General features: G+C 44.1%; 3 protein-coding genes across 3 annotated transcripts in view; all 3 read left to right on the forward strand.

Moving 5' to 3' along the window:
* Positions 1–4818: 4818 nt before the first annotated feature.
* Positions 4819–69404, forward strand: LOC147436621 (cyclase-like protein 3). The gene is made up of 6 exons (XM_086489466.1): positions 4819–5292; positions 5876–5920; positions 66649–66721; positions 66982–67079; positions 68381–68451; positions 68942–69404. The coding sequence occupies exons 1-6, from the start codon at positions 4914–4916 to the stop codon at positions 69065–69067; spliced, it is 792 nt and encodes a 263-aa protein (XP_086345592.1). The 5' UTR covers positions 4819–4913; the 3' UTR covers positions 69068–69404.
* LOC147436622 (uncharacterized) lies at positions 69297–70301 on the forward strand. Its single transcript, XM_086489467.1, has 2 exons — positions 69297–69430; positions 69511–70301. Exons 1-2 carry the CDS (start codon positions 69380–69382, stop codon positions 69691–69693), a joined length of 234 nt encoding a protein of 77 aa, XP_086345593.1. The 5' UTR covers positions 69297–69379; the 3' UTR covers positions 69694–70301.
* Positions 70302–128546: 58245 nt separating this feature from the next.
* Positions 128547–144179, forward strand: part of LOC147436623 (UDP-Glycosyltransferase superfamily protein) — a 71448-nt gene continuing 55815 nt past the window's right edge. Inside the window, exon 1 of the mRNA XM_086489468.1 lies at positions 128547–129646. Within this exon, the coding sequence (XP_086345594.1) occupies positions 128707–129646 (940 nt within the window). The 5' untranslated portion in view covers positions 128547–128706. The remainder of the gene's footprint in view (positions 129647–144179) is intronic.

Consider the following 144179-nt stretch of genomic DNA (forward strand, 5'->3'; position numbering starts at 1 on the left):
GGTAAGCAGCAAGGCCTCTTGCTTCCGTTGCATATTTCCGATGGACCTTTTCAAGATATTTCCATGGATTTTGTGACTAACCTTCCACCTAGTTTGCATTCAAGGAACACTCAATGTTTGACAATTGTTGATCGTTTCAGCAAGTTTAGCATATTGATTCCTTATAAGGCCACAATCACCGCACAAGATGTAGCACGGTTGTTCATTGAGCATTGGTACCCCCTCTATGGTTTGCCAAAATCGATTGTTTTAGATAGGGATGTTAAGTTCACGTCCAATTTTTGGCGCGCACTCTTTGAATTGGCACTAAGTTGAATTTTCATCGGCTTTTCATCCATAGTCAGATGGTCAAACATAAATTTACAATCAATTGGCTTTTGATGTTTTAAAGTCATATGTGCATGATCAGCAGTCTTATCGGGAGCTCTATCTCCCATTGGTTCAAGCTATTTGAATGACTCTTTTTCCTTTACCATTGGTCGAACTCCATATGAAGCAGCTTTTGGCCGTCCATTCGAGTTACTTTTGACTCACTCGGTCAGACAAATGCCTGATGCCAATGCTGAAAGTCAGTCTTGGATGAGATTTTTGAGAGTGTGAAGCTTCCGCTAAGCAAGGCTCACGAGTCTTACTCACAGGCTAATAAGCATCGTCAGGATGTTTCGATCAAGGAAGGGGATTGGGTGTATTTAAGAATCATGAAGCAACGTCTTAAGCAAGTTGGAAAGAAGTGTCCAAAGTTGTCTTTTAGAATGTATGGTCCATTTCCTGTCATTAAAAAGATAAATGAGGCTTCAATGAAATTGCAATTGTCTAACTCATGGTCGATGCACAACGTTTTCCAGGTTTCTTGGTTGAAAGTGTTTCAGGGAACACCAGAAGAACCGGAGATCATCGATGAAGCAGAATTCATGGAGCCGGAGCAAGTGTTGTTGCATAGATTTTGCCATGGTTCAAAGAAGCAAGTGAGACAGTACTTTTTGAAGTTCAAGGATCGAGGAACCCATGAGGCAGTGTGGGTTAATGAAGAGTTTTTCAAAGATTATCCCGTATTGTTGGCAGCCTACAAGGAAGCCATGCAGATCGGTACCAGTACCTCACTTAAAAAGGAGTGGATGTCATGTGCACATCTAACCCTATGTGCATGTGGACAAGCTACTTCATGACAAGGGTTCTGTCAACCTAGCTTAGGAAGTGTTCTGGCACTTTTGTGAGTCTGTTCGCACAACATGCATGTCTAGACACTTAGAGTAGATGCATATCCTTTGGTTGCACACATCATGATCATCAGTAGTACCATCAGATTCCATCAAGAGCATTTTACAGTGCACAGAACCTATTGTCCCTATTTTAGCCATTTTTCACTTATTATTAATAAGTGACTTTGTTGGGAAACTAGGTAGGGAAATTCTGGCAAGATAATATATAAGAAACCTAGCGCTAGCACTTTCTTGCAGAAGAGGTAGCAGCCACCCACTAAAGTGCACCTTCTCAGCAAGACCGACAAGAGGACCTAGCGTTTTCAGCCACCAAAGACCAGCCAACATTTATCATCAATAGCAGAAGAAGCAGCAGATCAACCTGGCGATGACAGATTCAACAACGTTTTTGCAGCAGATGCTCAATTCAGCCTAGCATTTTTGCACCAGCAATTCAGTCTAGCATTTTGCAGTTTTCGGAGACAGTTTAGCCTTTTTGCATCAGCGTTTTCAGATTTCAGCATTACTACTCCGCACCTCAGCCCGCGAACCTTGCAGATCTCACCTTCCCGCATAGCAAATCCTCACCACAGGTCAGATCAGCAAGCGTTTTGCAGTTTCAGCCTACTATTCGTAGATTTCAATATTTGCGTTTTCAGCGCGTTGTTGTCGCATCGTCGTCGTCGTCATCGACATAGAGTCAGAATTTAGCAGATACAAGATTTGCAGATTTCGACCCTTATCGTTTTTAGTTTGCTTGAAAAACTTTAACAAGGTTCCACCCATACGTTCTCGAGTTTTTGAATCACCCATAAGCGCATGAATCAAGTCGACGATTGAACAATTGATACGAGCCTCCAACAAGGTGTACTTGATGTACTGCCACAATCTTTCTACCAAATTTGTTGTGTCCACATTACCATGTTGGAATAGCCTCCCAAACTTTGGCCATCTTGTTCTCCATATACAATACTTTCCGCACCATCCATTGCTCACATAACGCTTCATGTTGGCACGATCAGAGTAACGAACAAGTAGTTGCTGATAGAGGCCATCAAACTCCACCTCACTAGGACATAGCACTAGATTAGACATTTCCAAATAGATATCTCCTCTGACCTCTTTTGGCACCTTCATAATGGAAGAGAAGATCACAACATATCATCAATGACCAACAATATGGATAGACGGCTAAGCTTCATACCTGTGGGAGAAGATTTTCGACCCATGCTTTCGTGGCATGGAACCAACACAAAATGACATGACATGCAATTTGGACCCACTCTCCTTTACTTGAATCCTCCCAACAATAGGAATCTTCATTGGTCACATTGATAAAGGCTTTTAATTCCTGTTGTGATTTGTCAATCACAACTGCGGTGGGCCGGACTTGACCCATCCTAGAGAATATTACCCGTAATGCCACCTCTAATGCAATAACTTCATGACGGCCACGTGCATTAGTTGTATACAACATAAACCATAGTGGGATTCCTTGTCTGAGTTGATTAGGTAGTACGGTTGCAAACAAGGGGAGACCATAAACATTTGTTTTGAAAGTGCTATCAATTGCCCAAGAGTTGTTCGTTGAAAACCAGAAGGCCATTTGCAACATCCAATCATCACTATGAATGGCCTATCTTTTGGATCTACCGCGCTTGGATTATAAGGCTGAACGTACACAATTTGCAAATACAACACAACAAAAAATCTCATGATGTTTAGACTTACAAGAAAACTTGTGGACACACAAATTAGGAAATTAACAACCTTGTGTTGTTTTTGCAAAGCCGCTACCTCTAGATACATGGTTGCCCAATCATCGTGGGGTATCCTTCTTGCACAAGATGTCAAATGATATAAATCAATCCTAGTACATGGGATATGGCCTTCGTGGACTAGTTAAACTTGCAAACAGACATTGTCACTAATGGTTGAAAAACTACACTTGTACCTTGAACGAACACTCACATTTCTTAGATGTTTGCAATCTACATATTTTGCCTTTATGCTTGGTCTTTCCACCTCTATGACACGTGTAGTCAATCATGATGCTCATGGGGCGGTGCCTCTTGGAAGAATGTGCCATAAGTAGCCGTACTTTGTGCTCAATTGCAATGTGCTCTAGTTGTTGTCCACATAATCTCTTTTTGAATCAATGGCATACAATGGAGCCTTATTGAGATCCCACTTACTTCGGATACCCACATTAACCCTCTTTCCATGGCCACATCTACATGAGTTCACAAATTCCTTGATGTAGGACATTGCAATACCATGGCGTTGGACATCCACAGACCATGTTGTTTTCAAGGTATCAAGTGTGGCAGCAAGATCCCTATGGTAATGTGAGCGTAGTATGCAATGTGCATCTTCTACGATGCTTTGCCAATCCTTGATACAAGCAATCCTTATTGAAGGATTGCTCTTGAGACGGATATAGGGCAAACCATTCTCGACTTCTTGCAAACACAACATATCTTTCATTCTTCTCCATTTCTTGAGATCAAGTAGTCCCCTAGGATCACAAGATTTAAGGGCTTGCAAAGTCATAGAAATATTGTTTTGGAGTGTTGAGACCATCAACCTATAAGCATCTCTATCAAAAGAGTAATACCTTAAGGAAATATGTTCGGACACATTGGGCAATCTACCACCTTCAGAATTGCCATGGCTAAGGTAAGTGTCATCTTCTTCATCTTCGTGGATGTCATCCTCATCTTCACTTGAAGAATCCGAAGAACTTTCCGAAACGCCAAACACATCATTGTAATCGCTTTCAAGGTACCATTCGGAAGTGATGATGGAAGGGGGAGGGAGGGGAGGGGGGAGGCATAGAGGGCCAAAGAGGTAGAGGATGGAAGAAGAAAGACTAGTGGGTGATAGGCCAAAGGTTACAATGAAAAGACGTAGTCCATGCTCTATCTGCCGCCCGAATTTACCCAATTTCCCGAATTTACAAGAAGCACCCCAATTTACATGTTTCGCTCGTCCAAAAATGGTATGCTTTTGGGGCATTAAGGTATGGCACTCAAGGTCAAGTCAAAGAAGTCCGCCTTTTTATGAGCATTCACTGTTTTTTTGAAGGTCTTTGTTCGGGTCACTGAAGAGGTTTGTTTGGGCCCATACTTTTAGGAGGATATTATTCCCTTGCATTTATGTGGCGGCGCCCAAACCCGACTTTACCCATTTTCCTGAATTTACCAAATTGCATCGGAGCAAATCGACGGTGCGAGATGTGGCTCAATTGAGTTGAGAGCCATTGATCCCTTCCTGAAAAGCCCGTGTGAGATAGTGAGGAGGATGGTCCTGCTGACTTTGATCAGAGTAACTTGATGTTTGTTAAGAGCCGGGTTGCACCCGTAACAGTGGGGGGGGTGGGGGATGCACAGGGTCGCACCCAGTATTGTTTCAGCGCAAAGAAGACCATCGCAAAAAAACTGACTGCACATACCTTGTTCTCATTGGTTGTTGCAACCCTACGATTAAGGAGAAAGCAAATCTCCCGTAACCTTCACTTAGCACCCCCCTTTTTCAAAGTGCTAGTAGGATTAGTGGTAGCTTTCGGGTTTTCGTGTAAACATCCTTCCCCCACTCCCCCCGAGCGCGACCCAGCTCTAAGAATCACTTTGAAGCCGTGTTCAGTCCAAAAGAAAAGTTCATTTCGGATACTAAATCAAATTTCGGACAGGCGGAATTTGCTCCTTCATCAGTATGGGTATGAACGTGTATGTGTTCTTCGTGTTTTGCATCTGCGTGACCTCTGCGTTGCCAACATCATGCGGGAGCTTCGAGGACTTGCAGCCCACATGCTCTTTCTTAGCTCCACCTGCAAGGAGCAGCAGCACGCGGGGCACCATTATCGACATCTCCCACACTTACCGAGAAGACCTTCCTAGCTTTGAGGAAGATGACGGGGTAGGCGTTGTTATACAGCTCGTCGCTTCCATCGCCAATGGCTCCCGCGCCAACCAGTCCTTCCTGAAGATGGGCGTCCACACTGGCACCCATGTTGATGCCCCCAGTCATATCTTCCAGGAGTATTTCGACTCTGGGGATCATGTTGATACTTTGGACCTCTATGCTCTCAATGGTATGTGTATGAGAGAGACCCCGTCTTTACATCATCTCGGTGATAGGACTTCTTCATACATGCCACCTTGTGGTACACATAGCAACTCAGGTTGTAACCCCCCCCCCCCCCCCCCGTCTTGTACGTTGTCTTGGTTCATTTTGCATTCTTCATACATGCCACCTTGTGGTACACATACACTCAGGTTGTTTACACACACACACACACACAACACCACCCCACCCCCCCCCCCCCCCCCCCCCCCCCGTCTTGTACGTTGTCTTGGTTCATTTTGCATTCTTCATACATGCCACCTTGTGGTACACATACACTCAGGTTGTTTACACACACACACACACACACACACACACACACACAACACCCACCCCCCCCCCCCCCCCCCCCCCCCCCCCCCCCCCCCCCCCCCCCGCCCATCTTGTACTTCATCTGAGAATCCCCAGCGGTCTCTTTGTACACAATATACAAGCACTTTTTGTGTGTGTGTGTGTGAGAGAGAGAGAGAGAGAGAGAGAGAGAGAGAGAGAGAGAGAGAGAGAGAGAGAGAGAGAGAGAGAGAGAGACTCAACCAGCCAAATTATTGCAGGTTTCGCTTTGGTGGTTGATGTTCCACGAGATACGAACCTGACAGGTACTGCTTTGGCATTTAGACCAATTGTCAAGTGTTGTGACAAAGGTGCTTGCAATATCATGTCCATGGAAAAATTGCTTGGAAAGCGGAGCATGGATGTTAGGAATCTTACCTCGTTTGGGTAAGCAGGACCTTGTCTTGCGTTGGACTTCACATCTTGTACCACAATCAGTGGAACAACGAGTTTGCTATTACATTCCCTTTCCATGAACAGATGCCAATAGGGATGAATCTGTATTGTGCCGCGTGATCTTTTGCCTGAGGCTGTATGCCTTCATACGGGAGAAATGGGCATGGAAAAGCTGGTGTTTTGGAGTTTTGGCTCAGACTGAAGTGGCCAAGAAACGGTATTAAAAAAAAAAAAGTAAAAATCACTATAATGTTCAAACAATTTGATCCCATGACCAACACATGATGCACGACAGAGCCACACAAAATGCCCTAGAGCTACGCAAATGCCTTCAGAAGCCATAAGAAGTCAATGCAGAACCCTTTAAGGGTATGTTGTGAATCTTAGATAGAGAGTGCGCAGGCACACAAAGTGTTAGCAGAGAAACACAGATTCAAAGAAATAAGCTCGCCCCTCAGAATGAAATGCGTTTTTGGATAAAAAGAGGAGCCTCAGCGTACAGCCCTAGCCTCGTCGCGGCCGCAGTCCTCGCCACAACTACACCAGCGTTTTTAGTTTTCAGCCAGCACCTATCTCAGCGTCTTCAGTTTTCAGCCCATCCCCGTCACTGGCGATAGTAGATCAGCCCATAGCCTCGCCGCTGTCGCAGTGTCCTGGCAGGAGGTAACTTCATCCTCTATGAAAAACACAAGCCATGTGGCTGCTGTCCACCCAAAAATGCAACTGCGAGGTGATGAAAACGTTGCTGTCCAGCAATTTTCAGTGTGCTTGTACGCTCCCGGCAGAGTCCGGAGCAGTGCAGAGGAGTATGGGAAGGGTGGTGAATCACTGTCACTTCCCAGATGGGCTGAAAACAGAGAAAACAGCAAGGTGTGATGGCTGTAAAGCTGTAGATCTGAAGAGGATTTGCCTTGGCAAGGCATCGCATGCCAAGCCGGTGGGGCAAAGGCAAGATCGGTAGAGCAAGGCCCAGCGCCCCCCCCCTTTACCTGGCTGAAAAACGCAGGCTGCTGGACTGTCCAAAAACGCAAGTGCATGGCTGCTGAAAAACGCAGCCCCTACCTGAAAACGCAGATGGGCAGAAGGGGGTTTTGGCGATGGAAAAGCGTGTAGAGACTGGCGCTGGCAGCCAAGAGGGCGATTGCCATGAGGGTGATGCAAAAACGCTGCTCCAGGGTCCTTTTCGGTGATAAAAAGCAGCCCATGAGGTGGCGCCATCCCCCTGTAGAATGGTCGCTGGCTGATGTAAACCACAAGCAAAAACGCTGGTAGATCTGCTTCTTGGGAGAAGAACTTGATGCGATGTAGCGCCTCAGAATAGGTAGAGCCTGAAGCTATGATACCATGTGAGAGTGCACATGTGCGGAAGCGTGAGAGAGGAGAGGAGAGGAGAGGAGAGAGAGAGAGACAGTAGACCACAAACGCAAGATGTAGGAAGAGGGGGCGATCAGCCCCCATGACTACCATGAACAAAAGACCTTGTTATACAATCAGATGTGTGATCTCTGTGCGATGTGGAAGTGGGTACCCCCCCGGCCCTATGATGTAAGGTGCAGCGGAAGTGAATGTTGAACTTTGCTCAAGATGAGTGCTCCGAACTGTGCTCAAGGTTCCTTTTACTTACGGAAGGGAGAGCCTTCCGTTCTCTAATGAGAGAGTGCAATGGACACAAACAAAGTGAATGGACATTGTGCGTGAAGGTGCATGAGACTGAGAGATAGAGAAGAGAATACGACACCGGAGATGTTGTAAAACCCTCCTCCGAAGGCCCCACTCTCTATGGCGAGAGCTGTCTACTTATGATTGCACAAATCTCTACAATGCTTTGGACTTGCCGATGACGTCGACGACGATGAGGACAACGACGAGACAGGATGAAATCTGAAAACGCTAAGGGCTGAAATATGCAAACCTTTATCGGCTGAATTCTGAATCTATGTCGGTGATGATGTCGATGGCGACAATGGGACGACGACGCGTTGAAAACGCAGATGCTGAAATCTGCTTTTTCCGGGCTGAATCTGCAAATTTCGCGGAATGTGACCGTGCGGTGAGGATCTGCTGCGGGAAGGTGAGATCTGCGAGGTTCGGGGGTTCTACTGCGGAGTTTGACTGCTGAAAACTGAAAACGCTGGTGCTACTGCTGCTTTTGTCGCGAAGACCTGCAAAAACGCTAGGTCTCTGGTTGATCCAAAAACGCTAGGCTGATTTGGGCTTCTGCGAAGGAAATCTGCTAACGCTAGGGTTGATCTGCTGTTGTGGGGGAATCTGCTAACACTAGGGCTTATCTGCTGTCTACTGTCGCCGTGAATCTGCAAGTGCAAAAACGCTGGCTGATCTGATGCAAAAACGCTAGGCCTTCTGTAATGCTGAAAACGCTAGAGTTGTCGCCGGGTCGGTCTTCCTGAGAAGTGACCTGTTGAGCAAGGTGCTCCTGTTGCCTCTTCTGCCAAATAGTGCTAGCTTAGTTTTGCTTATGTATTATCTTACCCAATTTGCCCTACTCAGTTCCCAACAAAAGTCACTTAATAAATAAGTGAAAAATGTCAAAAATAGGGAAATTAGGTTAAATGCACTGGAAAATTCCCCTGATGGATTCTGATGGGAATGCCTATGATCATGCTGTGTGCAACCAGAGGATATGTATCTACTCGAAATGACTGGTCATGCACGGTCTGCGAACAGACTCACAAGAGTGCCAGATCACTTCCTATTCTAGACTTGACTTGATTGACTGAACCCTAGTCATGCTGTAGCTTGTCCACGGACACATAGGGTTGGATGTGTCACGTGACATCCCCTCCTTTTCAAAGTGAGGTACTGGTACCGAACTGTATGGCATCGAGGGAGATCGCCAATAACATCCGGAATCCTGGAAAGGACTCTTCGCCGGCCCACTCTGATGCGTGGGTCATGCGATACTTGAACTTCATAAATGTCTGCAACGCTTGCTTCTCTTGGCCGCGCCGAAAGCGACATAAAGTCATTTGAGTCTCCTTCAATGCTTGAACTTCGTCGATAGTCATGCGTCTACCTTCTTCAAGAATCTCCGAGGCTGAAAATTTCAGAAACCACTTCCAACACAAAAACATGAACATACCCATTCGATGTAAAGTGGTTGGAAAAAATCTCGTCTTCTTAAAAGACTGTGCATGCAATGTAGATGAACAAATAGACGGAGTGCCAAACCGTTCACCACGCACACGCAAACAATGAGATCGAATCTTGTCTTTCTGATCTAAATCAATCAACTATGGCAAATCACAACGGAAATGTCCATGCTTGGTGCTCATAGTTTCTTGTGCTCTTTGTACAAATGTGTCAGGCCAAGGAAGAGATATGGAATGTGACTTCCTTGAGTGCAAACATGTCATCTTTTATGTGTAATCCGCATATATCCGTGCTCATTCATGAGTGAATCGTGCTCAACATACAATATGTCATGCCTAGGAAAAGGGATCACATAAAGACGCTGACTAAAATACAGGAAAGCATCACGAATGAAACACTCGAACAATGCGTACTGACTAATCATGCGAACACATAATACTTCGTGTTGGGGTTCTCTGGACCTAGGCTCGAGAGCCAAGATCGGTTCTTCCTGAGGGGGTTCTTTCTGAGTGGGTTCTTTCCGAGGGGGTTCTTTGGACCTAGGCTCAAGAGCCAAGATCGATTCTTCGTGATTGATCGAATCTGCAATGAGGTTAGCTTCACTAGAGAAAGTATCAACTAAACCATCATTCTTGTGAACAATCACATCATTATGCAAATGATCATGCTTGTGAGAAATCACGTCTTGATCATGTAAATCATCATGCTTGTGAGAAATCACATCGTGATCATCATGCAAATCATCATGCTTGTCATTCAAATCATCATGCAAATCTTGTGTGTCATGCTTGGGAGAAGAAGAGACTAAGAGAGTCTCCTTTTCCCAAAGCTCTTCAATCTTCGCTTGCACATTAGAAATGAGAGAGGAAGAATGAACAACGTTCTTGCGATCCAATTCTGTTTTTCTTTTTGCGTACTTGTCATCAAATTCTTTGGCCTCCAAGCGTAATTGCTCGCGCTTACGCTCCATGGCTGCCATTCTTGCTTTGTGCCACATTGTCATCATGTCCATCATTGTCTTGCACCAAGCCTCCATAGGATCTGGTGTAATCCTTGGTGTAGATGTGGAAGGGGGAGGGTCGGAAAAACCTCCTGGCGGGGAAAATTCTTCTTCGCCTCTCTCATGCTCATCACCTCCAAGCGAAGTATCCATTCCGCTTCGAGTGATGACCATCCACTGAAGTCTTGGGTTCTTGTGGGTTCTTGTGGTCTTGGGTTCTTAAGTTCTTGCGGTTCTTCTTTCGCTTGCAATCTGTGTTAGAGAAGGATCTTCTCTTCACCCGAGTTCTACTCTTTTCCGCGGGCGCACCCCTTGGCGGCCTTGCGCTCACACCAAGATTGCTTTTTCCCACCTCACGTCGATTGGCAGGCCGCTAAGTGCACGATCCGCTCTCAATGAGTGAAAAGAGGCACAAGGGGAGGCTGGACAAGCCCTTCTTTCTTGGGTTTCCTGTCACTCTTGAAAAACACGATTAGGAATCGACACGCCCAAGAGGACTTGGGTTACGTGCGACCGCAACAAGCAAAAAAGTTTGTGTGGTTCTTATGGTTCTTTCCTTGAGTGATATAGAACACTGCCAAAGCTTTTATACCAATGTAAGGTGCAGCGGAAGTGAATGTTGAACTTTACTCAAGATGAGAGCTTCGAACTGTGCTCAAGGTTCCCTTTACTTACGGAAGGGAGAGCCTTCCGTTCTCTAATGAGAGTGCAATGGACACAAACAAAGTGAATGGACACTGTGCGTGAAGGTGCATGAGACCGAGAGATAGAGAAGAGAATACGACACCGGAGATGTAAAACCCTCCTCCGAAGGCCCCACTCTCTATGGCGAGAGCGGTCTCCTTATGATTGCACAAACCTCTACAATGCTTTGGACTTGCCGACGATGAGGATGACGACGAGACGGGATGAAATTTGTAAACGCTAAGGGCTGAAATTGCAAATCTTTATCTGCTAAATTCTGAATCTATGTCGGTGACGATGTCGATGGCGACGATGCGACGACGACGACGCGCTGAAAACGCAGATGCTGAAATCTGCGTTTTCCGGGCTGAATCTGCAAACTTTGCGGAATCTGACCGTGCGGCGAGGATTTGATGCGGGAAGGTGAGATCTGCGAGGTTCGGGGGTTTCTACTGCGGAGTCTGACTGCTGAAAACTGAAAACGTTGGTGCTATTGTTGCTTTTGTCGCGAAGACTTGCAAAAACGCAAGGTCTCTGGTTGATCCAAAAAGGCTAGGCTGATTTGGGGTTCTTCGGTGGAAATCTGCTAACGCTAGGGCTGATCTGCTGTCTATTGTCATCGTGAATTTGCAAGTGCAAAAACGCTGGCTGATCTGATGCAAAAACGCTAGGCCTTCTGCAATGTTGAAAACGCTAGAGTTGTCGCCGGGTTGGTCTTGCTAAGAAGTTGCCTGTTGAGCAAGGTGCTCCTGCTGCCTCTTCTGCCAAATAGTGCTAGCCTAGGTTTGCTTATATATTATCTTACCGAATTTGCCCTACTCAGTTCCCAACAAAGTCACTTAATAAATAAGTGAAATGTCAATAATAGGGAAAATAGGTTAAATGCATTGGAAAATTCCCCTGATGAATTTTGATGTATTCTGATGCGAATGCTTATGATCATGCTGTGTGCAACCAGAGGATATGCATCTAAGTGACTGGTCATGCACGGTCTGCGAACAGACTCACAAAAGTGCTAGATCACTTCCTATTCTAGACTTGACTTGACTGACTGAACCCTGGTTATGCTGTAGCTTGTCCACAGACACATAGGGTTGGATGTGTCACGTGACATATGAATAGGTGGCCAAGGGGAGGTAGCACAAGGCCTGGAAAAATCGCCCACAACCCAACAAGAATATGATATATGGAAATATATGAGGGCGTCCAGACAAAGGTGGACCATCGGCCCCAAACTCCGGCGGCCGGACCAGGTACAACCTAGACTACGGGTGGCCAACCCGGAGACATACTAGCCGTACAAGTATGCCCTAGACCTGTGAAGCAGCAGAGTGGTGTAAGTATAACAAGCATGGGGTAAAGTCAGAGATCAAAGGACACTCATCTTCTTTGATCCAGGTGCCAAAGCAAACTTTATCTCACCAGAGTTAGCTATGAAGCTGGGCATCAAAGCTGAAGAGATGGGGTACACGACAGAGGCAGGGTTGGCATGTCTTGGCTACTTAGAGTGTGTTACTCCCATTATTGGAAAACTGGGTCTGCATATTCAGTCGTGTATGGACACAGAAGAATTCTATATCATGCCATTGGAAGGGCGCGATGTGCTACTGGGAATTCCGTGGATGTTCTGAACACATGGCGTGCTGGATGTTTGCGACAAGACGATCACCCTTCAACATAGGGGCAAAACTCATGTTTTGGATGTAAACCTTAAAGGGGAGTCTGTCCCTATTGTATCTGCTTCAACTATCACTTTTGTAATTAAAAATCATCTTTCTGTGTACTTGATCTTTGCACGTGATGTTTCAAATAATTGTCAGTCAAATTTATTTGTGTTAGATAAAGAAAGGTCAGCATTTTTGCAAGAGTTTAATGATTGTTTTTCTGATTCATTACCGTCACAATTGCCGCCGGAGAGGCTTGAGGACATTGCGATAGATTTGGTGCCAGGGTGTAGCCCACCAAACAGACCTCCCTACAGTGTTAGTGTGGTGCAGCAGAAAGAGATTATGGGCCAGGTAGAGGAGCTTTTAGAGAAGGGGCTGATTCAACATAGTTCTTCACCTTTCTGCTCCCCAATGCTTTTAATGCAGAAGAAGGATGGCTCTTGGCGCATGTGTATTGACTACCGTGCGTTGAATAAGAATACCATCAAGAACAGGTTTCCTATTCCAAGGATTGATGGTATTCTTGACCGTTTAGAGGGTGCTGCAAATTTTCAGCAAGATAGACCTTAAGAGTGGGTACCATCAGATTCGGATAAGGCTAGAGGATGTGCACAAGACTGCGTTTACGACGACATTTGATCTCTATGATTTTTTACTGATGCCATTTGGTCTTACAAATGCTCCTGCTACGTTCAATAGGATGATGAACCGGATTTTCGGCTCGCATCAAAAGTTTGTTGGCACATTCTTTGATGACATGATAATCTATACGAAGAATGAAGAGGAGCATAGGCATCACTTGACCATTGTATTCGAAGAGCTACGCAGTCATAGGTTACTTGTCAATCCTAAGAAGAGTGAATTCTTCTTGGAAGAGATACACTTTCTTGGCCACATAGTGTCAAAAGATGGTGTCCGAATGGATCCCGCAAAGGTTAAAGCTGTTAAGACATGGCCAGACTTAAAGACTATGCACGATGTCCGAAGGTTCTTGGGATTGTGCTCATACTATAGAAGGTTTATCAGGAATTTTGCAGAGATAGATTTACCTCTCCACGCTTTGCAAAAGAAAGAGATATGTCATGTGCGCACTTCACTTGCGTCACGTGGACACGCTTCTGCCATAGTCTAGCATGAGTCTTAGCTTAGGACTGAGCGTGGCACCTTTGTGAGCCTCTAGCAGGACGTGCATGCCCATGCCGGTCACACTTGCATACCCTCTCTTGCACAAGAACATTCATTTCATCATGCAGGCATTTTACCGCGTGAACCACCTCTTATAAGTCATTTTATTATAAGTGACTTTTGGGATTCTTTTTGTAAGTTTGTTTGAAAAGTAGGCAAGGCAAATTGCTAAAGATTTATAAAAGAAACCCATTGGGCACTTTAGAGAAGCAGAAGAAGCAGGGACACAAGGAGGCAGGCACCCAGCAGGCAGGTAGCACCTCAGTAGGAGCCCTAGCGTTTTCTCAAGAAGAAGACCCAGATCAGCCTGGCGTTTTCAGATTTCAGTAGGGAGCCCAGCGTTTTCAGTTTTCAGCCTTGACACCGTCGTCGTCGACACCATCGTCATCGTCGAAGTCCCTATCTTGACGACGACACTATCACCATTGTCATCGCAGATCCTTATCTTGACAACGACACCTTTGTCATCGTCATCGCAGTCCCGGACTTGACGACGACACCATCGTCGTCATCGTCACAGTCACCATCGTCGTCGTTGTCGACATAGACCAACAGTACCCGTCGTCAACAACATCGTCTTCGACGTAGGCCTCGTCGTCGACATCACCGTCTTCGACACAAAACTGTCGTCAACTTCACCGTCATTGACACAGAACCGTCGTTGACTTCACCATCTTCGACACAGTACCGTCGTCGACTTCCTTGTTGTCGACAAAGACCCTTAGTACCTCGTTGTCGACTTCATCGCCGTCGACAAAGACCCTTAGTACCTCGTCGTCAACTTCATCGTCTTCGACATAGACCTTGTCGTCGACCTCCCCGTCTTCGACATAGAACCCACAGAACCTGTCGTCGACATCGTCGTCTTCGATATAGACCCCTTGAGTACCTCAGTAGCATCAAGACCCTTCAGCATCGGCATTATTGTAGTCGCATTTGTGCAAGAATAAAGAAAGTACTTGCTTTGGCAACAGAGCAAGGGGGCCCTTGAGGGTTGGGACCCGACATCCCTGTGTCATCTCTTTTCTCTCTCTCGTTTCTCTCTTTCTTTCAGTTCAGTTCAGTTCTTTCAAGTGAAGTAAAATGTCCCTTGTGTTTGTGTGCGGAGTACTAGATCCGAGCAAAGTCCTTATTCTCTTCTGCTGCACCTGACAAGATCACTTTCAGATGGACCTAAAAAGACATTTCAACTTTCAGTCTCTTAAAGGAAAAGTTGACTTCAGATGTTGTGATTGTTTTACCAAATCTCAGGAAGTCATTTGTGGCCCAGTGTGATGTGTGTGGCAATAGCATCGGAGCAGTGCTAATGCAAGATGGTCGGGTAGCAGCTTATGAGAGCAAAATCTTGCAAGGGCCAGTCCCTACATTGCTAGAAGTGCGCGGGATTTTCCCTTGCTAGCATCTTCGTCGCGGTCCGGTACTTCGGCAGCCCATCAAGCCTCACTTCGGCCATTCCCTCGCTGTCATCGAGTGCTCCAATTGCTGTCCATCCTTGGCATCGTAGAGATCTACTTTTTCAGTCCTTCATTCCTCTCACATCGGGATTGTAAATCAGTCTTAGATTTACCCCTTGGTGGCCATCCGCAACCCCACATCGAGAAGGATCCAAAGGTGCATCAAATCAGCCGCGGAGGTTCGTCTTGAGAATTACCGCGGCGATATTCATAGTAGAGTCTGCATTTGAGGTATTGCATATGTGTAGACTCCATTTACGCAATCAAAAGCAAATACCACATCGGCAACGGTGGGGGCCCCCCTTGAGAGGGTTGGTTGGGACCCCATTGGGTGTCATTCTCTCTCTCTCTCTCTCTCTCTCTCTGTCTCCCCACATCTCTACCGCTCTCTTATCATTCTCTCTCTTCAAGGAAAGGTAAAAGGAACCATCAATTAAGCTTAAAGGAATCACTAACGCAAGGAAAAGAAGTAAAGGATTAGTGGAAGTGTAAAACCTAGATCTTCACCATTTCAATTCCGCTACACCTGACATTGGTATCAAAGCTTTGTGATTTTGCACTAATCCACTAATCTTTTAAATTTTTTTCCCTCTAGTATTTCAGTGTGTTGTAGCGTTTCGCCCAAGGATGCTTCTCTCACTCAGAGAACTGCAAGCCGTGCCATTGCGTGTAGGACCGTGCGCCTTGAGCGTAGGAAATGCAAACACTGTATACAAGGGGTTACAGTTATGGTGCGTTTGCGAGAGGGTAGTTGACTTAGTGTGCACGCTTGATCACCTCGACATAAAGAAATCCTAGCATGGATATTTGCAGTCATAAATTCTTCGATATGATAGATCGCATCATTGAAGACATGCACTAGAAACATAAAGATGTTAATTGCGAGTATCAGGATTTGTTAGCAGTCTATGACAACAAAGGATGGCGCTATCCAGATCAGCCTATTAGCTTTGGAGCCTTGGCATTGTTTGAACAACCATCTCTCCCATCTGCTTGGAGAATTCCATCATTTCAGAAGAAGCATTGCATCGTCCTCGATTTATACACATCTTTGGCACATCGGGTCTACACCGTTTGCATCTTCTTAGCAATTGGTGATTCGAGGCAACCACCGCGGGAGTTCGCAGGCATCGTGAGCCTACATTCGCAGCCACATCCGTTGCAGAGACGAGGATTCATCTAGAGCTTCCATCATACGACAATCTAGTCGAATCCCGAAGAGGAGCCTCTATCTTTGAGGAGTTATTTGGTGATTTCATGAGATATCATACAAAGAACTTTGGGCATTCCAAAGGACATATCCATCTTCGTCTCCCATTCGGCATTGCTCTTGTCAATCTTCCCGCGGAGGGGCAACATAGGTTGGCCGGTAACCTTCGTGGACATCGGCGTTTGCATGTCCACACCATCCGAGTTGGGGCAAGTTTGCTTGTGACCAACAAGGGCATTGTTGGTCCAAGAGACCGTCCATTGTTTGCGAGTAGATGCATCATCATCATCCTTGTGTTTTGAGCATTTCCACATCACCTAGGGGAGCCTCTCTCTCAATAGTAGTCGTGGAGGGCATCATCTAGAAGGAACTTCATCCGAAACCATCTTATGGTATGCATGGAGTTCGGTACCAGTACCTCACCTTAAGCAGGAGGGGATGTCATGTGCACATGGCTCTATATGCCGCGTGGACATGCTTCTTTAACTTCTAGAGCCAATTTTCTAGTTTTGGAACCCTCTTGGATAAATGGTTTGTACGTGTGTTTTGATTGATGTTGTTGCACTACGGTGGGCATCTGGCATGACGTGCATGTAGTTCTAGGTTAGAGGAATCCAACCAGCCATTCCCTGCGTCAACCGGATTCTTGGATCGGCTTTATAATCAGTAAATTGGGCCTATAAAGGGGTAGCGTTTTCTATCAGATTGTCTAGCGCTAGCATGAGGAGCAGATCAGCCTTGGCGTTTTACTTCAGATTAGCACCTACGTTTTGAAGATAGATCAGCTAGCGTTTTTGCATCACCAGTTCTAGCGGCTGCAGTTCTAAGCAGATTAGCCAGTGTTTTCAGTTTTCAGCCCTTTTGTCGTCGGAAGTGCGCGGGATCCGCCATGGCTAGCATCTTTGTTGCGGTCCGGTACTTTGGCAGCCCATCAAGCCTCACTTTTTTTTTTCTCTTGCCGTCATCGAGTGCTCCCATTGCTGTCCATCATCGGCATCTTCGAGATCTGCGTTTTCAGCCCCTCATTTCTCTCACATCGGGAGTGCAAATCAGCCCCAAATCTACCCCTTGGTGGCCATCCGCAATTCCACATCGAGAAGGATCCAAAGGTGCATCAAATCAGCCCCGAGGTGCCTTGTCTTGAGGAGTTACCGCGACAACATTCACCATTCCAGTCAATAGAGTTTGCACTTGAGGTATTTCACGTGTGTACATTCCATTTACGCAATCAAAAGCAAACACATCGGCAACGGTGTGGGGGCCCCTTGAGAGGGTTGGTTGGGACCCCATCAGGTGTCATTCTCCTCTTCTTTCTTTACACCCCCTCTTAGCATCGGATGCTGAACAAACAGCGTGAAGTTGAAGATGTGAGGCGAATGATGAAGATGTTTGCTGCAATGTCCATTGAAGGACAATACTTCCGCGAACTCCACGAGTGTAGCAGCAGTCTGCGGTGTCCCAACCTTCGAGAGATCTCCATGGTAAAGTGCTGTCACAAGCAGTGTAGCAAACTGCTGTACCCCGTGGATACAGGGTGAAAATACTGTGTGAAGGTCCCGAACTAGGTGCGAAAACAACTCCTTGTCGTAAAAGAAGTGCTGATAGACTTGCAAGTGTCCTGCCCGATAGGATCTGTGGTGTTTGTAGTCAAACCGTCTGGAGAAAATGGAGAAGCCTAGGAACCGTCATGAGAATGATCGGAAGCCTGTCAATGCATGAACCTGCAACCCAAGGTGGCCAGGTGGCTAAGCTTTGTAAAACTCTAGGAAGGCTAGATGTAGCAATCTACGTCATAAACGTCCTCCAAAACAAGGAAAGCCAGACTAAATAGTCTGCACTGTAGAAGCTACCGTAAGCTGTAGCAATCACCAAGAGACCGCACGGACCACCACTGGATGGTGTTCTGTCAGTAGATAGGGTAATCCAAGATGAGGGGAAAGCCAGACTCAACAGCCTGTGATGGGAAGGGCCTCTGAGAAGAGGTGTGGTCAGACCAAGCTGTCTGTACTGTGATCATCCTGTAGAAGTAGGGAAGCCAGACTCAACAGTCTGCGTTGTGAATAATCTCTAAGAAGAGGAAAGGCCAGACCAATCTGTCTGCGCCGTCTTGCTTGTATCTCCTGCCTCCAATCTTTCGGTGTCAACCAAAACAGAATCCGTGCCAACAACGCCACCAAACCGCATCTCGGTGTGGCTCTCAATGTGAACGAGTTAGGAGTGGCCTATTGCCCAGGTCGGGGGATAAGTCTGTTGTAAGGTTACCGAGGGTGAGTGTAAGCAACTCTGAAGGTAGCAATCCAAATGATCAGGAGTGTAGAAGAGCACTACACTACCATCCAAGCCAAGCTCCTGGTGATTGTCACAAACTGATGACATGGCATGACCAATAAGTTGTTCCAACTCATGGACAACTGTCGAGGGGCCGAGGGGACACCTAGGCTTTAAAAAAGAGAGCGTAAGAACTTGCTGACATGGTTGTTGTACAAATGGCCGTGATTTGCGGACTGCTGTAGAACGCGCTGACTGTTGACGTTGGTAGGTCCGTACGGAAATTGTACGGAATTTCTCTTTTGGCGTTGCTGGATTACTGGCAGCTTTTGGATCAAGTTGCTTTTGGAGTTTACTCCCTTGGGTTAATTTATTGATACAAGGGATGCTAAAAGCAGAGCCGCAAAAGCGGGTCTCGCTTCTCAGAGCATCTGGACGCAGAGTCTGAGAGCAAGCACCCGCGGTAGTTATATTTTGCTCAAAGATTAATATGAAAGAAATACCGAAAAGGGCGCCAATCTTTGGGGTCAATCTCTCTTGGCACGGAACTATGCCAGGCCGTGTCGACTCTCGAATTGTGAAGTGTTTTGAAGTGAATCTCTTTTGTGTCGCGACAGAATCTAGACTTGGGGTGTCCAAGTTTGTTACAGTGGTATCAGAGCACGGTCGATTTCTCTTTTAATGGGAAATCCGACCCTTCTTCTCGTGGCACTTGTGGATCCCAAAAAGAATCAGTCGACCTCTTCTGCCACGGCTAAGGTGAGAGGAGGCAATACAAAAAATTCAAGCGACTTAGCAGAAGATGAGTACGGGCCACCCCGACCCACTTAGTATGAACTCATGGGGATGTAACGTCGACGCAGGTTGACGAGTGCATAAAGCAGATGCTTTAGTTTGCCAAAGATCCCCAGTTTGCAAAATTTTTGACCGAGCAGTCGATGGCTAAAGTGCATACCCAGTGGCAGAAAGTCAGCGAGCCACCAATCAAACCGGCAATCAAGAAGCTTCTTGCTCCGAGGATGTTCACTGAAGGAGAACTCCATGATGTGGTTCAGACCCAAATAAATCAGCTTCCGGACACGAAGAAACCATCGAAGAAGCAATTGAAGAAGCCAAGAAGGGGACTGACTACCTTGGTTACCTGGACCGTCAATCTTCTTTTGCATCTGCACGAAAACATAAGAAGTGTGCGTTTTGAAGGACTACCCAGTTCTTCTTCCTCTTCTCCCAATAGTTCTTCTAGCTCTTCCTCTTCCGACTCGAGCGAGGAGGGTAAGAAGCGAAGCAAGAAACAAAGCTTTGGAAAGAACAAGAAAAGGCAAAGAAGATCAGATTCCGATCAGTTTCTGATAGTTCTATAGAGAAGTCATCCTCTGACAGTTCAGACTTAAAGATCACATGTTTTATGCAAAGAAAAAACACTTTTACAGAGCCAACTAGTACGATTTCCTTGAAGACAAGAACAAAAAGACAAAGGTATTTAAAGAAGGTGGACAATCAATAATATTTGAATCCTTTTGTGAATTCCGAGATGCTCTGAGGGCTTTGGCTTTCATTCAACTGTTTGATATAGTTTTCTCCGGAGGGCATTACTATGAGCACTCCAAGATCAGGAGGGAAGCATCGTTTTTAAAGGGAATGCTCGAACATGGTGGTCCGCTCTTCTTCTGAGGAAAGAAGCCCTGATCAAGTGGTTGAAGTTCAAACAGCTCTTTATTTCGTCTTGGTTGACTCAGGAGTACGAACGAGTTGTGAGAACCGCTTGGAACCATCTTCGGATGACCGAGGGTGACACTTTGGACGCATATTGCGAGAGGTTTTGGGATTCTTTTCTCCTGACCTCTTCGTTTAAGAAGGTTACTTTTAAAGAACAGATTGAGCCGTTTTGCTGTGGACTCCCTACAGAGATCCGAGATTACTGCCTTGAACAAAAGTTTGAGTCTGTACAACAACTAGTGGGACATGCGAAACGGGGATTCTTGATACATTGGGGAAGTTGACCTACCCCATTGATGAAGTTTTGACTCAGAAGACCAGACAAACCTCGACCAATGAAAATCGAAAGAAAAAGAATCCCCAGGAAAAGAAAGATGCATGACCCCGATTGACTGCAAAAGTGAGAGCTGACTATCTCAAAGAGGGGAAGTGTTTTGGTTGTGGGGAACAGGGGCACATCTCTGCAAAGTGTCCCAAAAAGGCACGAGGATAGATTGAAGACAGGCCAGAGAGTTCTAGAGTAGCGGAAGAACGTGGCAAAAAAGGCAAGATGAAAGCAGGACTGGTACCAGGTTATGGCTTTTGTCTGTTTTGCAGGCGTAATCGAGGGCGATTACAATTCTTTAAAGAGGGGTGTATGATTGATGACGTGGCATGACCAATAAGTTGTTCCAACTTATGACAATTGCCGAGTGTCCGAGGAGACACCTAGGCTTTTAAAAAAAAAGAGAGCGTAAGAACCTACTGACGTGGCTGTTGTATGGACTGCTGCGATTTGCGTTGGCTGCTGTACGGACTGTCGCAAAACGCGTTGACTACTGACGGGTCAGGTCTGTACGAAATTTTCGCTTTTGCCTCTGCTGGATTACTAACAACTTTTGGATCAAGGTGCTTTTGGAGTTGATTGCTTTTGGGGCTGTGCTTTTAGCATCCCTTGTATCAATAAATTAAGTTATTAACCCAAGGGGGGTCTCACTTCTCAGAGCATCTTGACGCAGGGTCTAAGAGCGAGCACCCGCGGGAGTCGTACTTTGCTCAAAGATTAATATAAAAGAAATAACGAAAGGGGAGCCAGTCTTTTGAGGCCAATCTCTTGGTATAGAACTACGCCGGGCCGTGTCGACTCTTGAACTGTGAAGTTGTTTGAAGTGAAGCTCTTTTGTGTCGCGACAGAATCTAGACTTGGGGTGTCAAAGTTTTTTACAGTGACTCTGAATGTAGTCGCAGGATGCTTGATCTCCCTCATCTCGTGGGTAAACTCTCCAAGAGTTCTAAAGCACTGATGTCCCACGCTAGTCTATAGATCCAAGCAATGAACCTGTTCAAGAAGAGATCCAAGATCCTCTCCCTAAGTCCATGTAGATGCTCTTGTGTAAGCAAGTGATTTGACGTGTCGAGATCAAGTGGTAAGTGTCTGTCCACCCCAAGATGGTGGTGTCTTCTCTGGGAATGTCGTGATCCCATATGCCATGAGCATGGCCATATCTCGTGTGAACTCCTCTAATGAGTGCATAGGTGTGTCCATAGCAAACCACAAGTCACCACCCCCTCTGGAGTGCGCAACCGCCGAATGATGCCTTGAATGAATGGAACTCCCAAGGATCGTACGCCTGTAGATGATCAAGCATATGTCGAAGATACCGTGTACTGAATGAGTCACAGAGAGACTGCATGGACCACCACCGGATGGTGTCCTACCAGGAGGTAACTTCATCCTCTGTCGAAAACGCAAACCATGTGGCTGCTGTCCACCCAAAAACGCAATTGCGAGGTGATGAAAACGCTGCTGTCCAGCGATTTTCAGCGTGCTCGTACGCTCCCGGCATGGTCCAGAGTGGTGCATAGGGTGTAGGGAGGGTTTATCTCTGTGTGCACAGTTGTTGGAGGGCTGAAAACAGAGAAAAACAGCAGGTGTATATGGCTGAAATCTGAGGTAAAAGAAGAGGATTTGGCTGGCAAGGCACCGGATGCCAAGCCGGGTTGGTGGATGCAAGATCCAGGGTTGGAAGCCCAACGCTCCCCCTCTATGCAGCAAACGCTGCCTTGCTGTCCAAAAACGCAGATGGATGAGGGGATTTTCTGGCGAGGAAAAGGGTCCCAAACCCTAGCGCTAGTGGAGAAACCAGCAGATTTGCAGGTTCTTGCAAAAACGTAGGTGGCATGAGCATTCCGTCAGGAGAAATGCTGTCCAGAAGATGGCGCCACCCCCTCTTGCAGAGATCGCTGGCTGGTTGCAGAAACGTTGGCTGATCTGATCTTGGGAGGAGAAGAACCTGATGCGGAAGGTGCGTCGGGATCATGAATAGCTGAAGCTGGTGACACCATGTGAGAGTGTGCGTGTGCCGGGGGGGGGGGGGGGGGGAGAGAGAGAGAGAGAGAGAGAGAGAGAGAGAGAGAGAGAGAGAGAGAGAGAGAGAGAGAGAGAGAGAGAGAGAGAGAAGAAGAAGAAGAAGAAGAAGAAGAAGAGAGTTTTAACGTCGTAGGAAACTATCTTAAGAGACCTTAAAGATCTAGCCGATGAGGAGTTGAGACTCAAGAGAGAGAGAGAGAGAGAGAGAGAGAGAGAGAGAGAGAGAGAGAGAGAGAGAGAGAGAGAGAGAGAGAGAGAGAGAGAGAGAGAGAGATTGGCATACAAGGTATCGTTTTCTCTTTACGGATGCCCCCTTGTTCACCAACACTCTCTCACCCTTCATCGGATCGCTCCTTCAGATTTGGGTTTCCATGCGACGGGCTATCATACGCTCACCTCCCTCATGTCGTGAGGAGATTGAGCGCCAGCCTCTCATTTGGAATGATGCAGTTCTTGATTCTTCGGTTAATCCACCCCGTCAGCTTGGAGAGAGGACTCACATTGATTGGGCTACTTGGGACATTGGCCCTGCTGCCTCTATGCGGTTGTTTCATGAGACACGTATGCTGGATGCAGATTTTGTGGCAGAACATTATGACATTGGTTGCGGGGTGACAGACAGATTGCTTGAGATTGACTCCGCCGTTCCTTCACAGTGGGACGCCGTCATGCGCGGCACGGTTCAGATGCCTCCACATAGTGGCTGGGAAGGTCTCTTTGCTCAGAGCACTCTCTTATTAGTTCGTTTAGACACCATGCTGTTCATAGTTGATACTGACTACTCTCAGGGGATTCATGCTAGATTGACATATGATACCACCTCTCCGCACCTTGTCTACCCCGGTGCTCGATGGGAGGCCATACGAGTAGTTGGCTCCCGCGGGAAGCGTCGTGTTGACCCCCGTTTCGCTTCCGCTGATGCCGCACTTTGGAGGCTTTGGGTGTGGGAGGGTCGTGCCCTATCTCAGCTTTATTGGGACCCAGGAGAGTGGCATTGGCCTCACTCTAACCCAACCGGTGCACCTGTATCATTCTTTGAGTACACTGTCAGAATTGGAAGATTAGCATTGATGAGACAACACCCAGAGCAGCCCACTCGTATGCGTTTCTGGTTACATTGAGGTCTCTCCCATGCCTATCTACAGCAGTTTTGGTCAGCCATCTGGGATTTACATGCGGCTCGTCGTATTTCTTTTTTCATGTGGATGATTGCACATGCAGGACTTCCAGTTGGGACTTGGCTAGCTACTATGGGTCATGATCTGTTATGTACTCGCTGTCCTTTGCGACTACATGAGTCACCTGCACACTGTCTTTGGTCATGCTCATCTTCTCATGTAGTGTGGCTAGCAGTTTGCTTTTTACTTAGCAGAGCCGGTGTTTAGCATGGATTTCTCACTTGGGGATCTGTCTCATGGTTGATGCCGATGCCCGGACCGCATCTTTTCTACGAGGGCTCAGACACAGATCCAGCTCTTATGCTTACCTCGACTGGTTATCGGCGAGGGACTTTGGCTATGTTACCACAGATTGCTTGGCAGGGGGATCCTCAGACACGTGATGAAGTTTTTTCAGTCATCACTAGCATTACACTATGGAATGTTTGGAGAGCTCGTTGTCTTCACATTCTCAGTGCGGCTCCACAGCTCCTTCAGGATACCCTCACTTCCATTTGGCTGGACATCATTCACACCCTGATTTGGCAGTGGGATTCTTCCTCAGGTACATCTCGAGCAGCCGAGGCTCGTCGATTTGCCTTCCTTCGGCGTTGGGCCCGATCTCCACTCTTCTTCACACTTACAGGTGGCTAGATTACATGGCATTATGCCCCCCCTCGGTGGTTTCTCCTCCACTCATCACACAGACCACCATGAGATTGTTCTAGTCGAGTTGTCACTATAGTGGCTCTCACCCTTACATTCAGCTTGTACACCCCACGTGATAGGCTATTTTGGCATCCGTTGGGGATTATATTGTACTCAGTAATATACAGCCTTGATTTTTCCAAAAAAAAAAGAGAGAGAGAGAGAGAGAGAGAGAGAGAGAGAGAGAGAGAGAGAGAGAGAGAGAGAGAGTAAGGTGTAGCGGAATGAATGTTGTATTTTCTCAAGGTAAGTGATCTTTATTGCTCAAGGTTCCTTTTAGTTCTTAGGGAAGGAGAGAGCCTTCCGTCTTTATGGAGAGTGCTATGATCACGAACAAAGTGAGTGAATATTGTGCGTGCAAGTGAATGAGACTGAGAGAAGGAGAGAGAAGAGATACGACACCCGAGAGGTTGTAAAACCCTCCTCCGAAGGCCCCACTCTCGTCGGCGAGAGTGGTCTACTTTGATTGCACAAAGGTGTACAATGCGTATGCAATGGACTGATGCAATGGGACTATGCCGACGATGACGACGATGACTTGATGGCTGAAATCTGTGATCTTCTAATCGCTGATTTCTGGGACTGTTTCGGTGGCTGAAAATGACTGTTTTGGTTGCGTTTTTATGGCTGAAAATGGGGGAACATCTGCAACCAACTTGAGGGGGATCTGCTACTGTGCATAAGGCTGAAAATGTGCGTTTTCTGCAGGGCTGAACTGATGTTAAAAATGCTGATAGCTGCAGTCTTTTTCCTTGCCAAAAAATGCTACAAACTGTTGGGGTTTTTCTGGTTTCCCTAGCGTTAGTGTTTGCTGCAAAAATGCTGAGAGTTGCTGATGTCTGTGTCCAAAAACGTTGGGCCTTATGCTCTGCTAGCGACCAAAAACGCTAAGGCCTTGGGCTGTTGCAGATGGGTGAAAACGCCACTGAATGGATCGGGTAGGCGAGGCTGTGGTGAGGAAAAGGCCAAGGCTAGGCAAGGATGGCGATGGATATTGATGGTGAGGGGGTACTGCTGAGAAGTTACCTGTTGAGCGGGAAGCTCTTGCTGCCTCTTCTGCCAGAAAGTGCTAACTTGGGTTTGCTTATATATTAACTTAGCAAAATTGCCCTACCTACTTTTGTTGGAAAGTCACTTAAAAATAATAAGTGAAAATCCCAATAAATAGGAAAATAGGCTAAATGCACTGGAAAATTCCCCTGACTGAATCTATTGGATTCTGCTGGGAATTTCGATGATCATGCTGTGTGTAACCGGAGGATATGCATCTATGCTAAGTGACTGGGCATGCACGGTCTACGAATACTCACAAAAGTGCCAGATCACTGCTAATCTAAACTGACTTGACTGACGGGAACCGTGCTATGGTGTAGCTTGTCCACAGACACATAGGGTTGGGATGTGTCACGTGACATCCCCTCCTTTTCAAAGTGAGGTACTGGTACCGAACTGTATGGCATCGAGGGAGATCGCCAACAGCATCGGGAATCCTGGAAGGGACTCTTCGCTGCCCACTCTCATGTGTGGGTCGAGCGGTACTTGAACTTCATAAAGGTCTGCAATGCTTGCTTCTTTGGGCCGCGCCGAAAGCGACTCAAAGTCTTCTGTGGCTCCTTTGATGCTTCAACTTCGTCTAGAGACCTGCTTCTTTCGTCTTCAAGAATCTCCATGGCTGAAAATTCCTGAAACCATCTCCAACACAAAACCATGAACATATCCATTCCATGTAAAGCGAAGGAAAAAAATCTTGTCTTCTCTGAAGACTGTGTATGCAATGTAGATGAACATAGAGACGGAGTGACCACCTGTTCATCAAACACATGCAAACAATGCGCTCGAATCTTTTCTGTTTGATTGAAATCAATCAACTATGGCAAATCACAATGGAAATGCCCATGCTTGGTGCTCATACTATCATGTGCTCTTTCGGAAACTGTGTCATGCCAAGGAAGAGACATGGAATGTGACTTCCTTACATACGAACTTTTCAGCTTTTCATGAACAATCCGCATACATTCGTGCTCATCCATGATAGAAACGTGCTCAACATACAATATGTCATGCCTAGGAAAAGGGATCACATAATGATGCTGACTAAAATACAGGAAACCGTCACGAATGAAACACTCCAACGATGCGTGCGTATCAATCATGCGAACACATAATACTTCCTGTGAGGGTGCTTTTGACCAAGCTAGAGAGCCAAGATCGGTTCTTCGTGATTGATCGAATCTGCAACGAGGTTAGCTTCGCTAGAAAAAGCATCCGCTAACACCTCATCCTTGTGAACAATCACATCTTGTTCATGCAATTCATCATGCATGTCTTTATCATCCAAATCATTATGCAAATCATGGTCAATCAAATCATCATCATGCTTCCCATAATCATGCAAATCCTGTGTGTCATGCTGTGGAGAAAGAGAGACTGAGAGAATCTCCTTATCCCGAATCCTTTCAATCTTGTCCTGCATATTAGCAATGAGATATGGAGAATGAGCAATGTCCTCTCCATGAATTACAATAGGAGAATCACTTTTGGCATTAAGAGTTATAGTGTTAGTCAGAAAATCCATGAGAGCGTCATTATCACAAAACCATCGAATACCCAAAATCATATCACATCCTGAGAGAGGAGAAACAACAAATCTTCTAGTGAAGGCAGTCTGTTTAATTGCAAATAACACATCAAGGCATTCCTCGATGATGAGAGCGTCCATACCAGGATGAAAGCCAGAGACCTCGATAGGAGATCTTGGGCTAACTTCGAGGCGGGCTCTCTCAACAAGAGAGAGACTGATCACATCATGCATACTACCTGGGTCAAACAATATGACAAAACGGTGCCCCGACGTACGACCATAACATTTAATGAGAGAATCATCAATGGGAGGGTCTTGAGAAACTTTGGGCACAATCGTGGTATCATTCATTGCATTGACAGATGTAGTGGGTTCTTTAGATTCACTCGATTCAAGCTTAGGACATGTTCGTTTTATGTGACCCTTAATGTGACAGTGAAAACAACGACCTTCCTTAAAAAGTGCTTTGTTCTTCTGACGTGATGTATCCTCCTACAATTCCTTGTGCTACCTTTTCATCTGGAGTAAGCTTAGGTTTAGCAGTTGTGTTAGCCTTACCCTTAGATTCATTGGAAGAATTCTTTGATGAGATATTGTTGGTAGATTGGTGAGAAGAGTTATCATTCTTACCATTCTTACCGTTCTTACCGTTCTGAGGGTTCTGAGAAGTCTGGGAGGTACTTGTGGAAGTCTTGTTCTCCTTAGGCTTTCCCTTGTTGTGCTTCATCTCCTGTGCGAGAGCAATCGCTACCGCCTTGTTGAGATCGATTGGATTGAGTACCTCGACATCGTACTTGATATACTCGTCCAATCCAAAGAGAAAATCCTCTTTGCGCTCATCATCCGACATGCGTAATTGGGTACCTAGCTGCAAAACACGATTAGAAAAAGACATAACCGGCATACCATTTTGCTTGAGAGCGCGCCAATCGTCTTTCAACCGTGCGAGGTACTGAGGTGGCATAAACCGCGCCTTGAGCTTGTCTTGGAAATCAGCCCAACTAAAAGAGAGGGGCGTGAAATTGTAACCGGCCTGTTAACTTCAAAAAGGGCGGCAGACTTTACTTCAACCTTGATTTAGCTTTCACCCATTATTAGTCGTCTATTCTACCTGTGCTATAATGACACAAGAGAGGGGAATGGGATACAAATGCTAGAATGCATCTGTATGCGAGTCAGACACTAGATTGGCCCCTAAATAGGCGCCCCTTTCGGTATTTCTTTATTCTTTAAAAGAGGGAATAAAAGCTGTGGTTCCCTACAAGCTTCCCCGCACAATCTGGGCTGAATTTCTTCTGTTCTGGCCCGATTTCGGCAGCATAACTGTACTAGCACCCTTCACAGTCAGTATCCCCACGCATTAGATTACTTTCCCGACGCATACGGACACTTTGCAAAACCTGGCGAGAATCTGCAGCACGCTGAATTCTCTGTTTTCTGCCCTGAAAATGCGCGAGATCACCTGTACAGCGGTCCCCTCGCGTCCCCGAACCTCCTGGGGGTATTAGGGTCCGTTTAGGGCTGAAACCCTAAACCTGCAAAAATACACAGCAGGCTGTAATTCACTGTTTCGGGCTCCGTTTCGCGTGCCGGTCGCATCCGTAGCAAGTCATCGAGCTCCCGCACGTGTAGGGCTATTTGCCCTTTGAATCGGACGAGATTTCTGGCGTGAAACCTCTCCGAATTCACCTGTACCTGCGGGGGATTAGCCGCTAGCTAATCCAGTACCTGTGCAAGAGGCTCTTGCCTCGGCAATCGCGCATGAACCCACACAACCGTACATGGTCAATCTGATGAGCCCACTAGAGGGGCATAACATATTGCCATAGGGGAGAGAGAGGGCAGTGCGTAGCATGCAGGGCATCACTCCTGGCACCGCACTGTACATAGGAGGGAAAGGAAGCACTCCATAGCTCTTAACCTGTGACAGCACTCAAAAACGAGGTCACCGTTGAAAATCACATTTTTGCCTTCTCTTTAAGTAGTAAACTGGCCTCAGGTGCCAAGTGTCACTCATTTGTGCATTTTCCCGCTTTAGACCCTCGGGTCTAAAAATATCTCACCTGCAGCCTCTGTTGACTTGGCCACAGAGTAACAAAATGATCCCCATGTCAAACTGCACGTAATGACGCGAAGACATTTTGCCGTCCAAAAATAACAGTCCCTAAAATTTAGGAGTTTCTGCCATTACATTCTTCTAGGTCATCTAACCCTCTTTGTACACTTACACCCAGAACTGAAATGTAGCCTATGTAGCAAAGGATTCCGCTTTGGCTGGCCAATGACCCCACTTTGGCTAACCATAGTCCTTGTCTAACCTTAGTGCCCTTTAGCCCTCAGGCCTGGACTCTCTATGAACAGTTCCACACTGGCTATGTAATGCAGGGCAACTAGATTGCCAGAGGGGTGTTTCCAAAAGGTAAAACAAACGAAATTCACCAAAGAAAGAGAAAATAAACAAAAATGGAATTGCCACTGGCTGGTGATATACCCCCCTCTTGAAATCTCAAACGTCCTCGTTTGCACCTATGTCGTACATGCTTACAGTCAACCCTCGGGTGTATTCAACACTTGTTGACACATGCACGACATATACATGCTCATTGTCAATTCTGGTGTATTCAACACCTCGTCGACACATGTATTGCCTGCGTATGAACCCTGTCCCAATGACATAGTGGAAGCGTCACACTTTGCCATTGCTTTGAGTCCATAACTTTCCAATGAAAAAATGGAAGCGTCACATTTTGCCACTGTCTTTTAGTACACGTTGGATCCAGTAACCTTTCGAGCATACCCAAACCGACAGTTTAAGAATGCAGTTACACATGTACTCTTCAATAGAAATGATTGCTGTACCCTTGACAAACTGAGAAGAAATACTCACTTCTATAGCACTAAACAAACTTTTGGACATTCCATAAGAGCAATTGCCAAACTGACAATCTGTACAGCTCTAACATTCATGTAACATGCACTTCATTTGAGCTCACTGTAAGTAACATGTACATCATTTCTTTCAGAAGCCATTGTCACACTGACAATCCATGTAGCTCTGAATCTCAAGGGGTCAAAGTAGGTTGCAAACCAAGGTTTTAAGTTCCCATACTTTTAGTGACTCTGCAAGTTCACTTTTTTCCATCCACTTGACATCGAGAGGTGAATAGCTTTTGAACTTTACCAAACAGCACCTTGCAACCTTTCCTTTTCTTTTCTTTCTTTATGTGCCAAAATCTGTTCCGGGACCAAGATCTCGTCAAGTTCCTCGACTTCCGGCTGATCTTCAGCTTGCATATCTTCTGGCACATCACCCACATAGGGTTTGAGAAGACTCACGTGAAACACATTGTGAATCTTCCAACTCTCAGGCAATTTCAGCCTTTATGCAATATCACTGATTTGCATACTGAGCATCGAAAACAATCTTTCTCTGCTCTTCATCTTTATCTTTGGAGATTAACCTGTGATGTACCCTTATGCTGTCACTTTTATTGGGCTGAGAATTCTCTTTTTGACCCAATTTTGGCAGCATAATTGTAGTAGAAACCTTCAAAACCAAAAATCCACATATCCAAGTGATTATCGACGCATAATAGAGCACTTTTGCAAACCTGTTCTGGAAATTCAGCACGCTGAATTCTCTGTTTTTAGCTCCTAAAATGCTCCAGATCATTTGTATTACTGTCCTCTAGCTTCCCCGAAGCTCTTGGCACAAAAAGGCATCAAATAGGGTCAAACTAAATCTACAGAAAAATACAGCAAGCTGTATTTTCTTCTTTTGGGCTCTGTTTTGTGCGCCAATCGCACCAATTCGTAGCCTTTGATCTTCTGTATCAGTAGGACTACTTGCCCCTTGATTTACACGAGATTTCTCGCAAGAAATCTTGTTAAATCAACCTGTACCTGTTTTGAATTAGCCTTTAGCTAATTCGGTACCTGTATGAAATCATTCCAAGTGGAAGGAGTCTGTCCTTGTAACAACAGTGTATTCCACCACTGACTTGCATTTTTTTTTTCCGAAAAGTGATAGCTTTCTTGACTTTAAATGCTCCTTCCAACAAATGCTTTGTCAAACCGTTCGAGGAAAGAGAAAACCTTTGTCCTCTCATCAAAGCCATTGAATGTGTCAATGGACTCACTGATCATCTTCTTTGTATGGCTTTAGCTTATCCATTGACTCCAAATTGTAATAAGAGACAGTTTGCATAATGGGTACACCTGTGGGAGCCATCTGTACTCCCTGGCCAGTAACATGTTGATATGCAAGTGTCATTCACTGATGGGATTGAGAAACCAGCCATACCCAAGTTGCCTTGTGACACCCCAAACTGACCTTGTGTGCCCTGAAATCCTGGGTGCAAACCAATGTTTGCATACATGGGGTTGGGTACCATGCCTTGCATACCCCTAAACACTGTTCTTGGCATGCCAAAACTGCCTTGAACTTGATGTGCTATTGATGAAGATTGTATGAACTCCATAAATCTTGGATTCTCCATCAATTGCTTGAACATGGTGACAACAGTAACAACCTGCAAAGCTTTCTCTGCTTGACCTGAACTCTCGCCAATTTCATGTGCAGTTGGAATAGGCTGTCTATTCTCTGAAGAGGAACCCTCTTCCTTGTTGCCATCCATCCTGTATCCAAAGAAAGACTCGTAGTCTTTCTCACCTGTATCCAAAGAAAGACTCTCGTAGCCTTTCTCACCTGTAAATCCAAAGAAAGACTCGTAGCCTTTCTCACCTGTATCCAAAGAAAGACTCTCGTAGCCTTTCTCACCTGTAAATCCACTCGATCTACTTTCAAACTCTCTGTGTTTTCAAGGTCATCCCAAACTCTCTGTGTGTCTTTAACCCAAACTGACCAAGGCTCACTTTTTGAGGAAAAAGTGATTTAATCCCGGAACCATGTAACTGGCCTGTTAACTTCAAAAAGGGCGGCAGACTTTACTTCAAACCTTGATTTAGCTTTCACCCATTATTAGTCGTCTATTCTACCTCGGCTATAATGACACAAGAGAGGGGAATAAAAGTTGTGGTTCCTTACAAGCTGCCCCGCACAATCTGGGCTGAATTTCTTCTGTTCTGACCCGATTTCAGCAGCATAACTGTACTAGCACCCTTCACAGTCAGTATCCCCACGCATTAGATGACTTTCCCGACGCATACGGACATTTTGCAAAACCTGGCGAGAATCTGCAGCACGCTGAATTCTCTGTTTTCTGCCCTGAAAATGCGCGAGATCACCTGTACAGCGGTCCCCTCACGTCCCCGAACCTCCTGGGGGTATTAGGGTCCGTTTAGGGCTGAAACCCTAAACCTGCAAAAATACACAGCAGGCTGTAATTCACTGTTTCGGGCTCCGTTTCGCGTGCCGGTCGCATCCGTAGCAAGTCATCGAGCTCCCGCACGTGTAGGGCTATTTGCCCTTTGAATCGGACGAGATTTCTGGCGTGAAACCTCTCCGAATTCACCTGTACCTGCGGGGGATTAGCCGCTAGCTAATCCAGTACCTGTGCAAGAGGCTCTTGCCTCGGCAATCGCGCATGAACCCACACAACCGTACATGGTCAATCTGATGAGCCCACTAGAGGGGCATAACATATTGCCATAGGGGAGAGAGAGGGCAGTGCGTAGCATGCAGGGCATCACTCCTGGCACCGCACTGTACATAGGAGGGAAAGGAAGCACTCCATAGCTCTTAACCTGTGACAGCACTCAAAAACGAGGTCACCGTTGAAAATCACATTTTTGCCTTCTCTTTAAGTAGTAAACTGGCCTCAGGTGCCAAGTGTCACTCATTTGTGCATTTTCCCGCTTTAGACCCTCGGGTCTAAAAATATCTCACCTGCAGCCTCTGTTGACTTGGCCACAGAGTAACAAAATGATCCCCATGTCAAACTGCACGTAATGACGCGAAGACATTTTGCCGTCCAAAAATAACAGTCCCTAAAATTTAGGAGTTTCTGCCATTACATTCTTCTAGGTCATCTAACCCTCTTTGTACACTTACACCCAGAACTGAAATGTAGCCTATGTAGCAAAGGATTCCGCTTTGGCTGGCCAATGACCCCACTTTGGCTAACCATAGTCCTTGTCTAACCTTAGTGCCCTTTAGCCCTCAGGCCTGTACTCTCTATGAACAGTTCCACACTGGCTATGCAATGTAGGGCAGTTAAATTTCCAGAGGGGTGTTTCCAAAAGGTAAAACAAACGAAATTCCCTAAAGAAAGAGAAAATAAACAAAAATGGAATTGCCACTGGCTGGTGATAGAAATCGTCGGTTGCCTCTAGGCGCGCGGCTAGCTATGCCTCTTGCCATGCGTGGTACCAATTGATGGCATCATCGGCAAGGTACATAGCTACCGTCAAAACTTTGCTATTTCCTGTCTTCTTAGTTGTCGCAAAATAAGCATTAAATTGATGCAACCAAGAATGAAACTGTAGCATCCATCTTACCGTTATACTTACTGAAAGTCATTTTTTCGGTGACTGGGTTGTTGGAATCCGCATCGTGGCTTGCACCACGAGAGGAACTCCCATGATCTTTGGGTGGTTCGGTCTTCGTGTTGGAATTAGGGTTGCAGAGAAACACACATAGCTTGGAGAAGACGAAGGAAGCTCAAGGCACACAATAGAGAGTGTGTTACTTAGTGTGCTATGGAAAGATAGATAGCCCTACAGTGATGGGCGTATATACAATGCTCGGGGGAAAAAACCTCCTAAAGAGGGAAAAAATGCCCCGGCTGTCCTAGTGTGTTCACACACATCACTACCACATGTATATGGTAACAAATCCCCCTTGGAGTGATGCGGTGAAGGAGAGCTGGCACATGAGTAAAGGGAAGTGCCATGCCCTAAGGACATGATCAGTCCACAAAGGGGAGTAAGCCCAAAGCTTTGCGGAAAGCTTCAAGCTTCTCACGAGACAATGCCTTTGTGAAAAGATTTGCAAGGTTGTCCTGTGTTGGTACATAAGCCAAGGTGATCTCTCTTGCTGAGAGCCTCTCCCTGACATAGTGGTAATGCACCTCAATGTGCTTTGTGCGAGCATGAAAAACTGGGTTCCTCGCAACTGCCAATGCGCTCTGACTGTCAGTGTAGATAGTGTTGGCAGTGTCCTGTCCAACACCCAAATCAGCCATAAGGCGTCTGAGCCATACACACTCAACCGTAGCTGTGAAGACTGCCTTGTACTCAGCCTCACAACTCGAAGTGGCCGCAATAGGTTGCTTCTTGCTCAACCATGATATACATGAACTGCCAAGCGTGAAACAAAAACCACTTGTGGACACTCTCGTGTCAAAACAACCAGACCAATCTGAGTCGGAAAAAGCATGTAAGTCTGGCGGCAATGATCCCCCCTTGGAATAAAACAAGCCAATATGTAAAGTGCCACTAAGGTAGCGAAAAATCCTCTTGACAGCCTGCCAATGCTTAGACCCTGGGCTATGCATAAATCTGTTGACCTGTGAGACTGCAAACTGAATATCTGGCCTCGTGTTGCATACATAAATGAGGCATCCAACAGCAGTCTGGTAAAGAGTGACATCTGCAAGATCACCAACATCATGTAGACTCAATTAAAACCTGTTTCCATGGGAGTCGCAATAGGTTTACAATCCTCACGTCCAAACTTACATAGCAATGCCTCTATGTAACTTTTCTAACACAAGGAAATACCACCATCACACTACTTAAACTCTATGCCCAAGTAATGATGCAACAGCCCCAAATCTTTCATCATGAAAGTAGCATTCAAATCAGCCTTAAATTCAGTGATATGTCTCTCATTTGGTCCAGTGATCAGCAAATCATCTACATAAAGAACCACAATGAGAAGTACATCAACCTCACGCTTTACATACAATGTGCTTTCTGTTGGACTGTTATGAAAGCCTTGTTTGACCAAATGAGTGTCAGCTTTCTCATACCAAGCACCAGGAAATTGCTTCAATCCATACAAAGCCTTGTTACATTTCCAAAACTTTGTCCTCTTGTCCTTTCTTGACAAAACCGCGAGGCTACGTTACATAAACTTTCTCAAATATGTCACCATTCAAGAAAGCAGTTACAATGTCTGATTGATGTACATCCCAACCAAAATGAGCTGCCAATGCACATAGAAAACGTACAGTAGTCATACGACAAGTGGGAGCAAAAGTCTCTTCATAATCTATGCCTTTTTGCTGTGCATAACCTTTTGCAACAAGTCGAGCCTTATGGCGATCGATCTCGCCATGCGGCTTGCGTTTCAACTTGTAAACCCACTTCGTACCAATGGCCTTTTTGCCAGGAGGCAAATCACATAAAGTCCATGTGTCATTTTCTATAAGTGCATCATATTCTGATTGCATGGCAGCCATCCAATTTTCTAAATTTTGTGCTTCATCAAAAGATAGAGACTCCTCAACATCATGTAAGCTAGACACAGCCAAAGCATAACAATCTGATGCATAAGATGCATGGCGAGAGCCTGAACGAGTACGACTAGAAAAAGGTGCATCCAATTTACTATCACGCAAAGTGTGCACCAGCCATTTGGGCATACCTCTAGCCTGCTCATTTTCAGCCCTTTCCTCATCAAGTACATCATGTACATCTGCATTAGTAATAGGTTGATCTAAAACATTTCAGAAACCCCCATAGGCTGTACATTTGCCTCATTGGAACTTACATTCGCATTTCCACCACTGAAAAGAGGCAACAAAGTGTCACAAATGTCTTGTGAGCTTACATTACTGTCTCTAGTACATGACAGCAAGGGCTGAACAGAATCTTCCACAAACACTACATCCCGAGAAACCAGAATACGTTTTGTTTGCAGATGATACAACCTGTAACCTTTGCTTTTAGCACTATAACCAACAAAAATACATTTGACAGCCTTATCATCCAATTTTCTGCGCTGCACTTGTGGCACCAAAGCATATGCCAAATAGCCAAAAACACGCATGTGCTCAATAGAAGGCTTTCTATCATGCCATGCTTCATATGGAGTAATAGACTGCAAAGCTTTTGTAGGACACCTGTTAAGTACATAAGTGGCACACATGATGGCCTCAAGCCAAAAAGAATGCGGCAAAGCTTAACTTTTGACCATACATCGTGCCATTTCCGTCAGTGACCTGTTTTCCCTCTCAGCAACACCATTTTGCTGAGGTGTATAAGGCATTGTACATTTGTGTTTTATCGCACGACTAGCCAGAAATGCATTAAATTTATGAGACATATACTCCCCTACTCGATCGGAACGGAGGGTGCCCATAGTACATTTCGAGACATTTTCAGCCATAGCCAGAAATTGTTTGAAGCACATAAAAACTTCGGACTTCGCTTTAAGCGGAAATACCCATGCATGCCTGGAGTAATCATCAATGAAAGTCACGAAGTACAGGTAATTTCCCAAGGACGGAGTTTGCATGGGCCCACAAACATCACTATGCACAAGCTGCAACCTGCATGTGGCCCGAACTGAACCATCCTTTGGAAATTTAGAACGCTGCATCTTACCCAAAATACAACCTTCACAAACATGTTTGACAGGTGCTTCAAGAGGCGGCAAAGAAGCAACCATATCAGATTTCTGCAAACGCAGCAAACTGGCAAAATTCAGATGACCAAAACGTGCATGCCAAAGTTTTGCATCTGAAATAGCCCTTGAATCTGCAACAGCATTTGCAAAATTTTGTCCACACTTGTCATACAAAGTGAGCTTATACAGCCCACGACACAAAAGCCCAGATGCAACAATTTTATCACCAAAACTGAGATCATGAACTGTACATCTATCATCCACAAATTTGACTACAAGTCCAAGTCTAGCAAGTGCAGATACAGACAAGAGATTCTTCTTGATCCCAGGTACATAAAGTGTGAAGGAACTACCATTAGCAGCAGTGAGCACAATCTTTCCAACTCCCTGAACTGGATAAGAGGCGTTGTTGGCACAAGTGACTGAATTCCCATGGGGGACAGACTCGAGAGAGGTAAACAATTCACGATGTGAGGTAATGTGCTTTGTAGCACCATTGTCGAAATACCACACATGTGAATCTGCAACAACTGATAAGCATGCATCATGGACAACAGGATTGTAAGTGCACTCTGCGCTAAAAGCCCATTCTGCATCAACATCAGCAACACAGTCTCCTTTCACAGAAGACTTAACAATGGCTGCATTTGTAGTGGAACCAGCATTTGCAGTGGAACCACCTTCTTTCTTTTTAGCCTCTTTTGCCTTCAACTTAGGACACTGCTTGATCAAGTGATCATTAGCTTTACAATAATGGCAACGCATCTTCTTTTTGCCCTTATCACCAAAATTGCCAGACGAAGTGCTGCCAGCAGAAGCATTAGGAATAGAAGTTTTGCCACTCGCAGCAAAACCATAAGAAGTGGATGCATTACTGTTACCACCCTTTCTCTGAGAAGCAATAAAAGCCTGTTCAACTGCACGCTGTCTAGTCCTGTTTTTTCTGGAAAGTGACTCTTGCAACAACAATGTGCATAATGCATCAAACTTGACAGCTTCTGGATTTCCTTGGGTCATAAGTCTCCAAGTACTAGCAAAAGTCTGGTAGGAATCTGGTAAGGCATCAAGAACAGTCTGCACAAGGGAACTGTCTGAAATGACTTCACCTGCAGAAATAAGTTGCTCATTGATATTCTTGACACTAGCAAGGAAAGTGTCCATGTCATCTTCCTCATGCATAATCTTCGACTCCAGCTCTTTACGCAGCAAAGCAATTTTAGCCTCATTGCGGCTTGCATAAAGACCTGCTTGAATATCCCAAAGCCTGTTTTGCAGATTTTGCTGAACGGATGTGAGGAACAATGGTGCGCTTCACAGACAACGCAATCAATGCATGAGCCTGCGCATCCTTAACATCCCAACGAGCTTGTTCTGCCGTAGGCAAAACAACTCTTACAGCTGCAATCCTTGCAACAAGACCTGCAACATCCTCAACATTGCCTACATCCTCAGAACTAGGACGTACATCAATGCCCTGCACAATGTTCCAGACACCCTTTGACACAAGAACATGTTGCATCATATAAGCCCACATAGGGTAGTTGTCCCCATCCAACCTGTCCTCAGCAACAAACATCTTGAACACATCTGTGTTGTTGTTGTCAGCCATGGTAAATGCTGCACCTGATGTGAAAACTGCCCGAAAATAGGAGAAACGGAGCGGGAACAACCTGTGCTATATAGCACAAACCGTAGAAGACTATAAGGCACCTGTTATGCAGAAAACGGCACTGATAGAAACTGTGCACAAAATGATGAAATAGCTTGTGCAGTATTGCCTGTAGTGGAAACGGAGACCGAAATGAGCCCAAATCGAAAATCTAAGCAGACCGAGCTCTACGAGCGCACCCAAAATATTTGTCGACCTGCGAACGCTTGCCAAAGCTCACTGAAATCGGAGAAAGTGAGCAGGCGTGTACTGGAGCAGCTGGCGACTAAGCCCGGGAGGACACAACCTGCTCTGATACCAATTGTTGGAATTAGGGTTGCAGAGAAACACACACAGCTTGGAGAAGACGAAGGAAGCTCAAGGCACACAATAGAGAGTGTGTTACTTTGCTATGGAAAGATAGGTAGCCCTAGAGTGATGGGTGTATATACAATGCTCGGGGGAAAAAACCTCCTAAAGAGGGAAAAAATGCCCCGGCGGTCCTAGTGTGTTCACACACATCACTACCACATGTATATGGTAACACTTCGAAGCTAGGATGTGGGAAATAAATTCTTGATGACGAATCTCCCTTCGAGCTTCTCGTTCATCGCGTTCGCGTTCGAAAGCAAGTCGATTTTCTTCTTGTTTTGCGGCAAGAGCAAGGCGATTTGCTTCTTGTCTATCCATCATGGCCATCATCTGCTTGACCACTTCCTCCATAGGGTTTGGTGGCGTAGATGGCGAAGGGGGAGGGTTGAAGAAATCATCTCCGGGTGGGGACGAGTCTCCGTCGCCTCTCTCATGCTCATCACTTGTATGCGAAGTATCCATTCCGCTTCGGGTGACGACCATGCACTATAATCTTGGGTTCTGAAGTTCGCGACGAACTTGGGTTCTTGAGGGTCTTGAGGTTCTTGAGGTCCTTGATTCGTGAGAATCTAGGGTTCTTGAGGTTTTCTTTCGCTTGCAAATCGCGTTGAGAAGGATCTTCTCTTCACCCGAGTTCTACCCTTTTCTGTGTGGGCACCCCTTGGCGGCCTTGCGCTCACACCAAGGTTGCTTTTTCCCACCTCACGTCGATTGGCCAGCCGCTAAGTGCACGGTCCGCTTAATGAGTGAAAAGAGACACAAGGGGAGGCTGGACAAGCCCTTCTTTCTTGGGATTCCTGTCACTCTTCAACAAAACACGATTAGGAATCGCCACGCCCAAGTAAACTTGGGTTCGTGCGATCGCAACAAGCAAAAAAAATCCTTGTGGTTCTTGTGGTTCTTTCCTTGAGTAATGCAGAACACTTCCAAAGCTCTGATACCAATGTTAGGTGCAGCAGAATGAATATTGTAGTTTCTCAAGATTAGTGATCTTTATTGCTCAAGGTTCCTTTTAGTTCTTAGGGAAGGAGAGAGCCTTCCGTCTTTATGGAGAGTGCTATGATCACGAACAAAGTGAGTGGATATTGTGCGTGCAAGTGAATGAGACTGAGAGAAGGAGAGAGAAGAGATACGACACCCAAGAGGTTGTAAAACCCTCCTTCAAAGGCCCCACTCTCGTGGGCGAGAGTGGTCTACTTTGATTGCACAAAGGTGTACAATGCGTATGCAATGGACTGATGCAATGGGACCATGCCGATGACGATGACGGTGATGACGACGACGACTTGATGGCTCAAATCTGTGATCTTCTAATCACTGATTTCTGGGACTGTTTCGGTGGTTGAAAATGACTGTTTTGGCTGCGTTTTTATGGCTGAAAATGGGGGAACATCTGCAACCAACTTGGGGGGGATCTGCTATTGTGCATAAGGCTGAAAATCTGCGTTTTCTGCAGGGCTGAACTGATGTTAAAAACGCTGATAGCTCCAGTCTTTTTCCATGCCAAAAAATGCTACAAACTGCTGAGGTCTTGCTGGTTTCCCTAGCGTTAGTCTTTGCTGCAAAAACGCTGAGAGTTGCTGATGTCTGAGTCCAAAAACGCTGGGCCTTATGCTCTGCTAGCGACCAAAAACGCTAAGGCCTTAGGCTGTTGCAAATGGGTGAAAACGCTAGTGAATGGATCGGGTAGGCGAGGCTGTGGTGAGGAAAAGGCCAAGGCTAGGCAAGGATGGCGATGGATCTTGATGGTGAGGTGGTACTGCTGAGAAGTTCCCGTTGAGCGGGAAGCTCCTGCTGCCTCTTCTGCCAAAAAGTGCTAACTTGGGTTTGCTTATATATTAACTTAGCAAAATTGCCCTACCTACTTTTGTTGGAAAGTCACTTAAAAATAATAAGTGAAAATCCCAATAAATAGGAAAATAGGCTAAATGCACTGGAAAATTCCCCTGACTGAATTTGTTGGATTCTGCTGGGAATTCCGATGATCATGCTGTGTGTAACCGGAGGATATGCATCTATGCTAAGTGACTGGGCATGCACGGTCTACGAATAGACTCACAAAAGTGCCAGATCACTGCTAATCTAAACTGACTTGACTGACGGGAACCCTGCTATGGTGTAGCTTGTCCACGGACACATAGGGTTGGGATGTGTCACGTGAGAGAGAGAGAGAGAGAGAGAGAGAGAGAGAGAGAGAGAGAGAGAGAGAGAGAGAGAGAGAGAGAGAGAGAGAAGAAGAAGAAGAAGAAGAAGAAGAAGAAGAAGAGAGTTTTAACGTCGTAGGAAACTATCTTAAGAGACCTTAAAGATCTAGCCGATGAGGAGTTGAACTGAAGACGTGTTATTTTAGAGAGAGAGAGAGAGAGAGAGAGAGAGAGAGAGAGAGAGAGAGAGAGAGAGAGAGAGAGAGAGAGAGAGAGAGAGAGAGAGAAACAAAACGCGTGGAGTAGAGAAGAGGGGGCGATCAGCCCCCTATTAGAGTTCATCTTCCTGTCTGGTGGTCTGGCATCTCCCAAGAGCAAATCAGGGAGTGGGGGGTTGTTTTGTGGCTGTGCCCGGTCGTACTTGAGGTAGACGTATCTATTCTCGACGGGGCACATCATGGTATTGCTCACCCGATAGACTTGCATGAGGCAGGACCCCTGTTCCTAGGGTTTCCCTGGGTCAGAGTCTCGAGTCATCTGCACTTAGGCCACTTAATATGTGTTCCAGGTCACTTTTAGTGAGTTTACATATTTATTAGCCATTTTAGCCAATTTCCAGAATCGTGGGGTTTTCTAGCTGAGTAGGGCAAACTGGAGTTTGTCCTTTATAAGCAGCCTCCCCCCCCTCCCCTTTGTACTTTTGGGAAGTCATTGAATGCAAATTACCAGCGTTTGGGCTCTCTCTCTACTAGCGTTTTCTCTCTCTAGCGTTTTCACTTTGTGGCGAGCACTCTCTCTCTAGCGTTTTGCACATTCTCTCTGTAGCGTTTTTTGCAGGAGGCAACATCAGCCAGCGATCTCTATCTCTAGCCCTAGAGCTTTCCTTTCTGGCTTGTTACCACCGCTCTGTAGCGGTTGTGTATCCCCGGCAAGATCCAATGCCTGTTCGGTGGGCGGTACGCGCTTGTGTCTACACGGCGGGGAGATTCATCGCAATAGATTCGAGATCTATTGGCTGCCCGTCATAGAGAGGTGTCTTGATTGCTGTTACAGACAAGTTCCTCATCCGATTCACCTTCTTTCTGCTGCACATTTGACACCCCCCATGACTACCAGAGCAAGATGACCTGTACAATGATCAGATGAGAATGAAATGTGTATCCCCCGGCCCCCATATATATGAGTGCCCAAGGTGGGCGCCCAACCCAAGTGGGCGGCCGGCCCCAAACTCAAGGGGCCGGCCAAGATACAACCTAGACTATGGGTGGCCAGCCTAGAGACACTAGCCGTACAAGGAAGTGCCCTAGATCTGTGTGAAGCAGCATAGTGGTGTAAATCTAACAGTAGTGCTTGTATTTATCCTTCCAAAATCTCGGGATAAGATGCTAATTCTTGTTCGATTATTCACTTAGCGTAAAGTAGATTAATTCTTGAACTTTACCAAATACTTCGGTGTAATCTTTCTAGACTTTAGTGGCCGCTCCGGAGATGAATGATATGTTTCGGTTGGAGTATTTCTTCCGTTTCCTCAACCTCATGAGGTTGCTCGACAATAGGCTGACTTAGAGACGGTTCCACATATGGTAGGAGTAAGCTAACATGGAAAGCATTATGGATCCTCCAATTAGGATGTAGCTTTAATCGAAATGTCACATCGTTCACTTGGTCAATTATGTTAAACGGCCCATAATAACGATTTGGAAAGTTTTACCACTTTTCCCTTATTAGTCGCTTGTTTCTTGAGTCTTGCTTTCTCAAACTTTAAGACCAATTGACCGGCTGTTAAGTCCGAATTCCTTCTGTGCTAGGCTGTTGCTTTCTTATGTTTTTCCTGAGAGTGTAATATTACTCTTTTAACTTGCCCATAAGGCAACATCGATATCTCGGACAAACTAATCCGATTGAAATATCTTATCCTTAGTTAAAAGGATCGGGGGAAGCAAAGGCCTACCATAAAGAATCTCAAAGGGTGCCTTCCTCCTGGACGAATGTACGGTATTGTTATACACGTACTCAATAAGGGGTGAATACTTTTCTCAGTCAGAATGTCTGTCCGATACATAGGATTTCAACATATCCAATATAGTGGAATTGGTGATCTCACTCTGCCCATCCATTTGGGGATGGTATGCAATAACTTTGTGCCAAGGTTGTCAAACAAAGCATGCCAAAAATTTCCTGTCATGCGAGGATCTCAATCACTCACACACAATAGACTTGGGCATCCCATGATGCTTGAAAATTTGTGCTAGAAAAACCCAGCCATATGATCTGCTTTGATCGTTTTCCTGACCCGAATAAAGTGAGCTTGCTTGCTAAATTTGTCCACAATGGTCCAGATCGCATCATTTCCAATCTGAGTCTTTGGAAGATCCATAATGAAATCCATGGCAATCCTCTCTCAAGGTTGATCAAGCACAGGCAAAGGTTAGAGTAACCCAGGGGTCTTATCTCTCTCTCTCTCTCGCAAAAGTATTGTTCATGCCAAGTTAACTAAGTACCATGTTTATGTTGCTACCATCAATTAAGTTCAACCGCTATGCTCACAAAGAATCTCTCAAAAGTGCTTCACCTAATTTTTTAATTCCGCTACTCTCAAAGTTCGTAGGCAATGTTCATTACATTGGTATTAGAGCATTTGGTTTCTCTTTTCTTGCTTAAGAAGAGAGGTCCTTAAGTAGCCTATCAATGGTTGTTTTTGTTAATTATATTAGGGTAAGTGGGTCTGGGATCTATTATCGGTTTTGTTGAGCCCACTATGTGGGATATGGTACACACCTCGGGAGCTTTGGTCTTAATAATGGAGTCTTTTTAGACTTGCCTACGGCTTTAACATTATTGAGCCATAAGAAGTCCGAAAGGAGCTATCCCTCGACAACTTCTCTATGTTAGACTCTATCCACTAGTCTCTATAATTAACCAATTCGAGCCGTGGGTGTAGATACTTAAGTGCCTATTTTCAAAGGCTAAGAGGAGTAGCAACTAAGGTTTTGAATTGGCAAAGCATACACTAAGTAAACACATAAATTTAATTAGCATGGTTGACAATAACCAAGAGAGGAGAATGAACATTGATAAATTTGATTTTGTACATGAAGGTGTCAATGACGATGCCCCCATGTTTGTTAATTATCTTGTCACTAGGTTGCATCAAGCTATGGGCAACCCCACTTTGCAAGCCGAAGTTACTCAACAACTTCGTGCTTATGGGATTTCCTTTCCTCTCCAAGAGGAGAGAGAGCTTATGAGGCCTCTTGAAGAGACCCCCAAAAGAAGACTTTCTCCCATACAGAGGAGGAATTCAAAGATCAAGAAAGCAATGAATCCCTACATTCCTCCGAAGATGTGGCTCCACGAAGAAGGAGAACTAAATGATCGCTAGCTCCTCCCAAGAGGAAATGGTTAACCTATAGTCCTTCTCCTCGTCACTCCGAAAGGGAAGAGAGGAAACCAAGGACGAAAAGGGCAAGAAAGAGGTCACCCTCTTGTCCTTCTTCTTCACCTTCCTTCTCTATCGATGAAAGCTATGGCTATTCTCCTAGAGAATATAAGAGGGGAGGACATCGCAAATCTTACCTTGCATGGTGAAGGTCACAAAAGCTCAAGAAGTTCAAAGAGGGAGGAAAGAGTATCTCTTTTCTCACCTATGATGGCACCTTTGGTGCTACCGACAAAGTATTGGCCTTCATCCAACAATTTGATGTGGCCTTTGGAGACGAGGGCTTCATGGAGTCCTCCAAGCTACGCCATGTAGCTATGCACTTCCAAAAATCGGCTCGTCAATGGTGGGCTAGCCTTCGAGGCAATGGCGAAGCCCCAAAGACATGGAAAACTCTACGAGTTTCCATCATGAAGCAATTCTTTGCAAGTGATGCAAGGACAAAGTGGTCACCAAATGGCGGAGTTTAAGGCTTCTCTCTCATGAGTCTATCCACAAATATGTGAACAAGTTTTGAGATTTACATCTCAAGGACACCGTCTTTCAAAAAATAGACTTTGCTGAGCAAAAACAACAATTCTGTGCGGGATTACCTGAAAGAGATGGCCGAGTATGTCAACTCTCAACAGCCTGACTCTATCAACGAACGAGGTGTCTCCAGGATAGTCCCCATGGCGGAGCCAATCCTGGAGAGAAGTGGAAGGTACTCCCTCCGTAAACCCGGAAAGCAGACTGAGATGGGGATGTCCGCCTCCTCTACTAGCACATCCGAAGTCGGGTCAAAACCATGTCGCCACTGTCGAAAGTGGGCGCGTGATGCTCGGATGGCCAATGGACTCATAGCTATGACCTTGGAGGCCATCTCGGAAGTCTCGAACTCAATCTAGTAGTACCACCGTCCGAGAATCTGGACATCCAAGATCTTGCCCACCTCTGCGAGGAGGCGGGCCTGGAGAAGGTCTCGCAGCTCTCCTCTACTAGGACGGGTGCCGAGAACCTTGCAGATGACAGAAGTCGCCTGCAAGCGTTCTACCTCTGCGGCAAGGCTCGCTTGCTCTGTCGGCGAAAGAGCAAGTCGAATGGTGGGCTCAGCGGGGTCGGGCGAGGGGGCTTCAGGCGAGTCCCTCTGAGGTGGAGTTGGAGCCTCCATCTGTGTCTACTGCTGAGTCGAAGAAGCGGGCGGTGAAGAAAATCTGTGAACGAGTACGCCAAGCACATGTCCGAAGAGAAAGCGTTGCCGAGCCAGGTGCAGAAGACCTTCGGGAGCGAAGAGGACGGGGGGGGGGGAATGGTGGGACGGCGAGGGCGAAGTGGGCAGCCGGGTAGTGTGCGGGTGCACAAGCGGCAACGAGCGGGGGGATGGCAACGCGAGAGGGGGGCAGCGGGCAGCCTTTGGGGCAGTGCGAAAACAAGGGGGGGCAGCGGGCGGGCTGTGGGGAGCAGGCGGGCTGTGGGGCAGCGCGCAGGGGCAGCGGGTGGGGGGGGGGGGGGGGGGGGGGGGGGGGTAGCGATGGCGCAACAAGAGGGGGGCGAGCAGCAGTAGCGAGCAGATAACTCGAAGCTTTTCTATTAGTCATGCATCTTGGAATGATGTTGTAGAGTAAAAAGGGATCCTCTTCCCGCTAAGACAAATTGACTAATGACTATGACTTTATCTCTTTTACCTCATAATCGAGGACGACTATGATTTCAAGAGAGAGGTAATGTCATTAAATATCTAATATCTAACCAACCCAAATGATTTTCTCATATTAAACTGATCATTTAATATGGGATAATAAACGAGAACAAGGGTTAGAATATAGACTTGTGCTTACGGATCTATCTCAACACGGGGCCAATGGTAAAGGGGCCCAAATGAGAGATGGTCTATCAAAGAGCAAGGTTAAGTAATGGAGCTTAAAAGACCTTAGGGTTAGCTGCATTAAAGACCTCCAATGGTTAGTGTTAAAAAGTCCTTTGACCTTAAGCAAACTAGGGCTGAGCTTGAGGTGGGAACCTGACCTAAACTTAAGTAAGCTAGGGCTATGCTTGAGGTGGGAACCTTAAGCAAGCTAGGGCTGTGCTTGAGGTGGGAACTCCACCTAAGATGCTTGTCATGCTTAATGACTAAGGTACTTGAGATACTTGTCACATTTAATGAGGAAGTTGCTTGAGAAGCTTCCTATGCATGGGGGGTAAGATGCTTGAGTCAAAAAGAGAACCTACACACTTAATGAGGAAGTTGCTTGAGATACTTCCTATGCATAAAAATCTCAAAGTTAGGGGAATTCTAAAAGAGCACATGGGACACATGCCAGACTCTCACTAAGCTTAATCACATGGTGTGCTTGAATGCTATTGGTTGGGCTAAAGAGGGGTCCAATGAGCTTTTACTTCCATCTAACAAATATCTAGATATTTTCAAGCTCTCTCTCTCTAAGGGGTAAGGAGGACACTTGTCAAAAGACTACCCATGTACTTGACTGCAGGCTGCATGTGATTGGCTAGGGGGAGAGGGGTCCAATGAGCTGGCAACATGTAGAAAGGTCACCACTCGCTCAAAGCAAGGAGGGGGGTGCTGGGGGGATATACTCCACACACACACTCATTTGCAAGGCAATTCTCACTTGGTGAAAGTTGAGGAACACCACCTCCTTCTCCAAGCTTGTGAGAGTGAAAGCCTACACCAACACTCTTGGCTATGGAATGCAAATCAAACCAAGAGTCATGCTTCAATGCTTAAGCTTGCCATCTTCTCCATCTTCATTACTATACTATTATGTATGCTAGCAAGAAGAGTAATGATAAGTGAGGAACTATTTCTTTCTCCTATGGAATGTTTCTTCTTCCTCTTCCCTATCCTCATTCCCCGCTAGCTCTCTCCACCTTCGAAGGTGTTTGAGGCCTTGGGACTGAGGCTTGGGATAGTTAATGCTTTCTTCAAGTTTATGTTATGCTTGTGATGCATGAAGCTTTCCATCTTCATTGCATCACCTAGGTTACAAGGAACACAAAGATTGTATTGTACCAAGTCTCTCTTAATGGGAGAAACTATAATACAAATACCTATTGGAGAGGGGACTGGCTCCATATGAATCCGGTCCTCAACTATTGTCATGTTCTTTAAACTCTCTCTCTCTTGCAAAAGTATTATTCATGCCAAGTTAACTAAGTACCATGTTTATGTTGCTACCACCAATTAAGTTCAATTGCTATGCTCACAAAGAATCTCTCAAAAGTGCTTCACTTAATTTCCTAATTCCGCTACTCTCAAAGTTCATAGGCAATTTCCATTACAATGTGTCACGTGACATTCTCTTCTTTTCAAAGTGAGGTACTGGTACCGAACTGTATGGCGTCGAGGGAGATCGCTAATAGCATCCGAAATCTTGGAAGGGACTCTTCGTCGGCCCTCTCTGATGTGTGGGTCGTTCAATACTTGAACTTCAGAGAGGTCCGCAACGCTTGCTTCTTTGGGCCGTGCCGAAAGCGACACAAAAGTCTTCTGTGGCTCCTTCAATGCTTCAACTTCGTCAAAAGTCATGCTTCTTTCTTCCTCAAGAATCTCCATGGCTGAAAATTCTTGAAACCATTTCCAACACAAAACCATGAACATACCTATTCCATGTAAAGTGACTGGAAAAAATCTTGTCTTCCTCAAAGACTCTGCATGCAATGTAGATGAACGAAGAGACGGAGTGCCAAACCGTTCACCACACACATGCAAACAATGAGATCGAATCTTTCTCTTCTGATCTAAAGTAAGCAACTCTGGGAATTCACAATGGAAATGCCCATGCTTGGTTCTCATACTTTCATGTGCTCTTTCTACAACTGTGTCGTGTCAAGGAAGAGACATGGAATGTGACTTTCGTGAATGCATACTTTTCAGCTTTTCATGAACAATCCGCATACATCCGTGCTCATTCATGAGTAAAACTTGCTCAACGTACAATATGTCATGCCTAGGAAAAGGGATCACATAAAGACGCTGACGTAAAGACAGGAAATGATCACGAATGAAACACTCGATCAATGCGTGCTGACTAATCATGCAAACACATAATACTTCCTGTGAGAGTTCTTTGGACCTACGCTCGAGAGCCAAGATTGGTTCTTCGTGATTGAGCGTCTTTGCAATGATGTTAGCTTCACTAGAGAAAGTATCCACTAACACATCATCCATGTGAACAATCACATCATCTTCATGCAACTCATCATGCTTGTGAGAAATCACATCTTGATCATGCAAATCATCATGCTTATCATTAATATCCAAATCATCATGCTTATTATCGTCATTCAAATTATCATCATGCAAATCATGTGTGTCATGCTTGGGAGAAGAAGAGACTAAGAGAGTCTCCTTCTCCTGAATCCGTTCAATCTTCGCCTGCACATTAGCAATGAGAGAGGGAGAATGAACAACTTGCTCTCTACGAATGACAATGGGAGAGTCACTTTTGGCATTGAGAGTGAGAGTGTTAGCCTCCCAATCAATGAGAGGGTTAAGCTCACGAAACCATTGAATGCCCAAAATCATATCACATCCTGAGAGAGGAGAGACAAAAAATCTTCTACGGAAAGCAGTTTGTTGAATTGTGAAGAACACACCAAGACACTCTTGCATGATGAGAGAGTCCATACCGGGAACAAAGCGAGAGACCTCGAGAGGAGATTTCTGACTAACCTCTATGCGGGCTTTCTCAACAAGAGAGGGACTGATCACATCATGCATACTACCTGGGTCAAACAATATGACAAAACGGTGCCCCGTCATATGACCATAACATTTAATGAGAATCATCAATGGGAGGGTCAGGAGAAACTTGGGGCACACTCGTGTTATCATTAATTGCATTGATAGAGGAAGTGGGTTCTGTGGATTCTTTAGATTCATTAAAGTCAAGCTTCGGACATGTTCTTTTTATGTGACCCTTAATGTGACAATGAAAACAACGACCTTCCTTAGAATAAGTGCTTTGCTCTTCCGACGTGATGTATCCTCCTAAAATTCCTTGTGCTACCTTTTCATTTCGAGTGAGCTTAGGTTTAGCAATTGTGTTAGCCTTACCCTTAGGTTCATTGGAAGAATTCTTTTCTGAGAGACTGTTGGAAGATTGGTTAGAAGAGTTACCGTTCTTACCGTTCTTAGCATTCTGAGGGTTCTGAGAAGTGTGCGAGGTACTTGTGGAAGTCTTGTTTTCCTTAGGCTTTCCCTTGTTGTGCTTCATCTCCTGTGCGAGAGCGATCGCTACCGCCTTGTTGAGATCGATTGGATCGAGCACCTCGACATCGTACTTGATATACTCGTCCAATCCATAAAAGAATGCCTCTTTGCGTTCTTCATCCGACTTGCGTAATTGGGTACCTAGCTGCAAAACACGGCTAGAAAAATACATAACCGGCATACCATTTTGCTTGACAGCGCGCCAATCGTCCTTCAATCGTGCTAGGTATTGAGGTGGCATAAACCGCGTCTTGAGCTTGTCTTGGAAATCAGCCCAATTGAAGGAAAGGGTTTGAATTCGTCGGCTTCCTGTAGGTGCGCGGCCAACTGTGCCTCTTGCCATGCGTGGTACCAATTGATGGCATCACCGGCAAGGTACATAGTTGCTGTCAAAACCTTGCTATTCCCTGTCTTCTTAGTTGTCACAAAATAAGCATTAAATTGATGCAACCAAGAATGAATAACCGTAGCATCCATCTTACCATCATACTTACTTGAAAGTCAACTTCTCTGTGATTGGGTTGTTGGAGTCCGTATCCCGGCTTGCGCCACTTGAGGAACTACCAACATCTTTGGCTGATTCAGACTTCGAGGCAAGAACTTGGTGAACCAATTCTTGAGTGCGGAGTTCTTTTTGAGCCTCACACTCGGCCTCCAAGGCTGCTTGTTGAGCCTCTCGATCGGCCTCCAAGGCCGCTCGTCTTGCTTCAGCTTCCTCTTTTCTTTGTGCTTTTCTTTCTTTTCGTTCGTTGCACTCGCATTCCAAGGCAATGTGAGTCGCTTTTTGTTTGGCCATCATGTCCATCATCGACTTGACCATCGCCTCCATAGGATTTGGTACAATTCGTGGCGTGGATGGCGAAGGGGGAGGGTCGGAAAAACCTCCTGGTGGGAAAAATTCTTCGTCGCCTCTCTCATGCGCATCACCTGTATGCGAAGTATCTATTCCGCTTCGGGTGATGACCATGCACTATGATCTTTGCTTCTTAAGTTCAAGAGGAACTTGGGTTCTTGAGGGTTTTCTTTCGCTTGCAATCTGTGTTTGAGAAGGGTCTTCTCTTCACCCGAGTTTTACTCTTTTTCGTAGGTACACCCCTTGGCGGCCTTGCGCTCACACCAAGGTTGCTTTTTCCCACCTCATGTCGATTGGCCGGCTGCTAAGTGCACGGTCCGCTCTCAATGAGTGAAAAATGACACAAGGGGAGGCTGGACAAGCCCTTCTTTCCTGGGATTCCTGTCACTCTTCAAAAACACGATTAGGAATCGACACGCTCAAGCGAACTTGGGTTCGTGCTATTGCAATAAGCAAAAAAAAAAATTCTTGTGATTCTTTCCTTGAGTGATAAAAACACTGCCAAAGCTCTGATACCAATGTTAGGTGCAGCGGAAGTGAATGTTGAACTTTGCTCAAGATGAGTGCTCCGAACTATGCTCAAGGTTCCTTTTGTTCTTATGGAAGGGAGAGCCTTCCGTTCTTAATGAGAGAGTGCTATGATCACAAACAAGTGAATGGACACTGTGCGTGCTGACTGGGGTCTTCTGGGCGGGGACAGTGTAACAAACTTGGACACTCCAAGTCCAGAATCAACCGCGACAGCACCAAATAACCACTTCAAAACAATTCACAGATCACAATAGATTTGCACTGGCCCGGCGGAGTTCCGTGCCTAGAGATATTGGCCCCAAAGACTGGCGCCCCTTTCGGTATTTCTTTTTATATTAATCAATCATCAAAGTACAAGAGAGCGGTTAGGGTTTCACTCTCAGACTCTGTGTCCAGATGCTCTGAGAAGTGAGGCCCTCACCACTAATTTAAAGGTTACAAGGGATGCCCAAAAGCAGAGCCCCAAAAGCTTTTAAAATCAAAAGCATCAGTTCTCTCTCTCTCTTAGAGAGTCTTTTCTCTTTTTTTTATATAAAAAAAAAAGCAAAAGCAAAATTCGCGTCGCTCATCATTTTCCAAAAAAAAAAAATAAAAAAATTTTATAATAAATAATCCGCCTCCGCGATTTCCGGAATTTAGGGTTTTTGGCAAAAATTAGGGTTTGCAAGAATTTTAGGGTTTCTGCTGTCCGCCACGTCATCACTTTGTGACATACCCCCCTCTTGAAAGCATTGTAATCGTCCGCGATTACGCCTGCAAAACCGACAAAAGCCATAAACCGTCTTAGCAGACACTGACTGTTAGTACCTACGTACTAGGAACACACATCTAGCACATGTACAAAATCGACAGTCACATCACACGACATCACAGGACATCACCAGACATCACAGGACATCACATGACATTCAACATTCATTCGGATCTTAGACCATGATTTATCGGCAATGTAGCTAGCAATCACATCTAGGTCCAATCGGGACCTCATCGATGTCCGATTGACTAACCCCTATTGCAACCATGTCTATTCGAGATCAAGTAGACCAAAATGCTGCAGTCATTTCGTCTATCAGTTCCTGCACTCACAAGAAGTCAAGAACAAATCAGTATCATAATCAGGAATTCCATTTCATAAAGTCATCCAGCAGAATACTGTCAGCTCTCAGTATCCCTGAAGCTCAAAGAGACATCAGTGACTTTAGTATCAAAATCGAGGCATCTGTTGACAAAGGAGTGGAGTGACTCCCCTCTTGTGCATCCCACTGCACCAGATCTTCGGCCAAGCTGAGTTTCTGGGTTTCGTTTGGAGTAGACTATGCCAAACCAAAACATCGAGGTAAAGTTTCACAATCCGAGGAGTATCTGCTAGGTCCTCCTCCTCCATCCACTTCGCATCAAATGCAGGAAAGTTCTTGAACTTAACCAAGAACCGCCTTCGGACTTTACCTTTCTTCGTATCATTATGTGCCAAAATCTGTTCAGGAACAAGGATCTCCTCGTTTTCTTCCACTTTGGGTTGCTCATCAGGCTCCCCATCATCAGGCACATCACCCTTAACAGGTTTCAAGAGACTCACATGCAATGCATTATGAATCCTCCAAGTATCTGGCAGTTCCAATCGGAAGGAGACATCATTTATCTTGTCAGTTATCTGGAAAGGTCCGTAGTATCACATACTAAGCTTTGGAAAAAGCCTCTCCTTTCCCTTTTTCTTTCTTAGGTGTGCCTTCTCAAAAGTAAGAGCACCCAATCATCCTCCTTCAGTTTCCAGTCGCGACGATGGCGATCCGCTGCCTTTTTCTGTCGTTCTTGAGACTCCTGCAAAGTCTCGCGAACCTTGGCAAAAGCCGTATCCAAGTCTTGCGAATATTCATCCGCTTTAAATTTCTAATCTTTCGTGCTCAGGAAGGATGGAAAGATTCACTTCAAAACAGTTCACAGCTCACAATTGATTCGACACGGCCCGGCAGAGTTCCTTGCCTAGAGATATTGGCCCCAAAGACTGGTGTCCCTTTCGGTATTTCTTTTTGTATTAAATCTGTGCTCAAAGTACAAGGGAGTGGGAGGGTCTCACCCTTAGACTCTACGTCCAGATGCTCTGAGAAGTGGGAGCCCAAGCCACACTTATAAAGGTTTACAAGGGATGCCAAAAGCAGAGCCCCAAAAGCTGCCCATAGAAAGCATTCAAAATAAGGTAACTCCTCTCACTCTCTCTCTCTCTCTCGCATGGAGTTCAGCGTAGCCCAAAAGCTGCCGTATGTTGTTGCCATGTCATCAAGCCGTACAGCCTCCGTAAAATGCACCGCAAAATAGGGGGGTGTCCGTAGGCTGCTGCCACGTGTCACTGCAAAAATTCGGGATTGCTTGCCATGTCTGCAATGCACCGCGTGTGTGTGTACTGCCACGTCACTTGTTTGTGACATACCCCCCTCTTGAGAGCATTGTAATTGCCCTCGATAACGCCTGCAAAACAAACAGAATCCATAAACTGTCTTAGCAGACACTGACTGTCAGTACCTACTCACTAGGAACATCTAGCACATGTACCAATCGACAGTCACATCACAGGACATCACTTGACATCATAGGACATCACATGACAAATCACATTCAACATTCATTCGAATTAATCGGCAACGTATTTAGTAATCGCATCTAGATCCACTCGGAACCTCATAGATGCCCGATTGACTAATCCTTATTGCAATCACGTCTATCGAAATCTTTCAGACCTAAATGTTGCATTCATTTCTATCTATTAGTTCTTGCACTTAAACAAGTCAAGAACAAATCAGTATCATAATATGGGGAATTCCAGTTCATAAAGTCATACAGCAGAATACTGTAAGCTCACAGTATCCCTGAAACTCAAAAGAGATATCAATGACTTTAGTATCAACATCGGGGCAATTTGTTGACAAAGAAGTGGAGCGACTCCCCTCTTGTGCATACCCATTGCACCTAATTCCTCCCAACTGAGTTTGGGGTTCAATTTTGGAATAGACTATGCTAAACCAAATGCTTCAAGGTAAAGGTTCACAATCTGAGGAGTATCTGCTAGGTCCTCCTGCTCCATCCACTTCGCATCCAATGCAGGATAGTTCTTGAATTTAACCAAGAACCGCCTTATCATTTTACCTTTTACCTTTCTTTCTTTCTTTATGTGCCAAAATCTGTTATGGAACGAGTATCTCCTCGTTTTCCTCCACTTTGGGTTGCTCATCAGGCTCCCCATCATCGGGCACATCGCCTGTAAAAGACTTCAAGAGACTCACATGAAAAGCATTGTGAATCCTCCAAGTATTGGATAGGTTCAATTGAAAGGAGACATCATTTATCTTTTCGGAAATCTGGAAAGGTCCATAGTATCTCATGCTAAGTTTTGGAAGAAGCCGCTCCTTTCCCTTTGTCTTTTTCAGGCGTGCCTTCTCAAAACGTAAGAGCACCCAATCGTTCTCCTTTAATTTCAAATTGCGACGATGTCAATGTGCTGCCTTTTTCTGTCTTTGCTCAGATTTCTCCACAGCTTTCCAGACCAAGTCCAAGTCCCTCGTGAATTGGTCAGCGTCAAAATAAAATCTTATCTTTCGTGCTAAGGAAGGGTGGAACCTTCGTAGCAAATTCAATAATCTCAAATGACACCTTCCCCATCAAAGAGTTGATTGTGTTATTGTAGGTATATTCCACCAAAGGTGAAAACCCTTTTCTCATGTAGTCTTTTGATCCAACGAAGAAGACTTCAACAAATCTAGTACCACTAAATTAACAATCTCTGATTCCGCGTCAGTCTGCAGGTGGAACGATGATGAGAACTGCAAACGCGTGCCAATGTTCTCTCAAATAGCCTTCCAAAACAAACTCGTGAATCTGGGGTCTCTATCAGAGACAATCTGGGGGCATGCCAAGTAATCTGAAGATCATCGTGACCACTCTGTGTTCTCGGGAGATCAAAAATGAAATCCATTGCAATACTTTCCCAGGGGCAGGTGGGTATAGGTAAAGGTTGCAACAATCCCTGTGCTTTATGCCTGTCAAACTTGACTTTCCGGCATACCAAGCAACTGCGTACAAAATCGTCCACATCCTTCTTGAGTCCCGGCCAAAAGAAGTATCTCTCCACACCTTTCAAAGTGGTAGCTATGCCGCGGTGACTTGTAAAAGATGGACAATGGCATTCAATTAAAACCTTTTCCCTCAACGGCTGTGTAATGCATAACATCCTTTTCTTCATCAAGTAGTAGCCATCCCGAATGGAATATCCCGCTACTACTTCCCCATTCCGTATTCGAGTGAAAATATCTGCAAAATCTGTATACTGATCGGTCATATCCTCGAAGCTCCTATGATGAATTGCGGAAATAGCCAGAACCAATGGCTTCCGAGACAAAGCATAAGCCACCAAGTTCTTCTGTCCCTGCACATGGACGATCTGGAAGTGAAACTGTGACAAGATGTTTGCCCACCACATTTGCTTTTCCGATAGCCGCCTCTGTGACAAGAAGTAGCGTAAACTTTGATGATCTGTGAAGACCGTAAAATCCGTTCTTAGTAGGTAATGTTGCCACTGAGTAAGAGCATGGATAACCGCCAAAAGCTTTTTCTCATAAATCTGTGCCGTCAATTCCGGCCTTGAGAACAATTGGCTCTCGTAGGCAATGATATGGCCTTCTTGCATTAAGATCTCACCCAGACTACGACCACAAGCATCACAATATACTTCGAACGACTTCTACAAATCCGGCAAAGTCAAAACTGGTCCCGTAGTCAATTTCTCTTTCAATGTCTGAAAGGCAGTCACCTCTATGGGTTCCCACGAGAAAGGGACTCCTTTCTGTGTCAAGATATGCAAAGGGGAAGCAACCTGCAAACTTTCAAATGAACCGCCAGTAGTAAGAACATAAGCCCAAGAAGCTTCTAACTTCATGGACATTCTTCAAATCGGGCCAATCACGGATAGTCTCTATCTTGGCCGGGTCCATCTGCACTCTTGCTGCTGAGACAATGTGTCCTAAAAAAGTGTATCTCAGGGCTCGGCTCACACGGTATGGTGGCCGGTTCGGTGGTATGCTTCCATGTATCAAATCAATGGTATGATCCTTAGGACGAGTTGATGGCAACTTGCTTGGCAGGCCCTTTGAAAAGCAATCGGCATGAGTGTGGAGAAAATCTTGACGTTCTTTTTCGAGGTCAAAACATATTCGACCTACAATCATCATTCAGTTCTCTCTAGAACATGAAGTAAAGAAATTGAATTTCATCAAGTACAATGGCTGTGCCCTTCATTTGTCAAAGTCGCTTTCTCGGCCCAATAGTCAACCACGACGTTGTTTTGGTGGTACCAAGGGATTTCGAAGAGGAACCTCCCAAGGGATTTACATAGAAGTCCTCGTGCCCTAAACACCCTTGACATTGCAAACGAAGTTTGCCAATGATCGGTGTAATGGCAACATCCCGTCCGGGTGCCCCTAGAACTACCTCCGCTTATGGCCTTAGCCTGTCGAGCGTAATCCCAAATCGAGCCGCCCATTCAAGTGAAAGAAGTTTCAAGTGGGTCTTGGCTCCTCCATCAAAGAAAAATGAGGGCTTCCTGATCTTTCACTTTGCCCTAAATGCGACAAAGTTTTGTACTTTCATTCATCTGATTCGGTTCAGGCCCCACGCAATGTGGTACTAGTTCTGCTTTCATCTGCCTTTTTTGCCACTTTCTTTAGCTGCTTTCGAACTCTCTGGCCTTTCTTCATCTTGTTCTTTTGGTGCCAATTTAGGGCACTTCACGGAGATGTGTCTTGTTTCCCCGCATCCAAAACACTTCCCTTCTTTAATGTAGGTGGCTCTCTCTCGCGGACTGAGCCGGGGTCGTGCATCCTTATCTTTCTGATCTTGGGGGCTCTTCTTCTTTCTACTTTCATTTTTAGAGTCTGTTATGTTTTCTGCGTCATGATCTCATCTGTGGGGTAAGTCAAACTGCCTGAGTGAATGGCAAAGCCTGGTTTCGCATGACTCATCAGTTTTTGAATAGAATCTGACTTTTGCTCTAAGCAGTGATCTCGGATCTCCGTAGGAAGACCCAAGGTAAACCGCTCAATGTGTTCTTTAAACAAGATCTTCTTAAATGAAGAAGCGGGTAGAAAAGAGCTCCAAAATCTCTCGCAATATGCATCCAAGGTATCTTTCTTGGTCATCCGAAGATGGTTCCAAGCAGTTCGTATGTCAGTTCGTACTCCCGAGTCAACCAAGAAGAAATAAAAAGCCTTTTAAATTTTAGCCATTTAATTGGCGCTTTCTTGTTCAATAGAAGAGTGGACCACCATGTTACTTCATTTCCCTTGAAGTAAGAGGCAGCCCTCCGTATCTTGGAGTGCTTTGAGTAATGCCCTCCAGAGAAAGCTATGTTAAACTGTTGTATGAAGGCCAAAGCTCTCGAAGCATCTCGGAATCCAGAAAGTGTCAAATTTAATTGATTGTCCACCTTCTTTAAATTCTCGAACTTTCTTGCTTTTATCCTCCAGAAAGTCATATTGGTTGGCTTTAAAGAAAATCTTCTTCTTTGCATAAAATCTGTGATCATCAGAGTCCGAACTATCTAAAGACGAGTCCTCTGTAGAACTGTCAGAAACAGGGCGAAACTTAGGCTTCTTTGCCTTTTTCTTGCCCTTGACGAAGATTTGCTTTTTGCTTCGTTTTTTCCCTTTTTTGTCTTCTTCGCTCTCGTCAGAAGAGCTAGAAGAACTGTCAGAAGAAGAAGAAGAAGAAGAAGAAGAAGAAGAAGAAGAATTGGATACTCCTTCAAATCTGACATGCTTTTTCTGCTTTCTTGCCGAGGCAAAAGCAGATTGACGACCCAAATAACGTGGGAAGTCAGTTCCTTTCTTTTGCTTTTTGTCATGCTTTTTTGCTTTGTTGGATGCGTCAAAAGCCTGTGTAATCCGTGTATCAACCACCTCTTCTAATTCTTGCTCTGTAAACGTCCTCAGAGTAGTAGGTTTCTTGAGTGCCGGTTTGAGGGGTGGTTCTGTGGCCTTTCGCCACTGAGAGTGCACTTCGTCGAAGGATGTCTGCGTAAAAATTGTGACCGGTTTGGGATCCTTCGCAAGTTGATCATCATCTTTGTTGCATCGTCAACCAATTGTCGACGCTTCATCTCTTCAATCTCCGCCTGAGTAGGCCGAGGCGGGCCATACTTGTGAGAATCTTCTTCGTGATCCTTCCCGCATCCCCAGATGCAGAGGAAGTCGATTGATCTGTGTTTAAATCCATAAGTGTCGCGAGAAAAGGATCGGATTTCTCGGTAGAAGAGAAAATCGGCCGCGCTTTGATACTACTGTGACAAACTTGGACACCCAAGTCAAGATTCTACTGCGACACAATAGAGATTCACTTCAAAACAGTTCACAATTCACAATTGATTCGACACCGCCCCCCGACAGAGTTTCGTGCCTAGAGATATTGGCCCCAAAGACTGGCGTCCCTTTCGGTATTTCTTTTTGTATTAAATCTGTGCTCAAAGTACAAGGGAGTGGGAGGGTCTCACTCTCCGACTCTACGTCCAGATGCTGTGAGAAGTGGGAGCCCAAGCCACACTTATAAAGGTTTACAAGGGATGCCAAAAGCAGAGCCCCAAAAGCTGCCCATAAAAAGCATTCAAAAAGAAGGTAACTCCTCTCACAAGGCTTGCTTAATAAAATAAAGCAAAGCTTAAAATAAAGCTCTCTCTCTCTCTCTCTCTCTCTCTCTCTCTCTCGTGTAGAGTTCAGCGTAGCCCAAAAGCTGCCGTACGTTGCTGCCACGTCATCAGGCCGTACAACCTCCATAAAACATGTCGCGAAACGCAGGGGTGTCTGTACACTGTTGCCACGTGTCACTGCAGAAATTCGGGTCTGCCTGCCATGTCAGCAATGCACCGCGTGTGTGTGTGTATTGCTATGTCACTGGTTTGTGACAAATTAGCAAGGACTCAGCAGCCAGATGAGCATGCTTCACAGCAGACTTTAGAGCCCACTTATACCGAAGGTATATTAGTTGGCAGCGCCATTGAGCTTGGGAGAGCTAGACGCCCACGTCTACGGGGACGACCACAACATCGACGGAGGCTCCATAGCACAACATGGGAGACGCTAGTACGACTATTTACAGAGGCGGACATTGACGAAGCTCTTCAGCGACGACGGATGCAATACTTTCTTGGACAATGCCGAATGCGGCCTTCGGGCATCCTCGGGCACTGATGATGATGATAATTTTAGTCTTTCACTTTACTTCACTTCATTTTTATTTTTGTACCCAAGACATTGGATTATATCCACCGAGATTGTATCAGTTTGGTCTCATAGTTTGGTCTCATAGGTCATTTTGGCCTTTTGAAGACGTTTAATATAACATTTCATTTCATTCTCTCTCTCTCTCTCTCTCTCTCTCTCTCTCTCTCTCTCTCTCTCTCTCTCTCTCTCTCTCTCTACAGAGAGAGAGCACGAAGATGGCTTTCTACAGAGAGCATCTTCTCCAGCTTACGGAGGACGGTTTTGTGACGAGACCTAGATACATGGACACCCACTTGTCTCATGGGATACGGTGTGCTATTGGCCAGATACGCACATCTTCACACCAGGTGCGGATCGAGATTGGGAGATACAGCAGAGTACCAACAGAGGCCAGGACATGCCTCCTATGTGACCTGGAGCCTGAGACAGAGTTGCACTACACATGCCACTGCCCTGTCTACTACGAGATACGTGGCCGCTTCCACTGCTTGTTCAGAGAGGGCTTCGGACCACTGTCCAGAGTCATGCGGTATGAGGATCAGAGATGCTTGGGTCTGTTTTTGCTCGAGCTGCGCAGACACAGAGAGAGCTTGATGAGAGGAGAGGCCAGCCAGTCTCAGAGACGGATCACAGACTTCTTTAGAGCAAACATTGGACACCTGGAGGAGCTACTACCACAGGAGCTAGGGAGATCTAGACGCCCACGACTGCGGAGGACTACCCAGCATCGACGGAGGTTGCATCAGAGGATTCGGATCACTTTCGCCCAACATGCACGACGCCCGGTCAGGCTATTGACCATGGAGGAGATTGATGAGATCCGCCAGCGACCGATGCTTGATCTTTTGTGATCTGTGATTTAGCTATCCCACCTAGCTGGATCTTTTGTGATCTATGATTTAGCTATCCCACCTATCTTCTTAGATCATACCTAGCTGTTTCAGACTCCATAGCATTTTATTCCGTCATTTTATTTTGTCATTGTCATTTTTGCTACTCTGACTTTGTATCAGATCCACCACATTGTGACTTTCTGGTCTCATAGGTCATTCTGGCCTTGTGAAGACGTTAATATAACATTTCATTTCATTTCATTTTCTCTTCCCCCCCCCCCCCCCCAACAAGTGTGGTAGATTGGTTATGCCATTTCCCTCTTGAATAACAAGTCTTGAGTTCAACTCTCCTCGTCGGATAGATCTTTAAGGTCTCTTGGGATAGTTTCCTACGACGTTAAAATTCTCTTCTTCTTCTTCTTCCTCTTCCTCTTCCTCTTCTTCTTCTTCTTCTTCCTCTTCTTCTTCTTCCTCTTCCTCTTCCTCTTCTTCCTCTTCCTCCTCTTCCTCTTCTTCCTCTTCCTCCTCCTCTTCTTCCTCCTCTTCCTCCTCCTCTTCGTCTTCCTCTTCCTCCTCCTCTTCTTCTTCCTCCTCTTCTTCTTCTTCTTCTTCTTCTTCTTCCTCTTCCTCTTCCTCTTCTTCCTCCTCTTCCTCTTCTTCCTCTTCTTCTTCTTCTCTCTCTCTCTCTCTCTCTCTCTCTCTCTCTCTCTCTCTCTCTCTCTCTCTCTCTCTCTCTCTCTCTCTCTGCCAGCGTGAGGCCTTCAACACCTGCAGTGCGACCTACTCTGTGCTTCAGCCCCTGCAACGCGACCTGCTATGCCAGCGTGAGGTGCTTCAGCACTTGCAGCGCGACCTACTCAGTCAGCTTGAGGTGCTTCAGCGTGACTCACGCATCCTGCTGTGACTCGCGCGCCCACAGGTACATACACCCGGCAGATTTCAAAATCTAGGCATTTTCCAGATTTTCCGAATTTTCCGAGTTTTTGAATTTTTGAAAATTTGAAACTTTTGAAAATCGTGCGCAAAGGAGACCTTTGAGCCAATCACTTGCAACATGAGGTGGATGAGCCACAACTCCAACACTTTGATTTTGTTTTTGATTTGAAACAAATTCGATGATCATAGATACATCGGTACCAGGAGCAGCTTCCGATTTCGTTTCAGGCAACGCTATCATGCAGAATCTGAGAACTTCATGCCAGACAGAGCTGGTAGAAGCATAGTGGGAACAAGTACAAAGTAGTCCAAGTTTGAGGGCCATTGTAGAGGAGATGGAAAGAGAGGGACTTGCTACAGGATTGAGGTATATGGATGATCCAGAGGTCTTAAGTAGGCTAGGAAATTCTCTTGGGTTTCCATGTCCAGAAGGATCGACCATTGATCATGAAATTAGTCAAGCAACACCAAGCGTGAGGTTTCTAGGTGAAGATACTGGAGAGGAGGTTGAGGAAGGATTGGCTCTTCACCATGCAGCAAGTACAGGAGATGCAAAGGACCCTGCACAGGACACGGAAGCCGTCAATGTCTCACCTGCTTGCAAGTCGCGAGCAAAGGCAACCTTCATGCTCACGAACAAGCGGATGGCGCAGATGGAGAGGGAAATGAAGGAGTGGAAAACAGAGATGGAAGGATGGTGGAAGGAGAAGGCAAACCTCCTTCAGATGGTCTTCAATGAAGGCGCACAATGGAAGAAGGAGAAAGAGAGCCTTAACGTAGAAATACAGACACTCAAAGAAGTCGTATCAACCCTCAAACAGGAGAACCCGAATGGCGAGATACGGACACTTAAAAATGAAGTCTCGGCCCTTAAAAACAGGAGCTTGCTGTTAGAGTAAGCAGTGGGTTAGAGGAGGGCGAATTTCAGCCCTCGGTAATAGATGAAATCAAGGAAATCAAGGAACAGGTAAGGATGATCACAGAGGAAGAGAAACTGAGTGTGGCAAAGACATCTTTATGGGCGGAGATGATAACAAGGACACAGAAAAAGGCGGACGAGGCCGAAAAATGGATTGAGGTCGCCAAGAAAGGGAAAGGTCAAGAAACTCCTTGTACACTGACGCTTATCAACATGACCCTCGAAGAGGAACAAAGAAGGCGGATGCGAGCACTGCATGTGAGAGTGACCAGTCTCAAGGACATAAACAATGTGGAGAAAGAGGTCACAAGCCTTACATCAATGATGGGGATGGAGAAGCCTTTGCACACAAAGGCATGGAGGGTAGGTAAGAAAAGTGATGGCACGGGAGAGTCTTCAAAGGGGAGAGCTCTCATACTATGCTTCCCCTCGTTGGAAGATAAGAAGGAATTCTTGAGGAAGAGGCCTACTCTCAAAAAGACAGGTATTTTCCTCGGTGATGATTTGACTCTCTCACAGCTCGCACATATGAGAGAGGTAATGCCAGAGATTACAGCGGCAAGGGAGAAGGGAAAGATAGCCTTCTACAGAGATGGACGGGTGGTGATTTTAGAGCGGCGCACTGCATGACAGTGCGAGACCTATGGGACCACATTGAAGATGGCTACCTGGAATTGTAATGGGTCTATGAGGTTGGACGTAGGTGCATTTGAGGACAGTTTCAAAGACAAGGATATTGTATTCTTCTCAGAGACTCATCAGGCCCCTGGACAGGTGATGCCACATGTGTTGGGATACAGATGGGAGACAGCTCACAGGACAAATGCGAGATCTGAACATGGGAGTAGAGGTTCAAGAGGAGTAGCAATGCTATTCAGAGAGGAACTACAACCATTAGTGCATATTGTACGAAGAGATGATCGTGCTAGATATATGTGGGTGAGACTGAGAGCTGATACAGGTCGATTCCTATATATTGCCATATGTTACTTTCCTCCCGGTACATCAGTGTATGCTGCATCCAGAGGGTAGTCGCCTTTCTCTATACTAGATGATGACATATGGGAGTTTTCTAGGGATGGTGATATCATTCTCCTAGGGGACTTCAATGCCCGAATGGGCAACTCGTAGGCAGTCTTCTACGACACTTCAGATGAGATGCTTAGAGAGCTGGATGTGGGTGAGTTGGGACTTGACAGATACTCAGATGACAAAGAGCAGACGGAGTATGGGAGATACCTCATGGAAATGACGACTACACATGGATTAGCCATACTTAATGGCTTACAACGATTTCCTGGAGCAGTCGGTTTCACATGCTTTCCACACAGATATGGGGCCAGTACAGTGGATTATGTTATGACACAACCGAGCTTTGTCCCCTGCATTCAGGATTTCACAGTGGGAGCCAGGCCAGTAGGCATAGCAGTAGATCATGCTCTCTTGACACTGTCTGTTAAATTTCAGTATAGTATAACCCAGACATCAGGAGGCAGGTCACACACCCGCTATACGTTTACACCGGAGACTGATTTTGTTTATACAGAGGAGATTTGGGACCGTCTATTGGAAGGCACAGTTGGCACAAATAGTACAGGCCTCTCAGTGGAGGAGTGCACCACTCTACTGAGTGAGATATTGCATGGGGCTGCATCAGTGGCATACCCACACACTCAGCCGGGCAAGAGACGACATTCTGGGAGCATGCCCCAGAATAGTTGGTATGATGAGGAATGCAGAGAGATGAGAGCCGAGCTTCAGAGGGATCTTCTTTTAGGAGTCATCACTTACAGACAGTCTTGGATTGCTTTCCGATGCCTTGTGCGACGGAAGAAGCGAGCTTACCTAGCTCAGATGGAGCGAGACTTATATCAAATGTTCTTGAGTAGGGACTCAGGAGAGGCATGGCGACTCTTCCATGAGCACTCCCCTCCCCCAGTGATTACTTCACCTAATGTGTGGGGCCAATATGCGACATCATTATATACAGTTCCTGGACAAGAACCCCTTCCAGACCCTACCAAGCCTTGCCCAGCTACGAGCACTTTCTTTACACCTGAGATGGTACAAAGGGCCATCGACAGGATGAGGACCGGGAAGGCATATGATCATGACGGTCTAGTAGCGGAGCACTTTATAATGCCAGGGATATGCTAATGGAGGTTCTCGCAGTGTTGTTCAATCGTGCCATGTGTGAGGGATTACTTGAGACTTGGAGGTTGTCTAATATTGTGCCCATCTTCAAGGCGGGTAACCTTAGAGAGCCTGGGAACTACCGCACTATTATGGTTGGACACACATTGGCACGATTGTATGCATCTATTCTGGAGCAACACTTGAGTAATTGGGCAGAGGGCGAGGGTGTACGAGCAAAGGGCCGGCTTCAAGAGGGGTTTCTCCACTCTTGATCATATTCTGACACTCAGGGCCATCATTGAGGAGGGCAGAGCACATGGGAGACGGATCTATTGTAGCTTTGTGGATTTTCGCAAAGCATTTGACATGGTACCAAGAGCTCGATTGATGCGCAGACTACAGGAGATGGGGGTGCCCATAGAGGTGATTTGGGGGATTATGGCTCTGTACAGATCAGTGATGGGACAGGTACGCACTCCGGAAGGGGCATCTGATTTAGTTCACTCTACTATTGGAGTGAAACAGGGCTGCCCATTGTCTCCTACTCTATTTGGTATGTCTGTTGATGAGGTATCTGGTTACATTGATAGAGAGGGTGACAAGGGTGCCCAACTGGCAGGGACGTGGATCCCATTGTTGCTATATGCTGATGATATTGTGCTGATATCTGACTCACCAGAAGGTATGCAACGACATTTGGATGCACTACGCAGTTTTGTAGAGGATAGTGGATTGTGTGTAAACCTAGGTAAAACCAAGGTTATGGTGTTTAACACCACACCGCAATGGGTTAGGAGATCAATACCTACTTTCAAATATGGACAGGAGATTGTGGAGTATACAGATGCATACACTTACCTGGGGGTAGTCTTTACTGGGCCGATATTTTCTTTGAGAAGAGCAGCAGAGACTAGACTAACTAGAGCTGGTGCGGCTCTGGGAGGAATGGAGAGGATGTGTTCGCAAGTTCATTTCCAGGAACCTAGGACAAAGTTATGGCTCTTTGATACTTTGGTTGCCTCTACTATGTTATATGGGGTGCAGGTTTGGGGACCTTCTGTAGGCCAGGATGGTTGGAGGCGTATGGAGAAGCCCCTAGTAGCTATGATCTCTCGGCTGATTAGAGCCAAGGCTTCCGTACCGCATGATATCATTCGAGCAGAATTAACTGCCCCCCCTATGGAGATTGAGGCGCTTACTAGATTAGTCTCCTTTGTACACAGTCTGTGGGATACTACCAGAGACAGATATACCAGGGTGGCTCTAGAGTCCTCCAGACAATTAGCTCTTAATGGGGATACATCATGCTGGTATGCACAGATGGCATCATGGTTTCAGACACATGGTTTCACCATGGACAGGTTGCCTCCTTTTCAATACTCTCTACAGGCACCCTTGAGGTCTCTGACGCGGGTAGAGATTAATAGACTCATTCGTCAGGATCTGATCCAGCTAGACACGAGGAGGACATGGATAGAGCCGATACAGGAGTTGGGCACAAAGATGGCTTTCTATAGAGAACATCTTCTCCACCTCACGGGGGATGGGTTGTGATTCGACCTAGCTATATGGACACGCATCTTTCTCATGGTTTGCGTTGTGCCATTGGCCAGATACGCACGTCCTCACATCAGCTCGAGATTGAGACTGGCAGATTCAGATGGACACCAACAGATAGCAGGATATGCCGCTTATGCCATCTAGAGCCAGAGACAGAGGTACATTACATATGTCATTGCACAGTGTACTATGAGATACGAGGCCATTTTCATTGTCTATTCAGAGAAGGTTTTGGGCCTCTATCTAGGGTCACGAGTTATGAGGACCAGAGATGTCTTGGGCTATATCTACTTGAGTTACACAGGCATAGAGAAACTTTACTAAGGAGAGCTAAAGAGAGACAACCCCAAAGACAGATCACAGATTTCTTTACACTAGATATTGTACACCCAGAAGAACAGACAGAGGAGCAGCCAACAATGGAGAGGTCTGCCCGCACTTCTGTCATTCTCATAGACCGAGCATTGGAGCTAGGGAGATCTAGACGACCCCGATGGAGAAGAGGAGCTACACAGTTTCGAAGGAGGCTACAGCAAAGGATTCGAGCCATACTTTTTCATCGTCCAGAGTGCAGATGAAGATGGATCTCTATGAAGATGGATCTCCACTTCCCTCCCATATTGTATACACATTGTACTGCTTAGTTCACACATTTCACGCCTTTCACCTTTCACCTATCAGCTTAGTTTAGGTTTCCGCAGTATTTATATTTTGTTATCCTAGATTAATTTATTTGTTAATCTGACTTTGTATCAGATACACCGCATTGTAACTTTCTGGTCTCATAGGTCACTTTGGCCTTTTGAAGACGTTAATATAACATTTCATTTCTCTCTCTCTCTCTCTCTCTCTCTCTCTCTCTCTCTCTCTCTCTCTCTCTCTCTCTGTGTGCCCATCCTGGTGGTTGGTTCTATGAATAAGCCACGTTGTGTTGACCTGAATCAAATCCCTCTCCTTGTTGTCTTTCCCTTACCATTCCCCACTCCTTTCCGTATGACATGTATCTACGATTTATGTATATCTATTAGTGTTTCATAAATGAGCCAATCCTTGTTGGGTATATCGTTGGATTTAATATGTTATTTGATGGTGTTTTTCTCACATTAGTTAGTGTTTTTTATCTATGTGTAGCTGAGGCAATGCAGGCTTTGAATATTCCCAATGGTGTGGAACGCGTACTTTTCAGAACATTAAATACAGACAGGTAGGCCGTACTTGCGAACTCTTTACTTGCATTAAACAGATGAATAGCTTCTATCATGGCTAGTGAAAGGTTACCTCTTACATTTTAAAAGTTGGGTACACCTGTCAACATTTCATTGCTTGGGCATGTTAAACTTTGCTTGCTTTGTTGAAGCTTGAAATTCTGATGTTGTGTCTCAGCTTTCACCAAAATGTTAAGGTATTAATTGATTCTAAAAAGTGGCTGTTTTCATTTCCTCTTTGTTCACTGCTGCATTTCAGGCGTCTAATGTGGAAGAAACAGTTCGATTCAAGCTATGTTGGTTTAACCACTGATGGAGCTGAATGGCTTAGGGACAACACCAAGATTAAGCTAGTTGGTATGTTTGCTCGATCTTTTGCTCAATTAGCTATTTGTTACCTCAGAAGGCCTTAAAAGTATGTGTATCTTACATGCCATGGACATAAAGCTTTCAACTGTTTATTAGAATCTTACATAATCAAATTTTTCTGCTATATAAACCAAAAACGTCACTGCATTGTCACTGTGCACATATGCCCCATTTGACCATTTTCTGGTGAAAATTTGTGCCTGCTCCAGCACAGTTTTGGCAGTTCAAGTGTGAGGGTGCCAAACGAAATGTGTCGACACCCTTCCTCCCTCTACAGTGAGGCTTGGCCCTTCATTTGCCCCTGGCAAGCACATTAACTTTAAGTAGCACACTGTGAACGGTGGATGGCTGAGCAATGCTCATGGAGTGGACTGCCCCTCTTCTCTCATCTGGTGGCCTAGATCCTACCTCTTTGATTTTTTAATTTCTTTTGTAGCATTATGGATCCCTCCCCTCTTCACAATTACTTAATAATTTCGTTGTGAGAACTGTCCTCTGCTTATTATTTACTATCCGCCAGTCGCCGTGTTTGGAGGATTCCTATGCAATCGTGGAGTTTTCTTGTTGTCGTGTTGATGTTCTAGCTGCCTCCTTATCTACTTTGGCAGCCAAATGAGGGTACCCGGTGGTCAAGCATCTTGCCTTGCGTTGGCTGTCAAAGGCCTCTCCTCATGATCAGCTTCCAAGCGTCTATCCTCTCCTCACGATCAGCTTCCAAGCGTCTATCCTCGGCCTCACACTGAGCATGAGCTTCAGGTATGCAAATGCAGTTCTCCTTTGCATGCTGCCTTGCTGCCTTATCTCTACGTGTGGCTTTGCCCTACCACAAACATCATCCTCCTTTTCATCCCCATTGTATCCATAGGATTGGTCTGAGGAGGAGGAACAAAAGAGGGTCTAGGCTCTGGAGTGAGGGTTATTGCAGTAGTGGTGCCATGTCCATGAATGCAACCCTGACGCAGTGCAGTTGCCCTACCACAAACATCATCTTCCTTTTCATCCTCATTGATCCACAGAATTGGTCTAAGGAGGAGGGATAAAAGAGGGTCTAGGCTCTGGAGTGAGGGTTATTGCAGTAGTGGTGCCATGTTTATGAATGCAACCCTGACGCAGTGCAGTTACTAGCAAACAACACAGGCCCTAGTGCATGGATTTGGGAGGTAGCTGCTTTAGTAAAGGTTTTGTCTTCTCGAAGAAGAAAATGTAATGCTTGCTGTTGCATGAGTATCAAGTCGTGATGCTTTATTTCAGTACTAATGGGCTATCTCTGTGTGGGCTTTATGTTGCAGGCATAGATTATCTTTCTGTTGCATCCTATGACTATTTGATTGAAGCCCATGTCGTCCTTCTACAGAACAAGGTAACTACTATACTTTTCAGAAGAGTGTTTCATACCTGAGGTTCATTATCAGAAAATGCTGCTTGCTGTGACCTCTAGGCTCAATCTTACAATGTTTATTCTCAAAGCCAGTGGATATCAACTTTCCCTGTGCAGCATTGCATGTCAAACGCGTATTTATCAGTCAAATATCGCACCAGTATTCAGTACATAAATGGTTGTCATTTTTATATACACACAAATACACATACATGCGTGTATCTAGGGTTGTGGACATATGATGTATACATGCATTTACACATGTGCAAGCCTGCATAAGGAGACATGTACGTCTATGTGTATTCAATACCTAACGAATTTTTCGTACCGGTAGTGATTATCCATACTGGACAACATTTTTTGATGTTTTTTTTTCTTACCGTACTGATCATGATTTAGGTAGAGTGTGCCTTGGGCTGTACTTCAAAATTTCTTGGTGTCTTAATATCCTTGTTTACTGCTAAAATTTCAGGATATAATTTTGGTAGAGGGACTGAACTTGGATAATGTTGCTGTGGGCTTGTATGAACTTCATTGTCTCCCACTCAAGTTGTTGAAATCAGATGGGTCACCCATTCGCTGTATTTTACAGAGCTGAATCCACAAGGTTTAGAATCAAGAGGATGGGTGATGGAGATTATCAATTTGAAGCATAGAGAGCTATTTTGTTTGTATATATACATATTGATGCGCAGAGAAACATAATGGAAAAAAACAGCAATTACAGGTATTTTGCAGATGGCTCAAGAAACCCAAATAGCAAAACAGCCTCAAAGTAAATAAATCTATATAAGTGTATATCATCTCTAAGAGAAAACCTGTATGCAGCGGTGTATGTGAAGGATGTGCTGAGCTGCAACCTCGTAGCCACTCTGTGCTGAATGAACTAAACTAGGGGGAGTTCTCTTTCATGAATGAAGCTTATTTTCAAGCAACCTTGGAAGTGATAGTATCTACCCAGGTAAAAGGGCTGCATTTTAGGCAAAGGTGATGTTTTGTCTTGAGTGATAATTTGGAAAATCAGAGAAAGTGGGAATGTAGGTGGGATCAACCTCACAGATTCATTTGCTGGCTTTGAGGCTGGATGAGCTCGTGGGGCTTGCTATTAAAAGTCATGAAAACATGTCCTGGTTGGCACTAGGTCATGGTCGGATGAGCTGGGGGAGAGTGACCGGAATACGGGCAGTGGAAAGAAAACAGTTTGGGGGGGTGGAACATGAATAACAAGGTGCATTGCTTGCAGACAACCAAGAGAGAGAGAGAGAGAGAGAGAGAGAGAGAGAGAAGCCCTATCTGTACCACGATGGAGTTCCCTACCTTGATTGCAGCAAACTTGCCCCCCCCCTCCCATCTCTCTCTCTCTCACAAGCCCCTTCATCGAACCTCTGCTCCTCTTGGACTTGTACTAACACAAAAATCCTCATCTCCCACGCTGATGCATGGGAAATTATTTTAAGGTCTTTCTCTCTCTCTCTCTCTCTCTCTCTCTCTCTCTCTCCACGTGCCAGGTTCCCCCAATATTCCCCTAAAGCACCCTTCTGCCTCTCACCTTCTGTCTCTCTCAAACCTAAGGTTTCCACTGAGATTCCCACTTATCAACCCAAAATAAAAAATTGGGCAAGCCTATCGGGTGGCTCCAGAAATCCCAAGAGTCACCTTTTCATTTAAGAAGTTCTATCATCCCTTGAAACCTGAGGTGATAGACTAAAGTTACCACTTATAAGATGGTTATTTTTGTTAGTTCAAACTTTAAGGAAAGATCTATCCCTTAAAGCTTTAATCTCTAGAGATTGTTTTTAAAGTTTTTAAGAGATTTTAAAGCTAAGTCTAGGAAATTTTTCTTTTTGGAGTACATACAATTGTGAGTGTAATAAATATTAACAGAAAAGAATTACAACAATAGACATGCTCTAAATGAGCCACGACATTCCAGTAACAAAACATACTTAAGATGTAGAACTTTTAAAGTAAGGTCTCCAATATGGACCTAGAGTTTTTTTTTTTGAAAGAAGGTAAAATTTTGAATTAAAAAAGTAAAAAGGCTACATGGACCCACAGGTAGGGGTAGGGTTACCCCAATTAGGCACTCGAGTTTTAGGACTTAGAACTTTAGAGCTTTCAAACTGGTGGAGACAGTCAGAGACACTCCCTTTCATGTGTGTGTGTGTGTGTGTGAGAGAGAGAGAGAGAGAGAGAGAGTCCAAAACTCTATAGATTAGAGGGAAAAATAAACGCATAGCTTTGAAAATAGGAAGCCTGCTCCGCTGTACAGGGGCTGAAACACTCTCAGCATGTATCTCCAAAGGAGGGAGACATAAGCATGCTTGAGGCAGTCTGTAGGAGCAAGAGAAGAGACAAAATCTGAAATTTAGTTGTAAAAGACTTCGGAATTTTTCTCCAACATTCAAATGCAAAGCTACATATCAAAATATTTTTAAGAGTCTTATTAGTGTTCTCAAAAGGGAAGCAATTCTTTCTTGGGAAATACCCATTGGGAACATTTTTCTGGAATGGTATAGAGAACATAATGAGAATCAAAGACCAACTCGGATGTGCTAGCCTCACTTGACAAATTTTCCACGTTTCAAGTCTCTTCATAGCAAGGTATCGTAGTGTTGGGTAAAGGGCCAGTGTGACCTGGTCGGTTGCCCATGCTAGCCTTACACTTACAGTATCTCACTACATAACATAGAGAATAAGGAGTAGCATATTATTTTGTTGTCGAGCTCCACCGAAAGCTCTCTCTCTCTCTCTCTCTCTCTCTCTCTCTCACACACACACACACACACACACACACACACACATGTGGCACGTGCATTTGCATCTTCTTCAAGTGGTATCAAAGGTAACTGTGGCTTGGTCTTAGTAGCATCATGAAGGCGATGGATGCTCTTCGTTGTTGTGGCTTTGTGACGAGAGTTGAAGCTCGATTTGGAAGCTCAAGCTTGTGGGACCCAACAGTTGAGCATTGAGAGCTCACGAGGGTGCTTGAGTTGAGTAGGTGTAGAGTGTGAGAAGAGGAAAGTGTTTTAGGCACACATGCGTAGCCCTGTTTTGTAAAAGCCATCTCTAGAATCTTACCACGTGGTCTCAACTTTACGGAAGAAACTTTTTTTCGAATTCTCTATGGTTCTTGAGATGTTTCACATAGATTGGCTGTTTACCCCTTTTTTTTTTCGTCTTTGCTATAAATTTTTAGTTAGAACTCCATATTTTGCAACCTCACTCTTTTTAAGGGTTTTCGTGAGTTGTAGACACTTTCGTGGCATTTGATTTGTCAAATTCTGATTGCAGAATTTTTTTGCAACACATGCTTCATATGATTTGGTTGATATGTATACCCTATGTGCTGGTGATTCCAAGAAGCACACAATCTGTTTGACAAGTTAAAAATTTAGCTATGCATCTTGTCATTGAGAGCTCTGTAATTTTTGAAGTATAGGCGTCACTCTTGGAATATCAGGCTGGATGTACTTGTGTGGTCAGTGCATGAGTTTTCATGATTCATTTGGAGCTCAAATTTGCTGCACCCATGCCTGTGGGACTTTTGCTGCTGATTGCTTCCACATTGCATTGAATCTGGTTAACATTCTATGCAATAACATGACATTGAGCCAGTAATGTGATCACGATTGATATTGATTGTAGTCTCTTTTGTGGTTGAACTCGGCTCTTTTGAATCCCTGCGGTTTTAGTCATTGATGATGTGGATTGGATGTAAGCGGATGTGTGATCAATGCATCTATGCTTTCATGCATGCCAATTTCTTGGTTTATGGTTGCTCTAGGTTTTTTGATACTCTCTTGAGGCCATTTATGTTGATTTGCCCATTTATGCTTGTGATGACAGTTTGTGAAAAATGATGTTTTATGGTTGTGTAATATGTTTTATGGCTATGAGTTTGAACCTGATTGTGCTCTTTTGTTGCAAACTTGAGCATCGTATGGTATTAGAAGTATCTTGTTTTAATGCGACTTTGGCCAGGCTATGCTAGCTGAAGTCAAGCTCTTGCCTCGGATGCAGTTTTCACTCTTGATTATTTATGGCAAGATTCTTGCTTATAGTAGTGTTATGACTTATCCAGATTATGGTCTTTTTGATCGTCGCACACGACATATTTCTCCACTTTTGGCAGTTTTTGCTGGGTGCCTCATGCGTGATTTGAGGCTCAGTTTGGTTTTGGTGAGAGACTAACAGATCAGTTTTTGTTGGACGCCTCATGCGTGATTGAGGCTGAGTTTGGTTATGGTGAGAGACTAACAGATCATTTTTGGTTGACATATTGTCTCTTTAGCTTTGAAATATTGCTAGATTTTTGTCAACTGTTTTTCCCATAGTTTTCACTATTGGTTTATGCTTCTCTCTAGTAGTTTTTTGGTTGATATATTGACCATAAGTATTGAAAGTCTACCAAATTTTCTTTGTGAGTTTGCCATAATCTTGTGATGAAAGATGACATCTTTTGCTTCAAATAAAGAGCTTTATAATATACATAAGTTCGTTTTTCTTTATGGAAAAAGAAATTCAAGGTCTTCCTGTCCAAAAGAAACAGCTAAAGCCGTTGTTTGATGTGTCATTCAAACCTCATACAATGTTTGATGAGGATTGATTTGAATGAGGTGCATTGGCTAGGTCTATGGTTAGACTTTTCTTGGTAGACTATGTTTATTTCATTGAGATTAATGTATAGACCATTGCGTCCTCATCGTCTTGATAAAGTTTCCTAGCACTTTTGAATACGAAACTGCTACAAATGAGATGTATCTTACGAAGAAAATCTTCGCTTTGAGAATGAAAGAAGGTAGCACTTGTTTGAGCAAGTTCAATATCATTTTTAGCCAATTACAAAGTCAAAAGTTGAATTTGGATGAGGAAGTGAAATGATATGTCTTTTATGCTCATTACCTTTTCTATGAGACACATATGTTACCGATGTCAATAATCTACACCCGCAAGTGGTACCCCTTAAGTTTGACGATGTGGTCGACGATCTGCTTTCTGAGGAGATTAGATGCAAGTTTGTGGATCAAGGCAAGCAAAGTATTGTCCTCAAATGTTGATTGAGGGAAAAACCAGTTTAAGACGCGAAACAAATTTCGTGGACATCGCAATAAGTCTTGAGATAAGGACCTTGAATGCTTTCATGTGGTAAGAAGAGTCACATAAAAAAGAACTACATCAAGTGGAAAGATGAGAAGTAGGAAAAGCGTGAGGATCAGAAGAAAGAGGACAAGAGAAAAGCAAAGATAGAAGAAATCAATGTTATCAAGTAATGTTGATAGTGATATTCTGTTTGCCTCTTCTTTACTTGCATGTCATCTAAACAAAAATGCTCATTTAGCTAAGATTGATTCTTGGATCTTGTGCATCTTTTCATGTTATTCCTGATATAGTGGTTTTCTACCTATGATGTTAGGAGACATGGATGCCTACATTTGGGCAATGACTTTGCGTGTGATATTATTGGTGAGGTTGACATACATTCAAACCTTGCTAATGGTTCTCCATTTGTGCTCAAGAATGTGAGACACATGCCTACTCTCACAGCGAGTCTGCTTTAGCAGTGACACTTAGAAAATTAAAAAATAGTCTTGGCTAGAGAAGACAAGTATGGTACTCTTTATCTCTTATAAGTGTCTATACTCCAAGATGATAAGTTTGTAAATATAATTAAGCAATCAAATAATCTTTGTGGAATAATGGCTTAACCCATTTGAGCTTGAAATCTCTCTCGTTCGGGTTAGTTATGTCACAAGTTGCTAACGTGTCAACCAATGGGGTTAGAACTCCATGATCCTAACCCTAGCCAACCTATAGATCATGGCTGAGGGGCCTCAATCTAACTGAAGAGAGGCAGAAAAAGTTCGGTCTAACTTACTGAAGCCGATAGAGTGGCCTAAAAAACAAAAGGGGTTACGATTAAAAATCCTAACCCAACTAACTTACACATCGTTGGCTGAGGGGCGTAATGCCTAAATAAAGTAGATCACACACACACACACACGAAATTCACAAAAATCAGTACAGTTGGCAACATGTTTTGTGGACGAGTCCTCTGGGTGCTTGCTTTTGGACCTATTGCTTTTCATCTAAGTTTCTTTTGGAGAGGTCAAGGAATTATAAATATGTGTATTGGGCATTCGATCTTGCATTCCACCCGCGGGGGAAAGGGGCACTAGAGTTTAGGATCAGTGCCGTTTGGGAGTGGAACTACGCCGGTCTCTCTCTCTCTCTCTCTCTCTCTCTCTCTCTCTTTCAGTTCAGTGGTTTGAAGTGCTAAAAGTTTGTTCGAGTCTATTCTCTTCAGTTGGCACGTGGTGCCTTCCCATTACAGAGCCTCAACCGTTTGTTTTTCTTAAAGAATATCAACCTCGTCAAGAGAAGATAGAGCAAGATGGTGCTTCCAAATTGCACATAATTTTTTCCCTATTTCAGGAGAGAGAGATGGAAGAAAAGCTTTACAATTTTAGCCCTACATCAATCGTACAGTTGGAAGCTATGGAGTTGGATGAAGAAGAAATGATAAGAGGGGGGAGATGAAGGAGGAAGAGTTTCTTTATTCCCTAAAAAGCACAAAACACTTTCCTTTTGACGCTTTTCTATGTTGTAGAGGTCTCGAAAAATTTCTTCAATAGTTGAGAATTTGGATATGCACCAGAACTCAAAGTTGATCTTTTCAACGAACCCTATGCATTTGCCAAAACAGATTTGATTCCAATAATTTTTAAAAATTAGGGTTTTTAGTAGCAAATTAGAGTTTTTCAGCACTGGTCAGAATTATGTTTTGGGTGTTCTTTTTGCAAACAACAGGTAGAAGGTGTTGGGGTATAGGCGTCTGTGCCTTGCCCGGCCGCCCAGAGTCTGGGCGCCCACTGACTTGTATACCTTATACATAGCTAAAGTGTATAGGGGGCTACTCACTCTTTGAGTCTCCCCACCCACATCGTGTGTGTGTCTCCTTCTCTCTCTCTCACTCTCCGTCTGTGGTGCTCCTCGATCCCCTTCAATTGGTATCAGAGCGTAGGTGCGGAGGGAGCGCATGTGTGCACAGTCACGACGACAGCGGAGAGCCAGTTTCATTCTCGAAATCACGTCCGCGCGCACGCGCACTTTCAAGAGTGCAAACAGGGTTTCGACTTCGGCATCGGCAAATTCAGCTTTCCGAGAGCGTTTCCACCATGTGTCATGGTGTTTTACCCCCCTTTCGAAGCCATTCGAGCCATCAAAAACTTCATTCGAGCTACGGTTGAGGAGCTGCATTTTTCAGCCCTCTTTTGGCAGTTTATGCTGCGTTTTTGGGTCGAAACGGAGGTTTTTTGGCATAGCTTTCACACCCGGACTCGGATACATGTGATCCAGGAGTCTACCTTGGGGTTTTGGCACGCTCCAGATGCGTTCGTCATATCAGAATTTTAAAATTATGAACGCTGAATTTTCTGCAACAGCAATTGTTTATTGTGTGTCAAGGATTCCACACATGGTTTGCTCTCAGATGTGAGAGTGATATTTGCTGCAAGTTTTCTCACAGGTGGGAGGATACAATGTATGCCTTATGTGGTTTGATGCTCAGGGAGCCTAATGTGATTGCATTTTGAGCTCGGCAATGTATGCCTCGAGCATGTTTTTGGCAGTCACAGGTAGAGCAGATATTTGTGTACTAAATTTGCAGGTGTTTGCAATTATGCATGCAAAGTGTGGAGATTGGTGCATGCATTTGGAGTGCGGTTTGATGCGCTTTGGTTGCTCATGGTTTTGAGCGTGCAGTCAGTTTGGTTACCGGTTTTGTGGCCGTTTTACTGACGAAACTCTGGCGAAATTTTCCCAAGAGTTTTATGCGCATCATTTATGAGATCTAGGTAAAGATTGCGGGTTGCACTCAGCATTTGCGTGCGGTGTTCTCTGCAGGTGGGAGATTTGTGCATGTGTATGCATCGATACCGCACAGTGTGGGCTTGGTGATTAGCTCACGGGTTTGACAGGCGTACAGTTATCTTGGCACACTCACAGGAGTGAGTATTGTGATATATGCTTGTGTGGCTACGAGCTAGGTAGCCGGATTCGAGCACTAATGGCTTGAGGTTTTTCAGCAGGTTTCAGCTACAGGTTCACAAGTTTACAGGCAGGTTTGAGGGCTTATTTGGGCGCTGAATTTTCAGCCATTGTTTCCTCTTTGCAGGTGTCCATGTATGGCTCAGTTGTAGGTTGATCTGGGACACATTTGTGACTTGTTTATGCAGTTGTTTAAGAGCTGAATTTTGGGGCTGATTTGCAACCATATTTTACAGCCATATTTGCAGACTTTTGTTGATGCAATTCGAGCCAGTTTAGGGCTGATTTGGTTGACATTTGCTACTCATTGTTGGTTGCTCTTTTGCAAGCATTATGGCTGATTTTTCATTTGACTTCCAGCATTATGGTCTGACACAGTTTGATGGTGCAGATTTTGTTGCTTGGAAGGAGCATATGCTTGTTGCATTGGCAGATTTGGGGCAGGATAAACCCTTGCGTGGTTTATCGGTGAAGCCCAAGTCTATGCGTGATGATGATTGGCAGGATCTTGATGAGTTAGCAATGTCTACGATTCGTTTACATCTGGTTGAGTCTGTTGACTGGCAGGTCTCGAGGGAGACTACAACTCATGCTTTATGGCAGAGTTTACATGCTATGTACGCGACATCCATGTCTACAGGGGAGTCTAGTCCCACTTCTATGTCCATGGGAGAGATTGGTCCCACACGCAAGTCTCTACGGCATAGAGACTTGACATGTTGGCATTGTGGACATAGAGGGCACATTAGGCGTCGATGTTTCAGGCGTTTGAGACAACGGAGGCGACAGATGCGTGATGCAGATTTGGGCATGACAGATGCTAGTGAGATCAGTACGGTGGTTACTGAGTATGCTTGTGACGACGATGCCACATTTACATCTAGCTTGTCTTCAGACGATCTTATGTCTACAGATTGCATATCGGATTGCACATTGTCTTCACATTGGTTACTAGATTCAGATGCTACTTTCCATGTCACATCGCATCGTGAGTGGTTTAGCACGTTTTCTCGTGGGAGACTTGGTTGTGTGCACATGGCTGATGGTGCTGTGTATGACATTGAGGGTGCAGGAGACGTATGTTTTTCCTTGCCCAGTGGTATGAGATTTACCCTACTTCATGTGCGTTATGTGCCAGATCTGAGACGGGATTTGATCTCAGTCAGACAGTTACGGGATAGTGGATGTCGGGTATCGCTGCTTGAGCGATCTTTTGCGTTGCATTTGGGTTCGCTAGTGATTGCGAGAGGTGCCAGGAGTGGTACAAGTTACCCATTGCATGTGGATCATGTGAGAGACGGTGTTGTCTGTGTGATCATGCAGCCAGGTAGACAGCGAGAGAGCAGGCGAGTCTCTTTTGCTTATGGGTTGCAGGATGCTTTGCATGGAGTGCAGAGTAGTGAGCTCGTTGTGCACATAGTTAGGGCATGACTTGAGCAGTCACACACAGAGGTGACAGAGTCAGACATGCATGCTTTGCTAGTGACTGAGCAAAGCAGAGAGTCAGTTGTGCGAGATACTTCTATGCAAGATAGACAGGTAGGGCGGTCTTGCTCTAGTGAGTCACGATAGGAGGACGTTGTGCAAGAGTCTATGCATACGGAGTTAGAGCATGAGAGCTCTAGTGAGTCATAGCAGATTGAGCGGTCATGTTTGCAGTGGATGATTGCAGAGGAGGCTGAGACGTCAGCGATTATGCAATCATTCCTTTCTATGCTCAAAAGTGAGCATGGGGATATAGTTGTGCAGGATATGTCTTCCAGCAGACACCTAGAGCAGCTGGTTTGCTCTGAGGTTGCACGACAGGTTGATGCGTCTTTTGTGGACAGTCAGGAGATGCATGTGGCTGACACGCCTTGTCAGTCAGAGATGCCTATTGCCAGGGATATATATGTTGATGCATGCTCCGTAGAGCTAGCAGGGCCCGCTAGCATTGCATCGGCATTCGGTGATCTCATGTATGAGATGTTGATCTTGAGACCGGATATCGCAGCTGCAGTGGGAGCATTTGCAGTTGGGGTTGTCAGTCGTTTGTTGACTGATGATGGCATAGTGCACGAGGGAGATATGCAGGTATTGCGTACATACTTGCAGTACGTGTGCGGTACGTCTGGTGGTGTATGGACTTACACGGGAGCAGGACAGCCGGATGCACACGATCACAGCCAGCCAGTGGGCATCGGTTGAGAGCGGTTTTCTCTCACCTTTTGTAGTCTTTAGACTAGGTTCCCTTGCTTAAAGGCACAGTCGCCTTTAAGTGGGAGGTTGTTGGGGTATAGGCGTCTGTGCCTTGCCCGGCCGCCCAGAGTCTGGGCGTCCACTAACTTGTATACCTTATACATAGCATAAGTGTATAGGGGGTTGCTCACTCTTTGAGTCTCCCCACCCACATCGTGTGTGTGTCTCCTTCTCTCTCTCACACTCTCCGTCTGTGGTGCTCCCCGATCCCCTTCAAAAGGATGGAGAAAGATCTAGTTACAAGCATGGAAGATGCAAAAACAACGAGAAGAACCATTTGAACTACTTTTGGTGCAAACTTGAGATTGCTTCATTTTGGTTTTGATGCCCATTTTAGTGATTTGTGATTTACTCATGGCTCGGGCTTTCCCGAGAGGAGTATTCAAGAGAAAAATCGTGCTTGATATTGTTTGAATATCTCATGGCTTGGGTTGTCTTGAGAGGAGTATTCATGTTAGTTGTAGACCCTCTAAACGTTACAAGATGCTGTCTTGGGAGCATTTAGTTGTACTCTTGGAACCTCTGAACACTAGAAGCTGCGGTCTAGGAAGTGTTTAATTATACTCTTGGATCCTCCAAGTGATGCAAGTTGCAATATAGGGAGCGCTTGGTGGTAGCAAACCTCTATATCTCATGGCCAAACCTCTTTAGGTTATCTACGAGGGGAGTGATGAAGGATTTTTTGAATTTTTCATGGATTGTACCTTTTTGGTTAGTTACGGGGGGAGTGTTCATCGAAGACTGTAACATTTAATGTCCTAGTAACTTGTGTGTAGCGGAAAGTAGCATGAACATAGTGAGCATTTCATTTAAATAGATTCCTAATGAGAATAACAAGAGTGCTTGGGTGGAGAGAGCAACAAAAAGCATAACACCTAATTAGATAGCAAGAACAATACTTCAAAAGAGAGAGAAATCAAGTAATTGACAACAGTTGAGGACCGGATTTGCATGGAGCCGGTCCCCCCTTCAAAAGACTTTGTATTATGGTTTCTCCCATCAAGAGAGACATTTTACAATACAATTCTTTGTGTTCCTTTAAAACTAGCTAGTGCAATGAAGATGGAAACTTCAAGCACTAAGCACAACACTTATCAAACACAACATCAATTCCCTCACGATCTCAGACCCAAGACCTCACACACCTTCGAAGATGGTGAGAGCTAGCGGGGTATGAGAGTAGATTGCGAGGAAGAAGGAGTAGTCTTACGAGAAAGATGTACATCTCCTCACATAATCACTCATGTTAGCATAGCTTAGCGTAGTACTTAGTATGGTAGAGGCGATGATCATGCATTGAAGCTTGTCTCTTGGTTGGATTTTTATCACAAAGCCAAGAGTTGTTGGTGTAGGCCTCCCTTCTCACAAGCTTGGAGTAAATGATAAGCTTTCCATTAAAGCTTGAAAAGGAGAGAGAGAGTCTTCTTGCTTCACACATACATTGTGTGTGTGTGTGTGTGTGTGTGTGTGTGTGTGTGTGTGTGTGTAAGTCAATAATGCCTTTGAAAAATCAGCCCCCTCTCTCTCCTGGTCGACCCCTCTTGCTATTTGCTCATGCAGACACCCCATTGGACCTCCCTAGGCTTAGCCAATAGGATTTCAAGAGAATAAGTGATAGCCTTTTGACATGTGTCCCCCTTTCCTTTTTTGTGAGAGATTTTGCTAATTAATTAATGCAACTAAACTCTCATTGGACCCCTTTGTCTCTTGGTGAATAGGAATCAGGCAAGCCATTGGGCTGCTGAATGCTCATTGGACCCCTTGGGAGACTGTCCAATAGTCTTCTAGAGAGCTTAATTCCTATTGGTTCTTTTATTAAGTGTTTTTAAGTTAATTAAACTAGACTTACTCTAGCCTAATTCTCACTGGTCCACCTCCAAGGCCATCCAACAGGATTTGAGTACACCTTGTGGGCATCTGGGCTAGGGAGCTGACATGTGTCCCTCTTTCGCCTTGTGTACAAAGGAAGCTTATGTGTGTGTGTGTGTGTGAGTTTCTCTCTTATCCCCTACTTCTTGGGCTCGCCCCCTCCTTTGTAGGCCTTGAGAAAGACTTTTAGGACACACACAAAGCATCCAATTTCTCTAGGCTTTTGACCTTAGGACACAACCTTTGAATTTTGGAACCTTAGCATTTTGTAAGTCTTAATGGGCTGAACCTTAGGGTCTTTTAAGCCCATTGTTGCACATTGCTCTTTTGCAGATGCCCCCCCCCCCCCCTTGGATCCCTATTTTCCCTCCTTTGGATCCCTACTATGGCCGTTCTGCTAGCTTAACCAATATTCTAGCTTTTTCTCCCCTGGCGCTTCCCCATATTAAAAGATCAGTTAACATGAGAAAATCATTTAGGAGAATTAGATATTGATTATTATGACATTACCTCTCTCTTGAAATCGTATTCGTCCTCGACTATGGGGTAGAGAAGAAAAAGCATATTCACTAGTCCTTTTTCCTTGCGGGTAGAGGATCCCTATGTTACCCTACGACATCGTTCCAGAATGGATGGCTTGTCCATTTGGCGGTTGAGAGCCTAAGCTGCTACAAGCATGTCTGCACATTAGTCCTATCAATCTTCCATAGTAGAGTGACAAGCTCTACTTGGTTTTTGGGAGACGTCGTCTCCGCAAACTTGATCTAAGCATGCATACTATTTTATTTTTGTGCACAATAAATAAAAAGAGAGTCTTATAAGACAAAAAAAACTTTGTTCATTTTTAACATTTGTACATTTGCTTACTCGGGAAGCATTGTAAGCATTGACAAGGTTTATGTTATCCTTTAGTTGTATGCCTTGCATCCATCTAGCATCTTCAAAAGGATAATTCTTGAACTTAATAAGATATCGTCGGATAGTCTTATTGCCTCTTAGTACCTTGTCTTCATGTCAGAGAATGGACTCGGGTTGTAGCACCTCTTCCTGGTCCTCAATCTCCGGTGGGTCTTCAATAGTTGGTTCTTGAGGTGGATCTCCTTTGTACGGCTTTAATAGGCTCACATGAAAAGCATTGTGTATGAGCCAATGGCTGGGCAACTTGAGTTGATAGGCCATCTCATTGATTGGCCTAAGAATCTTGAAGGGATCATAGTACCTTTTTGCTAACTTAGCATAGTACTTTTGGTGTCCCGTAGGATTCTTCCCTGTCGTGTGCCTTAATCGAGCCTTGGGAAATTTTAATAAGACCCAATCATTTTCCTTAAAGGCTTGGGCTCTTCTGTGCTTGTCAGTAGTAGCTTTTTCCCTGTGCTGTGAGATAGAGATAGCATCCTTAATCTTTTGGAAAGATTCTTGTAGGTCTCGGCTATACTCATCTGCAGCGAAGATCTTCTCGTGTACCTTAAGTAGTAGGGGACTTTTTGATGTTCCCTCAATTACCTCAAAAGGTTCTTTTCCCGTGGAAGTATGTACAGTGTTATTGTAGACATACTCCACTAAGGGTAAGTATTTCTCCCATTGGGATCTTTGATCTACTTCCGTTACATAGGCTTTTAGTAGATCGAGAATTTTTAGGTTAGCTATTTCACTTTGGCCATCCGTTTGCGGGTGATAGGCCGAAGAGAAATTTAGCCTTGTTCCTAAATTCTCAAAGAGACCCTTCCAGAAATTACTAGTCATTCTAGGATCTCTATTCGACACTATAGACATTGGCAAGCCATGGTACTTGAAGATTTATGAAATAAAGAGGGTTGCCATTTGATGGGCTTTGATAGTCTTTTTGACAGGTATAAAATGAGCTTGTTTATTGAACCTGTCTACTATCGTCCATATTCCCATATCCGATGGATAGACTTAGGCAATCCAAAGATAAAATCCATGGATATGATCTCCCATGGTGAATTAGGGATTGGCAAATGTTGAAGAAATCGAGGTTGCTTCCCTCTATCAAACTTTGTCTTTTGGCATACCACACATTTAGAAACATACTCTTGTATGTTTGTTTTCATGGTAGGCCAATAGAAATATGTTTCAATCCCCTTTAGGGTAGAGTGAATCCCTCTATGCCCCGCATAAGGAGGAGCATGAGATTCATACATTACTTTCTCACGAAGTGAGTTAGAAATGCAGAGTCTATTGCCATAGAGAAGATAACCATCTTGTGAAGTAAATGGTTCCTCTTTCTTCCCTAGTGCAAGGGCTGAAATCCCATCTCTAAAATCGGGATCAATAGCATACTCATGTATCATAGAAGATAGATCATTGTGAGTTTCTATGGAAACCGCATTCACGCTCGGCCGTCTTGAGAGTGCATCGGCTACTTGATTATGCTTTCCAACAATGTGAGCAATATGAAAATGAGATTGAGAAAGGAAATTTGTGCACCTCATTTGTTTGTCGGAGAGCTTGGTCTGTGTCATGAAGTACTTAAGACTTTGGTGATCCGTTCGCAGAATGAAAGGAATCCCCAATAAATAGTGCTTCCATGAGTCTCAGGCATGTAGAACTCCGAGGAGTTCCTTTTTCATATATGCGTAGAGCTTGCTCAACAGGGTCGAGTCTTCAACTTTTATAGCCTATGGCGTGCCCTTCTTGGAGCAAAACAGCTCCAAGGCAATCACCACAAGCATCACATTGGACCTCAAATGGCTTTGAGAGATCCGGTAGTGCAAGCACAGGTTGAGAATTAAGCTTTTCAAAAGCATTGTTCTCCTTGGCAGACCATGTGTACCTAACGTTTTTCTTTGCTAGGTCATGTAACGGTCCTGCTATTAGTGAGAACTTCTCTATGAAGCGTCTATAGTATGCACACATACCTATAAAGCTTCTTAGTTCATGAAGATTCCTTGGTCTAGGCCATCCTTTTATTACCTTTAACTTTGATGGATCCATTTGGATGCCATCTTGAGAGATAGTGTGACCTAAATATTGAATCTCTTGAAATAAAAATTCGCTTTTCTTTGATTAACATAAAGTTTATTCTCTCTTAAAACTTGAATATTACCTGGAGGTGTTAATTGTGTTCGTCTAATGAATTAGAGTAGATGATGATATCATCACTCCAGTAAAGGTTCGGTGAGGCCTGAATAGCTTCTCCATCAAGTGGTTGAATGTGGCTGGTGCATTAGTCAAGCCAAAAGGCATGACAATGTATTCGTAAAGACCAAACAGTAGAGCAAAATGTGGTCTTTACAATGTCTTGATCAACTATCCTTATTTGATGATAGCCACTTTTTAGGTCAATCCTACTGAAGTAGGTGGACCCTTGTAGCTTATGAAATAGATCTTCTACCCGTGGAACGAGAAACCTATTTTTGATAGTGATCCTATTTTGTGCTCCATAGTCGACACACATGCGATATGTGCCGTCTTTCTTTTGCACTAGTAGCACAAGAGAACAAAATGGAGATGAGCTAGGCCTAACCATGCCCTTCTCAACTAACTCATGCACTTGCCGCATAATCTCCTCTTGTTGAGCTTGAGAAACTCTATAAGGAGGTTTGTTAGGCGGTGAACTTCCTGGAAGAAGCTCAATTGCATGGTCATCATTGTCTCGTTTAGAAGGTAGCTCACAAAAGGGATGTCGTCAATAAAGACATCTTGAAACCCCTTGAGAAAATAGGATAACTCTAATTCCTTTTGATTGTGTATATTTTCTTTTGCTAAAACATTAGGTTCATTTTGAGAGTCTTTAACAAAAATCATGTACACGGAAATAGAGCTCTTTATTGACTTATTGAAATCTTACATATGTACAATGGGTATGGTGTTACCCATTTGCTTGGCATCTATGTACATATCTTTTTCCATGAACCTAAAGGAGATTCTCCTTTCAGGGAATTTAACATTGGCAGCCATGCGATCAAACCATGGTGCCCCTAGGATTACATCCTCATGCTTGAGAGGAGAGATAAAGAAGTATTCTTTGTCCACATAGCTTTGGACATGGAGCCTCAATTTCCCGATTAAGGGAGTCACTGAAGCTTCTTGCCCCTTGAAATCACCGTCTACGGGTAGGACATCTCCCATCTCGTAAGCTTGTATGTCTAGCTTGGTGGCCAACTCTGCGGATATGAAACTGTGAGTAGAACCATGGTCAAAGATAATAAAAGCATCATGTTCTCTTACCTTTCCCTAAGCATGGCATAGAGGAGATCTTTTGTGGTGAGTTTCTTCCTCTTGGATTTCGACCAAGGTAGCTCTAGGAGGCTCATGGTGGGTGTTCTTTTGGGGACAAGCGCGGTATGCATGCCCTTGCTTACCGCACTTGAAACAATGATTATCCTTGCGATAACGCTCAAGCTCTTCAGAGGAGAGTTTATTTTTGCCTTTGTAAACTCCCTTCTCTTTAGCTTTGTTGGAATTGCCCTTATGAGACTTTTGGACATTGTCCTTCCCCTTAGGCTCATTGGAACCCTTGTTTTCCATGGGCTGTTGGCATACTCCGCCATTTCTTCAATTAAGCCCGCACAAAATTGTTGCTTTTGCTCTCCAAAATCCAACATCTTAAAGACAGTGTCTTTGAGTTGTAAGTCCCAAAACTTGTCTATACATATTTGTGAATGGATTCGTAGGGAGAGAGCTTCAAGCTTCCCCATTCGGTGAGTACTTTTTCTTTCGCATTGGTGGCCAAAAACTGCTTCATAATGGAAGCTCTTAAAGCTTTCCATGTTTTTGGAGCTTCACCGTTGGCCCATAGACTAGACCACCATTGTCTGGTGGACATTTGAAAGTGCATAGCTACATGGTGTAGCTTAGAGGACTCCGTGAAGCCCTCATCTCCAAACGCTGCATCGAATTGTTGGATAAAGGCCAAGACTTTGTCCGTAGCACCAAAGGTGTCATCGTAGGTAAGGAAAGAGATGCTCTTCCCTCCCTCTTTGTACTTCTTGAGCTTGGACGACCTCTTCCATGCGGCATAGGAATTCCTATGGCCTCTTCTTTTTTATGGTTCAAAGGTTGCAGCATCACTTTCTTCAGAAGGTGAAGAATTTGAGGAAGATGGAGAAGAGGGTGACCTCTTTCTCGCCTTTTTCTTGCCTTGATCTTCTTTGTCTTCACCATCACTTTCTATTAACCCTCACGCACATTCCTATCACCTACAACATACGTCGTATTATTTATTTGGTAGAGTCAGGTACTGGGCTTGTCGGTCCAATAGGAAAAGGGTAAGAGTGATCGTCGATGAGAGGCGCACTCTAACTGGAACATTCAAGGGATTAGTTGGCTAAGCATGGGCGCCCAAGTGTGAATGGGGCGAGCTCATATAAAAGTCAACTAAACCTAAAATTCACTCATTCTCTCATTTGTGCAATTGAAGAGTGCTCTTGCTCCATCTCCATCTTCTTCTTCTTCATCTCCTTGTGTGTGTGTGTGTGTATGCGTGAGAGAGAGAGAGAGAGAGTGTGTGTGTGTGCGATCGAGCATTGCGGCGGCACAACGGCGGCGAGGCGGTTGAGCACGGCGCCTCCCTTCTCTTCGCGGGGAGGAATCCTCCACGAAAGCAAGCGTAGAGCGGTGAGTGACACACCATCGTCATCTTTGAGCTTACTAGTTTAGGCTTGTTGTGTGCTTGGAGCCATTTGTGGCTCACACACAGTGTATCGGCAAGTTCCTTGCATTGACACGTGCGACATACGCGCACATTTTTGGTGCCGTTGCCGGGGAATGCCATACACTAAGCTTGAATGGCATTATGTGCTTCTTTTGTGGTGCAATTTCAATTGTAGGAAAGGTAAGGAAGGAGGGTGTGTGTGTTGAGAAGAAGGATTTTGTGTTCCTATTGTGTATTTCTTTGTTAATGGAGTTTTCAAAGGTACTGTGTTTTTTCTCTGTGTAAGGTGTTAGTATTAAGGTTGTTAGTTCTTTGTAATGCAAAGTACAGTAAGTAGGAAGTAGATCTGTGAGAGCTAATGAAGTGTATTAGTGTGTAACAGTAGGTATATTAGTTGTAAGTAGGTAGGTAGAGTGTGTGTGTGCTCACGCGCAGGCCGCGGCTAGCTTATCCAAAAAAAAAAGGTAGGACCAGGATCGGGAATATCTCCCAGACCCAAGCCCAAGCTCACGCTCAGGCTTAGGCATCTATTGCCCTTTTAAAATTACGTATTTTAGCTTCACACGTAGCTAAAAATTGACTTTTTTGAGGACCAACACAGCTTCAGGTGTCCGAACGTTGTGCTGTAATGCACACCGCGACGCTCTGAGTGATACGCTCGTTTCAAGCTATCACACACTTTAATTAAAAAAACCGATCATTAAAAAACATGTTTTTTATAATAAAAAAACGAGTGAAAACGGACACATAAAAAAGTAAGCGGTTAACCTTCACGGTTATTCGCCGACGCTTGTAGGGTGCCAAAGGCACATGCATCTGCGCTCTGGTCGTGTGCTAGAGACGGAGCAACTAGAGAGAATTTTGACTTACGCGAGTTCTCGATATCCACCTACCTTATGTTCCGGGCCCTCGGCGGGGACCCAAGGTAGTACAAACCAAGACTCGAACATAGCTGCTAGTGACTCTTCCTCTAACTACGACATCATGGAGGGTTTCCCAATGCCTAATCCCGATAGCTCAAGCCAAGACATGCATGCCATGGATCCGTGATCCGGGCCGAGCGTGCTTAGCCACTTGAAGAAAATCTTTAGTAGAGCCACTCGCTCCAAACATGAAGCTAATGATGTAAATGAGGGGGATGGGGAAGTATATTCTCCATTCATGACCAATGTAGACCCTATGTCCTTAGAGAATGTGCATGTGAATACTTCATTCACTGCACCTCCTGACACTTCAGAGTTATTTCCGTCCGAGGTCATATTACCCGATGGTAGAAGCCTTGCCGAAGTGCAAGAGGTTGAGCGATATATCATTGCGGCTAGGGAAAAGGAAGTCGAGAGCTTACGCAAGGCGGAGCAACGAAGAGAGTTAAAAGAGAAAGCCCCTATGTCAATATCCTTGCTATGAGAGCAATCGAGTGCTCCTGACTTAGCAACCGCTAAGGGCTAACCCCAAGAAAGCAACATTGCATCTAGCTCAAAGGACACCCTTAGCACCTCAATCCTAGATGGAGCATTCTTAAATGAGAACTGGGAGTACGAACTACAAATAGAAACTCTAACCGACCTATACACAGGTCACACTTATGACGTGGGTTGGTTAGATGTCCTACAATCCACAATGGGTGCTACTAGTGTGGAGGACCAACAACAAAGAGTTTGTGAAGTCATCCATAGGGTCATTGAGTTAAAGAGACAGAACAAGGGGATCAACATGCCTTCAACGGGTCTCATGAGATTCTTGGATACAGGAAAGACTAAACAACCGACCTTATTGCAAACGGAGACTCCCTCTGTAAGTCCGATGGATCTTCCATATGTTGTTTCTCCAGGGGTCTCAGTGCAATCTGAGCCCACAAGTGATAGCTTTACCTTTCCAAGTCTAGCTCATCTTTCCCTTGATGACACCACGGCTACCATCCCTACCCCAATGATGGGCATGCCGAGAAACACGCCATGGACCTCATTTGTTAGTAAAGCACCACTAAATGGTAGCTCAATGCTTGCAACAGTACCTACAAGTGTGTGTACCAATCGTATGCACCTATGGGTCATCGCACTCATGTAGTCCCTACCCCTCCCATTGTTTCAACAATATATGCTCCACAAACACAACACCCAAGTTCTTATTTCCATGGGACTATACCGCTAGCATGTCACATACGACGTTTGCTATGCCTAGGGCCACACATATGAACTTTGGACCGCCACATGGCACAACACCGTACCCAACGTGGAACCCAAGGGCTTCCTATGCGCCAAGCCCAATGCCAATACCTACTCCACATGTAGTCTTCGGAGCGCCTTCACCCACGGTGCCTATTCACTTAGGTGACTTGGCAACATTTGCTCAAGCTATTGGTCAATGTATTGCTGAGAATATGCGTAACACGCCTGATAGAGTGCCTAGAAGTAAGGCAGTACAAATAGCCTAGCTCACACAAAAATTTAGTGGAGACGGGGATGTGAGAAAGCATATCGAAGTGTTTGAACAAATATGCGATTCTCTAGGAGAACACAATGACCTGCATAAGAGTAATACTTTAATCCTAACCTTAAGTGGGAAGGCTGGGGATTGGTATAGAACCCTAAGGGTGGAAGAAAAAACGGCTTACCCTACTCTTAGGAGATTGTTCTTGAAAGAATATATACGAGAGGGAGTGCTTTGGGGAGGAGCCTCTCAACTCCAGAAAGCCCAACAAGAGGGAGGAGGGTTGGTGAGAGACTTTATTAGTCGCTTAAAGCATTTGAATTCTCGTTGTAATGCAAATCAGTGCTTCAACAATAACCAATTGCTCGATAAATTCATTCGTGGATTATGACATGAGGATATCTACAATGGCCTAGTCATTAGAGGTATCACCACTTGGGAAGCAGTCACCATCAATGCGATCCAATTGGAGGATAATTTAATGATTCAAGGAGAAAGAGTATCTGTTGAGCCTAAATCTATTAGCTCGCAAGCATCAGGGCATCAGCCAATGACCCTAAAGCCTATTGCTAAGGAGCCAAAAATATCTGAGATGACTTTAGCATATCTCACCAAGGCTATTCAAGAGAGTCTTAGGGATAATCATGCTCCGCAAAACAATCATATGTATCCAAGAAGGGAGACACAATGGTGCTCAGCATGCTATGGACTGCATAGTACCAGTGAATGCCCTACTTTTAGAGTAAAATGCAATGGGAACTGCAATGCCTGTGGGAGGTATGGTCATCAAGCTAAGGATTGCATAGTATTTAAGCGCGCAATGGCCAATAGACCAACCTTAGCATGGACAGACACACCTCGAGTGCCTGCATTGATGTCGGCCCCACCGCTTGAACAAACAGCACAACACATGGTCCCTAGGATCCAAAATGTTGTTCAAACAACACCCTTACCACCTCCAGTGCTAGGACCGTAACCACCACATCCGAGAATCACTTATGTGAATCAAGTAGGTTGTGAGTCATCTATTGCTTTTTTGGAAGGCTGTGAGGAAGATATAGACCCTAATATTGCCTATGGGATGGATGTGCTTGAAGAAAGTCCACAATACTACATGGAGGACTATTGGGGACAAGTCAAACCTGTATATCAAGTAGCTACTCTTGCTGCAAGAGGCCAAAATATCAATTACACTGCATGACACCACCACTTTAATGCTATGAGTGTGGAGGTCCACATCGTGTAGCCGAGTGTCCTATTAGGCTACAAAAGAATGCCACACTAATGCAAACCAATCAAGCGAGCACGTCTACAATTCCGATACTCATGTGTAATCAATGTGGCATAGATCATTTGATTGCCCAATGTCCAAATAATCCAAATGCACCGAAGATCACGCCATTAAACTTGATTGAAGTTACTGAGGAGCCATCACGAAGTACACATGTGGTACCAGTAAACGTACTCAGACGATCGATGCTCCAAAAACAAAATTATATTCTTGAGGAAAGAGACATGGCATCAATTGCCCAATCTCAGAAAAAGAAGAAAACACGAAGGAAGAGATCGCAAAAAGTAGCGAAGTCAGACCCCAGTTCAAAGACCAACATAGGGAGTGGTGATGACCCCGTATATATGAACGACGCTGAAGAGGATTCTGATTCAGGTGAAACCATGGAGACCAAAACGACCACTAAGATAGAAACCAACAAGGAAGATCTTCATGAGCCACAATAGCCAGGATCCAAGAAGAAGATAGGAACTTATCCAAACCCTACAGAGGAGATTGACCGAGTCAAGCAATTAAGGAGTTTGGTAGAAGATACCCAAAGGGATCTAGAGCCAGTACCTAGGCAAATCCAGATTACAGACACGGTGTTCCCTACGCAACAACAACCTCACCAAGTCCATAGACCCTTAGCCATACCTAGTGTCATCCAAGAAGAAAGTGACTTAAAGTCATGGGAAAGTGGGCGTACTCACTTCTTGATGGAAAGAATGTTTACAGAGGGACTACTTGATCCTATCGAAGAAATGGAGATCCCATCTTCCCCACATCAAGGGACTGAAACACAAAAGGTGCCGTTAAACATTGCCAAATTGATGGATTTCATGTCTTCAGAAGTTAGAACCACCATCATGTCCAAACTATATAAAGACCCTGAGCTAGTCTCAGCTCTTCGAGCCTTCCTCAATGGAGAACTGAAGTTTGGGCTACCACAATTTGCCTAGATGGATGGAGCTGCTGAGATGCCAATAGAGGAGGAACACTTAGATCCACAACCCAACTTAGATAAGAACCTTGTTATAGAAATACATGTTAACAAGTTGGGACAATACTTTGAGGGTGATGAATCCAATGCGACCATACCAATCACTACTAAGGGATAAACTGTGAAGGGAATCCTTGATGGTGGCGTTGGGGTTAGCATTGTGACTAAAATTGCTGGGAAACTATGGGAAGACCTCACCTTGCGACCACAACCATAGTAGTGAAGATGGCCAATGGGTCTATTGTTAAACCTATTGGGATGCTAGAAGATCTCAAGATCAAGGTCTTTGGACATAAAATAAAAGTTACCTTCATTGTTATGGATATCTCCAAGCACACTATGGCATCTGAGATAATCTTAGGACGTCCTTTCATGAGGGAAGCAAAAATGGTGCATGAGTGGTCTAAAAACCATGTCTACTTGCAGATCCAAGATTCTGTCATTCGAGTGGATCTTGTGACTTGTTGATCACATCCTCTAGGAAACAGGTTTATAATTGATCATTGATCTGACACAACAGTTCACTCGGCCCCATTGCAGTATTGTTACACGTGTAAAGCGAACACTGATGTTGGGAAAGATTCTCCTTATATGGATGTACTACCTGGGATGACTGAGTCGGACAATGTGGATTGGGTCCACCTAGCAGCAACCATAGACACTTGGGAAAACAGGGGGACCACCTGGGTAACACCTGAGGGGGATGAAATGCCACCACTCGTACCCTTAAATATGCTAGAAGCAATGCATATAGCTTTTGACAAGACTCATCCTTATATAACAAAGAAAACATACAAGTGGGTCCCTAAAGCTTCTTTAGCGACCATGGCTGATGCTAAAAAACAGAAGCCTCGTAAGAAACGTCCCACTTGCTCCAAGAAAAGTAAGAAAATGTGGCGTTGGATTCCTAAAAAACTATTGGAAGCCCAAGGCTACTATAAAGGAAATGATCAAATCTAGGTGCCAAAACGTAGATTGTGTTCTTACTTGTCACCTGACCCATGTGAGCCCAATCTTGTAGCTCCAAAACAAATTGACGATCATGGAAAGAAGAAAATCACAGAATGCTACACACCCGCTCCAGAGCTAGTTTGGGTACTGAAGAAAGAACAATTTGTTCCACCTAGCTCAAGAAGGGGGGAGTCCCATGAAGCTTCTAGCTCCTCCTATAATGCATCCATAGAGGTAAAGCTTCTCCACAACCTCCACCTACAATAGTGGACCTCCATGAAACTACAAAGGAATCCACACCTCCCAGTGTTTAAGAATCACCTGATGAATCACTTCAAGTTCGATTCTGGGAGAGTACCTTACCACCCTTGCAACTCAACGAGGCACCTAAGGTAATAGAAAACTACTGGCGAAAATCCTCACCTATTACCAACTGGAACAATTGGTTTCAAAGGGTGACGAGCACATTTCAAACGGTATGATCTACCCAAGGAAGGGGGGAGTGCTTATTGACAGCCATCATACACTCATTCCCCTCTCAACCTTCTCCCCTAACCTCTCAATCACCAATCTTAGGGAGTGTATATATAAAGCCTTATACTCACAAAAAACAAAAATAATAAAGAGCAAGAGCAATTAGCAAACGAGTATGCACAATATAAGTCAAAACATTGACCCAGACCTACACATTCATATCCGATACATTGAAACAGAAACCTACGTCATCCAACACCTTTGATTCCCATCACTCGAGTGATGGAGGGTAGGTAGGATTAGTACAATAGGAGTGTTTCTGTTTTAGAGTTTAGTGATTAGCAAAGTCCTTTCTTCCCACTGATGTGCCTCCTAGAGGTATTCTTTGTGTTTCCTAGTGTGTACAGGAACGTGTTGCTGTTGTTAGGATTTGGACCTTCATGGAATCTTTCTCTCGTTCACACTTCAAATCAAGCACGACCATCAACACAAACAGGTGTTTCTTGTCCATTAGCATTGCCCCTTATCTTTTTTGCATCCATGTTTGTCTGCTTTGATTGTGATTGGTAGCATAATATTCATTGCCTTTGTTTAGTATCAAACATTAAATTCAATGTAATTTTTGTCATAATCACTTGTCTAGGTTTAAAAATCAAGCAGTCCGACTAAGCTAGTTTGACCACGCTAGGCGTTAGAGATCTTCTCTTAATACCATGGGGAATGCCTTCCTAATAATTAATGGTTACTTAGGTTCTTAATCCGATTTGAGCAGCATTGTGTGAAATGTACTAGGGCTTTCTAGTAGGCTTATGTATGATAAAGGGAGTTTACTAGTGTGATGAGCCTGGGGAGGGTAACAGTGTTATATGACCCCCCAAAGTTACAAAATTAAAATGTTGAAAACGAACAAACAAAAAATCAAAGTTCCACAATGTAAAATCTTAAGCTGGAAGAGAAACCTCAGCTTGATTTGGTACTCCACTCACATGTATCGCCTATGGTACTAGAGCCCTAGAGGTTCCCAGTGTGGACGCTTTTCCTTGAAAAGAAAAAAACCCAAGGCATACAAAATAAGCACACACATGAAAATTGAAACAATGTGAAAAGACTTTGGGGAGTCAAAGAAAAGTAAATAAGTCAGGTGATGATTTCATGAGCAATTCCTTTTATCGTAGCTTAACTACAAGGTCTTCTAGGTATAGCCTCTAGTCAGCCTTCGGACATGAAATACTTGGCTCTTACGATTAAACAACTTAATTGACTAGAGAAAATTGAGAAGCTTGCCCATGGTATTAATAGTCGATCTCTAGTGCCTTTCGACTGTTAAATTAGAGACCCTTGACTTGTTTAATTTTTACCTTTACAATTGTTTATGTGTTTGATTATATTGCAATTTAATGTTTATTGCTGACAAATGGTTTAAAATTTTGTTACCAATCAAATTGTCTGCCTACAACTGCATATGCTTTTTAATTGTTTATGAGAATGCAATTAATGTGCCAATGTTGTTTGATTTTAGTGACTAAAGAAGGCTAAGGACATTCATCTCAGATGCTCTTCCACCTCGACGAACGAGCTTCAACTCAATAGCTTCCGAGGACGGAAGACATCAGGAAGGGGGGCATGTTAACCCTCACACACATTCCTATCACCTACAACGGACATCGTATTATTTATTTGGTAGAGTCAGGTGCCGGGCTTTTCGGTCCAATAGGAAAAGGGTAAGAGTGATCGTCGAATGAGAGGCGCACTCTAACTGGTACATTCAAGGGATTAGTTGGCTAAGCATGGGTGCCCAAGTGTGAATGGGGTGAGCTCATATAAAAGTCAATTAAACCTACAATTCACTCATTCTCTCATTTGTGCAATTGAAGAGTTCTCTTGCTCCATCTCCATCCTCTTCTTCGTCATCTCCTTGTGTGTGTGAGTGTGTGTGTGTGTGTGTGTGTGTGTGTGTGTGTGTGTGTGTGTGTGTGTGTGTGTGTGTGTGTGAGAGAGAGAGAGAGAGAGAGAGAGAGAGACAGAGTGTGCGATCGAGCATTGCTGCAGCACGACGGCACGGCGAGGCGGTTGAGCCCAGCGTAGCAACGTCTCCCTCTTCTTCGCGGCGAGGAATCCTCCACGAAAGCAAGCGTAGAGCGGTGAGTGACACACCGTCATCATCTTTGAGCTTACTAGTTTAGGCTTGTTGTGTGCTTGGAGCCATTTGTGGCTCGCACACAGTGTATCGGCAAGTTCCTTGTATTGACATGTGCGACATACGCGCACACTTTCATAAGAGGAAGAGGATGAAGAAGATGGAGAAGAGGGTGTCCTCTTTCTCGCCTTTTTATTCTCTTGCTTTTTGTGAAGTGGGGTGTGGAGAAGTATGTGTTCACCACACAAATTACGACGAGCACCTTGAATTGCGAGAGTGAGGATGATGAAATGCTATACCCTCCCACCCTTCAACAATTCTCACAATCTTTTCTTTGAAGTGTGCTCTTCTCCTTTCTCTTTATCTGCCTTCTTCCTTATGTGCAAGAAATTCATTCAGTTAAATAGTATATATATACCATTTATATTATTATAAAAGGGGGAGGGATTCCCCCCTGACATGTGGCGCTCTTATATGCATCCGGCAGTTCAGAGAGAGAGAGAGAGAGAGAGAGAGAGAGAGAGAGAGAGAGAGAGAGAGAGAAATATTAGGAAATAAGACGTAGCTAAATAGATAATTGAGTAGATTACTTAATGGAGAGAGATAGATTTACATACAAGAGATTATAGAGTAGAGAGAGAGAGAGAGAGAGAGAGAGTACACACGATATACGTGGTTCACCCAATGTGGGCTACGTCCATGGGAAAGCAGCCACTCAATGGCTTTAGTACTTCAAAACAAGAAGTAGTTTACAAAGGGATTATACCCTTAATGGAGCTCCCGCCTTGCTTTACTCTCACCACCTCACACTCACCTTGTTGCATCAACTTCACACTCTATGAAATGTGTGTAGAAATGGCCTCCTTTTATAGGCCAAAAGGGCTGCCCTCTCTCATGAGAGGCAGCCATGTGTAGCGGCCCTTGTGTAGATAAGTCCAAATCGGATCCTTCAATCCGCCCATGTGTGGCCACCCTTGAGAAGACAAGTCCGCTTTTGAATTCGGCCACCGGCCATTGACTACTGGCCACCGGCCAACCGACCGATTGTTTTCCGACCGTCGTCAGGCCATAATATTCCGGCGAAGGAAAAAAAAGTCCCTAAAGTTGCCCCTGATTTTTGGCCGTGAAAATTTTGGTTTCCGGCGAGTGATTTTCCTTCACGCACGATGGCTTCTCCTCATAATGGGGGCCTTACAAATGTGCGCTTTTACCAGAGAAGATTACAAGGTAAATCAGGCTCCATACTTAACAAGAAAGAGAGAGAGAGAGAGAGAGAGAGAGAGAGAGAGAGAGAGAGAGAGAGAGAGACCTCCTTTGTTGACATCATCTCGATGCTCACTCACTCGCTCCTACAATCTGCTCGGAACTCTGCAACGACCTCCATTGCTACCATCACCTCGGTGCTCTCAATGCACTGGCGCACCTGTGAGCAAGCAGAGCGAGAAGAGGAGAAAAAAGCGAGGCAACAGGTGGACGAGCAAAGTGTTGCCCATTGGTGGTATCTCTCTCTCTCTCTCTCTCTCTCTCTCTCTCTCTCTCTCTCTCTCTCTCTCTCTCTCTCTCTCTCTCTCTCTCTCTCTCTTTGCGTGCCCGTGAGACGAGCACATGGTTTGCAGAGTCAGTGCCGGCTCATTAGTTGGTGGGAGTCATTGCCATATAATAAGACCTTAGTCTCCAATGTGGTGATAAGAAACATTTTGGTGCATGCGTTTTACCAGGTAATCGTCCTCCACATTCTCCAATTTAGAGGCGCACACATATTGAAAGTGAAAGAACCTCGGGTAAACACCACAATTATCTTCCATGCATTTGTCCTTTGTAAGTTGTTTAATGAGGTCATTGCGAGAAAGCCTGAACTATCAAACATATTTAAGGGCTTTTCACCAATAAAAATTTTGTGGGCATTTTGTGTGGCACTCTGGTTTTACAAATGATTATTGTGGAGTTCTTAAACAAATTTGCATTGATTTGGAGCAAATGGTTGATTTGTGTAGCAACATGCTTTCTTAGCTGGCCAATTGCCTTGGTTGGTAAACTCATACGTGTGCCAAAGAGGCTTTTATGGGGATCATGCAAAAGAAGGGATCGTTCAATTGGAGAGATTGGGTCAATTGCCTTGGTTGGTAAACTCATACCTGTGCAGCAACATGCTTTTTTAGCTAGCCAATTGCCTTGGTTGGTAAACTCATATCTGTGCCAAAGAGGCTTTTATGGGGATCATGCAAGAGAAGGGGTCATTCAATTGGAGAGATTGGGTCACCATAATAAATTTAACAGGATGATTGATGAGAAAAAAAAACGTAGATATTATTTCTCTAACTTATTGTTTTCCTTATTGAAGAACTGCTACACTTACAATCTATCTATACTATAATAAAAGCGGGAGGGATCCCCCCCCCCACACACACACACGTATGGTGTGCGCTCTTTCATCCGACAGTTCTCAGGTGTCCTGCATGAGGTTACACAGTGGACAGGTGAGAGAAGCCATGCAATGCGGGCACACGTGCGCGCGCGTGCGAGAGAGAGAAAGAGAGAAAGAGAGAGAGAGAGAGAGAGAGAGAGGGAGAGAAGGGGAGGTAGCTACCTAGGTACGCACGCGTAGTCAAGCCTCAGTTTCGAGCGACCACGTTGCCTCAGTCTTGTATGTGGGAGAGTATACCCCCCCTCTCATGCTTGGTCCACACCTCTCTCTCTCTCTCTCTCTCTCTCTCTCTCTCTCTCTCTCTCTCGTATTAGTTTATTATTTCATTTGGATGTATCATCTTTTTCCTCTTTGAGAGAAAGAACTTAATTATTTATTTTTATGTATCTAAATTCTCATTGGACCCTAAAAACCTATCCAATAGCATTCAAACACATCATGAGGGCCACATATGGAGGATCATTTGAACATGTGTCTTTTATGCTTATTAAGTCATTTGGTTGAGTTTAACACTTCAAGGACTTAGTCAATCAAGCATGGAAACATTCATGCCTCTTGAGAGTTATTTTTGAATTGAATACTTCAAGACCTTTAGTCATTTAATCATGTGAGAAACACCTCAAGCTTTTGGGTAAGGTTCCGACTAACACTTAGCAAGCCAACAAGCACCTCATTCTTGGGTAGGATTCCCACCTCAAGGTCAGCCCTAGCTTGCCTAAGGTCAAAGGAATTTTGAACACTAACTTTTGGAGGTCATTAATGAAGCTAACCCTACGGTCTTTAAGCTCCATTAGGTAGCATTTCTCTTTAACATACCATCTCTCATTTGGACCCCTTTTAACCTTGGCCCCGTGTTGAGACATATCCATAAACACATGTCTATATTCTAACCCTTGTTCCCGTTTATTCTCCCACATTAAATGGTCAGTTTAATATGAGAAAATCATTTGAGTTGGCCCCGTGTTGAGACAGATCCATAAACACATGTCTATATTCTAACCCTTGTTCCCGTTTATACTCCCACATTATCAGTTTAATATGAGAAAATCATTTGGGTTGGTTAGATATTAGATTTTATGACATTACCTCTCTCTTGAAATCATAGTCGTCCTCGACTATGAGTTAGAAGAGATAAAGTCTTAGTCATTAGTCTACGTTTCTTAGCGGGTAGAGAATCCCCGACATCATTCCAGAATGGATGACTAGTCCATTTGGTGCTTGGGAGACGTCGCTACCACAAGCATGTCTTCTCTTTAGTCCATATCATACTCCCAAAGTAGAGTAACAAATTCTACTTGGTGTTTGAGTGACATCCACATCACACAAACATGATTCTAAGCATGCATACTATTGAAATTTGTGCACAAAAGAGGATTATTCTTATAAGACAAAAACATTGTTCATTAAGAAAGCATTTACGTTTGCTTACTCTAGTGCAACATTGTAAGCATTGATAAGGTTAATACTATCCTTAAGCTGTATTCCTTGCATCCATCTAGCATCTTCAAATGGATAATTAATAAGATATTGTCAGATAATCTTACCTTGTCTTCATGCCGAAGGATAGCTTCAGGTTGTAGCACCTCTTCTTGGTCTTTGATTTCTGGAGGGTCTTCAATAATTGGTTCTATTGGTGGCTCTCGTTTGTAGAACTTAAGTAGGCTCACATGAAAAGCATTGTGTATGAGCCAATGGTTGGGCAACTTGAGTTGATAATCCATGTCATTGATTGGCTTCAAAATCTGAAAAGGACCATAGTATCTTTTTGCTAATTTAGCATAATACTTTTGATGGCCCGTATGATTTTTGCCCGTCGTTTGCCTCAATCGAGCCTTGGGAAACTTAAGTAAGACCCAATCATTTTCTTTGAATAATAAGGCCCTTCTGTGCTTATCAGTAGCAGCTTTTTGTCTTTGTTGAGAGATGGATATAGCCTCCTTAACCTTTTGAAAAGATCTTTGTAGGTCACGGCTATACATCAGTAGAGCGAAGATCTTTCCATGTACTTTAAGTAGCAAGGGACTTTTAGGTCTCCCCTCTATGATCTCAAAAGGTGCTTTTCCTGTAGTAGTATGGACAGTATTATTGTACGCATATTCTACAAGGCGTAAATACTTCTCCCATTGTGATCGTTGATCTACTTTTGTAACATAAGTCTTTAGTAGATCGAGTATCGTAAGATTGGCTATCTCACTTTGGCCATCCGTTTGTGGGTGGTAGGCCAAAGAGAAATTCAATCTTGTACCTAGATTTTCAAAGAGACCTTTCCAAAAATTACTGGTCATTCTAGGATCTCTATCTGACACGATGGATGTTGGTGTTTGAAAATCTGAGATATGAAGATGGTTGCCATTTGGTGTGCCTTAATAGTCTTTTTGACAGGAATAAAGTGTGCTTGCTTGCTAAACCTGTCAACTATTGTCCATATTCCCGTACTCCCATAGATAGACTTGGGTAATCCAAAGATAAAATCCATGGATATACTCTCCCATGGTGAATTAGGAATGGGCAATGGCTGGAGTAATCCAGGTTTCTTCCCTCTATCATACTTAGTCTTTTGGCATACCACACATTTTGAAACATACTTTTGTATGTCCACTTTCATGGTAGGCCAATAGAAATACGTCTCTACTCCTCGAAGAGTAGGTTGAATGCCTCTATGCCCCGCATAGGGAGGAGCATGGGATTCATACATGACTTTCTCACGAAGGGAGTGGGTAACACATAGCCTATTGCCATGGAGAAGATAAACATCCTGCAAGATGAATGGTTCCTCTTTCTTCCCCAAAGCAAGGGCTAACATTATGTCTTTAAAGTCAGGGTCAATAGCATACTAAGCTATCATAGAAGATAGATCATTGTGAGTTGCTATAGACACAACATTAACTTTTGGTCGTCGTGATAGTGCATCGGCCACTTGATTGTGCTTACCAGAAATGTGAGCAATATGAAAATTAAAATTACGAAAGAAAATTTGCCCATCTCATTTGTTTGTCGAAAAGCTTTGTTTGCGTCATGAAGTACTTGAGACTTTGATGGTCTGTTCGTAAAATGAATGGAGTCCCCAATAAATAGTGCTTCCATGTGTCTAGGGCATGAAGAACAGCTAAAAGCTCTTTCTCATAAATGCCCAAGACTTGTTCATCCGTATTCAGCCTTCGGCTCTCATATGCTATGGCATGCCCTTCTTGAAGCAAGACTGCTCCAAGGCAATCACCACAAGCATCACATTGGACCTCAAATGGCTTTGAGAGTCGGAAGCATGAGGATTGGTTGAGAGGTAAGCTTCTCTTTGAGCTTGTCAAAAGCTTTTTGCTCCTTAGCAGTCCATGAATACTTAACATTCTTCTTTGTTAAGTCATGTAATGGTCCTGCTATTTGAGAAAATTTTGATGTGAAGCGTCTATAGTATGCACACATACCAATAAAGCTTCTTAGCTCATGTAGATTCATTGGATTAGGCCATGATTTTATTACCTCTAACTTTGATGGATCCATATGGATACCATCTTGAGAGATAATCTGACCTAAGTATTGAATCTCTTGAAGGAAAAATTTGATTTTCTTTTGGTTGAGGAAAAGCTTGTTCACTTGAAAAAGCTTGTTCTCCCTCAAAGCTTGTTTTTCAAAGCTTGAAAAATCACTTGCAGATGTTGCTTGTGTTCCTCCAAGGACTTGGAGTAGATGATGATATCATCAAAGAACACTCCAATGAACTTGCGATAGGGTCTAAATAGTTTCTCCATCAAACAATTGAATGTGCAGGTGCATTGGTCAAGCCAAAAGGCATGACTAGATAAAGACAAAACGTTGTACGAAATGCGGTCTTTAGGATATCTTCCTCCATTATCCTTATTTGATGATAGCCACTTTTAAGGTCAATCCTACCGAATTAGGTAGAGTCTTGTAGCTTATCAAACAGATCTTCTACATGAGGTATGGGAAATCTGTTTTTGATAGTGGTATGGTTTAGTGCACGATATTCCACACACGTGCGGTATGTACCATCTTTCTTTTGCACTAAAAGGACTGGAGAACAAAAGGGAGAGGAGATAGGCCTCACCAACCCTTTGTCTACCAATTCTTGTACTTGCCTCATAATTGCCTCTTGTTGAGCTTGGAAAACTCGATAAGGAGGCTTGTTAGGCGGTGAACTTCCTGATAGGAGCTCAATGCGATGGTCATCATCCCCTCATTTTGGAGGTAAGTCCATAGGGATATCATCGATCAACACATCTTGGAATCCTTTTAGAAAGTTAGACAAGTCTAACTCTTCTTGATTCCTACCATTTTCATTTGATAAACCATTAGCATCATTAGTGGATTCTTTGACAAAAATCATTTGCGTAGAAATCAAGCTTTTCATCGACTTATCAAAAGCTGGTGAATTTACAAGTGGTATAGTATGACCGGACTCATTAGCATCTATATACATGTTCTTTCCCATGTAGGGTGAAGTAGATTCTCTTTCAGAGAACTTCATGTTGGCAGCCATGCGATCAAAGCATGGCGCCCCTAGGATAGCATCCTCATGTTGGAGAGGAGAGATGAGAAAGTCTTCTTTGTCGACATAGCTTTGGACATGAAGCCTCAACTTCCCAATCAAGGGAGTAACGGAGGCTTTTTGTCCCTTGAAAGCTATGTCAGCCGTTACAATATCTCCCATCTCGAAAGCTTGAATGCCCAACTTGGTGGCCAACTCCGTTGATATGAAATTGTGAGTAGAGCCAGGGTCAAACAAAATGAAGGCATCATGATCCCTTACCTTTCCTCAAGCATAGGAGAGAGATGATCGTTTGCAATGAGCATCCTCTTTTGGAGGTTCGATGGTGGAAACCTTAGGAGTTTCATTCCGAGCATTTTTCTTGGGGCAAGAACGATAGCCATGTCCTTGCTCTCCACACTTAAAACACTTATGGTCCTTGCGAAAAGCTTCAAGCACTTCATGAGAGAGTTTGTTTTTACCTTTGTAAACTCCCTTCTCCTTGGACCTATTGTTGTTGTTGTAGGAAGTGCCTTGGGAAGAATTTTGGGCATTGGTTATCCCCTTTGCATCATTTTTGTCTTTGTTTTCCATGGGTTTGACATTCCGTCTAGCCCCTTGTTGAAAATTGATGCGGGAAGCAACCATGGTGTGGTGGATTACTTCGGTGATAGAACCAGGCCGTTGGGAGTTGACATACTCGACCATTTCTTCAGGTAATCCCGCACAAAATTGTTGCTTTCTCTCAGTGAAGTCTATCTTTTGGAAGACAGTAGCCTTGAAATTTAAATCCCAAAACTTTTCCACATATTTGTGAATAGATTCATGTGAGAGAAGCTTCAAACTGCACCATTCAGTAAGTATTTTGTCATTTGCATCGCTTGCAACAAATTGCTTCATGATGGAAACTTGTAGAGTTTTCCATGTCTTTGGGGCTTCATCGTTGCCACAAAGGCTAGCCCATCATTGACGAGAAATTTTTGGAAGTTCATAGCTACATGGCGTAGCTTGGAGGACTCCATGAAGCCCTCGTCTCCAAAGCCGCATCAAATTGTTGGATGAAGGCCAATACTTTGTTGGTGGCACCAAAGGTGCCATCATAGGTGAGAAAAGAGCTACTCTTTCCTCCCTCTTTGAGCTTCTTGAGATTTTGTGATCTTCGCCATGCAAGGTATGTTTTGCAATGTCCTTCCCTTTTGTTTTCTCTAGGAAAATAGCCACAGCTTTCGTTGGGAGAGGAGGAAGGTGAAGAAGAAGGAGAAGAGGGTGACCTCTTTCTTGACCTTTTCTTCCTTTGTTTCTTCTCTTCCCTTTTGGAGTGACAAGGAGAAGGACTATATGTTGACTGTTTTCTCATCGGAGGAGTTGACAATCATCTAGACCGTCGTCTTCGTGGAGCCACATCTTTAGAGGAAATTAGGGATTCATTACTTTCTTGATCTTTGGATTCCTCCTCTCGTATGGGAGAGAGTCTTCTTTTGGGGGTCTCATCAAGAGGCCTCCTAAGCTCTCTCTCCTCTTGGAGAGGAAGGCAAATCCCATAAGCACGAAGTTTTTGAGTAACTTCGGCTTGCAAAGTAGGGTTGCCCATATCTTGTTGCAACCTAGTAACAAGATAATTGATAAATATGGGGGCATCATCATTAGCACCTTCATGTGCAAAATCAAAGTAATCAATGTTCATTCTACTCTCTTGGTTATTGTCAGCCATGTTAATTATACTTATGTGTTTACTTAGTGTATTCTTTGGCAACTCAAAACCTTAGTTACTACTCCTCTTAGCCTTTGAAAATAAGCACTTTAGTATCTACACCCACGGCTCGAATTGGTTAATTATAGAGAGTATTGGGGTGGGTCTAACATAGCAAAATTGCCGAGGGATAGCTCCTTTCGGACTTCTTATGGCTCAATAATGGTAAAGCCGTAGGCAAGTTTAAAAAGAACACATTATTTAGACCAAAGCTCCAAAGGTGTGCACTATATCCCACATAGTGGGCTCAACAAAACTGATAATAGATCCCAGTCTCACTTACCCTAATATAATTAACAAAATCAACCATTAATAGGCTCCTTAAGGACCTCTCTTCTTAAGCAAGAAAAGAAAAACCAAATGATATGATACCAATGTAATGGAAATGGCCTATGAACTTTGAGAATAGCGGAATTAAGAGAATTAGAGTGAGCCTTTTTGTGAGATTGCTTTGAGAACATAGAGGGTGAAATTAATTGATAGTAGCAACATAAACATAGTACTTAATTAACTTGGCATGAACAATACTTTTGCAAGAGAGAGAGTATTAGAGAACATGAAAATAGTTGAGGATCGGATTTACTTGGAGCCAGTCCCCCCTTGAAAAGTTGTTTGTATTATAGGTTCTCCCATCAAGAGAGACTTGGTACAATACAATCTTTGTGCTCCTTGTGACCTTGGTGATGCTATGAAGATGGAAAGCTTCATGCATCACGAGCATAACATAAACTTTGCAAAAAGCATTAACTATCCCAAGGCCTCAAACACCTTCGAAGGTGGAGAGAGATAGCGGGGAATGAGGGTAAGGAAGAGGAAGAAGAATCATTCATAGGAGAAAGAAATAGTTCCTCACTTATTACCACTCTTCTTGCTTAGCATAGAATAATAGCATAGTAATAAAGATGAAGGAGATGGCCAGCTTAAGCATTGAAGCATGGCTCTTGGTTGGATTTGCATTTTATAGCCAAGAGTGTTGATGTAGGCTCTCCACTCTCAAACAAGCATGGAGAAGGAGATGGAGCTCTTGTATTTTGCACTCCACACAATGAGAGAATGTGTGTGTGTGTGTGTGTGTGTGGGAGAGTATACCCCCCCTCTCATGCTTGGTCCACATCTCTCTCTCTCTCTCTCTCTCTCTCTCTCTCTCTCTCTCTCTCTCTCTCTCTCTCTCACTCTCATATTGTTTTATTATTTCATTTGGACATGTGTCATCTTTTTTCTTTTTGAGAGAAAGAACTTAATTATTTATGTTTATGTATCTAAATTCTCATAGGGCCCCTTTAAAACCTATCCAATAGCATTCAAACACATCACGAGGGCCACCTGTGGAGGATCATTTTAACATGTGTCTTTTATGCTTATTAAGTCATTTGGTTGAATTAAATACTTCAAGGACCTAATCAATCAAGCATTGAAACGTTCATGCCTCTTGAGAGTTATCTTTGAATTGAACACTTCAAGAACTTTAGTCATTTAATCATGTGAGAAACACCTCAAGCTTTTGGGTAAGGTTCTCACTAACACTTAGCAAGCCAACAAGCACCTCATGCTTGGGTAGGATTCCCACCTCAAGGTCAACCCTAGCTTGCCTAAGGTCAAAGGACTTTTGAACACTAACTTTTGGAGGTCTTTATTGAAGCTAACCCTACGGTCTTTAAGCTCCATTAGGTAGCATTGCTCTTTAACATACCATCCCTCATTTGGACCCCTTTTAACCTTGGCCCCGTGTTGAGACAGATCCATAAACACATGTCTATATTCTAACCCTTGTTCCTGTTTATTCTCCCACATTAAATGGTAAGTTTAATATGAGAAAATCATTTGGGCTGGCCCCCGTGTTGAGACAACTCCATAAACACATGTCTATATTCTAACCCTTGTTCCCGTTTTTTCTCCCACATTAAATGATCAGTTTAATATGAGAAAATCATTTGGGTTGGCTAGATATTAGATTTTATGAAACCTAATGAGGCACCATTAGGCGATGCATAGCCTCAAAATTTAGTGGAATGGTTTATTAATGGAATGGAATGGAACACAATGAATGGACTGGATTGGTACATTGGTTGGTATTTACGGAATTGATTCAAACACATGCTAGAGCTCCTACACATGAAAAAGGTAGGTCTCTCCGTTATCCGTTATACAAGTTGTTTTGGAATTTGTTGTTGTTACATACATGTGTATTAGAGTTCCAACACCTAGTGAGACGGGACTCTCCATGATATTTACATGTGGAACTGTCACACCACACATTACTTTGCTATTGTTATGTACAATTGAGGTTAGTTGCTTTTGTTACCCCGGGGTATGTTATGGAATGGATGCTAAGAAGGTTGACACTAACATTTATGGTCATGTGTGCGTGATGTAGCAGGTCAAGGTAGCTGAGTCATGGGCAAGTGGTTGATAGCAGCTAGCAGGACATGGAATAATTCAATAAGACATAGGGTTAGTAGTTAGTTCAATAAAGATACTTTATCCCTAAAGTTGCTATGAATAAGGGAATTTAGGATTTGTACCAAGTGTACCTTGTAGACTAAGGTTGTGTAGTAAACATTGATCTAGCACCATTAGATGGTAGAACTAGATCCTAGGGCTCACAACAAATGCAGTTCACGTGGGAAAAGCTAATGCTAGGCAAAGATATCACAATTTATGTACATTTATTACTCAAGTGCTCATTATGAGCTATGGCCATTTATGCCCGGCCAATCAGTGTGTGTATTCAATTTTTAGCATTGAAGAATCTATAAATAAATACGTGCAAGAGGAACGTGTTCACTCTTGCACGGGGGGAGATTGCACCCAGTGCTTGTGTCCTTCTTCTCTCCTATCCTCTCCTGCTCTCTTTCTCCCTTAGTTTGTGTTTAGCTCGATTATGGATTTGTGAAATTTGTCAGGTATGGAAATTTGCTTATTTATGGCTTGCAGTGTGTTATTTTGGTTATTTTGTAGGGCCACCTTGCCTCCGTCTGTGGCATAACTCTCGGATGTGGAGGTTGCAGTCCTAGCACTAGAGGTGGTAATGGTGTGGTCTAGATAATATTTTGGGTTCTAGGGACTATGTGCTATGATGGTTGCTTAACAAGTGGGACATGCATTAATGCAGGAACTCGAGGTAAGCCTATCCAGGCTAAAGGTGCTCTATTTGCCTTTATGCATTTAAGTACTAGGAAATCCTTAGCTTGATGACCATATATACCACATGCATTGCAATTCTCGTTAAACTTTACTCTAAAGGTAGTGCATTCACTCGTGCTATGTGGATCCAAGTAGATTGAGCACCATTGTTGCTCCCTCCTTGGATACATATGATTGTTTTATGGGGTATGAGTATCTCTAAGGCTTTCTTAAATAGCCTTGGTGAGATCTTCCAAAGTCATCTCATATATCTTTAGCTCTTTAACGATAGGCTTTATTGTTTTCGACACATGATCAGATGTTTGTGAACTACACACTTCGGTTTAGAAGACACCCTTTCTCCTACAATCATTTAAGTGTCTTCTCATTGGATTGCAGTGGCAGTGATTTCTTCTCTAGTAGTGATACCTCTAATGACTAGGCCATTGTAGGTATCCTCGTGTCACAACCCTCTAATGAATCTATCGAGCAAATGGTTACTGTTGAAACAGTTATTGGGAGTACATCAAGAATTTAGATTCTTTAAATGAATGATAAAATCTCTCAGTGACTCCCCTTCCTCGTGTTTGGCTTTTTGGAGCTAAGATACTATGCCCCAAATCAACTCTCTTTGTATGTACTCTTTCAAGAACAATCTCCTACGAGTAGGGTAATGCGTGCACTCTTCAGCCCTTAAGGTTCTATAACAATCTCTAGCTTTCCCACTTAGGGTCAAGCTTAAGGCCTTACAATTATGTAGCTCATTGTGCTCTTATGGGGAATCACTTATGTGTTCGAGTACCTTGATATGCTTTCTAACATCTAGCATATTCTTTGCTAAATTTTTGTGTGAGTTTGGCCACTTGTGCCACCTTGCTTCTGGGCTCTCTCACATAGGCTATGCATATTCTCCAAAATAGATCAATCGTAGTTTGAGCAAATGTTGTTGTATCACCTAAATGAGTAGGTATAGCAAGTGTAGTAGGTTGGTATTAGACTTAGCATACACACATTCCTCGATCCCCATGCTTGGTACAATGTTGTGCCACACGGTGATCCAAAGTTCATAGGTGTGGCCCTAGGCATAGAAAATGTGAGATATGACATGTTATTATAGTGGCATGGCTCCACTTGAATAAGATCTTGGATAATGCAATTGTGGAGCATAAGACATTTGTATAATTAGGGGTTTAGGAGCTACATAAGAATGAGTGGCAATAGGTACATATGATTGATGCACACTTATAGGTACAATTGTAGGCAACGCTATGCTACTAGGTAGCGATGCACTACTAACGATCGAGGTCAAACGTGTACTTTCCGTCATGCTCATCACTGGAGTAGGCTGGTCTCCAAAAGAAAGTTGAGCTAAGTTGAAGGAACTTTTCTTAGAGGTATTGTTCATGGGCTCAAACTGCATTGAGATTCCATGCATAACAACATATGAAGGATCCATGGGACTCACCGAAGGAGTCTCCATTTGTGATAGGGTCAGTCATTTGGCTTTGCCCGTATCCAAGAATCTCATAAGACCGTCGAAGGCATGCTAATCTCTTTGTTTTGCCTCTCCAACTAGACAATCCTATGGATGACATCACAGACCATGTGTTGCTACTTCTCTAAGCTTGTGGCGCTAGAGGTGGATTGTATATCTAACCAATCCACATGGTATGTGTAGCCCATGTATAAGTTGGTTCAAGCTTTAGTTTGCATAATCCTATTTTTCATTGAGAATACCCCATCTAGGATTTATGTGCTAGAGGTTTCTCTTGAAGTGAATGCATTGTGGCTCCCTAGGGTTTGACTCTTAGTGACTGCTAATTCGGGATAACTTGATTGCTTCGTCGGTATGGTTGTTGTCATAGGGGGGCCTTTGCCTTCATTGATCGATGTTGTTTTACCATGCATAAGCTTTCAATTTCTTTCTTTCAATCTGCCTGGATATGATGTTCAACTTTATGTAATCCTACCATCAGGTAATAGAACTTCAGAGCACTCTTAGAGAGTGTGGGTTCTACATGAGATGTGAAAGGTGAATCTCCCTCCCCGCCCCTTCATTTACTTCACTAGCTGTAGGTTCAAAGCGAGTAGCTCTATTGAAGGTTTCTATTAAGGTGTTGAACATGCTAGATCTAAGCTATGGGGCCAAGACATGCTCATTTTGACTTGAACTCTCAGCCTTGTGTAGGATACCCCTCTATGACGTCATAGTTGGAGGAAGAGTCACTAGGCGCAATGTATGGATCTTGGGTTGCACTACCTTGGGTCCCAACCGAAGGCTTGAAACCTAATGTGGGTGGATAGTGGGTAACCCACATAAATTGAAACAATCTCTAGGTGTTCAGACTCTAGAACTTGATCAGATAATAGATACATGTGACTCTGATGCCATTAAAGCATTGAGAAGTACCCTAGGAGGCCTCTCCATTGGCTGTTTTCCTGTTTTCATGTGATTTCTTTTTGTTTTTCTACCTTTTTTGACGTATGAGATGTGGAATAGGGCGTGCAATAGCTCAAAATGAGCGTACATTTGGAGAAATGTGGCATGCTTTATAGCACAAGGTTAAGCTATCCAAAGTTCTTGTAGTCCCCAAACTAGTCACTCTCTATTTAGGCGTGTGGATACGAAGTAGAAGCCTAAGGGAGGCTTGTGGAGGGAAAGGTGGAGCCTTCATCCCACATGCCTCATTTTACCCCTTGGAGGAGTAAAGTAGAGACTAGTTGGAGCCATTTTTTTTTCCGATTGAATTCTTATCCTTCCCCCTCCCTCACGCAACATTTTTTTTTCTAAAAAATTCTAGATTTTTTTCTTTTCTTTTTGACCCTTTTTTTCAAAAAGATTGAAAAACCGAGAGTAGACAATAAAGAACAGGCAATTAAAAAAACATTTTGCATCCTTATCTACTCCTACCTACCTTCTGTAGTGAATGGGAAATAAACACCAAAACCTGAACATTATCTTCTGATGCTCCTACGATGAACAATGCGCAACAGCAATGGTGGAAAGTGAGCCTCAAAAACAACACACGCCCTCTTTGGTCTTTCTTACAAAATGCACAAAACCTCAAAAGCATCAGCACAACCTGCACCTCGAGCTTGATGCATATCATGTTCCTTGGTAGTGGCACCAAAAATGTCAACTGTGGGGGCTTTGTCGTGCACTGTGTGGAGACTGTGTGTGACTCGTGAAGGCTGCAAGCACACAATTTTGCTACAAACAAGCTCAACAAGTGTGGATGGTGTGTCACACACCTCTCCGTGCACCATCAAAGAGGGAATCTCCTGGTGCAATGAAGAAGGATCTTGCCTCTGCTACTCAACTGCCTCGTTGTCATTGTGCCACCACCAATGCTAAATCGCACACACCCTATCTCTCTCTCTCATGCTCAAAAACACTTACACACCTAGACAACAAGAGGATAAGGGGAGAGATAAAGGAGAGCAAGAGCAATCTACATTAGTACGTCTGAGAATGACCCAAAAACTAGGTTACAGTGAATTTTATGTGGGTCATTCTGTTCACATATGTGTGCCCACACTCGATCGATCAAAACACTAAACCCTTATTTACTAAAGTTTGTTATTCGCCTCTCATCGGCGATCACTCGATCGATGATCATGCACATACAAGACTAAAAAGCCTAGCCCATGACTAAATATACTAAAAATGATAAAAATCACATTGGTGCAGCCAAAGTTGGTCGGTGCTATGAGGAGTGTAATGGAGGGTTATGTGTGATCACAAGGGCATGCTAAAGTGGTCAGGTAGATTTGAAGGTCAAGGGCAAGCAAAGGGTAGCGGACAATGGAAGTGCCAGAGGTGGCCCTCGATGTGTCCACGAGCTGATGTAGACAACTCCTCAAAAGGAGCTACAGAATGCAAGTTATGGCAGTTTGAATGTTAAAGTGGTTGTAAATCCTCGCCAGATTGGGTAGTGGCAGATGGATGCTCAGAGTGGATGTGAATGTATGGGCCTGAAGTACTTGACTCACCATGCATGTTGGTCTTTTCAGATCGAAAATCGGAGTTCAAACGGCCAAGTTATGAGCGATTGAAGTCTCATTGGGGACAATTATGTGCTAGATTGACCGCCTCGGCAGGCATGCCATCATGTGTTTTTTCGAGCTCGCTAGAGTTTGCATGGATATTATGTGTCATGTAAAGCCTACTAGAAGTTATTGCATGTCAATAGAAGCCATGAGTGTGAAGTTATGTCCAATTGAAAGTGGCAGGCAATCGCAGCGGTAAGGGAACCATATGGTTTTTGTCTAGTTTTGGACGATTTATTCGTGGTTGTAAAAAGGTCAAAATGCAAAAAGGCTCTTGTGATTCGGAGTCAAGGATAAGTACTCCCATTGTGGTTTAAAAAAGGAACATTAGATTACCAGGCAGGAAACTGGGAGGGTTCAAAGTAGGCACTAAAAGTTTTCTTTTTGGTGAAGACTAAGGACCTAGTAAGGATTTTTTAGCTTACAAGGGCGCAGTCTAGACATGCCAGGTGTGCATAGCAGTAGTCCTATATGCGTTGAGGGGCACTAGCAAGTAAGGGTATTATATGGCATTGATGACCCTCCATTCATCATCCAAGTGAGAGGGAGAGATAACTCTCTCCTTGCGTTGCTATGGCTGGCGCTGTGGGCATTGTCTTGGCGTCGGTTCCTTGGCGACTTGGCGCTGCTCTAGTGGCACAACAGCGTTTTGCAACGGCCAGTGGCTAGTCGACAGGCGGTGGTGGTTGATTTGGTAGACCTTAAGGGGTTGGTTCCCACAAGGGGCCCTTTGTTGGGGTATAAAGCCCAATGTGGTCGCCCAGGTAAGTGGGCGGGCCGCCAAGTATGTACACATATTCTTTTGTAAAAACCTAATAAGAACTCACTATGCTCTACACATTACAGTAGAGCGAGTTCACCATATCGTCGTGCTCTTCTTCTCGCACTCTCTCTCGTGTCGCACTTCCGCTCGTACTCCTTCAACTGGTATCAGAGCTCAGATCGAGGCTCGGGGCAGCACTGCAGGAGGCTAGAGTCACCAGCTCAGATTGGAGTGAAATTCGACAGGCGAAGACACAGCCCCAAATCCTGTGGGACAACCCGAAGGGCTCGGTGTTCTCAGAATTTCATTATGAGGTTATCTCAACCACCGTTCGGCTTCGACAAAGGTCTGCGCAGGCCATTTTCGACTACGTGGTCTCGACGGGTGCAGATCTGACTCTGCAAATTTGGGGTTTTCGGCCTACGACTGCAGGTGTTGAGGATATCGACACTCCCAGAGTGTTGATTTGTGGCTGTCTACACATCGAAGGACGGCTCACAGTTCTTGGAGGCGTGTCACATACGACACGGGCGCATCTACACACAGACTGTAGGCGACATCCACTAGTTCATCAGGTAGCTTGTGTTTGCTACTTGATATTCCAGATTTCATCCTGACATTGCAGGTACTTCCACATGGGATGTATTGTCAGAGATGATGTATGTCTGTTGAGGGTTTGCTGGCTGTGAGTCACGCAGCAAACAACCGCCGCAGCGGTTACAGCATACAGTGGGAAATTTGTGGATGTATGACTTTGTGGGAAGTCTATGTACTGTCAGATTTACTGCAGCCTTTGTTGAGGGTCGAGTGAGGTTTTATTGAGTTGGGGGATTCTCGAATGTTGAGATCCTTTCGGTGATACAGGTCTTGGAGCGATCCCTCGAGCACCCTTAGATAGGCAGCTAGGATGTATTGACTGTGAGTTGGACAGTTGGGATTGCATCTTTGCTTTACTGCCGTTGAGGCATTATCGCAGTCTATGCTTACAGGATAGTGACAGGACAGTGAGAGACAGTACAGGTGCAGGACAGGTTTACCCGCAGCTTACAATGTCAGAGAGACAGTGTTTTTTGAGCTGTTTTTTGGTCTGTTTTTTGAGTACACCAGAGCCATTTTACAAAGGAGACTCTGCCAAAATTTATGCAGAATCTGAAGCTTTCTTGGTTCATTTGACAGGTTGATATTGGTTCAGAGGTCAGTTTACAGGGGAAACTCTGCCGAATTTTTCCCAGGAAAGTAAACCACTGTGAAGCGTAGCTATGGCTGGATCACAGGACACTGCTCTTTACAATATCAAGAAGCTGGATGGAACCAATTTCCCATTGTGGAAGAAGCAGATTTGGCATGTGTTGGTACAAAAGAAGCAGATAAAACCTATAAAGCTCAAGGGGATAAAACCAGAAGATATGGACGAAGATGAATGGAGCGAAATGGATGAATTGGCACTTTCTACCATTATGCTGACTTTGGCAGAAAGCGTTTACTTCAATGTAGCAGACGAGATGTCGGCTTATCAAGCATGGTTAAAGCTGAGTGATCTTTATGAGAAGCAGAGTGCAGCTTCACAGGTATACTGGCTTAAGAAGCTTGTTGACCTGAAGATGAAAGAAGGGACACCTATGTCCAATCATCTGAATGAATTCAACACAATCTACAGTCACTTGTCAGTTCAAGGTGTCAAGTTTGATGAACCTATTAGAGCTATGTTCCTGTTGATCACATTGCCAGAAAGTTGGGACACTTTTCGCATAGCTTTGAGTAATTCTGCACCTCCAAATGGTTTGAACATAGCAGGTGTAGAAGGAAGTCTGCTTACTGAAGAAACCAATAGAAAGACAATGGACAAAGGCAAAGGAACAGCCTTAGTTGTCAGGGGAAGGACCAATGAAAAGTACAAAGGTGGAAAGAGGAATCAGTCTCGTAGCAAGTCCCGCAGTGCTAAAGGCAAGAGTGACATAGAATGCTACCATTGTGGCAAGAAGGGTCACATGAAAAGAGACTGCAGAGAATGGAAAGCAGAAAAAGGCAAAGAGAAAGCTGAAGACCATGGTGATAAGAACAAGTCCTCAGTGAAGATTCAAGAAATAAATGTGACAAACACTGTTGCAGAGGATGACAGTCTAGTGTCGGGAGACATCTACTTCTTGAAGAATACAATGGACTCAGCTCTTCTTATAGCATCTGATGGAAATGCACTGAGTGACTGGATTATAGACTCAGGGGCATCACTTCATGTGTCTCGAAACAAGGAGTGGTTTACCTCTTATGTGACCACTAAAGATCATGTTCGGCTAGGCAATGGGAAGACATGTGAGATCTTAGGTGTTGGAGATGTTCAATTGAAGTTTCAGAATGTCTCTTCTTTCACGCTAAAGAATGTGAGACATGTTCCCGCAATTACAAAGAGCTTGATCAGCATAGGTTTACTTGATGATGCTGGCTACGTCACCACTTTTGGACAGAACATGTGGAAGATATCCAAGGGTTCTATGACAGTAGCACATGGAGTAAAGTCTGGAGGACTTTACATGATTTATGTATCAAATGTCTCGAAAAATGTAATCAATGTAACGGAGCAGCCGAACGTTTCTTTGTGGCATAGCCGGTTAGGACATATGTCCAAGAAGGGAATGGAAATCTTGTCTCGTTCTGGTTATTTGCCTGGATTTTCATTTAATGATTTTGAATTCTGTGAACATTGTCTGTATGGTAAGCAAACACAGCAGCCACATAAGCATAGAAGCAGTAGAAGAGATACACAGTTGGCACTTGTTCATAGTGATTTGTGTGGACCTATGCCTAACCTATCTCTAGGGGGAGCTTCTTACTTTATGACATTTATAGATGATTACTCAAGGAAAGTATGGGTTTACTTTCTCAAGCACAAGGATGAAGCGTTTAGTGTTTTCAAAATGTTTGTGACACTTGTGGAGAATCAGAGTGGCAAGAAGCTTATATGCTTACGCACTGACAATGGTGGAGAGTATGTTTCAAAGGCCTTTCAGGACTTTTGTAAGTCAAAAGGTATAAAACGTGAACTTACTGCTCCTTACAATCCTCCTCAAAATGGTGTTGCTGAGAGGATGAATAGGACCCTACAAGAGAAGGTCAGAAGTATGTTGTCTAATGCACAACTGCCAAATGGGTTTTGGGCTGAAGCTGTATCAACAGCTGTTCATCTTGTAAATAGATCTCCTAGCAAGGTTTTGCAGAAGGATTCAGTGCCAGAGATGGTATGGTCAGGCAAAATGCCCTCATACAAGCATCTCAGAGTCTTTGGCTGTGAGGCATATACTCACGTTCCAAAGGAATTTAGGAACAAACTTGAGCCAAAGAGTAGAAAGTGCATCTTTCTAGGCTATGGTAATTCTGGTGAGATGGGGTACAGACTTTGGGATCATGAATCCAGAAAGGTTGTCCGCAGCAATGATGTTCACTTTAATGAATCCAAATATCATTCTAAACCAGAGAGGGTTGAGGAGATTAGAAGAGTTGTCTTCCAAGAAGATGGACCTGCACGTGCAAGACAAAATGTCAGGGCTCAAGAGGAGCAAGGACAGGATAGAGTGGAACCACAGGTTGTGGCTGAGCCTGAGCCACCTATTGTGCGTAGATCTGGACGTGTCATGCGACCTCCTGATAGGTTTGTTCCATCTATGAACTATGTCATGTTGACTGATTGCAATGAGCCTTCATGTTACAAGGAAGCGGTGCAAATGAAGGACTCCAGGAATTGGCAATTGGCCATGCAGTCAGAGATGACAGCTCTGCATAAAAACAAGACATGGAAGCTAGTTAAATTACCACAAGGTAAAAAGGCTCTACCTTGTAAATGGGTTTACAGGTATAAGATCACCGCTCATGATAGTCAGCCAAAGTACAAAGCAAGGCTTGTTGCCAAGGGCTTTAAGCAAGAACAAGGCATTGACTTTGATGAAGTCTTCTCTCCGGTGGTCAAGATGACTACATTGAGATGCTTTCTTGCATTGGTTGCCATATTAGATTTGGTGTTGCACCAAATGGATGTCAAGACAGCGTTCTTGCATGGTGATTTAGATGTGGAAATTTACATGCAGCAGCCAGAAGGGTTTGTTGAGAAAGGCAAGGAAGATTGGGTATGCCAATTGTTAAAGAGTCTTTATGGCTTAAAACAATCACCGAGGGCATGGTACCATAAATTCCACAAGTTTATGCTTTCTCAAGGCTACAAACGTAGTGAGTTCGATCACTGTCTATATACAAAGAAGGCTAAGGATGGTAGTTGGCTGATCCTTATTTTGTATGTGGATGACATGTTGATTGTTGGCAAGCACTTGGAAGAAATTTCAGCTTTGAAGTCAAAGATGGCAAAATCGTTTGACATGAAAGACATGGGTGAGGCAAGTCATATACTTGGTATGCGCATTGAGAGAGACAGATCAAAGAAGTTGATTTGGTTATCTCAAACAGAGTATATTGACAAGGTTTTGCAACGTTTCAATATGGAGAAGGGAAAGGCATTGAGTGTTCCATTGCCACCATATGTGAAACTTAGCAAACAAGATTGTCCTGTGTCTGAGGAAGAACGGGCTGAAATGGATAAGATTCCATATGCGTTCGAGTGGGTAGTTTGATGTGTGCAATGATTGCTACTCGCCCAGACATTGCATTTGCAGTGGGAGTAGTAAGTCGATACATGTCAAACGCAGGCAAGAAACATTGGGAGGCAGTGAAAGGAATATTGAGATACTTGAAAGCTACAAAGAGTATGCGTATATATGCTATGGGAGTCAGGAGCTAAGTGTAAAGGGTTTTACAGACTCAGATTATGCAGGTGACCTAGACAACCGAAGGTCTACGTCAGGGTATGTCTTTACATTGGCTGGTGGAGCAGTATCATGGCGTTCTAGATTACAAGATTGTGTTACTCAGTCTACTACAGAGGCTGAATATGTTGCAGCATCAGAGGCATGCAAAGAATCATTTTGGCTTAATCGACTAGTAACAAATTTGGGAATCAAAGAAGAGATGCCTGTGTTATATTGTGATAGTCAAAGTGCTATATAATTGGCTCGCAATCCAGTTTATCACTCAAAGACAAAGCATGTGGATGTGAAGTATCATTTCATCAGGGAAATGCTCGAGGATAAGCAACTTCAGCTTGTCAAAGTTCACACCACAGAAAATCCTGCTGATCTACTTACAAAAGGACTTCCCTCAGAGAGCTTTGCGCATTTTCGCAAGCAGTTAGGTGTAGGGTAGTACATCACTTCTCTACATCTCTTGTATATTAGCTTGTATAGTAGCTTCTCTCACACTTAAAGTACCACATTGGACTTTAAGTGGGAGGTTGTTGGGGTATAAATCCCAATGTGGTCGCCCAGGTAAGTGGGCGGGCCGCCAGGTATGTACACATATTCTTTTGTAAAAACCTAATAAGAACTCACTATGCTCTACACATTACAGTAGAGCGAGTTCAACATATCGTCGTGCTCTTCTTCTCGCACTCTCTCTCGTGTCGCACTTCCGCTTGTACTCCTTCACCCTTGAGGCCCTCCGATTTTTCAATTAAGAGCATGGTGCTTGTATCCATGGAGCCAATGGTGTCGAGCGCCATTGCTGGGAATAAGAGTAATCTCCCACATGGATTAGCATGCAAGAAAAGTCAAATAAAAGCACCACCTCAGATGTAGTCATGCAAAAATAGAAGGGACAAGTATCCGACAAAAAAAGGGGTCACCAAAAGATAGAAAAGCCACCCAATAAGGGACGTTTTTTACAGTTTTGGATAGTTTTTTTATCAAGAGCTTCGAGAGCCGATAAGAGAAGAGCTGCCTAGACGGCTATGGAACTCAAAGGAGAGCATTGAACTCCAGCTTTTGAAGAATCAAGCTTGCACTTTTTCTCTTTTGGTTGTCCATGCAAGCATGTGTGTGTTGCCCATGGGCCGTTCTTTTGTGTGGTGCAACGAGAGAGTGAGAGAGAAGTCTTATGGATTGGTGGTGTGTGTAATTGAAGCGGTGTGGGTGTTGTGTGGGTTTCAATTCTCTGAAGTGTGTGTAGGCATAAATTATTGGTAAGCAGTGTAAAGGGTGTGTTGTGAAAACCATGTCGTTTCTGAGGTGTTGTTGAGTGGATTGGGGTGTTGTGATCATCATGGGCTATAGAGAGGCAATCTGTGAGTGTTTTTGGGTGTGTTTGCATTCCCCCTTTCCAATGTCATGGGTTAAGAATTGTACATCCCCCAAAGAGAAATCACCAATAGTCGATCAATTGTCTTCAAATACAACCCCAAATCCTCTATGATCCAACCCTATTAAACCTGCACGACCCAAACTCTGAGACAAGCCTCTTCTTCTTCTTCCCCTCTCCCCGGTGTTGAGAGAGCAAGAACCCATGTGAAAATCCTTCTCCTTCATTTTGCCCTTTTCTACTTTGTTGAGAGAGTGAGAATCCATGAGAAAGCCTTCCCCCCTTCTTCTTCTCTTCCCCTTGGCTGAGATATAGCACATCGAAGAAACATAAACCCTCCTCTTCCTCACCAATATAGCAGAAACCCCCAAAATATAGCAAAATATGAAAACTTTAATATTTTTCAAACGGTGCAAAATTTGCATATATGCATGCAAAGCAAAAATTACGAAATGACCTTTTCCTTCCTCCCTATCGGCCGTTTTGATAGAAAACTCTTTTTGCAAAAAAATTCCTAATGAGCATTTTTTTTTACTTGAGTCCTCCCATGCACGAGTTTTAGTTCTAACTCCGTTTCCTCCTTTGCATGGCTATCCACCGATGTTATTTACTATCTTTACATTGCATGTTTTATGAGAGTGTTCTCATGAGAGCTATATGTTTGGGGTATCGACACACATTGGGTGCACCAACATCAAACTCTTCCAAAAATCTATTATCGTAACAAATTCTTTTCATAAACATAAGGTAATCAAAACCTCAAATTGCATCTAGATTCCAGTCTTTCACCCATGCCCGCAAAGCGGTATGACATTCCCTCCCTCTAAACCTGTACTCCTCCAGCATGTGCCACTGGATTGGGATCTGCATACATAAAGTGTAAACACACAAGCACTACTCTAGTGTAAATATCCCTCAGTAAGCACCCTACCATGGCCCAACTAAATACATGTTGTCGTAAACTCCCGATCTTCGGCTTCATGAGTCCTCCAAGATCGTACAAAAAGCTCAATCATTTGTAGTCAACCAAGCACATGCACCCGATAACCAATGAATCTCATGTTGTAGGGCACATGGAGATAGTTTTCCATAAACCATAAGCATCTTCATACCCACCTAGATCAAATGGCATAAGCAAAAATTGCCCAAACACTAGAGCTTCATAAAACCGTTCTCGTATATATAGCTTCAATAGTCATAAAGTGTATATATTCTAAAGATTTCACTTTAACACCATAACTTGGCCCCGATACCATACAAGAAATTCATTGGTTAAAGTGTATATATTCTAAAGATTTCACTTTAACACCATAACTTAGCCCCGATACCATACAAGAAATTCATTGGTTTTTGTTTTTGTCCCTTCAATCAGTGCGACATCTCCCAAAGCATATGTCTGTGCTGCTAGTTTTGCACAAACTTGCTTCGAGAATTCTTCATAATTTGGTGCCCATATCCTTTGCGACATATTTTTTACTAGCATGACAAATTTCTCTCTTAAAATGATCCAAGCAATTTTCATATTCCTTGGCAAGATCTTCTACATGTGAAGTTAAACTTGGAATAACCAACCACACAAATGACTCTACCATAAGATCCTCTAGAACTTCTCGTGCCTGCATCTCTATCTCGTAACAGGAAAGGTATGCCATCAAATTGTAACACTTGAACATACTTTACTCCGTGTGCACAATAGCTAATGTTGATTCCGCTTCCAATTTCTTTTTCTTTAATGTATGTGCCCTTGAATTGATTGACAACACTTCAATCATCTGCATCAACTTTGCAAATTATGCATATTTTGTACTTCTTTGGAGAAGTACATCTAGCTTATTTTAGAATTTCTCTAAAACTTGTTGCACCCCTTGCTACGGCTCCATCTGCACTCTCTTACCCCAATCAATTTTGCATTGAGTTCACCAAATATGTCGGAGTGTGCGGTTCTTGGGGGTTGGTCGGGATAGCTTTGGGCTTCTAGTGAGAGAGAGTAGCTTAAGGATAGAACCTAGTGTTTGTGAGGGAATGGATCGTAGGCGTCCATGTGTGCAATGAAGAGAGAGAGAGAGAGAGAGAGAGAGAGAGAGAGAGAGAGAGAGAGAGAGAGAGAGAGAGAGAGAGAGAGAGATCAGAAACAGGGATGTGGGGTGGAGCTCCCAAATTTCATTGTATGAGCACAATGTGAGAATGAGTGAGAGCTCCTTATTCTTTGTATGTATAAAGAATAAGGAGATAAATGTGGGCGGTCGGACACTGGCCGATGGACATGGGCAAAGCACGGTGAGGCACACCGCCTTTACCTAACATTCTCCCACTAGTATATACAAGATGTGAGAGAAGTCGGCTCTCAACCTATGCCCACTGCCTCACTCCAGACAGGTGACTGCATCTGTAATCGCTCTAGTATAAATGCAACATGCATACCACTAGGGCTAGAGCCATGATGACACTCCTGATGCAGGTTCGATTAATGACCTGGATGGCTCCACAATGCACAATGCCAGTGTTAGTCATCGCACAATCGACAACTCCCACTTCAAATGCACCAACCGCATAAGCAAGGTCAGGTCTCGAGACCAAAAGGTTAGACATGAGAGACACAAAAGCCGACAAAACATGCACTATGTGTGCCAACCTATCCCTGTCGGCAACCTCAGTGCCCTATGCATCCTCATCAGGAACCACCTAACTATGCATCACCATGTCAGCATTGTCTGCTGGCAAAGGCATATCTGTTGAGAATGACTACAAAATCAAGAAAATAAGAACCATTGCAATCACACACGTCTGAAGGGCATTGTCACCCTCAAACGTATCAGTCGCATCATAGAACAATGCATCGGTCTCTGGCTCAACTCATGTCACCTCAAATGATGATTGACCAAGCTGTGCATCCACAGAGATACCATTGTCTGCATGAACGTCACCACAATACAAATGCACAACCTGCTCTCCATGCAACACGTCCGCAAAAGATGGCTGTAAACATGGTTGTAAATACATAGAAACTACACTGCTTTGTGTCAGAAATATGCAAAGGGTATACCATACCACTCCTAGTACCTCTAGCTATCACCAATGATCCCCAATACATCTGAAATGACCTCTCTCCAAGCAATACACAATGTCCACTACTCTGTAATTGACATACTAAAATGAGACTCTAGTTGAGTCCTAGTACATAACCTACATCTCGTAGTGTAAGCAATGCACTGCTAGGTAATGACATGCATACATCTCCAACACCCTATATGTCATATGTTGAACCATCAACAAACTGCACACAACCAAGTCTCCCACTAGAGAAAGAGCAAAACAAATCATGACATGGTGTCACGTGAAAAACTACATGCTCATCTAGTAGAAAACGCGTAGACAATGTGCTATCCCAAGATACAAAGTAGTTTGAAGGCAAGCTAGACTCAAAAGTGACATTTCCGTCGCATGCATACTCTCTAGCATATGTCCTCATAGTAGCACCATGCATCTGCCTCTTCTGTTGCCTCATACGCCTAAAGCAGTGGTGCCTAATATGCCCATCGTGCCTGCAGTGCCAACATTTCAGTCACGATCGTGAGCGAGGACCGCCTCTAGCATGAAGTGTCTCCATATCCATGCCAAAACTATGGCAAACAATGCTCGAGGGCTCTCCCACCCGAGAGTAAACCATTGTCTCAAGCAAAGAAGGTGAGCAAATGGTCAAGCTCACTAGCCTCTACAATAGGCATACATATCTAGCAAAATTTTAGCAGAGTCTCCTTTGTAATTGGAGCAAAAAACTCAACAGTAAATCGCAATGGAGACAACAACAAATGCCCAAATGTCTAATTCGGGAATGTATTCGTCCAGAATCACCTCACAAAGTCATATATAGAGCCAAACCGCTCTAGCCGTAGTATCACTCAGCGACGCCACAAATGACATACATATGTGAGTGAAAAGCTACTTCCAAAATGTGTCAATGAATGAGCAATGTGTCAGAAAACCGTAGCATACACAACCTGTGTAAAAGTGGGAGTCAAAACTTAACCACTATGAAGAGTAACACAAGCTCATGTATGGTTGAAAAATATGGCTGCAAATCAGCCCCAAATTCAGCTCTCAAATAGCTGAAGAAACAAGTCACAAATGTGCCACAAATTAGCTTACAATTGAGCCATACATAGGCACCTACAAAGAGGGAACGATGGCTGAAAAATTCAGCTCACAAATGACCCTCAAACCTGCCTAAAAACCTGTCAATGTGAGAGCTAAGCTTGATTACAAACTGTGGCGAGTAAACTCCAGCCACTATCCCACAAAAGCATACACAAAGCAAAAGCTCAAGACACCTGCTGTGTCGAAATCGATATGCAAGCCAAAACAATGCAAAAAATGTCCTCGACTTCAAATGGAAACACTTGTGGGAGTACTAGACTCAACTTGTAGTTGGGAGTCAAAACTAGAAGCTACAAATGGCCGAGCACTCATAGCTCAAGACAAAAAATGTAGAGCAAAATTTGCAAACGATACACCACCCAAAAGGGAAAACATTGCACGCAAATCCTGAGTGCTACAAGAAATCACAATCTCGATCACACCAATGATGCGCATAAAAGGGCTACAAAACCAGTAACCAAAGTGATTGCACGCTCAAAACCATGAGCAACCAAAGTGCATCAAACCGCACTCCAAATGCATGCACCAATCTCCACACTTTGCATACATCATTGCAAACACATGCAAATCTAGTACACAAATACCTATTCTACCTGTGACTTCCAAAAAACATGCTCGAGGCATACATTGCCGAGCTCAAACTGTAATCACATGAGTCTCCCTGAGCATCAGACCACATGGATCATACATCGTATCCTCCCACCTGTGAGCAAACTTGCAGCCAATACCACTCTCACATCCGAGAGCAAACCATGTGTGGAATCCTCGGCACACAATAAACAGCTGCTGCAACAAATATTTTAGAGGTCTCAGTCCAAATGGACATCACCATTGCGTCTGGAGCATGCCAATATCCTAAGTTACACCCTAACGTTGCATAAGTCGCATTCCATATGCAAAAATAATCAAAAAACACTGTTTTGAAGCCCAAAAAATGACTTGCGAAAATGAAAATTTGCATTCTTCCTGCAAGTATGGCTGCAAAAAAGCATACACACTTGCAATACACCCTCCTGTCAAGCTTGGGAATGTCCCTCAAGCTTCCATGAGTACAGATCTGGTGGTTGCTCAATGATCTCAAGCTTCCCCCGAAAAGCTGAAAGCTCACTTCTCTGAAGCATTCCATCTGTCGCGAAGCCAAAGCTCTGATACCAATTGTTGTATCGAGTGCAAGAGCGGGAAGAGAGAGCGCGAGAGAGAAAAGAGGATGCAAACAGGGATGTGGGGTGGAGCTCCCAAATCTCACTGTATGAGCACAATGTGAGAATGAGTGAGAGCTCCTTATTCTCTGTATGTATAAAGAATAAGGAGATAAATGTGGGTGGTCGGACACCGGCTGGCGGACACGGGCAAAGCACGGTGAAGCACACCGCCTTTACCTAACATGTATAGGGTGCATCTAAAGGTAATCAAGCATTCATTATAGAGCATAAGTGTGATTAGAGGCTAATTGTAGGAGATAGTCAAGAGTTAATAGAGATAATATAGATTTAATGAATAAAATATGATTAATAGCAACAAGCAATAAGAAACAACACAAATTTGACAGATAGATCAAAAGTGAAGTCACAAACGATATCGATTCGTGATTTTCACACACCCAAACAATACAAAGCGGCCATAAATGCAATCTATTAGTTTATGCTCCAACTGCACATCCCTCCAAAGAGAAATCACCAATATTCTATCAATTGTCTTCAAATACAACCCCAAAACCTCTCTGATCCAACCCTGTTAATCCTGCACAACTCAAACTGTCAAAAGCGTGTTTCTGGCCAATAGAAAACCTTAACTAGACTCTGAGACAAGCCTCTTTTTCTTCTTCCCCTCTTCCCCTGCACTGAGAGAGCAAGAACCTGTGCAAAAAGCCTTTTCCTTCTTTTTCCCCTCTTCCACTTTGTTGAGAGAGGGAGAACCCCTAAGAAGGCATTCCCCCTTATTCTCCTCTTCCCCTTTGTTGTTGAGTTAGAGCGCATCGAAAGAGCAACCCCCCTCTTCCTTACCTTCTCCTTTCCTCTTCTCCTCTTGCCCTGCACTGAGAGAGGAAGAACCCGTGTAAAAAGTCTTTTCCTTCTTTTTCCCCTCTAAGAGACGGAGAACCCCTAAGAAGGCCTTCCCCCCTTATTCTCCTCTTGCCCTTTGTTGTCGAGATAAAGCACATGAAAAAACATAAACCCCCCTCTTCCTTACCTTCTCCTTTCCTCTTCTCCTCTTTCTTCCTGCGGTCCCTAAAATATAGCATCACACTTAAAAATCTTCCAAACGGTGCAAAATTTACATATGCACGTGAGAGGCAAAGAGTCCGAAATTGCATTAACCTTCCTCCACTCATGCCTTTTTTAAGAAAATGTTTTTCTTGATTAGCACTTTTTTGGCTTAGTCTTCCCATGCACCAATTCCCTGATATTTTCTATCTTTACATTGCATGTTTTATGAGATTGTTCTCACGAGAGCTATATGCCTGGGTATAAACACACATTGTTCTCACGAGAGCTATATGCCTGGGTATCAACACACATTGGGTGCACCAACATTGAGCACTATGATGTCGTAACGAATTCTCGGCATAAACTTACGCTAATTAAAACCCCAAATTGCATCTAGATTCTAGTCTTTCCCCTAATGTTCACAAAGCGGCACGACAACGTGTATGGAAAAATTCAAAAAAGTCTAAAGGTTGGACTAGTTCACAAGCTATCTCCTCATTATTGTGGTCCATTTAAGGTTAGCAAATGCAATGGCAAAGTTTTCAATAAGTCAAATTTACTAATCCTCTTCAAGTGTGCATCCAATGTTCCATGTTAGTTGCTTAAGGAAACAGCTAGGCATTGATGACAATGTGCTAGACCCATATGTTCTGGTCAATTTTATCGAGCTGCCAAGTTTACCTCATGAACCAAAATTTATTCTAGATTCTCATGTTTTACATACAATGCATCATGAATACCATAAAGTTTTGGTTAAGCGGAAAGAGAGACGCAAGGATAGTTCCATTTGGGAGAATATTAGCGTGATTAAGAAACAATGTCCTGCTTTTGTCTTTAAGGACAAAAACTATTCTCCAAAAAAGTAGTGTGAGAACAAGGGTCCAGACAATGGGTATGGCAATGGGGAAAAGACCTTGGAAAAGGGCATGTTCAGGTGGATAATGTCAAGCCACAATATCCTCATCCTCTCAAGCATTCCTGAAATAAGGAATTACAAGGTTATTCTAGATTGAGATTCCAACTCCATCATCTTTTAGACTTTGAAGGGACTTCTTATAATCTCTTTTTCTTTGAATGATATTCAATACAAAGAGCAAACCATAGTCCACCAAATCCATCATCTTTTAGAATAGAAGGGACTTCTTATAGTCTCTTTTACTTTGAATGATATTCCATACAATGCGCAAACCATAGTCCACCAAAATAGAAGAACTACAAGAAGCAGAGTCCTCGCACATTTATGCAAGGGACCAAGCAAATTTGTGTACTAAATACTCTCTAGAAGGACAACTCTCGCCGAACATCCCTTCCACAACAACCATCGACACTAGCAAAACTGGAGCTGTTATGGAGGAAAAAAGAGCTCCTTTAAACTATTGCAATGCCCATGGAACAAGCTCTTCCACCTCCCCAGCCTGACCTTAATACACCCACCCTGTAACCTAAAAATATTTGAATGTCCAAACTACAACCATATATGCCCAAAGTCAACCAGCTTAATATGAAAGCTAGAGCACTTTTATTGCACACACTGCCTTTCACAGTAAGTCAACCCATTGACACATAACAAACCAACAAATTGGGGGTGCTATAAGCATGCTTTAAAAATCTCAAGTGGCCATAGGTTCCATAATTTGAAAGTTGTATATCTCTACATAACAACTTTGAGTAGAGTCCTCTGTAGTGGAGGGGGCTATCACAAAATGACCCTACCTAGTTATAAGGTTGAAGCTAAGGTAAAAGGGTGGGTGCAAAGCAGGACTTAAGCTTGAACACAATTGTTGGTTTGGGGAAGGTAGGATGGCTTTGACAAGATGTTGAGTAGGGGTTTAAGTGCTAGAATTTGAATGCTAGAAACAAGGTTTCAAGGTTCCATCAATAAGGACATGAAAATACTAGCAAAGAAAGGATCCAAGTCTGTCTATGGTATTCCATGTGACCCCCATGAATGGACGGGATGACCATGCAATCACCTCTCATTATATATTCAAGGAAAGTCAAATTTATGGCAATTACATTCAAAACTGTGAACTAGGTGCAAAAATGACAGTAAAGAAGGCATTGATGGCAATATACCTCTTTCGAGCTTGGATTTAACACTTTGACAATGCTATTACACAAGACATAAGCAAACAAAGTAGAGACCTTCTTATCCTCGATGGGCATGATAGTCACGTCTTCCTTGAAGTTGTGACTAAAGAATATGATAGAGGGATAGATATCATCACACTACTAGCCCATACATCACACGATCTACAACCATTGGATGTTTCACTTCAAAATCATTGAAGGCACACTTTTAAAAGGATGGGATATATGACAATAAAGGACCACCTCTTCTCAAGCTAGAAACTTTGAGCTAGTAGCATCAATGGTGGCAAAGGCTCTAAGCTCATCCTTAACATATGCCAACACCAAGGCAAGGTTTTGAGCAGCAAGATTACGGCCTCTCAATGCCTCCATGATGGATTTTTAAGGCCTCTCAATGCCTCTTCTCAAGCTAGCAACATCAATGGTGGCAAAGGCTCTAAGCTCATCCTTAATGGATGCCAACATCAAGGCAAGGTTTTGAGAGAAACAAGATCAATGCCTCCATGATGGAATTTTAAGGCATGCCATGCAATCATAAACAAGTTTCACATAACTTCTAGAAGAAGATGACATCCTAGCGCATGTCAATATATCAATGACGCTTCATGTATTCATGAATGAAACTCTCTTAAAAACCCAATAAGCTATCATCATAATGAGTTTTTTTCATGCTCTCAACCAAGCAAGCTTACCATGACATGTGACAACATCAAAGAGACCACAAGACGAGCCTCAAAGCAAAGAGTTTGGGAAAGAAAACATGATTTCATCTTCACAACAGCAGTTCACAAGCGCATGTCAATATATCAATGATGCTTCATGTATTCATGAATGAAAACTCTCACAAAAACCCAATAAGCTATCATCATAATGAGTTTTTTTCATGCTCTCAACCAAGCAAACTTACAATGACATGTGACAACATCAAAGAGACCACAAAAGGAGCCTCAAAGCAAAGAGTTTCGGAAACAAAACATGATTTCATCTTCACAACAACAGTTCACAAGGACAAACTGTCTTCTTTGAGTGCTAATGACACAAGTATGTATAAGATGAGAAAATCAAGATGCATTTATTGAATGCAAAGTCAAATCATTGGTCTTCTTTGTTTGTCAATGACAAAATATGTTTAATATGAGCATCAAGAGGCATTTATCAAGTACACAAAATGCTTGATACTTACCTTCACTCAATAAATCGAAAGCACGAGGGCAAAGAATGTGAAGAAAGAAGAGATTGCCAAAGAAAAGGAAGAAATGTGGTTGGAAAAGAAGAAGAAATGATCCACTTTCTTGAAGAAAAAGAGGTAGCACGACATCGCAAGGTCAACGGCCAACAAAAAGCATTTTAGAAACGACTGGGAAGCACAATAGCGTCTCTATGAGAACAAAATGCACTCTACACTTTGAAAATAAGGTCCCTTGAGGGTTTGCTCATACTCCACTACACGTGAATCAACCATGCTCTGACATGAAGGCATTGAATGGAGAAGTCACGATGGTCATGAGAAGACCATCATTGAGCAAGTATGTGAATCCCACCTTTTGTGTTGAATTTTGTTTGTCCAAGTCAAACAATCTTTCTATGTCTACCTTGTCTACAAGGTGATTCTTTATGGCTATCAGTAGGGATCCTATCTCTAGCTAGCCAAGCACTCTCTGCAACATCCATGAATCCCATTCGAAACATATCATGCCTTGCGAACTCATCACTACCATTGAAACTTGGAAATTATCGTTTCAAGCTCAAATTATGTAGTGAAAGATGTGATAGATGCTGGAATGAAATGGAACGGATGTGTATATCTCAAACATAACACCATTTTGCCAAGACCCAAACATCACAACGTGTCAGTCAAACTTACAAAACCCAGATTCCTCCTCTTAGAATTGTAAGAATAGTTGTAGGCTTTGCTTAAAGCATCTTTAGATCAACTATCACTACAATGACCAATTAGCATCATTGCTAATATGCAGACTTGTCTAATATTAAAGATTACATGATTTTTACTCAAATCGACAAAATCCACATATGTGACAGTGTGTTACGTCAATTGACAAAACCTAAATATTTTCTCTTGGAATTTTAAGAACACAATCAATTTTTACTTGTGGCATTAGGACGAGAGCGAGTGAGTCGATATCAAGTGTCATTATAATAGCAAATTATTATCATCCATAAGTTGACTTATCTACTATTGAGGATTACATCTTGTGAAGACAGAAGTTAATAATGAGTGCTTAGTGAACCTGCTTTTGAGATGTGGTTGATTGTAGACTAAAGCCCTCAATCATGTTGTAATGAGAAGACATCCCACCGACTTGTAGCCTAAAATTGTAGAGCCAAGGTGAGGATTAAAGAGAGGCATGAAGGGTAGGTCAAATTTCAACTTGTCCATTGCATTGCTCACACACACACACACACACACAAGCATACAAATTTGAGTGGGTTTTTAAAGAACCCCAAACAATAACAACTCGTCCATTTTTTGGGCACTTATTGTACCACCCAAGATTTCGACATGGGGACGTGCAAAGGGCGAGTCTCTATCCCCACTCATCCCCACAAAGAAATGAGAAAATTACCTCAAACCCAGATTTCAAGGTCCCATCCTCCTCCCTTCTTTTCACAAATTCGAATTTCGAATGGGACATACAACCAGGCACCACTTTAGCCTATGGGCATTGGGCATAGGACTCACGAGTGACGAGTTCAAAGTTGTCGTGCATGTGTCCCTTCTCTTTTCAACGAAGGCGACCGAGCGTGACAGACGACCAGGCACCACTTTATGGGCATTGGAGTGACGAGTCTCCGGCCACTAGTATGTTGCATGTGAGGTTCGTCCACTTGTGACTTGTATTCGCGCAGCTTGGGCTGCGAGTTGCGCTGCCGCGGCAGCAAGTTGTGTAGCAGGGAGGGAGCCGAGCGCCCGCGCATTTTAAAGCATCAGGGTTACAAACACTTGAAGGGGATGAGCCAAAATGGAGAGCGACGAAAGAAGCAGCATCTCTTCCGACCTGCTGGGGACAGTCGTTCGACCTCCCTCTATCCGTGTGTCAGGAAGCTTCAAGTCCAACCTGTCAGGTAGGCTCACACCCCGCACCTCTCCGTCATTTCATAGATCTCCTTCTGTGCGAACTCCTTCTGGAAGGGAGTTTCGCCACTTAACTCCAACCCCGCTTCCCTGGTACCGGAGGCCCCTCCTGAGCAGACGCTTGATCCCTTGGCTTGTTGTTATTGTGCTTTGGGCGTACATTGGCCTCCTCATACAATCTCGGTGGGCTCACACCGAAGATCAGGCCCCTCTGCTCTCACAGCTTCATGCAGATGAAGATTCTGCCAGCCGCCTCATTGTTGAGGAGCGAGAACGAGTCGAGCAATACAAAGTTTCTCAAAACGACTCCTTAGATGTACGTCATATGTGGCCTTCAACCAGAACAGAAGAGGGACAGCGCACAAAGGATTATCAGTCTCTGCCGGCACAAGAGCATTTTATTCTACCGAATGCCATTGTTAGGTCATGGATATTCCCATCAATAGGCACAGTCAATACTTCAGTGGGAACTTTGGTTGGACCTTTCCAACATCTGGAAGAGTCTATACTAGGCTCACCTGAGAAGCTCAGTCTGTGTTCTCCTGTGAGCGCTTTTGCACATTATGCACATGGTCGAAGCTTCATGCTTATATTTCATGAGCTTTCAATGACAGGGTCTCCGTTAGCCATGTTGGAACTTGCCAATGAGCTTCTTAGTTGTGGTGGAAAGGTTGTTGTCGTAGCTTTGAGTCAGAAGGGTGGCTTGCTCCAGAAATTGCTCGCTAGAAAAATCAAGGTTCTGAAAAGCAAGACTGCATCAACTTTCAAAGCTGCTGCAAGAGTAGATCTTATTGTTGCTGGGTCTGCAGTGTGTGCTTCTTGGATTGGTGAGTTTCTTTTTGGTTAAGTTCTAATGTGGAAGTTTGTGCTTCTTTTGTTGTCCTCTATCTGTACCTGGACTGATACAACAGTTTTTTGATTTGTGCTTAATGCATCCTTAGAGGAGTCTAGGGCCTAGGCCTATCATCCTATATACGTGGGTGCAGTATGGTGTACACCAGTGATTAGAATAGTGTTCCTTCAGCGCTGCAGCTATCTGGGAAGTGACTACGGATTTGTTTGGCATAATGGTAGAGCATCTTGAAGAATTGCCTCTTGTATTCAAAGCCGGTAGAAGCTCTCGCCTCTCAAGTGGCTGTGAGAGAGCTGTTAGGAGTAGAACAGACGGAGGATGCATATGTCTCCATGTGCTCAAAGTTTTAATGTTTGCCTGCAACTGAATATGAAGAGCCAAGTGGAGCAAAAGGGGTGGAAGATTGGAATGTCTCAAAAAATTCAAACTAGAACTCAAAAGTTGTAGAGGATTAGAGATGTACATTATGAGGTCTTGAAGGATGGGGTGAATGAGTTGCCTTAGGTGGATCTGATCTTTTCAATCAAGGAATTTGAATGGGTGTCGCAAGTAGTTATCACTTTGAAGCTGTGTTGCAGGAAACGCCACCCCAGCCTCTGGAAACGTGTTTCTACGTTTCTGGCGGGGCTGCACGTTTTTAGCTACCTGGAAACGGCGCCCACTTTACTCCTTTAAAAAAAGTCAAGCTTGCGTTAGTTTATTAAAAAACAAGTCAAGCTAAATTAAGCCTCCCTATTTGAACTGGCCACCCCTCGTTAAGAAACAATCCCTATTATCCGCTAAAACCTGAGAAGCTTTACAAAGAGTGAAATTGGTCCTCTGCACAACACAGAGAGAGCTCCATAAGTTTATAGAATTCTCTTCTCTGCACGATTGCACAAGTGACGGTTCTTCAATGTGTGCGTGCTTATGAAAGAGGAGGATGCAAATCTTGTTAAAATGTTTTCTTTTAATGTAGTTGTCGATATATCTTTGAATTTCTTTGTGCTTGACTACTCTCTATTGGGTGTACCCCCGCCGTTTCCTTGTCCTGGAGAATGTCGTTTCATGTTCTTTTGGCAGGTTGACGTTTCCAGTTCGGAAACGTTTCATGCAACTGTGCTTTGAAGGAGAGTAATGGTAAACTTACGGTAAGTTTGTCATCTCAGAGGATCTAGAGCACAAGATTGGCGACTGTGTCGAGGTTCTTGCAGAGGTATCTGCCCAGTTGCATGTTCCTATGCTTAGGTGAAAAGGCGAGAGTGACTTACTCGTTGTGTAGCCGCTTTGGACAAAGACTCAGAGGAGGAGTGAAAAGGGGTGCTACGTTCGTACAGGATTGTGGTTACGGGCAGACCGAACCAGTGTCTTAGATATCATGAGATGGGGCATGTGGTGAGGGATTGTCCTAGAGGGCGACAACCCTCAACCACAATCTTAGGTGCAACGGAATTGAAATGGTGAAGATCTAGGTTTTACACTTCCACAAATCCCTTTCTTTCTTTCCTTGCGTTTGTGATTCCTTTAAGCTTGAATGATGGTTTCTTGTACCTTTCCCCGGAGAGAGGGAATGCGAGTGTGGTAGAGATGTGTAGAGGGGGAGAGAGAGAGACAGGAGGAGAATGCCACTCGATGGGGTCCAACCAACCCTCTGAAGGCCCCCCCACACCGTTGTCGATGTGGTATTTGCTTTAGATTGCACAAATGGAATGTACACATATGTAATACCTCAAGTGTAGACTCTACTGACTTGAATGGTGAAGCTGTGGTAACTTCTCAGACGAGGCACCTCCGGGGCTGATTTGATGCACCTTTGGATCCTTCTCAATGTGGGGTTGCGATGTGAGAGGAATGAAGGGCTGAAAACGCAGATTTTGATGATGCCGATCATAGACAGGAATGGAGCACTCGATGACGGCGAGGGAATGATCGAGGAGAGGCTCAATGGGTTGCGGCAGGACCGGATTGCATCCATGAGGGCTTTTTGCGGATCTCGTGCATGTCCCGCGAGGGAATGGGCTGAAAACAGAAAACGCTGGCTGATCTGTTGCTCTTGGACATAGTTCTTTTCACACGCGTATAGTTCCCCAACCTTACTTCCATACGGGTCTGAGTATGTTCAAGATCCACAGTTTCTATTCAGGGTGTGTCTTTCGATAGAATGAAGAACCAGTATGCGGATTCCGAGTTTGGTAAGCAATGGTTGCAGGCTCTTGCTTCCCAAGGGCCAAGCAACTATCTCATTCGTGATGGTTTGTTGTATTTTCGTCAACGTCTATGTGTGTTGCCCTCTCTCAGGCCTGCCATATTGCATGATGCAAATGACTCTCTCACGGGTGGGCATAGGGGAATGAACACCACTTTGGAAAAAATAGAAAGATTCTTTTATTGGCCTAAAATGCGAAAGATGTGTTTCGTTATGTCACACAGTGCACTATATGTCAAAAGGTAAAAGCTCCTCGGGGTAAGCAGCAAGGCCTCTTGCTTTCGTTGCCTATTCCCGATGGACCTTTTCAAGATATTTCCATGGATTTTGTGACTAACCTTCCACCTAGTTTGCATTCAAGGAACACTCAATGTTTGACGATTGTTGATCGTTTTAGCAAGTTTTGCATGTTGATTCCTTGTAAGGCACAGTCACTGCACAAGATGTGGCACGGTTGTTCATAAAGCATTGGTACCCCCTCTGTGGTTTGCCAAAATCTATTGTTTCAGATAGGGAAGTTAAGTTCACGGCCAATTTTTGGCGTGCACTCTTTGAAAATTTTGGCACTAAGTTGAATTTTTCATTGGCTTTTCATCCATAGTCAGATGGTCAGACAGAGATTTACAATTAGTTGGCTTTTGATGTTTTAAAGTCATATGTGCATGATCGGGAGTCTCAATGGGAGCTCTGTCTCCCATTGGTCCAGGCTATTTTGAATGACTCTTTTTCCTCTGCCATTGGTCGAACTCCGTATGAGGAAGCTTTTGGCTGTCCGTTCCAGTTTCCTTCCCAAGTGCTGTTTCTCAAGTGCTACAAGTGTTGCCTCCCAAGTGCTGTCGAGTGCTCTCGATAGTGACCTCTCAGTGTTCCTTTATAGGTGCAGGCTGCATTAGTTTAGGATAATCTGATTAGGTTAGGGTCCTAATCCAAGAAGCAGGTGAGACAATACTTTTTGAAGTTTAAGGATCGAGGAACCCACGAAGCAGTGTGGGTCAACGAAGAGTTTTTCAAAGATTACCTAGAGTTGCTGGCAGACTATAAGGAAGCCATGCAGCTCGGTAGCAGTACCTCACTTTAAAAAGGAGGAGATGTCACGTGACACATCTAACCCTATGTGTACGTGGACAAGCTACTTTATGACAAGGGTTCAGTTAGTCCAGTCAATGTAGCTTAGGAAGTGTTCTGGCACTTTTGTGAGTCTGTTCGCAGACCATGCATGCCCAGGCACTTAGAGTAGATGCATATCCTCTGGTTGCACGCAACATGATCATTAGCATTATCATCAGAATCCATCAGGAGCATTTGCAAGTGCACAAAACCTATTTTCCCTATTTTTGGCCATTGTTCACTTATTATTTTTAAGTGACTATTGGGAACTGGGTAGGGCAACTTGACTAAGATAATTTATAAGGAAAAGCTAGCGCTAGGTTTTTTGGCAGAAGAGCAAGGAGAGCACAGGTACCCGTTGCAAAAGGCCTCTGGACAGCTTCTCAAACAAGAACCTCCCAAGAACCTTGGCGTTTTCAGCCTTGACTACACAGCGTTTTCAGCCCCATAGACTAGCGTTTGTGAAGCCCTGCAGATCAGTGTTGGAAGCTTAGCAGATCAGCAATTTCAGCCTCTCAGATCAGCGTTTTTTACATGCAGCAAACCAGCGTTGGAAGCCTAGCATACCAACGTTTTTCAACATCAACTTCAGGGTTTTATTTCAGCAGTAAAGACAGCAGCACTTCAGCGTTTACAACAGCAGCAGTTCAGCGTTTTACAACAGCAGCAGTTCAGCGTTTTCCAGCAGCCAATTCAGCAATAGAACCAACGAACTCTGCAGATAAAGAACAACCTGAAAGGAACCATTTCAGCCAGACGTTGCCGTCGCCGCCCTCTTCGACACCGTTGTCTCCAACCTAGACACATTGCATCATAGCCTCACGACTTGCATCAGCATCTTGTACCAGATTTGTGCAATCAATAGCATAGACCTCTCTCACCATCGAGAGAGGGGTCCTTGGAGGAGGGTTTGACAACTTGTATGGTGTCGCATTCTTCTCTCTCTATCTCTCAATCTCAACACCTTCATTCACAGTGTTTATCCACTTTGTTTATGACCATTTGCACTTTCTCATTAAAGAAAGGAAGGCTCTCCCTTCCCTAAGTAAAAGGAAACTTGAGCACAGTTCGGAGCACTCATTATGAGCAAGTTCAACATTCACTTCCGCTGCACCTTACATCAGTTTCCTTCATACAGAGCTTATGGGATACTAACAAAGACAAATATGCCAAATTGACCCTTGAGTCCTCCAGACAATTAGCTTTACAAGGGGACACATCATGCTGATATGCACATATGTCATCATAATTACAGATACATGGCTTTCCTCCTTTCTAGTACTCCCTTGATGCACCATCGTTGTCTCTTACAAGGATGGAGATTACTAGACTCATTTGCTAGGAGCTGACCCAGTTGGACACCAACGGAAGCCCAAAAAGATAAGAGGCACTCATTATACACACAACCATTGAGGAAGAGAAGATACGACAAGCCCGACGCCTCAATGTACGAGTGACTGGCATCAAAGAAGAGGAGGCATCCAGATTCGAGAGCGATGTGAAAGCCCTATGTATGAAACTCAAGTACAAGGAAGATGAGGAGCTACCCTTCTCCGAAGCTTAGAGAGCAAGCAAAGACTCACAGAAAAGAGCCCTCATCCTCCAATTTGCCTTTGAAGAGTCTCGAACCTCATTCATCCAAAGGAGGGCCATCTTGAGAGGGCTAGAGGACCCTCCTATCTATCTTGACGATGACCTCACAAAGATGCAACAAGACCACCCCCGTGCATGCATGCCTAGAGTCAAAAAAGCTCGCAAAGAAGGAAACAAGGTCAGTATACAGAGATGGTAGGGTCATCATTGATGGCAAGACCGTTGTATAGGGACTCACGGCCTATGAGGAGATCCACATTGCGGTTTGGAACTCCAACGAGGATCTATGGACACACGTAGAGAGACTTGAGGAGGTGATGAGAGGACATGACCTTATTCTCCCGACAGAGACACATGAGAGCCCATAGCAGAGCCTACCGAGGATTCATAGCTTTCGGTGGGAGTCCTCACATCGAGGGAGTACTGACCAACACACTACATGAGGATCGAGAGGGGTGGCCATACTCTTCAGACAAGGACTCTAGAGGAGGATACAGATTGTTGCACGCGACCCACGGGCCACGGGCTCGTTACCTTTGGTTTAGCTTTGAGCTATCACAAGACAGGATCATCTACATTGCCCTCTGCTACTTCCCCCCCTCAGGCTCCAAATTTGCTACTATAGAGACGAAGAGGATGGGGATAGGGAGGAGAGACCATCCCCATACACATGCTTGTCAGATGAGATTATGGAGTACTCTACATTGGGGAAAGTCTTCCTTATGGGAAACTTCAATGCCAGGACATGTGACCAGTGTGAGACATCCAACATAGAGGACCCAATGGCACTACACGCCACACAAGAGGAGGCTACCATGAGAGATTCAACAGACACAGCCCGCATCACAGAGTACGGCCATCATTTGCTCAGATTAGGCTCTCAGCACTGTCTCGTTATTTATAACGAGATGGCCCACTTCAAGAGGGCTGACGTGCATACCACATAGAGTTACATCCGGGGGAGGGGAGTACTGTGGATTACATTATGGGATCCATAGAGGCCACCCACATGCTTAGCTCTTTCACCATCCTGCCCATACCTATTGGAGCCGACCACACCTATCTTGCACTCTCCCTCACTAGAGACTCCGCGCCTGTCTCACAGACCCCGACACACCATGATCCATTTAACACATGAGCTAGCCCCCTCTTTTACTCCTACTTCACCCCTCTACGCCACTACTCATGCTTACCTCTTACATCACATTTGTCCTTCAGACAATGGCCATTAGCTCGTTCTCGCACAACACCCACACAGGCCACACTCCCCCCCAGGGACTATGCCACAAAACAAGTATATGATGAGTGCAGAGATCCTTATCGTAGGTTGTGTTCGCAGCGGACCCTTGAGGAGATCACTAATCGAGAGACCAGATGCTAGATGAAGATACTCACGCCGAAAACGACGAGCTTTCCAAGAGGCACAGGAGCTAGAGCTATACCGCTTATTGATGAGCATGGATAGTGCCATAGCATGCCGCACCCTTCAAGAGCCACAACCGACAAATCCTATTGAGGATCCATAGGTATGGCACGATTATACAGAGAGACTCCATGAGGTACCTCGGATTCCATAGCCACCCGGACCTTGATCCACAAGCTCTTCTTTCTTCACAACAGAGATGGTCAAGAAGGCTATCCACCGCCTACAGCACTGCCGATCTTCAGATCATACAGGATTACAGAGTGAGCACCTCATTTACGCAACCTCCACTATAGCCTTGTTGATTGCACATGTATTCAACTAGGCTATAGGGGAGGGCTTCCCAGAGGAGTGGACCCGGCACACCATTGTGCCAATCCACAAATCTCAGGACACCTCGGACCCAGGAAATTACAGGATTATCATGATTGGCCATACAATGGCCTATCAAACTGTATAGACAGTACTTGAAGCTGAGCTTAGTTCATATAGAGAAACTGAGGACCAACGGGCTCCTGGCCAAGCAGGATTCAAGCGGACCTTCTCCACCATTGACCACATCTTCGTTCTACACTGCCTCATTGATGGGACAGGTGTAGAAGAAGAAGCTTTGATGCTTAGTGGACTTGCACAAAGCGTTTGACACAGTCCCGACGGAGAGACTCCTTCAACGACTTCAGACTCCAGAGTCTGGGGATACTATCAGAGATGATATGGGCCATCTATGCTCTCTATGAGAGAGTGACTGGGAGAGTTCGTTGTCTGGGCGGCTTGTCAGAGTCCATTGCTAGCATCATTGGTGTTAAGCAAGGATGCCCCCTCTCCCTGACCCTCTTTGGATTCTATATCGATGAGATCTCTGACTACATCTTACGAGCGGGAGGGACAGGAGGTGACCTAACAGGTACTCCAATCGGCACTATGCTATATGCTGACGACATTGTTTTGATTTCAGAGTCACCAAAGAACTTACAAAGCCATTTGAGCGCCTTGGATGAGTTTTGTACTCACAGGGGACTGACAGTGAACCGTGGGAAGACCAAGGTCATGATCTTCCACACCTCTAGATCGGTCCGGCATGTTACCATATACATGTGGTAGTGATGTGTGTGAACACACTTAGGACCGTCGAGGCATTTTTCCCCTCTTTAGGAGGTTTTTCCCCGCGTGCATTGGATATACGCCCATCATTCTAGGGCTATCCATCTTTCCATTGCGCACTAAGTAATACACTCCCTATTGTGTGCCTTGAGCTTCCTCGTCTTCTCCAAGTTGTGTGCGTTTCCCTGCAACCCTAATTCCAACAATTGGTATCAGAGCAGGTTGCGTCCTTTCGGGCTTAAGTCTCTAGCAGCTCCAGCATACGCTTGCTCACTTTCTCTGATTTTTGTGAGCTTTGGCGAGCGTTTACAGGTCGACAAAAATTTCTGATTCAGGCTCATTTCAGCCTCCGTTTCCACTACAGACAGTACTGTGTAGGCTATTTCGTCATTTTGTGCAGAATTTCTGTCAGTGTCGTTTTCTGCATAACAGGTCCCTTACAGTCTTCTACGGTTTGTGCTATATAGCACGTGTTGTTCCCGCTTTGTTCTCCTCTTTTCGGCATTTTCACATCAGGTGCAACATTTACCATGGCTGACCACAACATAGGTGTGTTCAAGATATTTGCTACTGAGGACAGATTGGATGGGGACAATTACCCTATGTGGCTTACATGATGCAACATGTCTTGTGTCAAAGGGCGTTTGGAATATTGTGCAGGGTATTGATGTACGTCCTAGTTCTGAGGATGTAGGCGATGTTTGAGGATGTTGCAGGTCTTGCTGCAAGGATTGTTGTTGTTAGAGTTGTTTTGCCTGCGGCGGCAGAACAAGCTCGTTGGGATGTAAAGGATGTGCAGGCTCATGCGTTGTGTGTGAAGCGCACCATTACTCCTCACATTTGTTCAACGAAATTTGCAAAACAAACTTGGAATATTTTGGCTGGGTTATGCAAGCCGCAATGAGCCAAAAATTGTATTACTTCGTAAGAGCTGGAGTCTAAGATTATGCATGAGAAAGATGATATGGACACTTTTCTTGTTGGTGTCAAGGAATCAATGAGCAACTTATTTTTGCAGGTGAAGTTGTTTCAGACAGTTCCCTTGTACAAACTGTTCTTGATGCCTTGCCAGATTCTTACTAGACTTTCGCTAGTACTTGGAGACTTATGACCCAAGAAATCCTGAAGTTGTCAAGTTTGATGCATTATGCACATTGCTGTTGCAAGAGTTGCTTTTCAGAAAAAACAGGACTAGACACGTGCAATTGGACAGACCTTTATGGCTGCTCAAAGAAAAGGTGGTAACAGTAATGCAGCCACTTCTCATGGTCTTCAGTGAGTGGAAAATTACCTGTTTCTAATGCTTTTGTTGGCAGCAATTTGTCTGGAAATCTTGGTGATAAGGCAAAAAGAAGATGCGTTGCCATTATTGTAAACCTAATGATCGCTTGATCAAGTAGTGTCTGAAATTGAGGGCAAAGAGGCGAAGAAGAAAGAGGGCGATTCACTGCAAATGTTGGTTTCACTAAAATGCAGCTATTGTTGAGTCTTCTGTGAAAGGAGACTGTGGTGATGTTGATGCAGAATGGGCTTTTAGTGCAGAGTGTACCTATATAATCCTGCTGTCCAGGATGCACGCATGTCAGTTGCTGCAGATTCACATGTGTGGTATTTGGACAGTGGTGCTACAAAGCACATTACCTCACATCGTGATTTGTTTACCTCTATTGAGTCTGTCTCTCATGGAATACGGTGACTTGTGTCAAACAATGCCTCTTATCCTATTCAGGGAGTTGGAAAGATTGTGCTTGCTGCTGCAAATGGCAGTTCTTTCACACTTGTTGATGCACTTTATGTACCTGGGATTAAGAAGAATCTTTTGTTTGTATTTGCACTTGCTAGACTTGGTCTTGTAGTCAAATTTGTGGATGACAGATGTATATTTCATGATCTCAGTTTTGGTGATGAAATTGTTGCATTTGGCCTTTTGTGTCGTGGGCTATATAAGCTCACTTTGTATGACAAGCGTGGACAAAATTTTGGAAATGCAGTTGCAGATTCAGGGGTTGTTTTAGATGCAAAACTGTGGCATGCATGTTTTGGGTATCTGAATTTTATCAGTTTGCTGTGTTTGGCATTTGAATTTTACCAGTTTGCTACGTTTGTAGAAATCTGATATGGTTGCTTCTTTGCGGCCTCTTGAAGCACCTGTCAAACACGTTTGTGAAGGTTGTATTTTGGGTAAGATGCAGCGTTCTAAGTTTCCAAAGGATGGTTCAGTTAGGGCCTCATGCAGGTTGCAGCTTGTGCATAGTGATGTTTGTGGGCCCATGCAAACTCCGTCCTTGGGCAATTACCTTTACTTCGTGACGTTCATTGATGATTACTCCAGGCATGCATGGGTATTTCTGTTTAAAGCAAAGTCCAAAGTATTTATGTGCTTCAAACAATTTCTGGCTATGGTTGAAAATGTCTCGAAATGTACTATGGGCACCCTCTGTTCCGATCAAGGGGGGGAGTATATGTCTCTTGAATTTAATGCATTTCTGGCTAGTCGTGGGATAAAACACCAATGTACAGTGCCGTATACGTCTCAGCAAAATGGTGTTGCTAAGAGGAAAAACAAGTCACTCATGGAAATGGCGCGATGTATGGTCAAAAGTCAAGCTTTGCCGCATTCCATCATGTGTGCCACTTATATACTAAACAGGTGTCCTACGAAAGCTTTGCAGTCTATTACTCCATATGAAGCATGGCATGATAGAAAGTCTTCTATTGAGCACATGCGCGTTCTTCGCTGTTTGGCATATGCTTTGGTGCCACACACATCGCAGAAAATTGGATGATAAGGCTGTCAAATGTATTTTTGTTGGTTATAGTGCTGAAAGCAAAGGTTACAGGTTGTATCATCCACAAACAAAGCGTATTCTGGTTTCACGGGATGTTGTGTTTGTGGAAGATTCCGTTCAATCCTTGCTCTCATGTACTAGAGACAGTAATGTAAGCTCACATAACATTTATGACACTTTGTTTCCTCTTTTCAGTGGTGGAAGTACAAATGTAAATTCCAACGAGGCAAATGTACAACCTATGGGGTTTTTTGAAAATGTTACAGATCAGCCTATTACTGATGTAGATGTACATGATGTACTTGATGAGAAAAGGGCTGAAAATGAGCAAGCTAGAGGTACGCCAAAGTGGCTGGTGCATACATTACGTGATAGTAAATTGGATGCACCTTTGTCTAGTCGTACTCGTTCAGGCTCTCGCCATGCATCTTATGCATCAGATTGTTATGCTTTGGCTGTGTCTAGCTTACATGATGTTGAGGAGCCTCTCTCTTTTGATGAAGCACAGAATTCCGAAAATTGGATGACTGCCATGCAATCAAAATATGATGCACTTATAGAAATGATACATGGACTTTATGTGATTTGCCTCCTGGTAAAAAGGCCATTGGTACGAAGTGGGTTTACAAGTTGAAATGCAAGCTGGATGGTGAGATTGATCGCTATAAGGCTCGACTTGTTGCTAAAGGCTATGCGCAACAAAAAGGCATAGATTATGAAGAAACTTTTGCTTCCACTTGTCGTATGACTACTGTCCGTTTTCTTTGTACATTTGCAACTCATTTTGGTTGGAATGTACATCAATCAAACATTGTTACTGCTTTCTTGAATGGTAGACATATTTGAGGAAGTTTATGTAACGCAACCTCGTGGTTTTGTCAAGAAAGGACAAGAGGATAAGGTGTGGAAATGTAACAAAGCTTTGTATGGGTTGAAGCAATTTGCTCGTGCTTGGTATGAGAAGGCTGACACTCATTTGGTCAAACGAGGGTTTCGTAACAATCCAATAGAAAGCACATTGTATGTAAAGTGTGAGGGTGATGTACTTCTCATTGTTGTTCTTTATGTGGATGATTTACCGATCACTGGTCCCAATGAGGCACATATTGCTGAATTTAAGGCTGATTTGAATGCTACTTTCAAGATGAAAGATTTGGGGCTGTTGCATCATTACTTGGGTATACAGTTTAAGCAGTGTGATGGTGGTATTGCCTTGTGTCAGAAAAGTTACATAGAGACATTGCTATGTAAGTTTGGACTTGAGGATTGCAAACCTATTGCCACTCCCATGGAAACAGGTTTGAAGTTGAGTCTACATGATGCTCGTGATCCTGCTGATGTCACTCTTTACCAAACTGCTGTTTGCTGCCTCATTTATGTATGCAACACGAGGCCGGATATTCAGTTTGCAATCTCACAGGTCAGCAGATTCATGCATAGACGAGGGTCTAAGCATTGGCAGGATGTCAAGAGGATTTTCCGCTACTTGAGCGGCACTGTACATTTTGGCTTATTTTATCCCAAAGGGGGATCATTGCTGCCAGACTTACATGCTCTTTCGGACTCAGATTGGGCCGAGTGTCCACAAGTGGTTTTTGTTTCATGCTTGGCAGTTCATGTATATCATGGTTAAGCAATAAGCAACCTACTGTGGGCACTTCCAGTTGTGAGGCTGAGTACAGGGCAATCTTCACAGCTACGGTTGAGTGTGTATGGCTCAGACGCCTTATGGCTGATTTGGGTGTTGGACGGGACACTGCCAACACCATCTACACTGACTGTGAGAGCGCATTGGCGGTTGCGAGAAACCGAGTTTTTCATGCTCGCACAAAGCACATTGAGGTGCATTACACTATGTCAGGGAGAGGTTCTCAGCAGGAGATATCAGCTTGGCTTATGTGCCAACACATGACAACCTTGTAGATCTTTTCACAAAGGCATTGTCTCGTGAGAAGTTCGAAGCTTTCCGCAAAGCTTTGGGCTTACTCCCCTTTGTGGACTGATCATGTCCTCAGGGCATGGCACTTCCCTTTCCTCTATGTGCCAGCTCTCGTTCACGGCATCACTCCAGGGGGGATTTGTTACCATATACATGTGGTAGTGATGTGTGTGAACACACTTAGGACCGTCGAGGCATTTTTTCCCTCTTTAGGAGGTTTTTTCTCCCGTGCATTGGATATACGCCCATCATTCTAGGACTATCCATCTTTCCATTGCACACTAAGTAATACACTCTCTGTTGTGTGCCTTGAGCTTCCTTCGTCTTCTCCAAGTTGTGTACATTTCCCTGCTACCCTAATTCCAACACGGCAAGTAGCCACATTTACAACAGCAGGAAGTCCTGTCGAGGCGGTCACCTTCTACGTCTATCTGGGAGTCACCTTCACTAGCAGACAAGGCCCCTTTTCCATGGCACATGCTGCCATTGATAGACTCACCCGAGGATATGCAGCTTTGGCCATGTTAGAGCGGAGATGTCATCAAGCACACTTTCAGGAGTCCCGCACAAAGGGGTGGCTATTTGATGCTTTAGTCCTCCCAGCCCTGATGTACACAACAACAATGTGGACACTCGGGTTGACAGATAGCCAGTGGGCACGGATCAAGAGACCACAGGTACATATGATCTCTCGCTTGTTTCGAGACAAGCACACGGTGCCACAGAACATCATCAGGGTAGAGCTTGCTACCCCCCCCCCCCCCCCCCCCCCCCCCCCCCCCCCCTCAATGGTAGTGGAGGCACTCTTTCAGATGGTCTGCTTTATCCATAGAGTGAGAGAGCTCCCGATTGATAGACTCACACGGTGAGCATTTAAGTCAACCATACAGATAGCAGTCTGGATATGACAGAGCTTGGTACACCTAGGTTAGAGCCTGGTTCAGGGCACATGGCCTCAATCTCAAGAGCTTGCTACCATTCTAGTATGACCCCGACTCACCCCAGGTTCATCTCTCATGTAGTGAGAGAAACATAGTGCTCCGTAAGGATCTCTGGCAGCTATATATCAAACAGACTTGAATCACATCTCCTCTTCAACAAAAGATGTCACACTACAGAGATCATTTCCTTACCATACTCGAGGACGGGTGGAGGTTCATATAGCGGCCACGCTATATGAACGTCTACATGCCACACAGCTCACAGGTGGCGATTGGTCAGCTTAACTAGCGATAGAGGTGGGGCGAGCTCATGACATTCCCATGGAGGAGAGAGTCTATCGAATATGCAAAGGGGAGGGGGAGAGTGAGGAGCATTTTGTTTGCAGATGCAGAGCTTATGACAATATTAGAGGCAAATACGAGTCATTATTGAGAGGGCAACCTATCCCAGTGAGATCATGCACTCTCAAGATCAAAGAGAGTTGGGACGCTACCTGCTAGAGATATAGAGGCACAAGAGATACAGTACTGTAGCCACATACAGAGACACAGGTGGTGACATGCCCCACGACTCCACCACAGGCAAATCAAGGATATCTAGACCCGAGAATGTTGAGTTGTTGAGGAGCCCAGATGATGGCTCACCAACCTGTATTCATTCGAGCAGCCCTTGCTCTTGATCCTCCCATGTACCACATTTTGCACCCCCTTATTAGCACAAGATGGGGCTAGCTAGCTTGATGCATCTGCATGGCTGTACTACTCTGGGCATATAGATATGCACATATCCCTAGTACTAGAGCTCCATCCCCTCCCCCCCTCCCCAATAGATCCCATCACACACCAAGGTTTTCTCTTTATTTTGTACCAGTTTGGATTGTATTGTCTTTTCTGATAGATGGAAGATACACACATGTATACTTGATTTGTCTCATAGGTTGACTTCGGCTCACATAAACGTTAATTTTTTTTTGTTCTCTCTCTCTCTCTCTCTCTCTCTCTCTCTCTCTGTGATAATAAAAAGAGGAAAATGGTATAACCTTTCTATCACCCAAGTGTGGTAGATTGGTTATGCCATTTCCCTCTTGAATCGCAGGTCTTGACTTCAACTCTCCTTGTCGGATAGACCTTTAAGGTCTCTTGGGATAGTTTCCTACGATATTAAAACAATCTTCTTCTTCTTCTTCTTCTGTGTGTGTGTGTGTGTGTGTGTGTGTTGGGGGGGGGGGGGGGGGCAAGAAAAAGGGTTGTATTCTGTACAAGAGACCTCTAGAGATGCTCAATGGCCTATCATCCAAAGAAAAAAGCAAGGTAATGATGTGTAGGCTATGTAAACGTCAAGGCGGTCTGTACGACTAGTGTAGAATGAACCGTTGGGGAGGTGCATAATGCCATGTGAAGCCATGTGAAAAGAACCGCCAATCTCGCC

Source organism: Adiantum capillus-veneris, chromosome 18, assembly GCF_014529385.1.
Source record: "Adiantum capillus-veneris isolate H3 chromosome 18, ASM1452938v2, whole genome shotgun sequence".
Taxonomy (NCBI): domain Eukaryota; kingdom Viridiplantae; phylum Streptophyta; class Polypodiopsida; order Polypodiales; family Pteridaceae; genus Adiantum; species Adiantum capillus-veneris.

What these genes read in the sequence shown, in the direction of transcription:
- LOC147436622 (XM_086489467.1), top strand. Translation starts at nt 69,380, where the DNA reads ATGAATGAAGCTTATTTTCAAGCAACCTTGGAAGTGATAGTATCTACC. An exon ending in AAGTGATAGTATCTACCCAG is followed by an intron (nt 69,431 to 69,510) that starts GTAAAAGGGCTG and finishes GTGGGAATGTAG; the next exon opens with GTGGGATCAACCTCACAGAT.
- LOC147436621 (XM_086489466.1), top strand. Translation starts at nt 4,914, where the DNA reads ATGGGTATGAACGTGTATGTGTTCTTCGTGTTTTGCATCTGCGTGACC. An exon ending in GGACCTCTATGCTCTCAATG is followed by an intron (nt 5,293 to 5,875) that starts GTATGTGTATGA and finishes AAATTATTGCAG; the next exon opens with GTTTCGCTTTGGTGGTTGAT. An exon ending in TCGTCCTTCTACAGAACAAG is followed by an intron (nt 68,452 to 68,941) that starts GTAACTACTATA and finishes CTAAAATTTCAG; the next exon opens with GATATAATTTTGGTAGAGGG.